Raw genomic sequence first — 144,179 nt, forward strand, 5'->3', positions numbered from 1 at the left:
CTTTTTGCTTTCCAATTGGTCTAGGAAGGCAGTGCGTCGCAAGGTGGCTGACTAATGGCTGGAGTACGTAGGAAAGCAATGAAACCTCCAGGGAGGTGGTATAAGGGGAGGTGGTGGCATAGTGGTATTGTCACTGGACTGGTAATCCAGAGACCCAGGTTTGAATCCCACCATGGCAGTTGGTGGAATTTGAATTGAATAAAAATATCTGGAATCAATAGTCTAATGGTAGCCATGAAGCCATTGCTGTAAAAACCAGCTCTGAAGAAGAGTCATGCAGACTTGAAATGTCTTTCTCTCCACAGACCTGCTGAGTTTTTCCAGCATTTTTTGTTTTTGTTTTAGATTTCCAGCATCCGCAGTATTTTATGTTGTAAAAACCCACCTGGTTCACCTTTAGTACAGGGAGATCTAATAAAATTTAATAGGAGAATAGTTGAGGGGAGGAAATCTGCTGTCCTCACCTGGTCTGGCCTACATGTGACTCCAGACCCACAGCAATGTGGTCGACTCTCAACTGCCCCTCTGAAATGGCCCTAGCAAGCCGCTCAGTTCAAGGGCAATTAGGGATGGGCAACAAATGCTGGCTCACATCCCATGGGAAGAGTAAAGGAAAAAAAAACAGGAAATTAGCACATTCCTTAGATAATATCACCACCTTCAAGACCTCTTTGTCCTTTTGTCTGTGACATCTTTTGGTTATCTCCACCTATCACTGGCCTTCTATCCAGCTCTACCTGTCCCACCCCCACCTCCCCACCTTAAACCTGCTTATATTTCACCTCTTTTCTATTTTTACTTAGTTCTGTTAAAGAGTCATACGGACTCGAAACGTTAACTGTGCTCCTCTCCGCAGATGCTGCCGGACCTGCTGAGTTTTTCCAGGCATTTTTATTTTTGTTTTGGATTTCCAGCATCCGCAGTTTTTTAGCTTTTTTTAAAAAAAAAAACAGGAACCCTGGTCAATTTCAATTTCAACGATGGGTAAAAATGCCCTCTGAACAAGGGCAATTAGGGATGGGCAACGAATGCTGCCCACATTAAAAAAAAAATAAAAGAATATATTTAGTCGGAACAAAAACAGAATTACCTGGAAAATCTCAGCAGGTCTGGCAGCATCGGCGGAGAAGAAAAGAGTTGACGTTTCGAGTCCTCACGACCCTTCAACAGAACTGAGTAAAATTAGGAGAGGGGTGAAATATAAGCTGGTTTAAGTTGGGGGGGGGGTGGGGGAGAGAAAACCTGCTGAGTTTTTCCAGGTAATTCTGTTTTTGTTCTGGATTTCCAGCATCCGCAGTAGTTTTTTGTTTTTATATTTAGTCGGAGTTGGCAAACCCTGGAGCTGGAGGAGGAGGAGGAGATGTTGAGAGATGTCCACCTCCCATGAAAGAATCAACCGTAACGTTTTCTTAATTAAAACAAAAAGAGGCGTTTTTGTTTTGCAAAAATATACTTTATGCATCTTCAAGAACATTCCAAACCGTTTCAAAATCACCATCACCCCTCTCCTAACTATACTTCAGTTCTGCCGAAGGGTCGTGAGGACTCGAAACGTCAACCGTTTTCTTCTCCGCCGATGCTGCCAGACCTGCTGAGTTTTTCCAGGTCATTCTGTTTTTGTATCACAAAAAGTACAATCAGGTTCAGCTTTTACAACATCGGTGCAGTCAACGAATATCACAATCATTTGCAGACGTTCGTTTCCATGCATGTGGAAGTGCCTGTCTCAACCCCACTCCCTGAGCAAGGCTGGGGAGGCGCGGCCCCTTTAAGAGGCTGGAGGGATGACATCACCGTGTTTGTGTGTGTGTGTGTGTGTGTGTGAGAGTGAGTGTGACAGGGCTGGTGGGGGGAGACTGGCAGCCGCGAGTGCGCAGGCGCCAGGGAGCTGTAGCCCTTTAATCCTGGATTGTTCGTGGAAGCTGCGCTGGTCCCCACCGAGAGAGCTGCAGCGCTCATTCCCCAGCCTGGCTTTTGTGCCGGGTTGTTGGCGGCGGCTGCGGTGGTGGGGGAGGAATTGCAATCTGCCTGGTGAATGCATCAACCTCTTTTTTTAAAAAAAAATAATTGTTCTGGCTGCCCACCACCCAACCCACAAACCCCCCTCCCCTCCCCTTCCCACACCCCCCCCAAACTCCCCACCCACCTCCTCCAAACCCCTGTTTTCTTCACGAAAGAAAATTATCCCTTAAACCTGGCCCTTCCCCTGTGTGTCACACAGTCTAATTATCACTGGAGTGAATGCATTTCATCCAGCACCTCATCATAGACACAGCCATGTAAAGAAAGGTAAGGAGGAGAGGCTGGTGAGGGAGTGAGGAAGAGGGTTTCTCTAATGTTTATTTGTTTAAATATATTTTTTTTTCCTCTGATATGTGTTTCGTTTTTAAACTTGAGCTCAGCATTTTCCTTTAATATACCCTGTTTCCCCCCCCCCACCCACCCCTCTCCTTTCCACATCTCCCACACTGTCCAAAGCTGTAATGTAGTCAATGCATTAAATTCCAGTTCATAATGCTAGTGGGGGAATTGCACTTGGTAAAAAAAATCTTTGTTTTCAGGTTTTCTCTCTAAATGCATAATTCTTGAAAACTGCATTTGTCAGAGAACTTTTTTTCCTTCCCACTCCCTCCCCAGCCCAATTTTCACATGGGGTGCTGTTCAATTTTTTTTTTGAAAAGAAATTAAATCTAGTCTATCATTGCTTTCTTTCTCCTGCTCCCGATTCATTGTTAGTTGAAAATGTTTTGATTTAAGTCATTTTTTTTTCTATTCCGGGGATGACATCCTGTTGATTTCTTTTTTTTCCCTCCCTCCCTCAAGTGTTTCTCAATGGGATGTTGTTTCATGAATTTTTGTTTTGCTGAGGTGAAGTGATGTGGAGTGAGTTGGTCTTGTTTCCTCTGTGGACTCTCTGAATACTGGCAGCCAAGAGCCAGCCCTAGGCCTCAAGCCCTAGCAGTTGTTTTTTTCTGGCAAATTGTGTTTAATTTTGCCCCCAGTCCACTGGAGTGGGACTCGGGGGGTGGGGGTGGTGGTGGTGGTGGTGGTGGTGGTGGTGGGAGCTGACCAGTGCTCCTGAACTCTTCCCCCCTCCCTTCATGTCCTCTCCCTGCCGTAAGCTAATGGTTTTACACAAACACTGTTTGGCTACTCCAGAAATGAAGCTGTCACCCCATAAACTACGAGATGTGGTTATTTAAATGGCAGATGCCCTGGCGCTATCTCAATCCTGTTTTTGTTTGGTGGGTGGGGTGTGTGTGTCGTTCAGGCTTTTAAGCTTTGGTCTTGGTCTTTGATATCTGTTTTAATGAGATTGCTTCCCTGATTGCTTGCAGTTTGGTTGACATTTTTTGTGACTGGTATCTATATTTTTGCGATGTGACGTTTAAAATGATTAATCTTGAGTTCGTTTTGGGCCTCCTCATCTTCTAGTTTTGCAGTGGAATGCAACAGGTTTAACACTGAGTGATGCCTAAACCCTCTAAATTGGTTGACATAACCATCCCCGAACTCCTGTGTTTATCAAACTCTTGCACAGCTCCTTGCTCTGTTTCCTCATTTATTGGCACCCATTCCTTCATCCATCGAGTCCCTGAGCTCTGGAAATCCCCCTCTGTCACACTTTTCTCTCTCTCCTTTTTAAGACCCTTGCTGAAGTAAAAAACCCTTACATTGCCCCTCCTGACAACCCCTGCTTTGGTTTGGTGTTAATTTTTATACGTTTTCATTCCTGTGAAGCACCTTTGTGTGTTTTCCTGTGTCAAAGCCACTATGTGAATGCAAGTTAATGTTTTTTTTGTAGTCGTGTCCTTGTGTCAGCGCTTTCCAATGCAGTTCAATTGAGTTTGTTTGCAGTCAAGAAGCAGAGTATGGTGCAGATAGCATATGCTGTGTGCTGTGTTTAATGAAATTATATATTCCACCCCCCCCCCCACCCCGCCCCCAACCGTCTCTGTGGGCAGTCAGTTGGTTACTGTTAACATGTTTTGAATTGGAAAAACTGCCTCTGTGGAGACTTGAGGATGTCAATCAGCATCACCTTTGGCTCCGCTAATCAGCGCTAATCTCCGTTGTTTGCGTCCTATCTGTGCCCGGGCTCCAGTGGGACACCTGAGAGCGTTGTCCTTTGCGGTGAGATACCACACGAAGGTCACGTCCGCCTGTTCCAGCGGATCTTAAAAGATCCCACGGGGGCTGTACGAAGAAGAGCGAAATGGCAAACAGAAAATGCCGGAAATACTCAGCAGGCCAGGCAGCATCTGTGGAGAGAGAAACAGAGTTCAGATCAGTGGATAGTGTTTACGAAAGGACCTGAAACATTAACCCTGTTTCTCTCTCTCTCGCGCTCTCTCTCTCTCTCTCTCTCTCACTCAATGTTGCGTGTTTCCAAGCATTGAGTTTTTGTTTTGGATTTCCAGCATCCACAGTATTTTGAAGGAAAGTGAGTTGGCTTTGCCAGCATCCCAACCTCCTTCAACCAAATGCAAGTTTGTAGATGACTCATCTCCGCATCTAAAATGTCTGCCTAGCTCACCCACATAACAGCAAGCAGCTATGTTACTGTATACCGGTTTCAAGACATTTGATGCGTCACTAGAACGTGTTTATTTTTGGTTTAAAAGGAGAAAGACTTGCAATAATATAGCGCTTTTCATGACCACCAGATGCCTCAAGGTGCTTAGGCAGCCAATGAAGTACTTTTGAAGTGTAGTCACTGTTGTAGGAAACAGGGCTTCCAATTTGCACACACCCAGTTCCCACAAACAGCAATGTGCTAATGACCAGGTAATCCGGTTTTGTGACGTTGATTTTATTTTTAAAATTCATTTACGGGATGTGGGCGTCGCTGGCTGGGCCAGCATTTATTGCCCATCCCTAATTGTCCCTGAGAAGGTGGTGGTGAGCTGGCTTCTTGAACTGCAGCAGTCCATGTGGTGTAGGTACACCCACAGTGCTGTTCAGGAGGGAGTTTTAGGATTCTGACCCAGCGACAGTGAAGGAACGGTGACAGTTAAGATGGTGAGTGGCTTGATCAAGGGATAAATATTGGCCAGGACACTGGAGGCAACTCCCCTGATATCCTTTTGAAGTAGTGCCATGGGGGTCTCTTGCATCTACCTGAGGGGGGCAGGCAGGGCCTCGGTTTAATGTCTCATTAGCAAAGCAGCACCTCTGACAGCGCAGCACTCGCTCAGTACTGCACTGGGATGTCAGCCTGGATTTTCATGCCGGAGTCTTTCAGTGGGACTTGAATCCAAAACCTCTTGACTCAGAGGCGAGAGTGCTATCAACTGAGCCGCTATTGATGCTCCTTAAGTCCTTACATGTCTGCTGACTTAAAAATAAAATTGTCTTCCTGCTCATGACGTTATCGATTGGACATGGCTTGTGACTGGCTGCCTTTTAAACCAGCTGCAGAGATGCTCTGTGTAAACAGCATGTTTACGAGTCCTTGCACTCTTTTTGTGGGCCATTTATCGGTCAGTGTGTGTCCTGCGTCATGAGCAAGCTGACTTATACAACGAGGACGTTCTGGCTTAATTGGAAAAAAATTGATCTCACAGGTAACTCGCTAAATGCTAATTGTCATCTTGCATTGCCCAGGTACGTAGTGCCCTCTCTTGAGCCTTTAAAGCTACAGTGTATTATAAGAAAATGGTGCCACTTTACTGGATAATATTGGGGACTGTTTGGGAGAAGATGTTCATGCTTTGTAACACTGGAAGTGGACACTGTCCTGCCTCCGCCAGGTATTGACGTATAGGCCAAGTACGTTGTACATTTTACAAATTATTTATATCACAGAAACAGGCCATTTGGCCCAACTGGTACATGCTGCTCCACATGAGGCCCTCCCACCCATTTCATCAACATTCTCTTCCAATCCTTTTTTCCCTCCTGTCCATCTAGCTGCTTCTTCTTAAATGTATCTGCGCTCCTTGTAGTAGCGAGTTCCACATTCGACCTAACTCTCTGGAGTTTCTCCTGAATTGCATTTTGGATTTAATTGGAGGCTATCTTATTTTTGTCCCCTGGTTCTGGCCTTCTCTGTAAATGGAAACATCTTCTCCATTTCTACCCTTCGAAATCTTGTAGTGCTCTATTGGATCAACTCCTCAATCTTCTCTCTTCAGGAGCAAAGAACCTGACCCTGCTAAATCTTCCTGCTAGCTAGAACCTCCCTGTTCAGGTATCTATCCAGTAAATTTTTTTTTTTGTACCTTTTTTTTCCCCCAGATAATGAATAGGAGTCTTGAGATTAAGGATGTCACTGGGCTCCAGAAGATAGTGGTGAAGGAAAACTTGACATTCTTAAGACTGTTTCCACAGGAATCGAGAAGAGATTTAGTGGAGATTTTTTTTTAGAAATGTATAATCAAAAGGAGGCCATTCGGCCCATTGTGTCCATGCTGGCTCTCGGCAAGAGCAACTCAGCTAGTTCCACTCCCATGCCCTTTCCCTGTAGCTCTGAAAATCTTATCCCCTCAGGAAATTGTTCAATTCCCTTTTGAAAGCCACGATTAAATCTGCCTCCACCACACTCTCGGGCAGTGCATTCCAGATCCTAACCACTGGCTCCGTTTATATATTAAAAAAAAGTTTATCCTCTCTTGGCTCTTCTGTCAGTCAACTTGACTGAGTGACCTCTGGTGTTTGACACCTTCCATTAATGGGAGCCGTTTCTCCCTATCTATTCTGTCTAGACCCCTCGTGGTTTTTAAACACCATCAAATCAGGTCAAATGGGGTGAGGAGTAAGGAAAGACTATTTTCTCTGGTTGGGAGTCATTGATTCCAAATTGTTTCTGAGAGGGGTGAGGAGAAATTTGTTTGTGGGGAGTTGTTGAGAGTGATGTAGAGATTGTTCCGCTGTTGACCCAAAGGTAGTGTCATAGACATGAGCGTTGGATCATTTTCCCATGGAGTTGAGCTGTAAGGAGATACTTTACATCTGCTGTACATTGCTCTATCCCTCTAGTGTAAGAACACCTTTACCATGAACTTGTTCCCAGCTGGAAATAAAGTGCAAAGAAAGGTCCTATGGTTTGCGTTTATATGGTGCTTTTTACTAACACCGGATGTCTCAAAGCATTTTATAGCCAAGTGTCATTTTGAAGTGTAGTCACTGTTGTAATGTAGGCAATGCAGAAGCCAACATGTGCACAGCAAGCTCCCACAAAGACCAATGTGATAATGACCAGTTAACCTAGTTTGGTGATGCTGATTGAGGGATAACTATTGATCAGGACACTGAAGGGATCTCCCCTGCTCTCCTTCAGAACAATGCCATGGCGTCTTTTACACCCAGCTGAGCAGGCAGATGGGGCCTCGGTTTAACATCTCATCTGCAGGACTTCACCTCCAACCGTGCAGCACTCCCGCGGCACTGCACTGGCGTGTCGGCCTAGATTTTTGCGCCCAAGTCCTGGGGTGAGACTTGAACCTGGAACCTTGTGAGAGCGAGTGCGACCAACTGAGCCACAGCTGACGTTTAATGGGGGAGGATAAATAAACAAACTGCCAGTAAGTACTGGGAATCTGAAGTATAAAAATTGAAAGTACCAGCCCTTCCTTCCTTCCTTCTGATTCACATCCAGCAACAACAGTGACTCCACTTGGCAAGTGTTACAATAGCTGTAAACAGGCTTTGGGTCATTGAGGTTGTGACGGAGGCTAGACAAATGCAAGTCCGTTCCTTTCTGGAAGATTTGCTGCGTGTTGAAAGTCTCTTTCTTTTTTTCTGTATCGAGGAAAATGACGTCCGTGCTTTCTTGTGTAAAGGCTGGAACGGACTGGCCAAAGTACAGTAAATGCTGACATGACTCATCGAGGAACTTTGTCTGATAACATGAAAGGCGCTGTATAAATTGCTCCCTTCCTCCCTCCGTCTGGCAAAGCAAATCATTCGCGTTACTTCCTTTCAGAATTCGAATTCATTTTTTTTCTCTCTCTGTTGTGCTCCACGGAATCTTGGTCTCGCTCTCCCGATCTGGGAAAATGTCGGGTCTCTACCTCAATCACTAGTGGGCTAAGGATGTCACCTTAACAGGAGTGTGAAAATGGGAGACTGCTCCCAATGTTACCATGAAATGGCACCGTTTTGTCCATAATACACTCTAGCCAGCTCCCCTCTAATGCACCCCCTAGCCCCACCAAACTGAGGATAGATGGTATTAACAGAGTCTCAAATATCGCTGAATAGAGAGACATGTTGCTGAAGCTTTTTGTCTTGCACTCATCAGGACAAATGCAAAAATGCCAAATTTCAAACAATCTTAACAATTTGTACTTCAGGAGAAAAGGGTGCTGATTGGTTAAGGCTTTGCGCAGGAGAAAGCAACAGGGAGCTATAGGCTCCCCATGTAATTTAAAAATTGTGCAAGGCTTGAACGAATCCCTTTTGTATATGGGGACCTGTTCTCTGCAAACAAAAGGAATATGTTCAAACCTGGCATCTCTTTTTTTTTGAATCACCTGGGAACTTGGGGAGCCTATAGTTCCTTGTTGCCTAGCCAATCGATCGGCAGCTTTTCTCCGGTAAAATAAATTGTTGTGATTGTTTGAAATTTGGCATTCTTGCGTTTGTCCTGTTGAGGAGAAGGTGCAAAGCTTTGGCACTGTGTCTCTCTTTTCAGCAACACTCAAGCTCTATACTGCCAAGCGACTGCTTAACAGAATCTTACACTAGAAGTCTTGCTGTCTAGTCTATTCCCATTGTCACCTGCCTTCCTCTTGTAGCCTTTCTCCCCTCTGGGGTCCCTGGATAACACTTGGGAGTAGGACTCCTGGCTGATCTTCCAGGGAGTACTCGGGCCACTGTAGCACTCCAACTGCGCTTCTCTGGGAGAAGCTACCTCCGTATAAACACTGAGAAGGAGTCGGGCATTTTCTACAGTGTCAACTGCGATTCGGTGGAAAGCGTTCTGGCCTCTGAGTTCCTTTTTGGGTTTGAGTCCCCCTCCAGAGACAAGAGCTCAAAGCCCAGGCTGATGTTCCAGTGCAGCACTGAGGGAGTGCTTCACAGTCTTCCGGAGGAGGTGTTAAACCCGAGCCTGACCTGGCCTCCCGGGTAGATGTAGAAGATCTCGTGGTGCTAGTCGAAGAAGAGTGGGGGAGTTCTGTGTCCTCACCAAGATCACTAAAAAGAAACAGGTTGTCCAGTCATTATTCCGTTTGCTGTTTGTGGGAGCTTGCTGTGCACAAATGGGCTGCTACATGGCAACACTTCAGAAAGTACCTCATTGGCTGTAAAGTGCTTTGGGACATCCTGAGGTTATGAAAAGTGCTATGCAAATGTAACTTTTTCCTTTTTTTTGCCCCCTGAACTGCACAGCCTTAAACTGCACCCTGTGATAAGATCTCCTTATGGATATGAGACCTTGGTTTCTTTATAATGTCTGCCCGCCAGGTCATTGACAAGTGCTTTCTGAATCGTTCCTGAACCTTGCCCTTGCTCTACGATAAGCCTAACTAGCAGGTTGGTACTCGCCGATGTCTCAGCTGGTTAACTCAGTGAGTAGTTGGGCAACCACAAGTTTGGGGGGGCGGCATCCAGATTTGTGGACTTCACTGGGCCGGTGACAAGGGTATGTCAGTGGCCTGTCCCCTGGTTAGGGAGAGGAACACCGCACAGAATTCCCATTCCTGGTTGATATCCATTGACCTTTTGCTGGATGTATGGACGTGTTGGCCGGGGTAGGGGAAGGGGACAGGCTCGAGCTGACAATCCCTGCGGTGTTGGTTAACCCGCATTGAATGGCCACTTGCCTGAGGGTAGTGGTGGAGTTGGCTGGCCCGTGACGAGCAGATCCCAGGAAGGAGTCAACACCCTGGGGAGGAGGGGAGAAAATCTCGGAGTGAGGGGTCGATAGGGGGGTTTGGGGTAAGATATGTTTGTATCAAGTAATTTGTTATCAAGTGAGAGGGAGAGAGGCCCATTTCCATTTCTCCTGTTTTCCAAAAGAGCAGGTTTAAAAATCCACCCGAGGCATATGATTAAATAGGATACACAGAAACAGACCACTTAGCCCAACCAGCCCATACCAGTGCTTATGCTGTACTCCTTCCATCTTTTCTCCTCTAAATCTACCATTGTAACCCTCTGTTCCCTTCTTCCTGGGTTAACTATGCCCTCAGTTTTGCTCCGTTTAGGCTGCGATCACTCTCCCGCCCCCCTCTTCTTTGCCTCCTCACCCAGAGGCTTGGGTTGGTGGGGGGGGTAGAGGAGGAGGAGAGAGAGTGAGGAATGCCTGTGGACCAGGCCTCTGCCAGTGAAGCTCTGGAATGACGATGTCCTTCAAGGTCTGCATTGCTTTCTACTCCTTATGGAGAGTTGCCCAGTCCTATTTGGTGCCTCTCCATGTTTGTACAGCTACGTAGGCCAAAACTAGGATGGTGTGTTCACAACGTCACTGTGATGGCCCTGACACACTGGGACTTGAGTGCTAACTGCCCTTGAATCCCAACCTTGCTGTCTGCACTGATTTTTCTTCTTTGGCCTACATGTGACTTCCAGATCCGCAATAACGTAGTTGACTCTTAAATGCCCGCTGACCAAGGGCAATTAGGGACGGGCAACAAACGTTGGCCTAGCCAGCGACGCCCACATCCTGTCAACGAATAAAACAAAACGTACTCGGTAGCAACACAAGGCCGTTTTTTAAAAAAAAAAGAAAACCAATGTAAATGATATAGGATTGAAAAGCAGAGCAGATAGGTTAAACATGTGTTGAATCTCGGTGAGACCACATCTGGGGAATTACAAGGATGAGGCCAAGAATTAGAGGTTCAGGAAAGAGCAAAGCCGGCTTGGGGCCCTCTGCTCCAGCGGGGTGACCGAATAGAAGCCTTTAAAATTATGAAGGGGTTTGGTAGTTTGTTGGTGGAGCAGACATTTCCAATTGTGGGCAGGCCGAAACTAGGGAGGGGTGGGGGGGTTATAAATATAAGAGAGTCACTAATAAATCCGACAAGGAATTCAGGGAAAACTCCTTTAGTCAGAGTGGTTAGAAGGTGGAAGTTGCTACCCCATGGAGTAATTGAGGCAAATAGGATGGATTTAGGGGGAAGTTGGCTAACCACATGAAGGAGGAAGGAATGGGAGGATTGGCTCTTGGGGAAGGAAGAGGCTTATGTGGGGTTATAAACACCAGATAGGCTGCACGGCCTATTCCTGTGTAATAAATTCGATGTTCTGCAATTGTAAGTGCTAAACTCGCCTAGCCGCTGTTTGTTCCCTTATTTTTTATTATCATGAGCACGCCTAGGCGAGAGAGAATGGTGCTGCTGGGAACCTTCCACTGCTTTGCTGTTCAGCACCTCGCACTCCCGGCTGAGATGTGGCAGCAGTTCCTCGGGCATCTTTTTAAAGAGGAAAAAGCAGATAAACGCCTTTGGCGGGGGTGGGGGTGTGAAACACGACTGGCCCGGCCACGGAGGGAGAGCGGGGTGGCGGCATTGGGTTTAGGACTGCGCTGGCGTAGAGACCGGATGATCCAAATGGCCGCCTCCTGCTCTGTTGGTGTCGGTGGTTCCAGGGAGAGCCTCATCAGCGCTAACGTCTTGGCGATCTGTCGCTCTCCAATAGATTGGCCGCAATTTGCATGCCCGTTTTTTCTTTTTGCAATCATCAGTGTGTGAATTCAGTGCTAACGTGTGGGTTTGCTGCTCGCAACCAGCTGGAGTTTCAGTATTGTGTGACTCCCCAGTAGGATGTTGGCTGCAACAGCAAACAAATTGCACCTATGCAGCATCTTTAATCTCGCAGACCACCCAAGGTGCCTCACGAGCATTTCCAATCCAATTTTACACCGTGAGATTTCAGGGCAGGTGGTCACAAGCTTGGTCAGAAGGGTAGGTTTTTAAAGGAGCGTCTTAAAGGGGGGCGGAGTGGAGGAGAGAGAGAGAGAGGTGGAGAGGTTTCTGGAGGGAATCCCAGAGCTCAGGCCCAGGCAGCTGAACGCCCGCCCGCCGATACTGGAGTGATTTAAAAATCAGCATTGCGCCCGAGGCCAGATTTGGAGGGGAGTGTACGAACCTGGGGGGTCGGTGGGGCAGGAGGAAGGTTCGAGAGCTGGGGGAGGGATTCGAAAACCAGGGCGGTCGTTTTAAAATTCGATGGGTGGCTGGGGCAGGGAGCCGCAGCGGGCCAGCGAGCACCGGGATGGACGAGCACGACTTGGTCCGAGTTGCGATACAAACCGCGGAGTTTTGCAGGAGCTCGAATTTATACAGGAGGCCGGCCGGACGAGAGCGAGTTGGAATAGTCAAATTTAGAGGCTTTTTTTTTAAAAAGAGAAGTGGCAGGGGTGAAGGTTTCAGCAGCGGATGAGCTGAGGCAGGGGCGGAATGGGGAGACGTTACTGAGGCGGAAGGAGACAGACTTGGTGAGGGCGCAGATATGTTTTCCAGAGCTCACCTCAGTTGCAAGTGGTTAGTGCTCTTAATGAAACACTATAATGCCCCGGGAGGGTGTGGGCGAGGAGGAGGGAATAGAAATAGTCCCAAGTAGACACTTGTGTTATTCTCCTCCACGGCCTTGCAACCCCTCAACACCAGCTTGCCCAACACCAAATTTATATAGCGCCTATAACTTGGGGAAGTGCCCCAGAGTGGCATAATAAGACGCCAAATAAGCTTAAGACGGTGTTATTTAAGATGACCGAAAGTTTGGTAGTTTTGAAGGAGGTAAAAGCAAAATACTGCGGATGCTGGAAATCTGAAACAAAAACAGAAAATGCTGGAAAAACTCAGCAGGTCTGACAGCGTCTGTGGAGAGAGGAACAGGGTTAATGTTTCGAGTCCGTGTGCTGTTAGACCTGCTGAGTTTTTAAGAAAGCACTGGAGAGGTTTAGCGTGGGAATTCCATAGATTCGGATCTGGGACGCTAAATGCATTATTTTTGTTCTATCCTGTTGTGGGTCGTGGGCAAGGCCAGCATTTGTTGCCCATCCCTAATTGCCCTTGAACTGAGTGGCTTGCTAGGCCATTTGAGAGGGCAGTTAAGAGTCAACCACATTGCTGTGGGTCTGGAGTCCAGACCGGGTAAGGACGACAGATTTCCTTCCCTTAAAGGGACAGTAGTGAGCCAGATGGCTTCTTATAACAATTGATGATAGTTGTCATGGCCACCATGACACTAGCTTTATATTCCGGGTTTTATTAATTGAATTTAAATTTCACCACCTGCCATAGTGGGATTTGAACTTGTGACCCCTGGGCATTAGCCTGGGCCTCTGGATTACCATTATGTCAGCACCTCCCCTCAAGGTAGCCAATGATGAGGCGGGAGGGTGGATGGGTTGGGGGAGTGGTGTGTGGGGATGTAGGGGGGAAATGAGTTAGAGGAGCAGAGTTGGGGAGGGGATGTGGTATGGAGTGCAAGGGTTTGTAGGGATGGAGGAGGTTACAGGGATGGGGCAGATGTGGGTGGTGGGTTGCTAATGCCAAGAAGGAATTTGAAGACCAGGATGAGAATTTTTAATTGGGAGGATTTGGAGGAGTTTCATAGTTTTGAAGCCTTTGGGAGGAGGAATCAAGAGTTCAAGATGGTGGGGTTGACCCTGATTCGATCCCGTGGGGTGGATGTGCCTCTCGATGGCGTATTTGGAGATGAAAGGACATGTCCAGCGTAACACCCGCTTTGCCCCTTCCCCTGTCAATGTTAACGTGTCACACTGATGAAGTATGCAAAACTGTCAGCTCGCTGGCCCACTCTGTGTCTGGCGACCTAGCTCGGGAGGCACTTGCTTGTAAACAGATTGGCCCCCTCTGGGATGCTTTTAGAACTTCGTTTTACACTTGGCAATGGAACCAGGTATGCAGCAAGCGCAGACAATCTGTCTTTGGGAGGCCGCTGTGCTGCCTTGTTAAATTAAGGCTCGTGTCTCATCTTGGAAATGGCTCTCCTCTGCCTGTCCGTGCAGGGCCAGGGGTTGTGTGGTCGAGGAGATACTCCCCCTCCCCAAAGCACTCCCCGTCCCCTCCCCCACCAACCCTGCCATCACCTCCCCTCCCCGCTCCTCCCCCCCCCCCCCTGCTGCTTTCACAACATGTAACTTGGCATAGTACGACTCGAGAATTCCTATAATTATTGTACGGAGCGAGGTTCAGTGACTGTGAAATGAAAGTGTCTGCCTCAGTCTCGCTATTCTGTACAAGAAGCCGGGGAGGTTGCTCGTACCTTAGCAAAAACAATGTGCAATCATATAGCGCCTTCCACATCCCGAGGGAAGACTATCATTCAAGATCTGACCCTGAGCCACATCAGGCCTCAAGCGGGTTGAAATAGCGCCTTTGAGGAGAGTAGAGTTTGAGGGAGGGAATTCCAGAGCCTGAGGCCTAGGCGGCTGAAGCCACCTCAACAGGTGACCTCCCGTCACTTTAACCAAACTAGGTTTGCTTCATCCGGTAAATTATTTATTATTTTTTTTAAATAACAAAATATCCGCAGGTGTTGGCAGTCAGAAACCCTGAAAAGGGTACGCCTCAAACATCGACCGACTTCCGTTTCACCACAGGTGCTGCCTGCGGACTTGCCCAAGCACCCCCAGCTTAATTTCTGCCTTTTTGTTTTCTCTTGGGTTTGCAGCCATCCCGTGTTAAAAATAAAAAAATAAAATTTTTTTAAAAAAAATCCTTCATGTGGGAGCCAAGTTTGGCCTTGTGGGAAAGGTTCAGCCCTCTCCGTGACCTCTGACCTATTGCTGAGCAGTCATGGAGCGTGAAATTAATGCTAGACAGCGCGGCTGCAGGGCTGGGGGGCCTGTCAAACTGTTGGGTAATCAGTGGGAGGGATGTTAAAGGTGGACATTCTGCTGAAACTGGTGGGAGTTGGAGCGTGGTGCAGGCCGTGGGCCTTTTGTCCTTCAAGCCCGTCTGCTGCCCGTCGCCCTCCCTTTCGTGGCTTCGGCCTAGCTACCAGTTCTAATTTTTGAGCCCTCCAGTGAGTCGGCCTTGAATCTTTTGAGCACAGTCTAGAGGGATGGTTACCACGGAATGAGGGCAGCACTGAATGTGCTTGAAATGTGAAAGGAAGAATCCCTTTTCTCTCGTGTTGTGTTTGCTGGACGCACGGAGCGTGGGCTGTCTTTGAGGAATTGTTCACTGACAGCGAAAGGAAGAGAGACTTTCATTTCTAGAAGCGCCTTTCATGACCTCAAGATGTCTCGAATTGCTTTACAGTCACCGTTGTAACGTAGAAAATGGCGCAGCCAATTTGCGCACGGCCAGCTCTCAATAGCAATCTGATAATGGTCAGATGTGTTTTTCGTCGTTGGTTGAGGGATGTTAAGTATTGGCCAGGGCACCCCCCTGTTCCACTTTCAAAATAGTGCCGTGTGAGCTTTTGCATCCACCGATGTAAGAGGACGGACAGAGCCCTGGTTTAAGGCCTCATCTGAAAGACTGCACCTCTGACAGTGCAGCACTCCCTCAGTACTGCACCTGGAGTGCCAGCCTGGATTACATACTCTCGTCGCTGGAGTGGGGCTTGAACCCACAACCATCTGACTCTGAGGCGAGGGCAGTACCTACTGAGCCATGGCTTTAGGGCAGGCTAAAACTGGGTCACTCTGCATATCTCTTCGGTAAACATAACCAGATGTGTCTCGAAGGCGAGATTTAATACTCTCGCACTTAACCGATCCTTGATCAGAATTAGAGGACTAGGACCTCCAGTGTGGGAGCTTATGCAGAACATTTCCGTGTGGGAATGGGATTGTTATTGTAGACTTGGCGTTCTTGGAGTGCCTTTGTCCTGCTGTGTTGGTTTTCAAAAGCTCATGGGCTTACCTAAAGTTCATACAATTGAGTTGGGAGTGGGGAAAAAAATATAGAACGATTCTCACTCACTCACTCACTCAGTATATTGGTTTAAGAATAGCCCCCACCCCCAGCCTCCCAATTTTAAACCAGACCGAGGGCTTGGTATTCCCTTTCGGTCATAAGTGGCTTTGAAAAAGGCCACTTCAAAAAGACCCGAGAGCGGTGCCCTCCGTTTAGCGACATGTTAGCATCAGACCGGGCAGAAATTCAAGCCAACCCATCCCCCCCCTCCCAAATAATTGCAGCCTGCGCTTGGGCAGACTTGACTTGCTGACGTGGGAGATTTCTCGGCCTGCCTTTGTGTGCGGCTGACAGTGAGTGTATCCATCCGTGTGCAGCTCATCTGCCAGAGACTCTTCAAACTATGCGACTGCTCTTTATAGCTATGTGGCTGTTCTCTTGCCTCTTGCTGCCAGTTGTGTATCTTGGCTATGCGGAGGGGAAGTGAAGTTTTCAAGAGGTGTAATTTTCCGAAGTTGTGGTCGACTCCTCAAATTATGGGAATCATAGTATTCGGAGCTCATATTTCTTGCCAGCTGGATTTTTTTTTTCCCCTGTGTGTGTGTTATAAAACGAGACCAATGTTGATCGAGGGCCAATGGAAAGATCCGCCCATTTTTCTTTTTCTTCATCCTTCCGTGGGATGTGGGCGTCGCTGGCAAGGTCAGCCTTTGTTGCTCATCCCTGATTGCCCTCCAACTGAGTGACTTGCTAGGCCGTTTCACCCCATGTGGCAAGCCACTCGGTTCAAGAGCAACTAGGGATGGGCAACAAATGCCGCTTTGCCAGCGGCCATTATGAAAGAATAAAACAAAATATGGTCCCCCAAAAACTGATGGTTAAATCTGGAATCTCCACATTAAACTGATGTAAATCCGTGACTTTGACTGTCCCAACTCTCTCTACCCCTCCTCACTTCAGATACACGTGCAATATTCTAACTATAGTACCCACCACGTGTAAAACTCTGTTCAGTCATTATGAAGACCCTGACTAGCAACATTTTCCAAGATGCTTAACAGGAGCAAGGAAAAACCAAACAGACAGGAGGCTTGGCGGGGGAGGGGTGGGGTGGGGTGGGGGGAGTTGGGGAGTTGACTGAATGTTGGGTAGAAGACGAGATTTGAAGAGGTTTTGAAGGTGGCGAGATGCAGCTGGTTGAGGAGGTTTGGACAGTAGCTTTGGGCGTAGGCCTTAGGCTTCTGGTCATTGAAAGCTCTTAGATTGATGGACCAGAGCAAAGGAGCCTGCAGTTAGCAGAAAAATGAAGGGGGCAAACTGTGGTGTAGGGCTGGGGAATGTTATAGAGGTGGAAAGTTGAAGGCACAGAGCCATTTTGAAATCAATAGGTGCTTGGCGTGGGATAGTTGGTATAATTTTGAACGAGGTTAGAGTCTGTAGAGTGGAGCTTGGGCACCCTAGAGAGGAGAATTTGAGAAGATTTAGCCTGGCGGTGACAGAGCTGTGATTTGAGTTCCTGAAGGGATGTATGGGTGCAAGAAGCTGAAATAGGCGGTTTAGTGATTGGTGTTGGGATGTGAGGGCTGAAGCTGAACTCTGGATCGAAAAGGGAAAATGAGCTTGAAGCAAAACCAAGGGGGCAATGGAATTGGGACAAGATTCCCAATGGCACCCAACAAGTGAACAGAGCACTTTTGCTGTTGGTGGATATCAACACTGGGAACTTTTGACTCAGCATGGCAGCTTATCCAGTGCTCCAGTGCATGGCTGCGCCTCCCATGTTTTTCGGTTAAGTTAGCTGACACCCTGACCAAGTGGTTGAGAAGGTGGCCGCTATTTTAGATTAGGTGCCCCGTGGAAGGATCCGCCAGGTGCCCTGCTCCCGGTTGCCATCCGCCCACCCTAGCTGGAATCGGGCATGGGGGGGGCATTGGGTGTGCAGGCTCAAACGTGATTGCCCCGCCCTTCCGCCACCCTGTTTTGTGGGTGATACTCCATGATCAAGACCCCCACTAAATGGCTGCATTTGTGCCCAGCGTGAAATGAAGACTGACTTGCATTGCTGTAGCGCCTTTCATGACCTCGGGATGTCCTGAAGCACTTTTGCCCATAAGGATCGCCTGGGTTTTTCTTGTTACAGTTACCCTCGTGCTCCTTTTGCTGTAGCGCTCGCATCAGATGTAGTGGGTAGTTTTTGCCACTGTGCTGCCCTTCCCCCTGAAGGCACTGGCTGTGACCCTCGCTGAGCTACCAGGCAGCCTACTGGCACCCCCTCCCCCCAATCATTCGTCACCCGCCATGAACCCCGGGCATGGCTGGCAGGAGGTTGAACCAGGAAGGCCAAGTAGACGAGGCCAATCCTGTTTGTACCTTCCCACTGAGTCCGCACTACTGAGATTGGGGAGTGTGACATTAAATGCCACTCTTTTTCTTTATTTCATTAAATAGCACCTTTCAGAATGTCCATCAACACCCCTTCCTCCCTCCCCGCGCCCCTGCCCGAAGTGCTTTTAGAGCCAATTAAATGCTTTCTGAGGTGTAGCCACTGTTGTAGTGCAGAAAACCAATTTGCGCGCAGCAAGCTCCCACAAACAGCAATGAGATGATCTGTTTCGGATAAGCGTTGCCCAGGGCAGTGGGGTGAATCGCTCCTGTCCTTTTCCAAAGCTCTGCCATGGGGGCCTTTGGCCTCCGCCTGAGAGGGCCGACTGGACCTCGGTTTAGCATCTGATCCGAAAGATGGCACCTCTGACAGTGCAGCACTCCCTCAGTACCGCACGGAGGGTGTCGGCCTGGATTGTGTCCTGGAGTGGGACTCGAACCCACTCTTAACCTGACTCCCTAAGGCGGGAGTGCGGCTCTCGTGAGTCATGGCTGATGTGCGAGCGTTGTTTTAATTTCCCATGCACTGTCTCATCCCGTTGCTTTACACGTTTGGCAGCAGATGGCCTTACCTGAGTGTTGCGGCAGATCGGGAGGCTGCACAGCAGGACTGTTAGTTCACAAGCAACAAGCTGGCAGAACAGTGCAGGCCTGTGCTGTTGAAAGACTTGCAGTAACCACTGAGAGACCAAACACCACATCTGGCAGCCAGGGTTTGCAATGTGCAGATACAGGGACTGAGGCCGTGTGAATAGTAAAATGCAGCTTCGTCTCTGATTCCACAGCAACTCAGACCCTGGTATGGCAGCGATCAACAGAAAGAACAAGCTTGAACTTATATAGCACCTACCCCAGCCTCCCTAAGCGCTCTCTAATCAATGAAGTGCTTGTCGAAGGATCACGGCCATTGCAATGTAGATCCCAGTACACTATTTTGAAGATAAACATGGGCGATCTCCCCGGTGTCCAGTCGAACACTTGTCCCTTACCCAACGTCACCAAAAACAGATCATCTGGTAGTTGCTGTTCATGGGAGCTTGCCTTGCGCCCAATTGGCTGCCACTTTCCTACATTACAACAATAATTACAATTCAAAAATATTCCATTGACTGTGAAACAAGGGGAGACGGCGGCATGGTAGTAATATCACTCGACTGGCAATCGAGACACCCAGGCTAATGGGAGACATGGGTTCAAATCCCAGCACGGCAGCTGGTAGAATTTAAATTCCATTAATAAATCGGAAATATAAAGTGACCATCGATTGTTGTTAAAAACCCACCTGGTTCACTCATGTCCCTTAGGGGAGGGAATCTGCCGTCCTGACCTGGCCTGGCCTACATGTGACTCCAGACCCAGGGCAATTAACTGCCCTCTGAAATGGCCCAGCAAGTCACTCAGTTCAAGGGCAATTAGGGATGGGCAATAAATGCTGGTCTAGTCAGTGACAACCACATCCCATGAAAGGATAAAGGGAAAAAAAATCTCGTTGGGATACACTGCGGCTGGGAAAGGTACTGTAGAAAGGCGCATTTGTTTTTACTTTGTTTCTTACTTATCTTTGTCCTTTCTTTGTTCTTGCCCCATGTGTTACAGGGAACCGTTTTCAGGCAATAGTCTTATCTCTGGAATGTTGTTGTCGCTGTTTATGATGTCAGGGTTGCCCTTGGTTGGGTTACAACCTTGCGGTTCAGTCCGTGCTGTTTTCTTGTATCTTTTTAATGAAGCTGTGGCATCTCACTGGGGGCTTGGCCTTCACTCAGAAGGTCTGTGGGGGGGAAAAAAAAAGGAAGAGCCAAACAATCACTCGCTCACTCACTCACTCACTCACTCCACTGTGTTCTCATCTCTCACTCGCGCTGGCATTGGGATGTGTGGCTGTTCCTGCTTTTCTCTTTCTTTGCCCCGTTCATTCTATTCTGTTCTCTCTCTCCGGCAGATGAGCGGTAGGCCGAGCGACAACGCCACCAGCATCAACATGGTCTCCGCGGCAATGGTGGCTCCAGAGCCAGGCTCCAGCAGCACCGTGGCCGACCCCAGCGTCTCGTGGCTGCCCGACACTCCGACAGAGGTGGAACAGCCGATATTCTTGATGACCACAGCGGCACAGGGCATCTCAGGGTTCTTTGTCTGGACGGCTCTCCTCATAACATGCCACCAGGTAAGGGTGGTTACTATTCTTTTTATCATTCACGGGATGTGGGTGTCTCTGGCCGGGCCAGCATTTATCGCCCCATCCCTAATTGCCCCTTGAGAAGGTGGTGGTGAGCTGCCTTCTTGAACCGCTCAAGTCCATGTGGTGTAGGTACACCCACAGTGCTGATAGGGAGGGAGTTCCAGGATTTTGACCCAGTGACAGTGAAGGAATGGTGATATATTTCCAAGTCAGGATGGTGAGTGTCTTTGTGGGGAACTTCCAGGTGGTAGTGTTCCCATCTATCTGCTGCCCTTGTCCTTCTAGATGGTAGTGGTTGTGGGTTTGGAAGGTGGAGTCTAAGGAGCCTTGGTGAGTTCCTGCAGTGCACCTTGTAGACGGTACACACTGCTGCCACTGTGCATCGGTGGTGGAGGGAGTGAATGTTTGGGGATGTGGTGCCAATCAAGCGGGGCTGCTTTGTCCTGGGTGGTGTCGAGCTTCTTGAGTGCTGTAGGAGCTGCACTCATCTAGGCAAGTGGAGAGTGTTCCATCACACTCCTGACTTGTGCCTTTAAGATGATGGACAGGATTTGGGGAGTCAGGAGGTGAGTTACTCATCGCAGGATTCCTAGTCTCTGACCTCTTGTAGGAACAGTATGTATATGGCTGGTCCAGTTCAGTTTCTGGTCAATGTAACCCCCAGGATGTTGATAGTGGGGGATTCAGCGATGTGCCATTTTGTTTCTGTTCCCATCCTATGCCACATGTTAGAATGTTCTGGTTAACCCCACTTCATTCAAGGCAAGAGGACGACGAAGGCAATGTTGTTTCAGATTCCCATCCTTTAAGCATTTTTCCTTTTCAGACTTTCAGGATACCCCAAAACACTCTGCTACCAGTGAATTACTTCTTAAGTGTAGGCTTGTAGGTCCGTTAGGCAGTCTATTTACACACAGGAAGGTCCCTCTTTTAACAATGAGCTACATAACCAATCTGTTCTTGGTGATGATGGTTGAGGGATAACACTTTGGCCAAGACACCAGGAAGAACTCCCTTTGCTCTTCAGCTAGCTCCTGAGGGCAGGCAGGTCCTTGGTTTAATGTTTCATTCGAGCGACGGCACACCCCCCCCCACTACCGACATTGTAGCGCTCCCTTGGTATGGCACCGAAACATTGGCCTAAGTTACACGCTAGTTCCAGAGCAGAGTTTTGAGACACAATCTTCTGACCACCAATGGAATCACTTAAATCGAGTTATCGTTCTACGGAGAACCCGCCTTTCTGGGCACCTTTCCTGCTACCCCTTTGCCCTGGATGAGGAGGAGCAACAGCACCTTGCATTTATGTAGCACCGCTAACATAGTAAAGCAAACCAAGGAGCTTCACAGGAGTTATCAAACAAAATTTAATGATGGGCTTCAAGACATGTCTTAAAGGGTGAGAGAAGTAAAGATACAGAGAGGTTCAGGGAGGGAATTTTGGGAGCTTAGGCCCGAGGCAGCTGAAGGCACGGCCGCCAATGGCGGGGTGGTTAAAATGGGGATGTACAAGGGGCCACTACTGGAGGAACTCAGAGATCTGAGGGTTGTGGGGCTGGAGGAACTTGCAGAAACGGGGAAGGGGTGAAGCCGTGGAGTTATTTGAAAACGAGAATGAGAATTTTAAAATCGAGCTATGGCTGGGTGGGAATTTTTAAAGAAATATTCTTTCATGGGATGTGGACGTTGCTGGCAAGGTTCCCCACCCTCAATTGCCCTCAAGAAGATATCGATGCGCCACCTTCTTGAATTGCTGTAGTCCGTTCTACAGCAGCTTGCTGCAGCAAAGGGGCTTGCTAGGCCATTTCGGAGGGTGGCTAAGAGTCAGTCACATGGCTGTGGGCTTGGAGTCACGTGTAGATCAGACCGGGTAAGGATGGCAGATTTCCTTCCCTAAAGGACATAGTGAACCAGATGGGTTTTTATGACAGAGAGTCAGTTAGACTTTCATGGTCACCGTTGCTGAGACTAGCTTTCAATTAAAGATCTTTTTTTCCAATAATCGAATTTTTTTTAAGTTATCAATTGGTGGGATCTGAACCCACGTCCCCAGAGCTTTAACCTGGGCCGCTGGATTCCAGTCCAATGACATTACCATTACGCCACCATCTTCCCCAGGTGAGCGTGTGCCCTGTAGTGGCACTGATCATTTTAATGGGGGAGCTTCTGACTTGCTTGGTGGTCAACTCGGGACCCCCCCACCCACAGTCCAGGCAGCGTGCGCTGCGTACTTGCTGGTAACAAATAGAAAGGCAACGCATTCAGCCCATTTTGGGATTTATCTGTTAGGCGCAGGGAGGATGCGCTAATTGGGTTGGGAGGAGGATCCTGGGAAGTGCAAACACTGGTGTGAACTCATTAGGCTGAATAGCCTGTGTGTGTGCTGTAACACCATACAATCGTGTAAAACTATGTGACTATTATTCCCCCCGTCAAGCATCCCACTCTGTTTTGACCTCTCCCTTGGAATTTGCATGCATTTTGGAGAGTTCCTTCTGCAGTTCAGATGGGGAAGAGAGCACATTGCGCACAGCAGAGTGGGAACATTAGAACATAAGTAGGAAAACCCATGGCTGACAATGGTTTATTGCCTAAACCCATCACACACGGGCTGTCACACCCCCTCAACTACTTTTGTTCATCCAGCCTGTTTACTGCTGTTTTGCGTTGATGTATTGGATCGGAGTGGGGGGAAAAAAACTGTTCTTCTGGATATTTTGATAGCAGTCAGGCAGGTTACACCTCGTGGGAATATCAACATGGTATGAGATTCTCCAAACAAAGTCACTGTGGAAACTATATGGGTAGAGCCACAGTTTATATGCCAGATTCTCTGAGTGTGTCTCTTGCACCCACTCTCTTTCCCCCACCCCACCCACCCCGCAACCCCACGCACTGGAATCTATAATCAAGGAAGTTTTAATAGTGCACTTTGGAAATCATACTATGATTGCAATGGGTACCTTGTTGACAAATTTATTAGAGTTTTTTGAGGTTGCAACTAGTAGGATAGATAAAGGGGAACCAGCAGATGTGGTAAATCTGGATTTCCAAAAGGCATTCAACAAGGTGTTGCACAAAAGGTTAATAGGCAAAATAAAGGCTCATATCCATTAGCGTGGCTAAGGGATTGGTTAATGGATTAAAAGCAGAGAGTAGGCATAAATGGGACTTTTTCAAGTTGGTGGGCAGTGACTAGTGGAGTGCTGGAAGGATCAGTGCTGGGACCTTGGCTATTTTACAACCTATATTCATGACTCCGATGAAAAGACAGCGAATAATGTATCTAAATTTGCTGATGATACCAGACTAGGTGGAAAGGTAAGCTGTGGGGAGGACACAGAGAGGCTGCAAAGAGACATAGACAGGTTAGGTTAGTGGGCAACAAGATGGCAGACGGGAAATGTGAAGCTTTTCACTTTGGTCGTAAGAACAAAAAAGCAGAATATTTTTTAAAAGGAGAGAAACTCTTAAATGTTGATGTCCAAAGACATTTGGGTGTTCTTGTACAAAGAAGGCAAATGGTGAGCGTGCGGGTGCAGCAAGCAGTTTAGGAAGGCAGATGGCATGTTGGCCTTTATTGCAAGGGGAATTGGAGTACAGGAATAAAGAAGCCTTGCTACACTTGTGTAGGGTATGGTGAGACTGCATCTGGAATATTGTGTGCAGTACGTTTAAGAAAGGATATATTTTCACTGGGGGCAGTACAGCGAAGGTTCACTAAATTGGTCGCTGGGACGAGGGGGTTGTCCTATGATGAGAGGCTGAGTAAATTGAGCTTACATTCTCTGGAGTTTAGAAGAATGAGAGACGATCTCATTAAAACCTACAAAATTCTGAAGGGTCCTGATGGGGTGGACCACAGATTGTCTTTGCTGGTCGGGAAGTCTAAAATATGGGGGCACAGTCTCAGGATTAGGGGCCGATCATTTAGGACTGAGATGAAGAGAAGTTTCTTCACTCAAAAGGTCGTGAATCTTTGGTATTCTCTACCCCAGGGGGTTGTGGATGCTCCATCACTGAATACATTTAAGGCTGGGGTAGACAGATTTTTGGTGTCTCAGGGAATTAAGGGATATGGGGAATGGATGGGAAAGTGGAGTTGAAGCCCAAGATCAGCCATTGTCATATTGAATGGCGGAGCAGGCTCGATGGGCCGTGTGGTCCACTCCTGCTCCTATTTCTTATATTCTGGCGTCAGCACTGTACGGATTCCATTGCTTTAATAGGGCACCTAAAGCATTCTTAAATGGTGGCCTAACCATTGCCTTGTGAAAATTTATCATTGCTCTTCTGCTTGGAGCTGCTGTTTGGATAATCCAGTTACAAGGGTGGTCCCAGGAATATGTGGGTTTACAAATTGGGAAAGGATTGACAGGCTGGGTCTGTCTTCTATTGAAAAAAGGCTAAGGGGTGACCTAATCGAAGTCTTTAAAATGACGAAAGGTTTTGGTAGAGTGGATACGGAGAGAATGTTTCCTCTTGTGGGGAAGAGCAGAACTAGAAGCCGTCAAGACCCAATAGGGAATTCAGGAGAAGCTTCTGAAGAGAAGTGGTGAGAATGTGGAACTGACTACCATGGAGCGGTTGAAGTGAATACTATAGATGTGTTATAAAAAAACTAGACAAGCCTATGAGGGAGAAGGGAATAGAGGGTTATGATGATAGATTTAGATGAGGAAAGATGGGAGGAGACTTGAATGGAGCATAAATACCAGCATGGACTGGTTTGGGCCAAATGGCCTGTTCTATGCCAAGTATCCCATGTAACCACGCTATTGGCATTCTGAGTGTATTTTAATCTACTTGCATTCTCTCTCCTCTCTCGCTCTTTCCCTCTCTCCTCTCTCTCTCTCCTCTCTCGCTCTTTCTCTCCCTCTCGCGCTCTCTCTCTCTCTCTCTCGCTCTTTCTCTCTCTCTCTCGCTCTTTCTCTCTCTCTCTCGCTCTCTCTCTCTCCTCTCGCTCTTTTTCTGTTTCCCCCACTTGGTCCCCCCTCACCCCTCATTCTGTCCTCCTCCTCCCACCCCCCACCCCCAAACCCCTTCCCTGGTGGTGCAGAGAGGCAGCGAGAGAGGCACCTTCTGTAACTGCTGCAGTCCACGTAGCGTTGGTACATTCCGGTTCCTCTGTTCTCCCCCTAACCGCTGTGTGCCTCCCTCCCACCCACCCACCCACCCAGCTACCCCGGCAACATTCCCGCGTTCCGTTCCATTTCTCCCCCACCTCCCCGCCGTTCTCTTGTTCCATTCCCCACCCCCTTGCACTCCCTTAATCCTCTCTCCCTTAAAAGGGGAGGTAGCTGGACTGAGAACAAGACGACTGCTTTCCTTTGGGAGACTTGTTTCCGTTTGACTTGGTCTTCTCTCAATTTGACTGACTCACTCGAACAGCAGCTCCTGTGCTGAAGGGCTGTCCTCACCAGCCCCTCACTTGCTGTCTGCCCGTTGCCGCATGACTGAATTCCTGATCAGAGCAAGCTCCAGCGAGCAGGTTCCATCAGTGCGGTGCAGGATGTCATGTTGGAGAACCCCGTGCCCATTCCTGTACTCAGCAGTGTGAATGAAAACATTTGGCAGTTGTATCATGCGGATTATCTCGCACACGCTCGCGCTGGTGCCCGTTGGGAGAATCTAACTCCCTCTCCGCACCCACCCCCCCCCCAACCCGCCATGTATTGCATTTTGCTGATGAGGACAATTCTCTTTAAGTTACTATTGAATCTGCTTTCTCCAACCTTTGCCAGAAGTGTTTTTCAGATCATAAGTCACTGCATTCATTTTAAAAAAAAAAAGTTTCCTCATGTCACCCCTGATTTTTGTTTTTGGCCAATCACTGTAACACTCTGTCTACTGGCCCTTCCGCCATTGGAAACAGTTTCTCCTTATTTGCCCTGTCAAAATCATGGCCGGCTTTTCTGTGCCTATCAAACCGCCTCTTTAGCCATATGTGGCCTAAGGATGTTCATCCTCGTTCCTTCAATCTCTCCACGTGAATCATAGGAAGTTTACGGCACAGGAAGAGGCCACTTGGCCCATCGTGTCTGTACTGCCGATTAAACAAGCCACCCGGCCCAACCCCACTTCCCAGCGTTTGGCCTGTAGCCCTGCAGGCTGCTGTACTTGAGGTTCATATCCAGGCCCCTTTTTTTATTTAGTTGAGGGTTTCTGCCTCTACTACCCTTTTCGGGCGGTGAGTTCCAGATCCCCACAGTCCTCCTGGGTGGAAAAAAAAAATTCTCCAGCTCCCCCGTAACCTTTCTACCAGTCACCTTAAATCCATGCCCCCTAGACACTGCCCTCTCTGCTAAAGCAAACAGGCCCTTCCCCTCCATTCTATCCAGGCCCCTCACAATTTTGTACATCTCAATCAAATCTCCCCTCAGCCTCCTCTGTCCCGAGGAGAACAAACCCAGCCTGTCCAATCTCTCCTCATCGCAATTTTCCAGGGCTTGGCAATATCCTTTGTAAATCCTTGCTACCGTTCTCTTAAATTCTCTTCTGAGGCTTCTCCATCATTCCTAAAATGTGGTGCCCAATGGATCAGACATTCAAACCCAACCTTGTCCTTGCCCTCATGCATATTTCTGAACATGGGGCTTGAGATGGAAACCAAGAAATATTTTGGCCTCTCTCGCTCTTTTCTTTACTCTCTCTCTGCCGTAGAAGTCGGGAATTGCCCGATAACATGAAGATGAAGAGAAGTGGCTTGCCTAACACCTCCTGAACAGGTAGCTACAGTTGTCAGGTGCTTTGCTGCAGGTTGCCTGGCTGATTCACTGGCCCACTGGTGCAGAGAGGCAGCGAGAGAGGCACCTTCTTTAACTGCTGCAGTCCATGCAGTGTAGGTACATCCACGGTGCTTTTTCCTCCAGCAGTTTGAAACAGCTGCCATTTCAGAGGGAAGTTAAGAGCCAACCACATTGCTGTGGGTCTGGAGTCACACGTAGGCCAGACCAGGTAGGGAAGGTAGATTTCCTTCCCTAAAGGGCGCTACCCAGAAGGGAAGACAATAGTTCGGACCAGTACTCTTATTTCCCAGTTTTTACTGTTTCTTCGTGTCTGGGTAGCGAACCAGTTGGGTTTTTAATGACGATCTGATAGCTTCACGATCATCAATTATTAATTAATTGAACTTAAATTCCACCAGCTGTCGTGGTGGGATTTGAACCCATTCTTCTGAAACATTAGTCTGGGCCTCTGGATTACTAGTGCAGCAACATTACCACTATGTCACCCTTGGGATCACGTTACCACTTTGATTTATCTTCCCTTCTCTGCGACTGCCTGCATTCGTGACTCTGTCCTGCATGTGGGGCCTTGAACCTTGCAATCCACAGTTGAAGAAAAAAAAAGCATTTAATCACCTGGCTTTTTTAAAAAAAAAAACAATTGCGAGGTATGATCATCCTGCTGGGAATAGACTACACTTAAGTATTTCTACAGCTTCTCATGGGTCCTTTAAAGAGGGGAACCACGTGACAAAGGCCTAGTAGTCCATCCAAGCCTGTCGTTTTATTTTCTGAAGGAAGAAGCAGAAATCCAGGAAGGCCTTCATTTTATTTTGGCATCCAGAGCCTCCCTTGGGTAAAACTCAAGCTGGGGGAGCTGCCACCCACCCACAAACCCCATCCCGCACGCCCGCCGCCCATCAAACTCCCTAACCTCGGGTGCTGATGCCGGCTGCTGTTGCCCTGATAACCACGGACGTCAGCACCAGTAGATGGTTGCTCAGCAACTGCTGACACACTCTCGACAAGTGGAAGCTTAGTGGCAGTCCTGCCTCCTTTGAGCTGAGACGAAACCCAAAGCCCGGTGTGTTGGATGGTTATCTTGGGAGTTGCCAGCCCTCCTTGTTATTTTTTATCCTAATAAGAAGGAAAACACACATTGAGGGAGTCGGGCGCGGCCTCTCTTTTAATGAAGCAGCTCTGCTAATATCTAAATTGCATTTGTTGATCAAATGCTGAAATCCCTGTTTGTTTCAAACAAAACCTAATCTTATTTTGCTACTGCTGATGTTTTCTTTGGGCAGGGAGGGTAAAGGGCCATTGCTGCTCACATTGAAGCTAACTTCCACTCGCTTAACACCTTGATGAGGCAGAGCTGGTTTGCAGGCGGGCGAGTCTGGGTGGGGTTGATCTTAATTTCAATTGTTAGCACCTTGCATAATTCCACCCCCACCACCCTACCAAATTAAAAAAAATTACCTTGCTCGGGTTTGGGAAGCAAGTTGGCTCTTCACTTTACCTGACCGACTTCCTTTTGCACTTTCAACGCTCGTGGGTCAAAATGGTGGCGTGAGCCCCTCCTACTGAGAGGAGACGGTGGCCGTCGTGTTGGAGCATGCGCTGGAGATTCTACCTCGACTGTCGGGCTTCCTCACCCTGCCCCTTTCCAAACTCCTCCTCTTCTCTGTTTCTACAGTGGCTCAGCGGGTGGCACTCTCTCCCTCTTGAGTCAGAAGGTTGTGGGTTCAAGTCCCCCTCCAGGGACTTGACCAGAAATCTAGGCTGACGTCCCATTGCTGGAGTGAGGGAGTGCCGCACCGTGTTTCAGAGGAGGTACTGGACTGAGGTCTCGTCTGCTTTCTTAGGTGGATGTCAGCGATCCCAAGACGCTATTCAAAGCAGCGGGAATTATTCCGGGTATCCTGGGCCAATATTTATTACTGGGAGGAGGCAGTGGTATTGTCACTGGGCTTGTGTTCCAGAGACCCAGGGTAATGCTCTGGGGACCCAGGTTCGAATCCCACCACGGCAGATGGTGAAATTTGAATCCAATAAAAAACCTGGAATTAAATTAAAAACCATTTAAAAAAAAAAAAACCATTGTCATTAAAAAAAAAAAACCCCATCGTGTTCACTAATGTCCTTTAGGGAAGGAAATCTGTCACCCCTTACCTGGTCTGGCCTACATGTGACACCAAACCCATAGCAATGTGGTTGACTCTTAACTGTCCTCTGAAATGGCCCTAGGAAGCCACGGGAGTGGCTGTGGGAGTTTGCCGTGTGCAAATTGGCTGCTGTGTTTCTTATATTACAGCAGTAAAGACACTTCAAAGGTGTAGTTTTGTAGTCCAACGTTAAGGAGAAGCACTATAAAAATGCAAATTCAATCTTGCCTGCATTTTGCCAATTGCTCCCTCTTCCTGTCTTCTGTTGTGAGCCTCTCCAGTCTGAACGATGTACTCGTTCGATTTGTATTGTGTCTTTAACGTTGCGAGGAAACCTCTCAAAGCGCAAGATGTGGGCAGAATCAGAAAAAAAGTTGAAGGACTCCAAGCCGATGTGAGACCCGTTTACCAAAAACTTGGTCAAAGAGGTGGGTTTTCCAGGAGGTGGAGGGAGAATGGATTTACTTCCCTGGGAGAGAATTTTGAACCTCGGTGGCTGAAGGATTGACCTCCATTGGTGAGGTGAAGAGAAGGCTGAAGTCAAAGGAATGAAGAGCCTCGGGCAAAGAGATTTAGAAGGGACAGCGATTTTAATTATGAAGCGTAGCTCCCACAGGTCAGGTAGTACTTGTTACTGAGTGTTACTGAATGAGGTATAGCTGTAATGCCACTCGACCTAGTAATCCAGAGGCCCAGGCTAATGCTTTGGGGACATGGGTTCAAATCCTAGCACGGCAGCTGGTGGAATTTAAATTCAATGAATAAATTTGGAATATAAAGCTAGTCTCGGTGATGGTGACCATGAAACTATCATCGATTGTTGTAAAAACCCACCTGGTTCACCAGTGCCCTTTAGGGAAGGAAATCTGCCAACCTTACCTGGTCTGGCCTACATGTGACTCCAGATCTACAGCAATGTGGTTGATTCTTATTTGCCCTCTGGAATGGCCTAGCAAGCCACTCAGTTCAAGGGCAATTAGGGATGGGTAACAAATTTGAGTCTTGCCAGATACATTCATCTTGTGTTGCTGGACGCACCTTGGTGCAGGCTGGGCCCTGTGGTTCTGCCTTGCACTAGCCACCCAGGGCTGCAGATGCTGTCAGGTAGGGAAAGCAGCCCTCTAGGGTTGTGCTGTCGTCTGCGGCCATTATGGGTTAGTCCTGAAGGCACTGCTGTCAGTAAGCACAGGGAGGAAAAGGAACATTGGGGAATTTTTCTCCTTTGTGAAGAATTGATTTCAAGAATATTGGAAAGGCTTGGGGGGTGGGGGGTGGTGGTGGGGGTGAGGGTTGCTGTTTGACAGTCAAGAATCATCCAATAGGGTAATAAATGCCTAGGTGAGTGCAACTCACTCAAGAAGTTCGACACCACCCAGGACTAAGCCGTCCACTTGAATGCCACCCCATTCACCACCTTAAACACCCATTCCCTCCACAGTGGCAGTAGAGTGTGCCACGCAGAAGATATAGTGCAGCAACTCACCAAGGCTTCTTCGACAGCACCTTCCACACCTGTGACTTCCATCACTTAGGTGGTTGGCAAGGGCAGCAGATACATGGGAACAACACCACCTACAAGTTCCCCTCCAAGCCACTCACTGTCCTGACTTGGAGCTGATATCATTATCCCTTCACTGTCGCTGGGGCCAAATCCTGTAGTTACATCCACCCGGCAATGTGGCTGTACCTACGCCAGATTGCCTGCAGCGCAGCTCACCACCCCCTTATCAAAGGCAATTAGGGATGGGCAATAAATGTTGGCCTAGCCAGCGACGCCCACATCCCATGAAAGAATAAAAAAAGGAATGTTTACTTGCAGTTGGCATGGGAAGACAGTGTGCTGTGAGGATGGAGGAATAAGACGTGTGGGAAGTGTGAACATAGCATTAGAAATAGGAGCTGGAGTAGACCACATGGCCCATCGAGCCTGCTCTGCCTTTCAATACGATAATGGCTGATCTTGGGCTTCAACTCCATTTTCCCACCCGCCCCTCCCCCATATCCCTGAGAATTAACCCTGAGAGACCAAAAATCTGTCTATCCCAGTCTTAAATGTATTCAACAATAGGGCATCCGCAACCCTCTGGGGTAGAGAATCCCAAAGATTCACAACCCTCTGAGTGAAGAAATTTCTCATCACATCCTTCCTAATTGATTGACCCCCCTTATCCTGAGGGTCTGGCCCCGTGTGGGAGGGGCTGTAGGAGGCGGGAACTCATGATGAAACCTCCAGGAAGGTGTCCTAATTAGAAGTGGCAACCCTACTACATCAACCAGGTGCACCGCCTCAACCCCACCAAGCGCTGTCAGTTCACAGGTGTTTCTGGGGATCTTTTGCAGGCAAGCGCAGTCTGAATATTCCCACATTCCCAGAATTTGCAGCTAATACGTATTCACAGAATTATTATGGCCAGGAGGCAGCCATTTGGCACTCTATAGAGCAATCCAGTCAGTCTCAATCCTGCTGTATCTCTTGCCCAAAGCCTTAACACCCTATCCTCTCATCCTTGTATCATCAACTAATAGGAAGAGCTTACCAACATACAAATTAGGAGCAGGAGTAGGCCACTCAGCCCCTCAAGCCTGCTCCCCCATTCAATCAGATCATGGCTGACCTGATTGTAACCTCAACTCCACATTCCCACCTACCCCTGACAACTTTTCACCCTCTTGCTTATCAGGAATCTATCTAGCTCTGCCTTAAAAACGTTCAAAGACTCTGTTTCCATAGCCTTTTGAGGAGGAAGTTCCAAAGACTCAGGACCCTCCTGAGAGAAAAAAAAATTCTCCTCATTTCTGTCTTAAATGGGCGACCCTTTATTTTTAAACAGTGACCCCCTAGTTCTCGATTCTCCCACAACCGATGGTAAAGGCTGAGTTGTTCAAATCCCAGACAGAAACTTGAAACAACTGTCATAACCTATTTTTTGCAATTTGTAATTTCGAGATGCAGACTTTGAATTCAGTAGGAATAAGACCACCGAGTCTCATGGTTTTTATATAAAACTAAATTAAACATTTATTAATTTAACAATAAATTAAACACATACACATGGCTACAAATTACTACTATAATAACTTTTTAACAAATCCCCAAATTAATCACCCCCAGGTAAATCGCCACTAAGGTAACAGTTACCCATAGAATTTAAATAGACACCAGGCAAAGCACTTTTGACCTTACGAATTCCAAATGAGGTTCCTTTGCAAGTTGGTTGGAGTTGTATAGGTTGGTTAGGTGTTAAAAGCCTCTACCTTACACACCCAAACTCCTTTCTTTATATAGCTAGCTTTCCCTTTGAATGTAAATTTTCCATTGTATCACTAGGCCTTTTGGACTTCAGCTCTTCCAACAGTAAAACCCCTTTCATAGCACCAATTTTATTAGTAATGAAAAAAATAAACACATTGTTTGGCTTCTTCTAGCTAGGTGCAAGATTTTACCCGCAGCCTTGAATGGTTTATTCAACAAATGCAAATGAACACTTTACCTTAATGTTCACCCAATTAACATCTCAAAACTACTACACATCAAAGCACCCAGACTTTAAACCAATTAAGACACACACACCTAGACACAGACCCCCCCCCACCACTAGAATTCTATTTTAAAAAATAATTTCCAATAACATTGTACACATTAATATCTCTTCGTCACCCACTCCACATCCACCCTGTCAAGACCCCTTGGGATCTTATGTTTCAATGAAGTCGTCTCCCCACTGGATACAAGACAAGCCTGTCCAACCTTTCCTCATAAGACAACCTGACAACTTTTCTTTGTCTACCTTATCTAAATCTGTCATAGTCTTGTGTGCACTTCTGTCGATCTCCTTTGCTCCAAGGAGAATAATCCAGCTTCTTCAACCTCACCTTGCAGCTAAATTCCCTCACCCTCGAAGCGATTCGGGTAAATCTCCTCCACATCCTTCGTATGCGGCACCTTGTTGAGTGTCTTTTTCAATTCAAGAACTGGTTCCCCTTTATCTACTCTGCTAATCCTCAAAATAATACTCGGTTAATCCTCAAAAAAACCTCTAATGAATTTGTCAAGCATGATTTCCCTTTCATAAAACCATGTTGACTCTGCTAATCAAATTATGGTTTTCTCAGCGTCTGTTAACACTACCCAATAACTGACTGTCAGGCCAACTGGCCTGTAGTTCCCTGTTTTCCCCCTCCTTCCTTTCTTGTACATTTGTTACCATCCAATCCGCTTAGACCATGCTGGAATCTTAGGAATTTTGTATGATCACAACAAATATATCTTTGAGCCTTGGGATTTATGCCCATCTGTGGGTTATTTTCCTTGTTCCCGAATGGGAATCAGGTGGAAATTTCCCATGAGTGACGAATAAAGAGCATGAATTCACATCCCCCAGCTCGCCGTGCCCAACTTTATTCATTCATGGGATGTGGGCATCACTGGCTAGGCCAGCATTTATTGCCCATCCCTAATTGCCCTTGTTCACTTTGTAGGCCAGACCAGGTAAGGACGGCAGATTTCCTTCCCTAAGGGGCATTAGTGAAGCAGATGGGTTTTTTTTACAGCAATCAACAATGGTTTCATGATTCCAGATTTTAATTGATTCAAATTCCACCATCTGCCGTGGCGGGATTTGAACCCAGGTCCCCAGAACATTACCCTAGGTCTCTGAATTGTTAGTATAGTGACAGTTGCGCTAGGCCATCGCCTCCCCTTTAATGTGCTGATGAAGCGTGCCACACGGTACATGTGCTATAAAGAATAACTGCTGTCCATTTAGGAATTGAAGCATTAATCTGATTATAATAAAACTGCAGTCCTATTGGAGGTGTAAAGTTTATTGTAGGACTCCCCAGACAGACTTTAATAACTAGGGGTGGACTGAGAGACTTCAATAACCCAGCCTCATAGCTGTAGATTTTAATATTCAGCTTTATTTTTCCCAGTTTGCTCTTCCCCGTGCTCTCTCGAAGCCACTATGATATGTGGGAGATGGTGTCACAGTGGTAATAGTGCCAGTGGTTCAGAGGCCCAGGCTAATGTTTTGGCTTCAAATCCCACTAAGGCAGCTGGTTGAATTTAAATTCAAATTAATAAAAATCTGGATTCCGAAGCTAGTCTCAGTGATGGGCGACTGTGAAACTATCACCGATTGTCAAAAGGACCCATCCGGTTCACTAATGCCCTTTAGGGGAGGAAATCTGCCATCCTTACCCGGTCTGGCCTACATGTGACTCCAGACCCACAGCGATGTGGTTGACTCTCAACTGCCCCCCCGCCCCCCCCACCGAAATGGCCCTAGCAAAGCCACTCAGTTCACGGGCAGTTGGAGATGGGCAACAAACACCGGCCTTGTCGGCGGCACCTACATCTCGTGAAAGGAAAAAAAAAAGAATCTGGTGGAAATTCTCTGCAAGCGGTTATTTTAAGCCCACCCCTCGCTGGGTTTTGTTGCGCTGAGCAATGCCCTTCCCCCACCTTATCTCTCCTGCGCTGACAACTCTTTGCATTTTTTTTTGGCAGATTTATATGCACCTGCGATGTTACAGCACACCCAATGAGCAGCGCTACATTGTCCGGATCCTCTTCATTGTCCCCATCTACGCTTTCGACTCCTGGCTGAGCCTCCTGTTCTTCACCAACGACCAGTACTACGTCTATTTCGACACAGTCCGTGACTGCTACGAGGGTAGGTGAACGCTGTTGGCTGTGGTGTTTGACGAGCAGTGGTTAAACCAATTTCTCCTTTGGAGGGTTTCTGTTCTCTCAGCTCCACTGGCGCCGGACAAGTAACTCAAAAGGTCGCGAGTTCAAATCTCGCCAAGACAGCTGTATAAATGTGACAAAAGCAAAATACTGCGGATGCTGGAAACCTGAAACAGAAACAAAAAATTGCTGGAAAGTCTCAGCAGGTCGGACAGCCTCTGTGGAGAGAAATACAGAGTTAACGTTTCGAGTCCGTATGACTCTTCTTTAGAACTAAAGAGATATAAAAATGTGGTGAAATATATACTGTTTAAGGGGGGGTGGAACATGGAACAGGTGAAGCTGGATAGAAGGCGAGTGATTACAAGCCCATCGACTCCCACAGCTACCTCGACTACAGCTCCTCACACCCCGCTTCCTGTTAGGACTGCATCCCATTCTCTCAGTTCCTTCGCCTCCGTCGCATCTGTTCCAATGATGCCACTTTCCAAAACACTGCTTCTGACATGTCTTCCTTTTTCTTTAACCAAGGTTTCCCACCCACAGTGGTTGACAGGGCCCTCAACTGTGTCCGACCCATCTCCCACGCCTCTGCCCTCACACCTTCCTCTCCCTCCCAGAACCATAATAGGGTCTCCTTTGTCCTCACTTTTCACCCCACCAGCCTCCGCATTCAAAGGATCATCCTCCGCCATTTCTGCCAACTCCAGCATGATGCCACCACCAAACACATCTTCCCTTCATCCCCACTGTCGGCATTCCGTAGGGACTGTTCCCTCCAGGACACCCTGGTCCACTTATCCATCACCCCGAACACCTCAACCCCCTCCCACGGCACCTTCCCATGCAATCGCAGAAGGTGCAGCACCTGCCCCTTTACTTCCCCCCTCCTCACCGTCAAAGGGCCCAAACACTCCTTTCAAGTGAAGCAGCATTTCACTTGCATTTCCCTCAATTTAGTCTACTGCATTCGCTGCTCCCAATACGGTTTCCTCTACATTGGAGAGACCAAACGCAGACTGGGTGACCACTTTACGGAACACCTTCGGTCTGTCCGCAAGCATGACCCAGACCTCCCTGTCGCTTGCCATTTCAACACTCCACCCTGCTCTCATGTCCACATGTCCGTCCTTGGCTTGCTGCATTGTTCCAGTGAAGCTCAACACAAACTGGAGGAACAGCACCTCATCTTCCGACTAGGCACTTTACAGCCTTCCGGACTGAATATTGAGTTCAACAACTTCAGATTATTAACTCTCTCCTCCATCCCCACTGCTTTTTGATCCCCTTTTTTCAAATATTTATTTTTTAATATTTATATATACATATTTTTTCACACCTATTTCTATTATTATTATTTTTAAAATTTATTTTCATTCATTGTTTTATCCCCACCTTTTAGCCTCTTCTCCCACACCGTCCCCTCCCTCCACCCCCACCCCCACTAGGGCTATCTGTCACTTGCTCATCCTGCTTTCTACTCTTAGTGTCACTATTAGTACCTCCTTTAGCCAGTATCACCGCCATCAACACCCCTTTGACCTTTTTGTTTAAGATATCTTTCGCAATCTCTTCTTTGCCTCCACCTATGGCTCGCCTTCTATCCAGCCTCTCTCTCCTCTCTCTCTCTCTCTCTTTCCCTCCCCACTCCTTCCCCTCACCCTCGCTCTCGCTCTCAGTACCATGGGTAACATTCTCTAGTTTGCCCACAGCTGTGCCAACAGGTAGCAGTTTCTAGCAGTTAACACGAACACGCTTCCCTTGGGCAGACCATGGCTGGAAGAACAGTCTTATGTAGCTCTGAGTTGGTTGTTTTTTTTTCCACTGCCCTGTCCCCCTGGCACAAGCCCAGCTGGGTGGCATGTTGTTCACATTGGTTATTGTTGGCATCTGGCCAGGAATTGAGGCCAAATCCCAAAGTGGCTTTCCTGTTAAAATCCAACTGCTGACCATTATAACTGCAAGCACAGCAAGTCCAAGTCCCCTGTCACCCTGTGCCCACTGACCTACACTGGCTCCCGGTCAAGCAACTTAAAATTCTCACCGTTATTTTCAAACCCCTCCATGGCCTCGCCCCTCCCTATCTCTGTAATCTCCTCTAGCCCCACAGCCCTCCAAGATGTCTGGCTTCTCAAATTCAGGGTGCTTGAACATCTTTGATTATAATCGCTCCGCCGTTGGTGGACTTCAGTTGCCTGGGCCCCAAGCTCTGGAATTCCTTCCTTAAACCTCTCCGCCTCCCTACCTCACCTTTCCCCTTGAAGACACTCCTTAAAACCTACCTCTTTGACCAAGCTTTTGATCATCTGACCTAATACCTCCTTATGTGGCTCGGTGTCGCGCTTTGTTTTATAATGTTCCTGTGAAGCGCCTGGGGATATTTTAATACGTTGAACGTGTTATAGGCGTTATATAAATATAAGTTTGTTGTTGTTACATAGCAATGAAATAGAGAACGCCTGGGGTAGCTGCGTGCTGCACGCACTTTAAAAACTTGCCCCCCACCCACCCCCCACCCCCACCGCCACCCCCAGTTAAGAAACGGTAACTCACCATCTCTGCTCCTTCATCCCTCAGCTCCAATCTTTCACGTCACCCCTGTCATTTAAGGCTTGGGATAATAACTTTTTCCATCAATTAGCACAAGCATTTCCTCTGCTTTGCTACTGGGCAGCCCCACTGTTATTGTGCTAGTCTGCATGTGTAACATACAGCATTACACTAACAGGAATGGGACTGATTGATTGGATTATCTAGAGAGTACTGCATGGACTCGGCGGGCCGAATGGCCTCCTTCTGACACTGTTGTGACTCCGGTGACTCTTGCTGCCTGCTCAAGGGAAGACTGACCTCCCTCCAGCCTGAGTATTGAGGGGGGAGCGGGTCCCCTGGCTGATGCTCATGGGGCAAAGTCTCTGGTACGTCAGAGTCGTCCATTTTGTTTAAGTGTACTGGGTTTTGGCCCCCAGGGCCTCCTGTGCTATGCAGCGATGAATTATAAGGCCTTTCAAATGGTCCCTACAACCCTGATTTTTTTTTTTGGGCAGATTTGTAACAGCCCAGTGTCCACTTTTTGGCACTGTGTCGTTTTGCTAGCTCAGTCGCCAGTGTGCTTGCAGGTCAGCAGTGGGCGGGAGCATTGAAGTGTCTGATTTAACTCAGTTGGTACTATTCTTCCCCGAGGCTGACATTGAGGCCAGACATACACGGCAACACTTTCCCAGAGCCGCTGCCTTGGTCGAGATGTTAAGCCAACGTCCCTTTGTGCCTATTCATGTGGAAGTTAAAAACCTGCCATAGCAGTGAGAGTATTCTGGGCCTAGAGGTCCTTGCTCTCCCTTGCAAGATACTGGACTTTGATCATGATATCACCATGCCCTTTCACAAGCATATCTTGGTGTTCCACAGGTAGGGTTGCCAACAGCGATTAAATGTATTCCTGGAGGTTTCATCACATGACTTGCCCCTACACTCCAGCCATTAGTCGGCCAAGACACCCATCCTTGTGACGCACGGCCTTCCTACACCAATTGGAAAGCAAAAAGACTCATTACCCAATTGGATGATGCTTGACCGTCACCCAAACAGTTTTCCCCCCCACCCCCTAATTTTTAGCATTTTTATGTCTGGTAAAGAGAAGTGTTCAAAGAAAATAACAAAAAAAAAAATTTTTTTCTCTTCAGATAATTATCCAATTCTCTCTCGAAAGCGATGCTTGAACCTGCCTCCACCACACTCTCAGGTGGTGTTCTAGATCCTATACACTCTCATTTTTTTTAAAAAAAAGGGTAATTTCCTTGTGTCATTTCCATTTGCCAATCACAAATCGATAATCCTCTGATTCTCTTTCTGTCAATGGGGACACTTTCTCCCTACCTACTCTGTCCAACCCCTCTTGAGGCACGGGGCCTTCAGTCATATCCTGAATGGGCCCTTCAGCTGCCCACGTTATAAAAAGAAGGCCATCTTGGTAATAGGGCCCCTAGCTTTGCAAAACCTGTAGATGCTGGAAGCGGTCCACTGGTCAGTTAGTGCCGATTTAGTTTTAACAGTTCAGGTGTGGACCATTGACTAGAAGATCCAATGAGGGAGCCATACCTGAAACTGCACCTTTCTATTCAAGAGAGAATTGGATTATTATCTAAAAAGGAAGAATAGACAAGACCGCCGGGAGAAGGTGGGAGGAATGGCACTAGGTCGATTGCTCCCTTGGAGAGCTGGCGGAGACACGACAGGCTGAATGGCCTCCTTCTGTGCCATCACAATTCTGTGAAACCTCTGTCTCCTTCCTTCTCTCCACAGATGCTGACCGACCTTTGGAGCGTTTCTTGTTCCTTTTTTTTTTTTGTTCAATTTTCCAGCAGATGAGGTTTTCCAATTTCCCGAGGGCAGTCAGATGGAGAACCATTCAAAAGCAGTCGTCTTGTTTTCTCCCACTGACTTTTCTTTTTATATTCCAATAATTTTGTTGAAATGGTTCCATGTTGCCAAGGAACCTAAGGCCCAGGCTCGAAGGAATTGCCACCTCTTAATGGTCGATTTTAAGCGTTGGCCTTAGACTTACCCGGGAGTGTATAGTGCAGCATTGTGGATCAAGTGCTCCGCTGTTTTTGAGTGTCTGCAGGCTGGGCCTGTACCATCAACCTGGCCTACTTTGACCTACGACCTCTAGCGCAACTGCTCCCGCTGTGAGAGAGCTCAAAGGTCAGCCTCTAATGAGAGAAGATGGGTTGGTACTTTTTATAAGTGCAGGAGGAGGAAGGATGGCAGCTGTTCTGGACTAAAAGTTTTCCTTAGCCTCACAACAAAGTGGGATATTTATCTCCATGCATAGTTGCATTCATATTAGGGATGGGCCTAGCCAGTGGCGGCCCTATCCCATGAAAGAATTAAAAAAAGACATAGGCTTATGAAGAAAACACTGAAATGGGCTGATAGTTTTTTTTTTCCCCAACCAAACAGTTTATCCTCCACATGAACAGTGTTCCCAATCCCATGTGCCCACCCTGCTCCCATGACCCTGTAAACACCTTTTCTGGTGGACTGCCTGACTAGGGTGCCCCCAATGAGCATCATAATAGTGGTCAGTCCTGTGGGATCTTGCTGTGTGCAAATTGACTGCTGAAGCGCCTACACTTCATTTTTTTTTTTAAACAAAGGATTTAATTGGCCTAAGGTTGTGAAAGGCACTATATAAATGCAAGTCCTCCTTTCCTTCAGCTACCTAACCAACGGACATAAACTTTGCTTCAATCCCCAACAATGGTAATGCATTCTGTGGCCTTGCAACCTCCTGTTTCCTTACGCTAAATCTCCTGTGAGTGTAGTGTTGCTTTTAAGTTTGATTTTTAATGGGACGTTCCTGAGACGAGGATCCCTTTCCCTATAACCTATTTCCTGGGGAGAGATGGTGACGTAGTGGTATTGTCACTGGACTAGTAATCCAGAGGCCCAGGCTAATTCTCTGGGGACATGGGGTTCAAATCCCACCATGGCACTGGGGGAATTTAAATTCCAGATATTATCTATCCAGATCATAAGTCTGGGATTGAAAGCTAGTCTCAGTAATGGTAACCCATGAAACTATCATCGATTGTTGTAAATGTCCTTTAGGGAAGGAAATCTGCCGTCCTTACCTGGTCTGGCCTACATGTGACTCCAGACCCACAGTGACTCTTAGCTGCCTCTCCAAAATGGCCGAGCAAGCCACTCAGTTGAGGGGCAATTAGGGATGGGCAACAAATGGTGGTCATGAAAGAATAAAGAAAAAAAATCTGCCATCCCCAATTGCCCTTACTCCAGTTAATTAATCTCCTGCTTAAGATGAATGTAAACTTTACTGCAGCTACCATAAATGCACTTTTAAACCATTTTCATTCGAGCCAGGTGCTGCACATCTGTACTGCTCAGCGATTGGTGTTGGTGATTTTGGCAGATGGACCCGGGAGAGCCAATGTCACAAGCTCCCAGTTCTGTAATGAGGTGGATCGGATGTAGGGTGAAGCTCTCACAGTCCGGAGTACACTGTGATGGAGGCACATTCAGTCGTGGCTTTCAAAAGGGGTTTGGATAAGAACCTGAAGGGGAAAAAACTTGCAGGGCTACGAGAGCGGGACTAGCTGAATTGCTCGTTTCTCTTTTTTTTTTCATTCGTTCATGGGATGTGGGCGTCGCTGGCTAGGCCAGCATTTATTGCCCGTCCCTAATTGCCCTTGTTCAGAGGGCATTTAAGAGTCAACCACATTGCTGTGGACCTGGAGTCACATGTAGGCCAGACCAGGTTATGATGGATGGCAGATTTCCTTCCCTAAGGGGGCATTAGTGAACCAGATACGTTTTTACGACAATCGGCAATGGTTTCACGGTCATTATCAGACTTTTAATTCCGGATTTTTATTGAATTCAAATTTCACCAGCTGCCGTGGGTGGGATTCGAACTCGGGTCCCCGGAGCATTGCGCTGGGTCTCTGGAATACCAGTCCAGTGAAAATACCACTATGCAGCCGTCTCCCCAGGAAGAGAGCCGGCACAAACACGATGGGCCGAATGGCCACCTCCTGTGCTGTTGTCACCGGCTGTCCTTAATTCAAGGATGACGTCTGTTTTACTCACGAATTTCTGGCATGGATCTTAATGTGACTGAACGGGTTGATTTTTCAATCTTTGGGGCACGTGGGGCAGGACATTCCAAGAGTTTGTGGGACCCGGAGTGCAGGATATGCTTCCTTTCCTTTCCTTCCCTGCCGCTGCTCTGCCTCGTCACTCGGGCGTCGTGACTCGAAAGGTGAAGCAGCTTGATAGACAAACTGTCGCCGTGCTAAGAAATTGGTAGGAAGCTCCTCCCAGTCATTAATGTCAATGCTGTCCGGGCTTCAGTGAGTGCCTCAGAGTGCCTTTGAAGCATTTTAATTGTCCTGCTCTGGAATGTCAGCCGTTTGAGTCCGAGACAACAGGATCTGGCGAGGGAGATGGGTCTCCAGCCAAGCAGACAAAGCATCCAGTCTGTCGAAGTTGATTTGGCAGGAGCTTTGCACCAACTGCTTCTGGAGCTGGCCTCAAGAAGGACGCTAGCGTTTGTGCGCCGGTCATCTCCTTGAGCCCGGCAGACGGAATTTTTCTGGCCCTCTCGCGTGCCTTCTGTGCTACGGCCACGCCGCGATTCTATGCACCAAGCAGAGCTTCGATCACTGCCCCGGTGGGACCTGTAATTTCCACCGCACTTGACTTGGCCCAGTTCCGATGGTCTGCTGGCCTTGGGGGTTTCTCCCTCGAGTTTCGAGCCTTGAAACGTGAGCCCTGTTTCTCTCTCTCCACAGATGCTGCCGGGCCTGCGGAGCTTTTCCAGCATTTTCTGTTTTTTTTTTGGTTTTCCAGATTTCGTCCCCAGTATTTTGCCTTTATCTTAGTGAAGTGGTAGGACTGTGTGCAGACTCGCTGAGCCAACTAGCCTCACTTCTATCAAGTGAATGGTGCCTATTGTACCGCAGCTTATCTTATCGGACCTGTCTGTTCCAGGTCACTAATATTGACTGTGACACTGGGTCAAGGCTTTTGTGGTGTTTCCGACGAGGTGCGACAGTGTAAAACACATGATAGTGAGTCAAAAACAGAATGACCTGGAAAAACTCAGCAGGTCTGGCAGCATTGGTGGAGAAGAAAAGAGTCGACGTTTCGAGTCCTCGAGGACTCGAAACGCCGACTCTTTTCTTCTCCGCCGATGCTGCCAGACCTGCTGAGTTTTTCCAGGTCATTCTGTTTTTGTTTTGGATTTCCAGTGTCCGCGGTAGTTTTTTGTTTTTATGATAGTGAGTCAGCCGTTTTGCGCCTCTGAATTTATTTTTTAAAAAATTGACTTGTCTAATTGCTAACTTAAGATGGTGGTTGTGTATTTAGTCGCTGGGTCAGAATCCTGGTGGAACTCCCTCCATAACAGCACACTGTGGGTGTACCTACACCACAGGGACTGCAGCGGCTCAAGAAGGCAGCTCACCCCCCACCTTCTCAAGGGGCAATTAGGGGTGGGCAATAAATGCTGGGCCCACACCCTGTGAATGAATGAAAAAAAAAATGTATATGCCGTATATAAGTTGATTTTTTTAAGACCAATTTTTTTTAGGCAGAAAATTTAAGGGTGGACATTTACGCGAGTAATATTTGAGGGATTGACATACCTGCTTGATTTGAGTCCGCACAGCATGAGACAAAGATTGCAACAAAACCTTGAGTGGAATCCAACAAAGGACCATCACCCCGTTAACTAACAAGTACAAAGTCGTCGGCTTAATTCCGACTTTCAGCTGTGGTTATTTTACCTGCTCAGTGCACAGTGAGACTCCACAAGCTGTTTAATACTCAGCGGAATAATATCAAAACCCACCAATGTCCAGTCGGAATATTGTAGACAGGAGCCATTCATAAAATCGACCAGCGATATCCACCCCCTCACTCATTGGTGCTGGCGTTCAGCTTCCAAATTTCAGATTTGGATTGTATCGTCTGTTGGTGAATCGATTTGCTCGTTTTTTTTTGTTTTAATATTTATACATTCCAGGCAAAATAGAGTTGTTAATTTATAGAGGGGAGTTGGAGAAGAGACCAGGAGGTTTTGCCATCTAATCAGCGAGTTCGAAGAATCTCACCATCCCGTAAATGTGCTGACAAATGCACTTCGATCATTTTCGATCTACCCCCCACCCCCCTCCCCCAGCTCCAGGATTATGCTTTGGTTCTGAAATTTGATCTCTGAGAAACTGACCTCTAATTTTACGAAGTCAAAAATCGTGGGGACGTCTGGTGAGCCGTTTTTAAAATTCTCACCCCTGTTTTCAGCTGGCTGCTTGGCTTTGCCCCTCCCTATCTGTGTCATCGTCTCCAGCCCCCACCACCGAGATACCGGCGCTCCTCCAATCCTGGCCTCTTGTGCCTTCCTGATTTTAATTGCTGCACCACTGGTGGTCATGCCTTCAGTTACTTCAGCCGCAAGCTCCGGAATTTCCTCTCTACCTCCTCTTTTTAAAAAAAAATCTACCTCTTGCGACCAAGGCTAAAATATGACATTATGTGTGGTTAGGTGTGATAGTTTGTTTGATAATGCTTCTGTGAAGAGCCTTGGGAAGTTTCATTACATGAAAGGCGCTGTATAAGCTGTGGAGCCGCCCACCTACTGCCAGTGACAGCAAACCGTGGACAACACGGCCCCTTTAATTAAAAACAAAAAACTACTGCGGATGCTGGAAATCCAAAACAAAAACAGAATTACCTGGAAAAGCTCAGCAGGTCTGGCAGCATCGGCGGAGAAGAAAAGAGTCGACGTTTCTAGTCCTCACGACCCTTCAACAGAACTGAGTACAGTTAGGAGAGGGGTGAAATATAAGCTGGTTTAAGGTGGGGGGCGGGGGGAGAGAAGTTGAGGGTGGGGTGGTTGTAGGGACAAGCAAGCAGTGATAGGAGCAGATAATCAAAAGATGTCACAGACAAAAGGATCAAAGAGGTATCACCACCTTCAACACCTCTTTGATCCTTTTGTCTGTGACATCTTTTGATTATCTGCTCCTATCACTGCTTGCTTGTCCCTACAACCACCCCACCCTCAACTTCTCTATCCCCCCGCCCGCCCCCACCTTAAACCAGCTTATATTTCACCCCTTTCCTAACTATACTCAGTTCTGTTGAAGGGTCGTGAGGACTCGAAACGTCGAGTCTTTTCTTCTCCGCCGATGCTGCCAGACCTGCTGAGTTTTTCCAGGTAATTCTGTTTTTGTTTTCCCTTTAATTAAAGTTGGCTCTGATTTTAGGTGGGCGTTTTGGGTGATGTTTGCACCCATGTGTTGCCGGGGCGGCTTTTGTGGTTGTGAGCGTCGCAAAAAGCCTTTTGTTTACCACCGTGACCTGCAAAGTGACAACAGATGGCACACACTGAGGTGGCAGCCGCATTTTCTTTGCTGTAGGGGGCCTAAAGGAGTGGGGGGGGTGGGGGGAGGGAAAGATTGGATGTTTGCTCTGAGTCTGTTGCCCTAGCGATGTGCTTTAGTTGATCTCTCCCTGGGGACTTTTGGCGGCGCAGCATCTGCTGGGGGTTGCCTAGGCAACGGTATGGGATGTTGCAGGCAGGAAAGGGGAGTTAAAAACAAAAAACTACTGCGGATGCTGGAAATCTATGGAAGGGAGTTACCGGAGGGATTGGGCACGGCTGATTCTCAGATTGAATTTAAATTCAATTCGGGTTGCGGAGGGGGCGGAGGGAGTGAACACTTGGCTTGTGGAAACTTGTGCTCAACTTTGTAAACACCCGGAGTTCAGAGTGTCCAGTTTTGGTCTCGTTACTTACGGAGAGATTCACTTGCTTTGGAAGCAGTTCAGAGAAGGTTCACTAGGCTGATTCCTGGGATGAAGGGATTGTCTTATGAGGGCAGGTTGGGCCTATACGCATTGAAGTTAAAAAGAATGAGAGGCGATCTTATGTGGGGGAGACGGTAATTTCGATGGGGCTAGTAACCCAGGGGCCCGGGCTAATGCTTTGGGGGCATGGGTTCAAATCCCATCCGAGCAGCTGGTGGAATTTAAATTCGATGAAGAAGCCTGCGATATAAAGCTGGTCTCAGTAATGGGGACCACGACTTCTATCATCGATTTCTGCAAAAACTCACCCTCAGTTGCGGCCCCGCGGCTTTTAAATAGTTTGCTGCTCAAGCTCCAGGTGCAGATTTTTCAAACAGAAGGTTGGTTTGTTTGTCTGAATGAAAACGCCTCTAATCCTCAGCACTCGCTGTCCCTTTCTGACACCAATTTCGCCGGCTCGGGCGGGAAAGGCTATCTTTGGCAAATGATGACGTGGAGTCCTTTTTGTTTTGAAAAATAACTTTCACTCGAACAGCTCAATCTCCTGGTGACCGACGCCGATGGAAATAAAACTGCTCCTCAAACAGCTTTTTATTTTCTTTTCTTTTCCCCCCCTTCCTCACCAATTTTCTGACCTCCCCCACCACCCTCTACCCCACTCCCCCCGACCAATTCCGTAAAGTTTCCAATGATATCTAAGGTGTGAGACACACTCTGGTATTCATCTATTTTGTATACCCGATTGATTCAAATAACACAGAGATAAAAACAAAAAAACTACTGCGGATGCTGGAAATCCAAAACAAAAACAGAATTACCTGGAAAAACTCAGCAGGTCTGGCAGCATCGGTGGACCGATGCTGCTAGACCTGCTGAGTTTTTCCAGGTAATTCTGTTTTTGATTCAAATAACATCCTTCCCAAAGCTAAGAAAGATGGATCAACGTTTTTTTTTAATCTATAAATGGTAAGAAGCTGGGAACTGTAGAGAAACTTGCTGATTGAGACATCCATCTTCAGAAGTCACCAAAGCCAGTGGACAAACATTAACTTAAGCTAATCGAATACTGGTTTTAGTTCGAGGCAACGGCTATAAAGCAGTGAATACTATGTTAATAATACAAAGCTCCCATTTCCTCTAACCCAGCTGTTCGTAGAATCTTGGGACGATTTTTTCTGAAGACCCAGCACGTATAAACATCAGTTATAGTCCATCACCTTAGTTGTGTTTTCATTAAAAATTGCATCGGGTGAGTTCAGCGTGGCTTCCCGAGCTCCCCCCACCCCTCCCGATGGCTGAGATGGGTTAAGGCAGAAAGTAATTGAACCCCGTCTCATTCAGTTAATCTGATTAGCCATTTACTCAGGACCTCTCTGAGAGTCAGTTTGATTCTGAGGTGATAGCTGACTGTTCTGACTCCGCAAGTCCATGTTGAATGAATGAGTGAGTCGGCCAAGAGATACCAAGAGAACAGTAGAGCCACTTGATGTACTAAGTTCACAGCAGCTAGTTAGCTAGTTTAGACTGCCCAGTCTACCGATGCACTAAGAGGAGTGGTTGCAATAGATTGTCCAGCAACAACATCCTCCTGTAGCACCTTTTAACCTAGTAAAACGTCCCAAGGCGCTCCCTGGCAGGACTATCCAACTGAGTTTGACACCGAGGTTCATGAGGTATGAGGGACAGGCGACCAAAAGCTTGGTCAAGAGGTTGGCTTTAAGGAGCATCTCAAAGGAGAAGAGAGGGGCAGAGAGGTTTAGGGAGAAAATTTCAGTGCTCGGGGCTGAGGCAACTGATGCGTGAGAGGCAAGATGTGGAGGAATGTGGAGATCTCGAAGGGGAAAGGCCATGGAGGGACTTGAGAATTTTAAAATCGAGGCACTACCACACTGGGAATTGATGAGAGCAGGGGAGCACTATAAAATGATCGCAATCAAATGGGCGATTACGTTGCTGTCATGTCACTCTAAGGAGTGTTTGGTCTGGAGGTTTTGCTCTCTTTGAGTTTGATGCCTGTGTACACGCTCACATCTCACTGCTCCATCCCCAGTTGGAGTAGCAATGAGCACTGTCACCGATCTTGACTGTCCATTGCTAATTTATCAGGCCGCGTATCCGACATCCAGTATCGGATGAGCAGAAAGTTCCTCCAATTATTATTGAGAGGACTGAAGCCATTGTTTTCAGTCCCCACTCCAAACTCTGCAAACCTAGCTACTGACTCCATCCCCTCCCTGGCAACACCAAGATTAAGCCAATCTGTTTGCAACCTTGGTGTCACATTGAATGTCACAAGGAAGTCAAAAGGCATCGAGAACAGGCAGGAAAGTGGCATTGAGGCCCTAAAATCTGATCAGCTGTGATCTGATCGAATGGCAGGGCCAAATGGCCTACTCCCTGCTCCTAATTCACATGTTTGTATGTTCATTTGGCCCCAAGATGATCTTCCGGCCTCATATTCCCACCATCACTAAGACCACCTATTTCCATCTCCATAAACATTGCTCAACTTCGCCTCTGTCTCAGCTCATCTGCTGTAACCACCGCCCACCCTCCTCCAGGCCTTCATTAACTCTCTACTCAACCTATTCCGACGCACTCCTGACGGGTCTCCAACATTCTACCCTCCGTAGACTTGGGGTCATTCAAAATCCTGCTGCCTGTGCCTTGATTCGCAGTAAATCCTGTTTTCCCCCATCACCCCTGTGTTCGCCGACCTACGTTGGTTGGTGGTCTAGCAATGACTTGATTTTTAAAATCTCATCGGTGTTTTCAAATCCTGCCGTGGCCTTGCCTCACCCCTGTCTCTGTAATCTTCTCCGCATCTGTCCTCTGATATCTACGCTGCTCTAATCCTGGCCTCCTGTTCCTCCCCAATTTTAATTGCTCCACCATTGGTGGCTGTGCCTTCAGTTGCCTGGACCTCGAGCTCTGGAATTCCCTCCCTACGCCTCCCGGCCTCTTGGCTCACTCTCCTGTTTTAAGACACTTCCAAGACTCTTTGGTCAAGCGTTTGGTCCTCCCACCTAATATCCCCTTACGTGGCTCCATGTCATATTTTGTTTTATAATGCTCTGTGAAGCACCTTGAGATGTTTCACTACATCAAAGGTGGCTATATAAATACAAGTTGTTGTGTTTTAACAGTATGGTGTATTTGCCATCAGGCGCTTGCACGTGCTGATGCGCTGGGATTGACACGTGAAAGTGTGTTAATGTGATGTTTGTGTTTACCATTTATTCTATTTTTTTTGTAAAATAACATTTTAGTTAAAAAGAAGTGCGATATATAAAAAATACCTGCCAGTAGGGTGTGTTAAGCCCTGGATGTATTGCCCTCTGGTGTAGAAAAAGAGTAAAGGAACCTTCTGGTTTTACACAGGAAGCAGGGGTTCAGAAGCAGATGTGTGTGTGTGTGCGTGTGCGCGTGCGTGTGTGTTCATGTGCGTGTGCGTGTGCGTTCATGTGTGTGTGCGTGTGCGTTCATGTGTTCTACCCTGGGCGGTTTAGTGCACTTTTGTTTTTAACCCTAACAATCACCCATTTGAGAAATTAGAAGGGTTTCAAAGATGAGAGATAACTATGAATTTAGTAACATGATGTTTTAACCCATGATGCTCCAGTGGAGTCAACGCTCGAATTGCTGATGGTTTAACACTTTTTTTTTTCCCCCTGAACCCAGTCTAGATCACTCATGTCAAATGAGAAAAAGCAATACTAGAGGGAATCTTGGAGTGTAACTACAATAATATGTTTTCCCCATCAGGGAGCTATGTAGAGTTCAGTCAAATGAATGCAAGTGCCATATGTGTACTGGATAGCATTAAATAGGTGTCACCTTTTTTTATAGTCATGAAAAATTCATTCAAGTAATGAATGCACAGCTGTCACCCAACATGTGTGGGTTTAGTAATGTTTAAATAGTCTTTTTAACTATTGCTTATGACTTTTTTTTTTACAACATTGCATTGATGTAGTACCTTCAATATTGTACAAAGTGCTCGGGGTGCATCATTCACCAGGATCTGTCACTGAGCCACATAAGGAGATATTAGGACAGGTGACTCAAAAACAAGGTTAAAAAGGAAGCACTTTAAAGGTGGAGAGATGGAGGGAGGGTGTTCCACAGCTTAGGACCTAGGCAGCTGAAGACACGACTGCCAAAGTGAAGGGAGGTGGGAAACTGCACAAGAGGCCAGAGCTGGAAGGACACTGAGATCTCGGATGGCAGGAGAGTTGGAAGAGGTTAGAGAAAGGGAGGGTCCATCACCAGCAGCAACAAATCCGCTATTGTCTCATGGCACTACAGACCATTCGGGTGGGGGGGTGGGGAAGGGAGTGAACACTTGGCTTGTGGCAACTTGTGCTCAACTTTGTAAACACCTGGAGTTCAGTGTACAGTTTTGGTCTCGTTACTTATGGAGAGATTCATTTGCTTTGGAAGCAGTTCAGAGAAGATTCACTAGGCTGATTCCTGGGATGAAGGGATTGTCTTATGAGGGCAGGTTGGGCCTATACGCATTGAAGTTAAAAGAAAGAGAGGCGATCTTATGTGGGGGAGACGGTGGTGTAGTGGTAATTTCAATGGGCTAGTAATCCAGAGGCCCAGGCTAATGCTTTGGGGACATGGGTTCAAATCCCATCAGAGCAGCAATATAAAGCTAGTCTCAGTAATGGTGATCATGCCTTCTATCATCGATTTCTGTAAAAACTCACCTGGCTCACTAATATCCTTTTGGGAGGGAAATCTGCCACCCTTACCCGGTCTGGCCTACATGCAACTCCAGACCCACAGCAATGTGGCTGACTCTTAAAATGCCCCTTGAAATGGCCGAGCAAGTCACTTGGTTCAAGGGCAGTTAGCAATGGGCAACAAATGCTGGCCTTGCCAGCGATGCCCGCATCCCATGATAGAATAATTTTTTAAAGTATCAGATTTTGAGGGAGGTTGACAGGATAGATGCTGAGAGGATGTTTCCTCTTGCGAGGAAATTTGGCACAGTTTAAAAATAAGGAGCCTCCCACTTCTGGTCTTCTCTGAGGGTATTTGGAATTTTCTTCTCTTCCCCCCCCCCCCTCCCCCCCCCCCCCCCACCCCAAGAGAGCAGTGGGGGCTGGGTCATTGAATATATTCAAGGCTGAGTTAGGCAGATTTTTGACTGGCAAGGGATTTAAGGGTTATGGGGGGGACAGGCAGGGAACAATGAGACCAGCAACGAACTTATTGAATGGTGGAATATGCTCGTTGGGCTGAGTGGCCTTTTCCCGCTCTTTTTTTTTCTCTCATGATCTTATGACCTTTAATGATAAACTAGTGAGTGCAGCAGACACTTAGTTATTATATCTAGGGTTCCTGGTTTTGATGCGTTTTCATGGGCAGGATTTTTCAGTCAGCATGCGGGGGTGGGCCCCACACACTGACACGTGATGACTTCGGGCGTGTGTCCCGACGTCATCGCGCAGTCCCGTGATATTTCGTTCGACGGCCGCGCGCCCACCGATATGTAAACGGCCTATTAAGGCCATTAAGAAAGTAATTTATGCCGTTGGTAACGCTGCCCGTCCAACCTTACGGTGGGCGGGGCAGGCGAAAAGGCCAAGCGGCCTTTACGTTTTTTTTTTAGGAAACCTCATCCATGGGCGGGGTGAGGTTTCCTACAGCTTTTGTTAAACAAATCAATTTTTTTTTCCTAAATGTAAAAACATGTCCCATCGCGTGTGACACCACCACATGAGATGGGGCATGTTTAACTACATTTTTCAACCATTTATTTAATGACTCGAACATCGATTCAATCCCCCTGAGGCAGCAACATGCGCGCGAAAGAGCGCTGGCCCCGACTCTCATAAGACGTAGGAGCAGAAATTAGGCCATTCGGCCCATCGAGTCTGCTCCGCCATTTAATCATGGCTGATAAGTTTCTCAACCCCATTCTCCTGCCTTCTCCCCATAACCTTTGATCCCCTTACCAATCAAGAACCTATCTATCTCCGTCTCCTTCCTCCCATCTGCTGTCCCACCGACTCTACTCCTCATGTCTTACGCTGGGCGGGCCTTAATTGGCCCGCCTGCATAAAATGGCGCGGAGCTGACCGCGGGCGGTGATCAGCTCCTCGACCACCCCCCGCTGAGCCCACCCGCCACCTGAAAAATTCAGGCCCATAGTTACAGAGCAAGTGTGAGCTAAGCTGGCCAATCTTACGGCAGCAAATATATCCTGATAATTGGTCCCAAATAGCCCTGGGGGGAAGATTCAGTAAGGATTCCCACTCTTAATCCCTCAGATCGCTCTTGATGAGGGTTCCCATTCCAGGATACCATGAGTGAACAATTCCCTGGCTTGGGCCCATGTGTTTTCTCTCCGTTTCTTCTGCCGGGCTAGAGCGTCATGAATGTAAGGGCGCGAGGGGCTGAATGGCCTCCTCGTGTGCCTATTGTCTGGACTTTGTTGACTTGCGCCATTGAGGAACCCGAGCTCAGCATTGTTGGGACTTACACTGTCGCTCAACTCAAAAAAAAGTTAGTAACGTTGTGTTTGCCTTGGCTGAAAAGAGATTAAGAGAGAGGGATTTATCGACCCCTCGCCTATGAATCAGAGGGTTGTGGGTTCATATCCCACTCCCGGAAACCAAGAACTGTGATTGTTCTCGAAAGAGTTGCAATCTGTGACTGTTGATAACTCAAAAGAGTTTCAATTAAGAGTTTGTTTTGCTTCCGTGAGTAAGCAACTCTAAATGATTAATTTTGAGGTAAAATTAGCCTTCGGCCCCACCGCCGCCCCCACCCCTTTCTCTGTTGGTATTTCCCGCACTGTAGTTGAGGTGAAGGACATGCTGTTTGTCAGTTCAGTGCATTGCTGCTGCTGTGCACTGTTCGTCTCTGGGTACAGGCGATTGCCATCTGCTGTCCACTCGGGCTCAGCTCAAGTTGAGCAGCTTGCCTGAAGCGTCTGACAAACTCCGAATTCTTCTCAGTCTTGCACCCCTTCCCCCGTATTTAATGAACGATAATTTAGCCCCCCCCCACCCCCAACCTAATGGCCCAGAGCTCGATTTTACAAACCAGGATGTTTTAATCCCTGCTCCATGCTGAGCTGGCTGATCGCAGCTGGCCTGGAATTCCAGTCGCTGCAGTTGGCTGCATTTCCCCCGCATTCCTGCTCCTAGTCACTTGTTCAGCAACGCTGGCTGGAGCACCACAAGATTGGGCACAGCGGTCTTTCTTGCCTCCGTGCAGCCACTACAGTTGAATTGCCAGTTGTTCTGTCACTGCTTGGGCATGAGTGATTCATGCTTCAAAGGATGCCACAGTGAATCAGCACCTTAGCGTTAGGGTGGAAAGAGTTAGTGGGCTGTTCAATCAGTTGTGCACATGCGTGTGTGTGTTTGCGCACACACGTGTGCGTCTGTGTAATCTACATGCTCGTGCCTCCTCTTCACCATTTGTCTCCCCCTAAACTTGAACATTTAGGGAGCTACCAGGCTGAGTTAGATAGGTTTCATGGACAAGGGAGTCGAGGGTTAAAGTGGGGCTGTGGGGGGGGGAAGAACAGGAAAGTGGAGTTCAGGTCATAAGCCACGATCTTATTGAATTGTTTAATCCTGCTCCTAATTGTAATGTTCTTGTAAATACATAAGGGGGAAATGAATAGGAGAATATACAGATAGGATGAGATGCAGAGGGGTGGGTGGAGGATTGTATGGAATGTAAACCCCACCATGAACTGTTTCTGTGCTGTGCGTTTTGATAAACAAGGGGGGTCGAGGGTTACGGGAGGCAGACGGGAAAGTGGAGTTGAGATCACGACCAGATCAGCCATGATCTTAGCAAATGGCACAGCAGGGACAAGGGGCTGAATGGCCCACCCCTCCTAAATCCTGTGCTCCTCTTTCCAATATTTGTGGAGACGGAGGGGGCGCGGCAGGGCAGTGCCATAGTGATATTGTCACTGGACTGGTAATCCAGAGACAGAGTAATGCTGTGGGGACCCAGGTTCAAATCCCGCCACAGCACATGGTGGAGTTTGAAGGCTACAAATACGACCGTGAAATCATTGTCGATTGTTGTAAAAGAAAATTGCGTCTGGAAGGAAATCTGCTGTCCTGCTACACGTGATTCCAGACCCCCACACGCAGAAATGTGGTTGACTCTTTAGCTAAAGGCTAACGTGAAGCTTGACATCTATTTGTTTATTTTTCTATTCGTTTACGGGATCTGGTTGGCTGGGCCAGCATTCATTGCCCATCCCTAGTTGCCCTTGAGAAGGTGGTGGGGAGCTGCCTTCTTGAACTGCTGCAGTCCATGTGGTGTAGGTACACCCACAGTGCTATTAGGGAGGGAGTTCCAAGATTTCGACCCAGCGACAATGAAGGAACGGCGATATATTTCCAAGTCAGGATGGTGTGTGGCTTGGAGGAGAACTGCCAGGTGGTGGTGTTCCCATGCGTCTGCTTTCCTTGCCCTTCTAGCTGATAACAGTTTTGGGTTTGGAAGGTGCTAAGGAACCTTGGTGAGTTGCTGCAGTGCATCTTGTAGATGGTACACACACTGCCACTGTGCGTCGGTGGTGGAGGGAGTGAATGTTTGTGGATGGGGCTGCTTTGTCCTGGATGGTGTTGAGCTTCTCGAGTGTTGTTGGAGCTGTGCTCATCCAGGCACGTGGAGAGTGATTTGTGACTTGTGATGGAATTGTAAAGACTTGTGTTTCCTTCAAACTCTCTGGGGCAGGATTTTTCAGTAGGCATGTGGGAGGGTGGGCGTGGGCCCAACACACCGACACGTAAAATGATGCGTGGTGAAGGGTGTGCATCCCGACATCATCGTGCTGTCTAGCGATGTTTCGTTCAGTGGATGTGCGCTGGAGTTGGCTTCGCACCCGGTGATATGTAAACGGCCTGTTAAGACCATTGATGTAATTGTTAACGCTGCCTGTCCAACCTTAAGGTTGGGCAGGGCAGGCAAAAAGGCCAAGTGGCCTTTGCGTTTTTTTAGGAAACCTCATCCACGGGCGGGATGAGTTTTCCTAAAGCTCTTATTGATTTAATTAAAAAATTTTCCTACATTTAAAAAAAACATGTCCCATCTCATCTGACCGTCAGATGAGGGGACATGTTTAAATAAATTTTTACTCCATGTATTTACTATTTTCAGTAGTGATTCGATCTCCGAGGCAGCTCAGTGCCTCAGGGAGATTGAAACACACTGTCGCGCACATGCCTGTGAAAGAGCGCTGGCCCTGACACTTTCTCCTCCCCCCCAGCTCGCATAGGTATTGGCGTCTTACGCTGGGGGGGCCTTAATTGGCCCACCCACATAAATTGGCACAGAGCCGATCCCAGGCGGCGATTGGCTCTGCATCCACCCGCACTCCTGCTAAGCCCACCGCCCCCCCACTCCTGCTAAGCCCACCGCCCTCCCCACTCCTGCTGAGCCCACCGCCCTCCCCACTCCTGCTGAGCCCACCGCCCTCCCCACTCCTGCTGAGCCCACCGCCTCCCCACTCCTGCTGAGCCCACCGCCCCCCCAACTCCTGCTAAGCCCACCGCCCCCCCCAACTCCTGCTAAGCCCACCGCCCCCCCCAACTCCTGCTAAGCCCACCGCCCCCCCAACTCCTGCTAAGCCCACCGCCCCCCCCAACTCCTGCTAAGCCCACCGCCCCCCCCAACTCCTGCTAAGCCCACCGCCCCCCCCAACTCCTGCTAAGCCCACCGCCCCCCCCAACTCCTGCTAAGCCCACCGCCCCCCCCAACTCCTGCTAAGCCCACCGCCCCCCCCAACTCCTGCTAAGCCCACCGCCCCCCCCAACTCCTGCTAAGCCCACCGCCCCCCCCAACTCCTGCTAAGCCCAACCCCCCCACTCCTGCTAAGGCCACACGCCGTCTGAAAAATTCAGGCCTTGATCCGCAACTATTCCCTGGATAATGACCATTCTAACATGGCAAAGTGGCAAATAATACCTCGGCGTTATTAGCCCTTTATAAAGGTTGCAGCCCTCAAGTATTTGAAAAACCGCTGCTCTCAATACTTGGCTCGCATTGCCTAGGGCGTGAATATATACTCCAGGCTGACGCTACAGTGCGTTACTGAGGGAGTGCTGCAATGCCGGAGGTGCCATCTTCAAGATGAACCCATGTGCTCCCAATGGAAGGTCCATGTCACTATTGAGAAGTCTTATATACTCAGTAAAACAGCTGCTGCTGCTATTACTGGGCAGGACACACGCTGAAAGGAGGCTCGGACTCTGTCTTTTCAGGGATGTGGGCTGCAGCTGAACTTAAAATTGAAAAGCTCAAGTTTGAATGAACTCGCAGCCATGTGGGGTGTTTGAGGCAAATCCCATGGATGCATTTAAGGGGAAGCTGGATAGATACATGAAGGAGAAAGTTTAGAAGGATAAGCTGATAGGGTGAGATGATTAGGGGAAGACCGTTGGGTAGTGGTAATGTCAGTGGGCTAGTAACCCAGAGGCCCAGGCTGATGCTCTGGGGTCACGGGTTCAAATTCCCACCATTGAATTAAAATTCAGTTAATAAATCTGGAATTGAAAGCTAGGCTCAGTGATGGTGAGTGTGGAACTATCATCGATTGTTGCAAAAAAAACAGCCCATCTGGTTCACTTACCCCGGTCTGGCCTACACATGACTCCAGACCCACAGCCATGCGGCTTGGTTTTTAACTGCCCTCTGAAACGGCCGAGCGAGCCACTCCGTCCAAGGGCAATTCGGGATGGGCAGCAAAGGCTGGGCCTTGCCAGCGACGCCCACATCCCGTGAAAGAACAAATGGAGCAAATGAGGAGGAGGCTGACGTGGAGCAGCCGGGCTGAATGGCCTGTTTCTGTGCTGCAGTACAATGTATGTAATGCTATGTAAACAACTTGGTGACTGGACGCTGAGCATTCAGGCTCGGGTTTGCTTCAGTGATGAGCCGAGTGTACTGTGTTCTGCCCATGTGCCTCTGAGCCCACTCCAGGTTGAGTCATTGAGCAGAAATCCATGTGTTATTTTTGGCTGTAGCTCTATGGCTTGAAGGGAAATTGTTCAGAATCTGGATTCATCCAGAAATTTCTGGAACAAAGGAAGGTTATTTGTTTCTCCCTCCCCTCCCCCTCTTTTATCTATCCCCTATTCTTCATTGGGATCTGGAGAGAATAAGCCGGCAGCATTTCCTTGTAATTATTTCTAAGATAATAATTGGACTGCTTCTCTCTTTGTCCACAAGAATGCACATCTCTTCATCGCAGAACTTTTATATCAATTTTCTGCTCAATGGAGAAGCCAGGGCTGAATAGGACTCTATGCATGTACATTTTTAGCAATGAATTCTCAGGATGTGAATGTAACAAAGCCATCTGGTCCCTGCTTACCCTGTGAAGGCACATAAGCACATAAGAACCTAAGAAATAGGAGCAGGCGTAGGCCATTTGGCCCCTCGAGCCTGCTCTGTCATTCAGTAAGATCATGGCTGATCTGATCTGATCTTGTCCTCAACTCTACGTTCCTGCCCGTTTTCCATAACCCTTGACTCCCCCATCGTTCAAGAGTCTGTCAATCTCGGCCCCCACTGCTCGAGAATTCCAAAGATTAACGACTCTCTGAGAGAAGAAATTCCTCCTCGTCTCTCTCTTAAACCCCTTACTTTGAAACTGTGCCCCCTGGTTTGGAATTCCCTCACAAGGGGAAACATCCTCTCAGCATCTACTCTGTCAAACCCCCTCAGTATCTCGTCCGTTTCAATAAGATCACCCCTCGTTCTTCTAAATGCCAATGAATACTCCGAAGGCAGGAGTGTGTGTGTGTGTGTAGGGGTTTAGAAACATCAGAGTGGCCTGATTGACCGCTTCTGATGATGGTGAGGACTCAACCACATTGGTTAGCGACTGGAGTCACACACAGGCTCAGTCTGGGCAGCAGGTTTCCTTCCCCTTATGAACCGTGGATTGTTCGTAAGCTCGTGGGCACTTGTGTAGATCCTGGGCTATCATTCGGCTTTTTCTAAAAGCTGAAAATTCGAATTCTCAAACTGCCATGGTGGGATTTGAGCTGGTCTCCTCTGTAATAGCGAAGGCGCCAAGCACCTGGTTACTGTCAGCTTCCAAGAGGCAGAAAAGCGTCGTGTTACCGTGTCATTGACTGACGGGCTTTCTCTCGTTCTCTTGCAGCCTTCGTGATCTACAACTTTCTCAGCCTGTGCTATGAGTACCTCGGAGGAGAGAGTGCCATAATGTCAGAGATTCGTGGCAAGCCCATTGAGTAAGTCTCCCTCTCCCCTAATTGCATCTTTCGCACCAGCTTCACAACCAGCAGCCTCCGGTTTTAGGGGCCTCACCACTCCCTATCACAAGCCTCATTCAATCCTGATCCCAAAAGTCTGAGGACAAAATCAGAATTATTAACATTCTCCCCCCCACCCCCCCTCGAGTTATCTGCGCCCCTCCAATTCTGACCTCACGCGCACTTCCAAATTCTGTCACTCCTTCAATGGTGGTGAGGCCTTCAGCTGCCTTGGCTTTTTAAGTTTTGGAATCCCTCCCCTACCCCACCCTCCCCCTCTCTTTCTTAAAAGGATGCTGCTTAAAGCCTACCACTTTGACCAAGCTTTTGGTCGCTAGTGCTAATATCTCCTCCTCATGTGGCTCGGTGTCAATTTTTTTTGTTTGGTAGCTCTCCTGTAAAACGCCTTGGGGTGATGCATTGTGAAAGATGTGTCTCCAAACTTGTAAATCTTCGACCTCCTCCCTGCAAGCCAAAAAAGGGAAACCACCAGGGCAGAAGCACTGCTGTGTTTGGCCGCCAGGAGGGAGAGTCTGGGGAGCCCTTGCTGTGTGGCATTTCCCAACCACACCATCTCCCGTACCCCACCCCACCCCTCCCCAGCCCACCACCCCTTCCTTTCACCAAACATAGCAGCATAAGGAAGAATTCAATGAAATGGAGGTTTCTAGCTGTATCTTAGTCCCAAAAATAGGCTGCTGGTTTAACAACTTGCTCAAGGACGAGTTGATTTGAAGAATTAGGCAGCAAGAGCGAATACAGTTGAGATCCTAAGTTTATGACGAGGGAAGTGGTTTGTTGATGTGGCCTGTAACTAATTTAAGCAAAACGTTGTTGGTAACCCTGTGCAGTTGGGGCTCAGGCAAAGTCCCAGAAGGACGCTGTCCCACAGTGATGTCCCTCTGTCTCATTGATTTATTCTTTATTGGGATCGCGATACCATCACTGACTGGGTTAATTGAGAGCCTGTATCCTGGAAAGTTTACGATGTGTTACGATCCTTGGCCAGACCTCAGGACGTTGGCGGGGGCCAGGGGGTGGAGGAGGTCCTGTTAGGGACCAATACCGTTTTGCTTAAAATAGTTAAAGGTTAAGATTTAAAGACCTGCTTCTGGAATAAAGTCACAAGATTCCATTGGTTTTGAACAAACACAATGAACTTTCTAATAGTAAAGTTAGAAATGTAAACAAATTTACTACACCTTATACTCTAGCATTCGGAAATAACATGAGGTACACATGAATTAACAGACAAACTATGGTCGGACTCCCCATGGCACAGAGTAAATGACAGATGCAGCCAATGGATTTCTCAAGAACCCACCCAGATGTTGGTATTCACTGTGAGTTGCACCAAATCTCGGTAAGACCCTGGAATCCCTTGTGAAGGAGACCATTCTGCACTTCCGAAGATCTAGCCTCTCAACTCCCTCGGAGTCGCTCCGACTCGGGCTGCCTTAACAACTGCTCTCTTCCACAGTTTGCTCCACAGGACTCCCCCCAAGCCCTGACTGCCTGGAGACTGCTCACCGCAACACCTCTGCTGCCTGGAGCCTCGTTACCCACCCTAGGTCTGAATATACGCCCAGTCGCCTGGGATTTCTTGAGCCCCAGCTCTTGGCTGCACTGAGCTCTCACTGGCTCCTGAAGCTGAACTCTCTCAGCAGCGCGGAAGCAGCAAATGGCTACTGGGGCTTTGCCTGAGCCCCAACTGCACAGGGTTACCAAATGGCTCCCAGGGCCAACAGCAGCACTTTTAGCTGCATGGAGAGAGTCACTTCCTTCACTTGCTCATGGCTAACTCGTTTTAATTTAACTTAACCGGGACCTTTTTTTTGTCCCTCTGCCTCTGTGGCACGTCAGCCAGCAGGGTGAAATTGTGTGCCCGTTCTCTCCCCCTCTTTCCTGCCCCCCCCATATCGGGGTAAAAGTCTCGCCCAGAGTCTCGACTTGCCCGGACTTCTCCAGTAGTTTGCTTTCGAGACCCTTGGCAGCCGATCAAAGAGAAATTCCTTTGAGGTTTCCAGACTCCATCTGCCGTAGTTTGACCAGATCTGCCGCCGGGAATATTTCTAATCCGACGCTCTCTCCTGCAGGTCCAGCTGTATGTACGGGACCTGCTGTCTCTGGGGGAAGACATACTCCATTGGATTTCTGCGCTTCTGCAAGCAGGTACAGTCGCACTTTGAACCTTGACCCCCAGTGTTCCCAGGTCGTTGCCAGTTTTTAACCATGGAAGCAGCAGGTACTTAGGTAGTTTCTTTTTTCCTCTCCTGGGTCTCGTCATTCAGATTTTCAAGCAGCTCATGCCCTATTATCCCTTGGGAATACCGAGGTGCGCGATGGCCAACTTTAACCCCACGAGAGTTAGAAGTAATAAAGAACCTAATTGTTAATCTAATGGAGACGGAATGCTCCAGTTGTCTTTCACAGTTGTGTGAAATTCTACGTGCGCTAGTTTACTGGTCGCCAACCTGCTTACTTTACACAGATACATTAACCAGTGCAAGACAGAGCCATTAAACTGCTAATGTATTACAAAATGAAAGCAACAAGTGCCAGGAAAGCTCGGCAGGACTGGCAGACTCTGGAGAGAAACAGAGTTGACGTTTCAGGTTGAGTGACCTTTGACCATGATGAAAGTTCTGAGGAAAGGGTCATCGAGACCTGAAACGTTGGCGGGATTTTCACGGCCCTGGCATTGGCGGGTATCGTCGAGGGTGTGGAAATTTGGAGAGATGTTTTTTTTAAAAAAAAAAGTCAACGGCTCTCCAAATTTGCCCATCCCACCCCCGCCAGTGTCGGGGCCGGAAAACCCCACCCGTTAACTCTGTTTCTCTCTCCACAGATGCCGCTTGACCTGCTGAGATTTTCCAACGTGTTTTTTTTTTTGGTTTCTATTTCGGATTTCCAGCGTCCGCGGTGTTTTGCTTTGGTGTTAGGAATTAAACCCCTCTACTCGGTGGATTCAATTGGCTCTTGCCAGCACCTTCCTAGGTTTTACCTCGGCCCATCGCATCACGACCACTTCTCCGCAATGGTAAACGAAAGGTGTGCGTGGCTTTATAAGTTTTAAGAAGCGTGCGCTTCTCGGTGTTGGACCTGCACCTTATAGATCGATGCGCCCTCCGCGAGTAGGGGCCTTATAATGTCAAACCCATCCTAGAATGGCCATTTAAGAGGAAGCTAGATAAGCACTTGAGGGGGAGAAGAATAGAAGGAAACGCTGCGAGGGTAAGTTGACGAGATGAGAGGCACGGAGCAGAGAAGGCCAGACTAGACCAGCTGGGCCGAATGGCCTGTTGCTGTGCTGGAGGCTCCGTGTAAGTCGAGCTGTGCCTAGGTCGTTGACGTGTACTTGTGTCTCTTGTGCCTGGTTTTAAATCCGTTGGGGTTCTTTTTAAGGGCTGCGCTCTGACCCCTCTGACCGCTGAGCTGAGTCTGCTCTTGTTTACAGGCGACCCTCCAGTTCTGTGTGGTGAAACCCCTGATGGCCATCATCACTGTCATTCTCCAGGCATTCGGCAAGTACAAGGATGGAGACTTCAAGTGAGCAAAGCACGAGCTGTAACTTTATCATTTGACTCTTTTTCTGCAGCCCTTCCACCCTCCCCCCAAAGTCACTGATTGACACTGGTGCCACCATTTCACTGGGAGTGCCAGGAGAGATGCAGGTCTAAGGGCGATACAGCCCCACTTGTGTGGGGTAACCTTTTGGGGATACGTTTCTGGGGGTACAATTCCACTGGCGCATCATTAAAGCTCTGTTGCTGAGGGCAGATTAACGACTGGCGGCCATTTTGCTGGGTCCCCTCTACGAGTCAAAGAGAGCCCCAGAAAAGAAGGTTCCCCCATCTTATTAAAATTCTTTCATGGGATGTGGGCGTCGCTGGCAAGGCCCAGCATTTGTTGCCCATCCCTGATCGCCCTTGAACTGAGAGGCCATTTCAGAGGGGCAGTTAAGAGTCAACCACACTGCTGTGGGTCTGGAGTCACATGTAGGCCGGACCAGGTAAGGGCGGCAGATTTCCTTACCCTGAAGGACATTAGTGAACCAGATGGGTTTTTCCAGCAATTGATAGTTTCATGGTCACCATCACTGAGACTAGCTCTCCATTCCAGACTGATTCATTGAATTTAAATTCCACCAGCTGCCGTGGTGGGATTTGAACCCTTGTCCCCGGAGCGTTAGTCTGGTCCTCTGGATTAGCAGTCCAGCGACGTTACCACTACACCACAGTCTCCCCTTACTGCTGGTAAAATACAAGCGGGGGCAGGAAGAAGCCTTTAATTGGCCACTCAGGCAGTTCAGTTGGGCTCCAAGTGCACTGGCACCTTCTCCTGCCGATGGCAAAACAGCATGGCGGCGTGAAGATGGCCGGCGTGTTACCTGCTGACTTCGCCCGCCATCTTGTCAGCCTGTCCGCCTCCCAGCCCCATCAAAGCTCTGGTTAAAATCCAGTCCGTCGGGACAGGGGAATGACAAATTGGGCCAAAGACTCGATTAGCATCCAAAACGTAGGCATTAAGCCGGGTCTTAAGCAGGCGTAAGGGAGGTTTCGGGAGGGAATTACAGTGCTTTGAGCCAAGACAGTTGAAGGCAAGGCCACCAATGGTGGAGTGAAAGGAATGGAGGTGTTGACCAAGAGGGTAGAGCTGGAGCATTGCAGAGTCTCTATGCCAACACCTGTTCTCCAATTAGGTAGCGTGGGATCCCAATGTTTTGCCCATGAACTGGGTATCTATGCTTCCCATTTTACACCAAATTTGTTGTTCCCGATTACAATTAATGGTCAATTGTTTTTTTTAGACCTCCGAACAATGCTTAACTCTGTTCTTTCCCTCTCTACGTCCAGCGTTGCCAGTGGCTACCTCTATGTCACCATCGTGTACAACATCTCTGTCAGCCTTGCACTCTACGCTCTCTTCCTCTTCTACTTCGCCACGCGGGAGCTGCTCAGTCCCTACAGCCCGGTGCTCAAGTTCTTCATGGTGAAGTCTGTCATCTTCCTCTCTTTCTGGCAAGGTGAGTGCTCCTGTCTCTTTATGTTGGGAAACGGGGGCCAGGGCCTTTCTGGCCGAAAGGGCTGTGGAAGCAGATCTGACAGTTGCCTCCAAAAGGGAATTGTGGATAAACCCGTCATAGCATCTCACATAGGTTACGATGCAGAAGGAGGCCTTTCGGCCCATCGTTTCTGCACTGGCTCTCCGAATGAGCATTCTACCTCGTGCCTTCTCCCTGCCCTTTGAAGGGAAAATGTTTCCAGGGCAATGGGGCAAGAGTAGGGAGGAGTGGAACTAATTGGGGAGCTCTTTCAAAGAGCCGGCACAGACACGATGGGCCGAATAGCCTCCTTTTTTTTTTGCTGTATCGTTCTATGATTCTAAAGAAAATACATACTTTATTGTTAACTGGGTTCCCTCAGAACCATTCTCCTATCCTGAGCCTCCCACTGAAGCAAGAGTTGCGTTTGGCGTGTGGGCGCCTGCCCGCTACTGGGCATTGCATGCGATAAGCCTCGGGTTGGGTTGGGGGCAGGGAAGAGATGTCCTTGCCCATCTCCCTCTGGGTGTGTGTTCTTACCGAGGCGCCACTGTTAAAAGTGCATCTTCCCTTTCACTTTCAAATGTGACGTTTCTCTCATTATCGTCCAACTGGCCGAAGAAAAACAATATACATTTCGTTAAATATGCCTTTTCCCTTTAGAACCATACAGCCCAGAAGGAGACCATTCAGCCCATCATGCCTCTGCTGGCTCTTTAAAGGACCTATCCAATTAGTCCCATTACCCCTGCTCTTTTCCCTTGGCTCTGGAAATATTTTCCCTTCAAGTATTCATCCATTTCTCTCTTGGAACTTCCTATAGAATCTGCTTCCACCGCCCTTTCAGGCAGCGTATTCCGGATCATCGTAAACTTGGCTCTGTGTTTTAAAAACAAAAGCCTTCCATCAACTCGCTTCTGGTTCCCATGAGGAGCTGGCACGAAAGAGGATTTGAGGCCTGGGGCAGATCAGCCATGGCCTTATTGAGGGCAGGGCAGGCTTGAGGGGCCGAATGGCCTACTCCTGCTCCTATTTCTTATGTTCTTATGCCAGTATGCCAGTCTGTGTCCCCTGGTTGCCGACCCTTCTGCCACTGGAAATGGTCAGTGAAAGTTCAATGACAAAATAGTCCTGCTCATCCGGTCAGTTCTAACAATTTGCATCCTGTAAGTTGTTCCTATAGACCTGAATGGTTTTAAATTAACCTGCAGAGTTCACTGGAGCTGATAGGGTGCTGTGTGACTGAGGCAGAGAGCACCCTCTGCTGACGGGAAGGTGCACCACCACAGTCCCGAGACTCCATTTTGGGATTAATGTTTAATTGTGGCAAATAGGCTTTAATCATAATCTGCCCAGCAACTGCCCGAAAGACCCCAACAATAAAATCAGGATCCTTCCCCCAAACCTGTTGTCATGTGGCCCCTTCCATCATTTCCTTTCTTTAAACCATTTTTCTTTCGTGATTGAAGGAGTTAAAAATCAGCAAAGACTTGCATTTATATAGCATCCGCTCGGGCTGACCTAAGCTGCTTTATTGCCAATGAAGTACTTTTTTTTTTAATGTAGTCACTGTTGTAATACAGGAAAACCTTCAGCCAGTCTGCGCACAGCAAGTTCCCATAAATACCAATGTGATTTTTTTAATTTATGGGATGTGGGCATCATTGGTTAGGCCAGCATTTATTGCCCCTCCCTAATAGCCCTGGAGGTGGTGGTGAGCTGCCTTCTTGAACCGCTACAATCCCTGTGCTGTAGGTACACCCACAGTGCTGTTAGGGAGGGAGTTCCAGGGTTTTGACCCAGTGACAGTGAAGGAACGGCCGATATATTTCCAAGTCAGGATGGTGTCTGGCTTGGAGTGGAACTTGACAGGGGGTGGAAATTCAGTTTCTCGCGATGTTAGCTGAAGGACAAGCATTGGCCAGGCCATCAGGGAGAATGCCCCTCCTTCTCGGATAACCCTTCTCTGGATCTTTTAGATCACCTGAGAGGGGCAGACCTGGTCTCGGTTTAGCAGCTCTGACAGTGCAGCACTCCCTCAGCACTGCACTGGACTCTCAGCCCAGATCTTTTGTGCTCAAGTCTCTAGAGTTGGACTTACACCCACGACCGTCTGACCAAGGGGCGGGAGGGGGCGACCTATTGAGCCACAGCTGGCACCGGAGAGAATTGGTACAAGGTCTCAGGCGCACATTGTGTGAAGGTCTCAGGCGCACATTGTGTGAAGGTCTCAGGCGCACATTGTGTGAAGGTCTCAGGCGCACATTGTGTGAAGGTCTCAGGCGCACATTGTGTGAAGGTCTCAGGCGCACGTTGTGTGAAGGTCTCAGGCGCACATTGTGTGAGCTCGTGTTTGAAGCAGTCGACCAGGCTTCCCTGGTGGCTGAGCTGAGCCCCTGCAACCACTGGGTGTTGTGTCTGGGTGTGTCTTGGAGCATCTGTGTCCTGGTGCCCATCTGCCCGCCTGCCAAGCAAGGAGCGAAAAAGAAATTGGCCTCCAGTTACCCCTGCTGAAGGTTGGATATAGGTTGACAGCTGGCTAGGCACTGTTCCTGGCCGGGCCTGCTGTGTGGAGAGTGGCTCTGGTGCCAGATCGCTCCAGCGGCTTCAAGACCAATGGGAGTTTTGCCTTTAAATTGTCAGCGCCAGCCGTGAGGTGGTGGCGCAGTGGTATTGTCAGTGGATTAGTATTCCAGAAGACCCAGGGCAATGCTCTGGGGACCTGGGTTCGAATCCCACCATGGCAGATGGTGAAATCTGAATTCAATAAAAATCTGGAATTAAAAGTCTGATGATGACCTTGAAACCATTCCCGATTGTTGTAAAAACCCATCTGGTTCACTAATGTCCTATAGGCAAAGAGACCTGCTAGTCACATTACCTGGACCCACAGACCTTACCTGGTCTGGCCAACATGTGACTCCAGATCCACAGCAATGGTGTTGACTCTTAATTGCCCTGTTCAGAGGGCATTTAGGGGTGGGCAATAAATGCTGGCCTAGCTGGTGACACTCCCATCCCATGAACGAATAAAAAAAAGAAGTGTTAAACCAGTGTTTTATCAAAGGGGCCCCAAGTATACAAGCATTCCAAGGCTCTGTGTGGGACAGCTCAGGCTGCCCACTCCAAATTGCCTTTTTAATACATCTGATCAGGATAGAGCCTCTACTGAAGGAGCAGAAAAACAATCTTTTCTTACTTTCTTCCATTCCTGTCCTCTCCCAAACCAAAGCAAGTCGGACCCCTGGCCTTCGCCAATGTTCTTTGACCACTGGTGGGTGGGGTGGTGATATCTGAGAGAGCCTGGATGATTTGGCTATTTAAACAGTGACTTTTCCTATTTATTCTTTCATGGGATGTGGTGTCGCTGGCAAGGCCAGCATTCATTGCCCTTGAAATGAGTGGCTTGTGTCGACCACATGGCTGTGGGTCTGGAGTCAATACGTAGGCCAGACCAGGGTAAGGATGGCAGATTTCCTTCCCTAAAGGGCATTAGTGAACCAGATGGGTTTTTTACAACAATCGATGATAGTTTCATGGTCACCATCACCGAGACTAGCTTTCAATCCCATATTGCACTAACTGAATTCAATTTCCACCAGCTGCCATGATGGGATTTGAACCCATGTCTCCAGAACGTTATCCTGGGCCTCTGGATTACCAGCTCAGTGTGGGGCTTTAAGCATCCCTCCGCCGCCCCTAAATTTACTTCCGTGCAGTTCCATGGGGGCCCTCCTAGTGACCTTTAATGATGTATGAGTGTTGGCAGACTATTCGACTTCAGGAAGCTTCACTGTTGGGGCCAGTTCCGTTTTTTCCCCAGCCGCACTCTGGAGTGAGGAAACCTGACTCGTGATTTTTTTTTTGTGTAATTAAGCTCGGGCATTAGCAGTAATTGTGTCGATGTGACCAAGATCAGCTAAACCTTACCCGAACCTGGAATCGAATCAAACCAGGGCTTTCCTTGACACGGTGCGCCCGTGAGCAGCGTGGAAGAGAGGTGCGCAATCACCTTTCCAAAACTGTCAGCCGTGGCTCGATGGGTATCGCTGTCGCCTCGTGAATCGAAAGATTGCATTCGAGCGTCTTTGCAGAGGCTTGAGTGCCAAAATCTAGACCGACGCCTCGTTGCAGTACCCGAGGGAGTGCTGTACTGCTGGAGATGCTGTCTGTCGAATGAGACATGAAACTCAGGCCCCGTCTGTCCACTCATATCCCTTGGCACTATTCTGAAGACGAGCAGGGGAGTTCTGTCCGGTGTCCTGGTCAATATTTATCTTCCACCCGACACCAATAGAACAGATTATCTGGTCACTTTCACATTACTGTTTGTGGGAGCTTGCTGTGCGCAAATTAGCTGCTGCTTTTCCTACATTAAAACAGTGACTATGCTTCTGGCAATCTGGGACACCCTGAGGTTGTGAAATACGGTATATAAATGCAAGTCCTCTTCTTTTATTTTTTCTCCTTCTCCATTTGGCACCTTCTACAGCCCCATGTCCCAACCTTGGATTCTTAACCCTAGCCTGTCATAACATTTCTTCCCCTCACCCCCACCCCCAACAACTCCTGCTGCCTTGCCCCACTATCAGTAACTGAGCAGTCAACCACCGCCCCCCAGAAGGTAAAATTTGGGAAATGACTGGTACTGGTTTGAACTGGTCTTAAAATGGAACTCCAGGTCAGTTCAGCCCAGTACCAGTCATTTCCCAAGTTTTACTGGTCTTTTCCACTGGGCTCTTGACCCGACTCTCCAGCCCTTCACTGACCCCCCTCGCCCTCCCTCAATTTTTTCCAGCTTCATTTCCTGCTTCTAGGAAGCTTCCCTGAAACCCGCCTCCTTCAGTCGCTTCTCCCACCACCCCCTCTGTCCTCTTGCTAACACCAGTCTCATCCGCTCGGCCCCTGGGAAAGGCCTCGTTATCCGTTGAGAGTACTTGATGTTTGAATGTGCCTCCCCGCCTTCGGCGCCTCCCAAGTCACTGGCATCGCCGCCCGCCTTCCGACCGGCTGCCCTCACGTTTTGTTCTCTGTGGGTGTCTCCCTTCCCCTCAGGGATGCTGCTGGCCATCCTGGAGAAGTGCGGCGCCATTCCAAAGATCGACTCCGCCGAGGTCTATGTGGGCGAGGGGACCGTTGCTGCGGGCTACCAGAACTTCATCATCTGCATCGAGATGTTCTTTGCGGCCATTGCACTGCGCTACGCCTTCACCTCCAAGGTTTACGGGGATAAGCGAATCGACTCTCAAGGTAAACGTGACGAGGCCCTGATGAGATAATGGGCAAACTTCAACAGCGAGGGCGTTCGCGTTATATCAAAAAAAAAACACATTGAATAAAATAGTTGCTAACACAGTGGTAGGGGTGGGAAGAAACAAAGGGACTTGCCATGAAGTGTCTTCGATCTTCCATTTCAGCCAATGTTCCAGCCACTCGGTATTTTAGAAATTCGGAAGCAGCTGCCCCAGATGCTTCAATACCCTCCGTCCTGGCTGTGCCAGCCCCTCTTTGCCCTCGTGGCAAGAAGGTGGCTTGCCAGTCTGACTCTTAAGCCAACCAGAAGGAGGCAAACTTGGCACCTTGCCTCCCCGTAGCAATTTAATTGAGAAACAGAACATGCTTTGCAAGAACTGACCTATTTATTGCGTTGAACCACGTCTTGACACATGCGCGCGCGCTCTCTCTCTCTCCCTTGCACGCTCGCGCACACTCACTCGTTCACCCTCCCATGCACGCGTCCACTCGCTCACTCCCGCCCACACACACTCGCACAGAGTGGACAGAGAGAAAAATAACTATTATTGTGTTTCTCCGGTTAGAGATGGAATATTATTGAGCCCACTCTCTCTGCGAATTGTTAGAAGCTTCAAAGGTCTCCGTGGGGCAATTGTCACAAGCGCTGTCACTGCTAATTCATTACGGCATGACAAGTGTCATTGCGAGCATGAACAACTACCCCCCACCGCCCCACCCCCTCAGAGGAATTAACCCCTTCAAGAATGGCAGATGCCAATATGTTAATCATTTTGGGAATATAACTCCTTCTCCTGAGCTCCATTGTCTCACCTTCCACCTCAAGTCTTGGTGATGATGTGACCACAAAAAGTAGCTCGAAAGCAAAGCTCTCATCCTGCAGCTTAGGCCAAACAACCAAACGGCTAAATTGGCCCCGGCACATCAAACCCTAAAGCGTATCGAACAAAAGGTTATCTCCCTGAAAGGTTGACGCTCTTGCTCCCCACAGCTGCTGCCTGACCTGCTGAGCGTTTCCGGCATTTTCTGTTTTCGTTAAACCCTGAAGCTTGTCGGGAATGGCCAACTTTTAGCCATTTAATTATTTCTGGTTAGACCGCACCTGGAGTACCGTGTGCAGTTTTGGTCCCCTTACCTCAGAAAGGATGTTATTGCCATAGAGGGAGTACAACGAAGGTTCACCAGACCTGTTCCTGGGATGGCGGGACTGTCTTATGAAGAGAGATTGGGGAAACTGGGCCTGTATTCTCTAGAGTTTCAAAGAATGAGAGGTGATCTCATTGAAACCTACAAAATACTTAAAGGGGGAGACAGGGAGATGCGGGTAAGATGGTTCCCCTGGTTGAGGAGACTAGAATCAGGGGACACAATTTCAAAATAAGAGGGAAGCCACTTAGGATCGAGCTGAGGAGAAATTTCTTTACTCAGGGGGTTGTGAACCTTTGGAATTCTCTACCCCAGAGGGCCGTGGGAGCTCGGTCATTGAGTGTGTTTAAGGTAGAGATCGATAGATTTCTGATTAACAATAACGTAAAGGGTTATGGGGATAGTGTGGGTAAGAGGCATTGAAGTGTTTGATCAGCCATGAACGTGTCGAATGGTGGAGCAGGCTCAAAGGGCTGAAAGGCCTACTCCTGTTCCCATGTTCCCAATACAAATCTACAAGCTGTGCATAAGCAAAAAGAAACCAAAAACCTTAATCATGTGAGATTAAGCCAAATCCTAATCCGACCAGATTAGTATATACGTAAACGCAACTAGGGTACCTTGCCCTCACCCAGCCCCCCCTCACCCCTCCCGGGCTCGTTAGTTCCTAACTCTGCTCAGTTCACGCCCCCCCACCTATGTTGGTTGGCATGACTAAGCACATTGGAACACCAATGCGAGATGCCGCCCAAGACACAAACACCAACCCTGCCAGCGATGCCCACATCCCACATCCGAAAAATGAACAAATCGTCCAATTAAAGCTACCCGATTGTACTTTTTCTGTATTGTTTGTGTCTGAGGAGCTGAACGCAGGTGTTTTGTTTTTTGGGGGGGGGAGGTGGGGAAAGGGGGAGGGGAGCTGAACGCAGGTGTTTTGTTTTTTGGGGGTGGGGGGAGGTGGGGAAAGGGGGAGGGGAGCTGAACGCAGGTGTTTTGTTTTTTTTTTGGGGCGGGGAGGTGGGGAAAGGGGGAGGGGAGCTGAACGCAGGTGTTTTGTTTTTTTTTGGTGGGGGGAGGTGGGGAAAGGGGGAGGGGAGCTGAACGCAGGTGTTTTGTTTTTTTTTGGTGGGGGGAGGTGGGGAAAGGGGGAGGGGAGCTGAACGCAGGGGTTTTGTTTTTTTTGGGGGGGGGAAGAGGTGGGGAAAGGGGGAGGGGAGCTGAACGCAGGTGTTTTGTTTTTTTTGGGGGGGGAGGTAGGGGGAGGGGAGCTGAACGCAGGTGTTTTGGGGGGGTGGGAGGTGGGGAAAGGGGGAGGGGAGCTGAACGCAGGTGTTTTGTTTTTTGGGGGGGTGGGGGGTGGGAGGTGGGGAGAGGGGGAGGGGAGCTGAACGCAGGTGTTTTGTTTTTTGGGGGGGTGGGGGGAGGTGGGGAGAGGGGGAGGGGAGCTGAACGCAGGTGTTTTTGGGGGGGGTGGGAGGTGGGGAAAGGGGGAGGGGAGCTGAACGCAGGTGTTTTGTTTTTTGGGGGTGGGGGGAGGTGGGGAATGGGGGAGGGGAGCTGAACGCAGGTGTTTTGTTTTTTGGGGAGAGGGTGGGGAAAGGGGGAGGGGAGCTGAACGCAGGTGTTTTGTTTTTTGGGGGGGGAGGTGGGGAAAGGGGGAGGGGAGCTGAACGCAGGTGTTTTGTTTTTTGGGGGTGGGGGGAGGTGGGGAAAGGGGGAGGGGAGCTGAACGCAGGTGTTTTGTTTTTTGGGTGGGGGGAGGTGGGGAAAGGGGGAGGGGAGCTGAACGCAGGTGTTTTTGTTTTTTTTTGGTGGGGGGAGATGGGGAAAGGGGGAGGGGAGCTGAACGCAGGTGTTTTGTTTTTTTTGGGGGGGGGAAGAGGTGGGGAAAGGGGGAGGGGAGCTGAACGCAGGTGTTTTTTTTTGGGGGGGGGAGGTGGGGAGAGGGGGAGGGGAGCTGAACGCAGGTGTTTTGGGGGGGCTGGGAGGTGGGAGGTGGGGAAAGGGGGAGGGGAGCTGAACGCAGGTGTTTTGTTTTTTGGGGGGCGGGGGGAGGTGGGGAGAGGGGGAGGGGAGCTGAACGCAGGTGTTTTGCGGGGGGGTGGGAGGTGGGGAAAGGGGGAGGGGAGCTGAACACAGGTGTTTTGTTGGGGGGGTGGGAGGTGGGGAGAGGGGGAGGGGAGCTGAACACAGGTGTTTTGTTGGGGGTGTGGGAGGTGGGGAAAGGGGGAGGGGAGCTGAACGCAGGTATTTTGTTTTTTGGGGATGGGGAATGGGGGAGGGGAGGTGAACGCAGGTGTTTTGTTTTTTGGGGAGAGGGTGGGGAAGGGGAGGGGAGCTGAACGCAGGTGTTTTGTTTTTTGGGGGGGGAAGGTGGGGAAAGGGGGAGGGGAGCTGAACGCAGGTGTTTTGTTTTTTGGGGGTGGGGGGAGGTGGGGAAAGGGGGAGGGGAGCTGAACGCAGGTGGTTTGTTTTTGGGGGAGAGGGGGAGGGGTGGGGAGAGGGGGAGGGGTGGGGGTTAGGGTTGTTCTTTCTCATTCTCTCACTCTCTCTCTTTCTCTGTGTCTGTCTCCTGCTCTGCCAATCTTTCATCTCGGATAGTCCTGGCGTATGGGCCCTACGGTAGGCTGGATTTACCTTTTCTTTGTTGTTAAGCATGATTCTCGCTTGGTGAATGTGCTGCGTTCTGGTCAGAACCCCTCCGTTCTCGCTCGCGAGCGTAGGCGCCGATTGCTCCAGCAATTATGCATTTATATAGCGCCTTTCACGAACCCAGGTGGTGGGGGGGACATTCCGCAGCCCTGCACAGCCGCTGAAGGGGTTTTTTTTGAAGTGTGGGTCACTGTTGTCATGCAGGAAATGCGGGGGTCTCTTTGTGCACAGCAAGCTCCCACAAACAGCAATGTGTCGGTGGCTGGATAGTTTGTTGTAGTGATGTCCATCGGGAGAACAAATATTGGCCAGGACGCCGAGGGGAACTCCCGCGTCCTTCTTTTGAAAGTGAGGGGGGGTCTTCCCCTCTGCTGGAGAGGGTAGGCAGGCCCTCGGTGTAACATCTCATCTGGAAGATGTCACCTTTGACAGTGCAGCACTCCCTCAGTTAACGCGCTGGGGTGCCCACGTCATTGACTCTTGGTTTGCAACTCGCTAGAAGTGCCATGGCGGGTTTTTGAAGTGAAAGGTCAGGTTGATGTTTTGGCTTTTGACCCTCGGACAGGACTGTTCATTGGTCACCTCTTCCTTTTGTTAATTTTCGAAGCCCGCTGAGCGGGTTCCCCGCAGAAAGGTTTCCGTTTTGAGCAATTACGAGGGCAGAGACCGGACCGAGCTCAGGCAGCGAGAGGCTGGGGAGTGGTTCTTAACTCTCCTCTGACCCCTGGTTTTGATCTGCGCATATCTCTCTCTCTCTCTCTCTCGCGCGCGCACTCACCGTTTGAATATGAATATATTAATCTGGGGGAAGGTTGTTGCCAACTCGGTTTTAGGGTGGGGCGCCAGGAACAATATTGTGGGTTGAAATTGGGCACGATTGTGAGGATGTGTGTTCGTTTTTGTTTTTAACCTGGGCTCCAACGCAAGAATTGACCCTGGGCGAGACTCTCTGAGCCGTGAAATCCAAGGCCATGTTTGCCTTCTCAGATGGACAGCGCTATTTTGAAGAGTGTTCTGCCCGGTGTCTTTGTCAGCATTTATCCCTTGACTGACTTCAACAACAGATTAACCTGCTTATTTATCTCTTTGCTGTTTATGGGATCTCACTGTGCGCGAACTGACGCCTTTCCCTACAATGGAGCCGTGCCTACCCCTCAAAGCGCTCAATTAGCTGAACAGCGCTTTCAGGTGTCTTGGCTTCGGGGAAGGTGCTACACGAATGCAAAGTAGTTATGGTCATGGCTGCTGTATTAATTACAAAGCAAAATTGCGCATAGCAAGATCCCAGGAACAGTTCTGAGCTTTAAATGGTTTGGTTCTGGTGTGGTTGGTTGATGGGGGCGAATGCCAGGGCACTGGGCAGAATGCCCCCCTGCTCTTTCTGTAGTGCCGGGGGGATAATGTACGCCCGCCTGAACGTGCAGCCTCGGTTTGATGGTACCTCCGGCAGTGCAGCACTCCCTCTGTCCCGTTCTGAGGTGCTGGGCTGCATTGCATCTCCAGTCTCTGGCTGGGAAGCAGGGTTACTCTGGGCTGATATGTGGAACCTTCAGTGTTGCCTGCGTTTAACAGTAGCATGCGTGTTGATCGAAAATATTTATTGCGGATTGCTGGGCTGATCATTGTGTCGAAATTATTGGTTTGTTTGTCTCATGGTCCAGTTTTAACAATTTACTAATTGCTCCCCAACCACTCGTGGTGTTGTAGTACAAACTGCACAGGGTGTGACTGTGACATTCAACCCAACTGGATAATGGCCTTTGTGCAACCCAGTAATTAAATATATTTTCCGCTTCTCAAATAAATTAAGATTTAAATTTGACTGGAAAAATTAGAACACTTTTTTTCGAAATATGAAAATAATGTTTCTGAAATAATCTCACAGCATCACACTTTACAGCAAGGGGATGACCACTTGGCCCATCGCACTTGTCTCAATTCCCTGCTATCCAATTGGACTCATTCTAGCTAGCGTTCCTTTTTATTAAAAGCAAATATTTTTCAAATATTTATCCATCTCCATTTTTAATAACGATTTGGGCTTCCGCTTCCACCAGTGGCATTCCATGGCCTCGTCCGCTCCCTATCTCTGTCACCACCTACAGCCCTCTGAAATATCTCTGCTCCTCCGATCCAGCCACACGTCCATTGCTGATTCCCTCCGCTCCACCACTGGCAGCCGTGCCTTCACCTGCCTGGGCCCTAAGCTCTGGAATTCTCCCCCTAGCACCCACCCCCCTCCTCCTCTCTTTCCACCTTTTTTAAGATGCTTCTAAGACCACCTCTTTGACCAAAGCGTTTGGTCACCTGACCTAATATCGCATGCCTCAGTGTCAACTAGCGCTGATTTGAAGCAGCTTAGGAAGTTTAACTAAATAAGAGGCGCTATATAAATGCAAGTTGCTGTTTGAACAACCCACGCCTGACCTCTGCATTTGTTCCTTTGACAATGATCTTAAGTTTACGCTCTCTATTTGCTGACTCACTGTCCAGTGGAAATAGCTTTTCCCAATCTATTTCTGTCAAAAAACACTTCAGATCTCATTAATTTATTTTGTTGCGCTAGCTGCTTAGTTCTCGTCGGTTATCAAGCGTGGGAATGTCTCAGAACTTTGCTCGTTCTTCTTTTTGGGAGCCCAGGGTTGATTCCAGTACACACGCTGGACAGCGTAAAGGCCATCGCTGTCACCTTCCCCTGCAGCTCCTAAATTCAAGGGTATTGCCTCATCTTGTACCACATCACAGTGGGAGAGGAGAGCAGAACATGGAACTTCTCAAAATGTCACACTTTACTGGCACTGATTGGGCAATACCCTGCACAGAAGGCCCCGAAATAGAAGATGTGGAAATCGGTGCTGTTCCCAAAGAGTTGCACCATGTGCACTTGGCGTGCGCTGGTCTGCTGGGAGGCGAGGTTGCCTCTGACCTCGGCAGTACCTGGTGTGTCCTTCAGCTTGTCCCTCATGCTTGTGTGTGGACCCACGGTGTCAGATTGGGAGCTACGGTTCAAGACGGAGATAGCGACTTTTTCTTAACCTGAAAAGCTTTTTTTTTTAAGGACAAAAAAATGCCTAAAATAAAAATTATTGGGAGCCACAAGATGAAAATTTAGCATTTCTAAGCCAAATACTTGGCAGAGGGGAGACGGTGACGTAGTGGTATTGTCACTGGGCTGGTATCCCAGAGACCTCCCGGGGGGGGACCCGGTGGAATTTGAATTCAATAAAAACCTGGGATTAAAATGATGACCATGAAATCGTTGCCGATTCTCGTAAAAATTAAAAAAAAACCCCATCTGGTTCACTAATGTCCTTTTTAGGGAAGGAAATCTGCTGTCCTCTCCTGGTCTGGCCTACATGTTGTGTCCAGATCCACAATAATGTATCTTAAATGCCCTCTGACCCAAGGGCAATTAGGGATTGGCAATAAACGCTGGCCTAGCCAGCGACGGCCGCATCCTGTGAGTGAATAAAAAATAAAGAAATAAATTTTTAAAATTGCCAAGCAGTAGAGTGTAATGTGGTTGACTCTTAAATGCCCTCTGAAATGCCCTAACAAGACACTTAATTCAAGGGCAATTGCTGGCTAAGCCAGCGACGCCCACCTCCTGTGAAAGGATAAATTTAAAAGCTGTACAATTTGCATATATGCTAAAATACATGTATTAAATCTTTGTATCAATAGAAAAAAAAATCCACATTGAAACAGCCCCAACTAGTATTGTGATTTTTGACTTTCAAAACTATAATTTTGCCAGTTAAAGTCACCTTTAAAGCGGAAATAAATTTTTCAACCATCATAATAAAAATCGAAAATGCTGGAGAAGCTGAGCAGAGGCCTGTGGAGAGAGAATCGGAGTTAATGTTTTGAGTCCGTATGATCCTTCCTTAGACCTCTGCTGAGGTTTCAGTTTCTATTTCAGATTTCCAGCATCTGCAGTATTTTGCTCTCTATTATAATTTTTCCAGCTATTGATTCTCATGATTTAAAGAAAAGCTTCTAAAAGCACATTGGGAATAATTTATCATCTCACCTATATTGAAAAACGATAATGGTCGCGAGCGTAAAACCAGTTCCTCGAATCAGAGGCATTATCGAGAACCATGATGTAGCTAGACCCACTCAAACACGTTTATTCAGAGCACGAAGATGCTTCTCATTAAAATAACCCTTTGAAACAGCAGCTTAATGACTAGCGTTTCAATCCCCACAATCAAACGACAGCTCTTAAATTTTTTTTTAGGGTTTTTTTTTTCATGTTAATCAGATCCACTGGGAAAAGGTTGTGAGCTGCAAATGATAGTGACAGGTTGCGGACGCCTGGTTTGGGTTAACATCTCCATGGTCATCCAGTGATCTGCTAGTCTCTGATGGGCTAACATTGAGCGGGGGTGGGGAACCGATCCACATCCTGCAATCCCGTTGGGAAAACTGACCAAAGGCTGACCAGAGGCCGTATTTAACAACGTTCCTTTTCCCTCTTCCTCCACCACCACCACCTCCTCCTTCCACATCTTGCCCCCTCTCCCGCCCTCTCTTCCCCCTTCTCCCGCCCTTTCTTCCCCCCTCTCCCGCCCTCCTCTCTTGGCCCCCCTCTCCCGCCCTCCTCTCTTGGCCCCCCTCTCCCGCCCTCCTCTCTTGGCCCCCCTCTCCCGCCCTCCTCTCTTGGCCCCCCTCTCCCGCCCTCCTCTCTTGGCCCCCCTCTCCCGCCCTCCTCTCTTGGCCCCCATCTCCCGCCCTCCTCTCTTGGCCCCCCCTCTCCCGCCCTCTCTTGGCCCCCCCTCTCCCGCCCTCTCTTGGCCCCCCCTCTCCCGCCCTCTCTTGGCCCCCCCTCTCCCGCCCTCTCTTGGCCCCCCCTCTCCCGCCCTCTCTTGGCCCCCCCTCTCCCGCCCTCTCTTGGCCCCCCCCTCTCCCGCCCTCTCTTGGCCCCCCTTCTCCCGCCCTCTCTTGGCCCCCCCCTCTCCCGCCCTCTCTTGGCCCCCCCCCTCTCCCACCCTCTCTTGGCCCCCCCCTTCTCCCGCCCTCTCTTGGCCCCCCCCCTCTCCCGCCCTCTCTTGGCCCCCCCCTCTCCCGCCCTCTCTTGGCCCCCCCTCTCCACTACGGTTCCTGTTCATTCACAAAATTAAGTCGGTGACGTTGGCGGCGAAAAGACGTGAGTGAATTTGAGTCCGCGCCGCGGCTGCTCCGATGTCTAAAAGCTTTCCCCCCCACCTTTCCCTTTCCCCACAGGTCGCTGCGCGCCCATGAAGAGCATCTCCAGCAGCCTCAAGGAGACCATGAACCCGCACGACATCGTCCAGGACGCCATCCACAACTTCTCTCCGGCCTACCAGCAGTACACGCAGCAGTCAACCCTGGAGCACGGCACCCCCTGGCGCAACGGGCACATCGTCTCGCGGACGCACGTCTCCGACACGGAAAAGACCCTCCTCCTGAGCTCGGACGACGAGTTCTGAGCCGAGCGGGGGCGGGCGGGGGCTGGGGCGGGGGCCGCGGGGAGAATCGGCCAGTGCAATGAACCTCCAATGGGGGCAAGTTCTACAGAACTGGGGTGTTTTTTTTTTTTGCGGAGGGGGCGGTGCTGGTCGAGAATTGCGCCAATTTTTTTTTTTTTTTTTGCGGTGACCGTTTCCCCTTCGGTCAGGGGGAGTTGAAAACGAAGCAAGATACCGTTAGAAATCGGTGTAAAGAGAATTCCCCTCGAGGCGAAGGAGCTCTGCTTTTTGCCTTTTTCCAAAAATTTAATTTTAGCCCAGCGTTCTACCATCGACCGTAAGTTACATTCCGTTCTCAAGACGCCTCGATCAATTATCGCCTGAATGGCGCCTGTCAGTCAGCGCAGGCCAACTTGACGTTGTTTTTTTAAACATGTGATTTTTAAATGTTTTTCGGGGTTGGGGGGGTTGTGTATAGAGTAATCTAATACAGGGCAGCTGTAACTGGAACAAACACAGCCTCTCATCAGACCTTGTGAGGGCTGCGGGTACACACACACACACACACTTCTGGTGGGGAGTGTGCGCTGGGGATTGCAGGGAGATGAACATCGAGGCCTACCTATGGATTCATGGCTGCACCCCACCTCCCCTCCACTCCTTCTCGCCACCACCATTAGCAGCTTCTAATCAGCACTGAGACCTTTTTTGAGGGATGGGGATTTGTATCCTTTTTTGAGTAGGAGAGAGAGATCAATGGAGGGCTTCCCCCCCACCCCCCAACCACCACTGGAGTTCACGATGGAAGCTTTGGTTGCCCGGCAACATCGCGACTTCCGACCCGCCCTGAACCAATCCCTCTTCAGGAGGGCTTTAACTGGAATCGTTCAATACCTCTGCCTCAGCGCATGGAGCTCCCCTGCAGAGACCGGAGGACGGGGAGAGGAATTTTCTCATTTCCAATGTTTGTGATTGGAACTCTTTCGAGTTATCAACAGTCACAGATTGCAACTCTTTCGAGTACAATCACAGTTCTTGGTTTCCGGGAGTGGGACGTGAACCCACAACCCTCTGATTCAAAGGCGAGGGTGCTATGAACTGAGCCACAGCTGACAGGAGGAACGCTGCTTCCCTGAGCCACGTCGGGTGGGAGGGCCTCCTCCCCTCCACGTTGCTCTGCACCGCCTCCCCCCTTTCTCCTCCCCACCACCACGTGACCCTCTTCACCACAATTCCGCACGTCATCCAGACCGGCTCCGGCCTGGAAGGGGTGTGACCGAGATCACACGCTGACCAGCGCTTTGCGTTTCTTCCGACTCGCCCAGGAATGAGTTGCCGTGACAACCTGTCCTGCCGTGTCGTGATTTGTAGGGGTGGTCAACTTTGTTTTTTTAAAAAAAAATCATACTCCTTTAGCGTTTACTTATTTAGTGCTTTCTCATTCGAAGCTCGTATTTATTAATGCAAGCCGGTTAATTTGTCGATGAATGCTGGATTTTCACGTTGAGCTTTTTTTTTCACTGGACTCCCCTATGATGGTTGAATCATATTAGCCAATGTCAAACTTTTAGGTCACATTTGGGGAATAGATGTTAACCAAAGCTGCCCACTGGGCAGCTGACTGCCCATTGAGAGTAATACCTGGCAGGGTGTAAACCCCAGAGTTGTACCCCGGTTCCCACTTGATGGGGTTGGTTAAAATTGACCCCCTTAATGTGAATTTTTAGCGATTTTTTTTTTGACTCTTTTATTTAGGCCCATTCTGGAGCCATTGTTGTTGCTTAGACAAGATCCCACTGCCCGCTCACAGGCCAGGAGCTGAACCCGGGTCTTTGTGTGATGCCCGCGCATCTCCCCTTCAAACCCGTCGGTTTTGACCCAAGAGCTGTTGTTGGGGCCAACATGACTACTCTTATTTTACAATAAGGCCTGATTGTCATGATTATTGTGCTGTCCTTCACCCTGTTAGTCAACCTAAAAGTGACTTGACTCCCTTCCACCGCCCCGAGAATAGCATTTTCTGTACAGACTTCACCAGCGCAGACAACCTGGTGCCAAATGGGCAGGGAGCTTCAATCCAGGAGGTTTTGTTTAGATATCGGAATATGGGGGCCCTTTAACAATCGGCCGGCTAATGGTACTGAGTAGGGTGCTAATGGAATGATGTCAGTGGCCTGTTTTCTGTTTGCAGTGGTGGCTTCAGAGGCTGGCATCAGCAAGTACAGTGTTCAGGGCGTTTAGGTTAGGTTGGGCTGGGTTGGGTCGGGAGGGTGCATTGGTACCTGGTGCCATCAGTGCCAGTTTGCTTCAGTGTGTGAGTGACCCTCTCAAAAGACTGCGGTGGCATTCCCACGGCAAAAAAAAACCCCACGTGGAAACCAGTTTTGGCATCTCGCTTTTCCTTTCTGCGGGACTAAGTGAATTAAAAATGTTCTGCCTTTTCACCTACTGGCGTTAGAAGAGAGCGGCATTGCATTTTTGAACGGCTTGTTTGACACGTTATCGATTGGAAGTTTTTTTAAAAAAAAACATCCTCCAAAGGATTGTTAGCTGCAGCTCTTAAGTCCGATCAGAATCTCCTTGCTTCTGAATGTTTGCTTGTTTCTCTGGTCACGTTCTTCCCACATTCACGTCACTCAGCACATCCGCTTGAATTCCAATTACCGTATCATTTTCCGCTACCAAATGAATGTTACTGGTCAACTCAATGTTACGCATGCCCAGTACCAATTCGTGTTCTGCCTATACTTCTTCCTTTGCTTACGTGCGCACATTTTCCCGCCTAAAACCCCTTTTCTCTTCAGAAGTGAACCGATTGTTGCGTTTTCTTCAGGGGCAGTGCCCCTGTTTTTTCCTGCCACCCTTCCCTCCCTCCACCTGACTTCACCATCCCCTTCCAGAACATGCTTGGAAGGCGTGAGCCCCTTCTCCTGCTCTTCTAGGCAGGTTTGCCTACTGCACTGGGCATGGTGCCCCTTGCCCCGCTCTGTGTTTTGACTGGAATAAGATGGACCCTCGATCCTGCCTTCAACAGAAAAGGTCGCTGACTGATTCTATCCCCGTGAGGCCAGTTTTCCCAAATTGAGGTAAACTAGAGGGCGCTTCTCCCAAGTGCTCCGTCTGGCACCTTAATGGCCGGCTTAACCCTTTGCAGCCCCCCCCCCCAACCCTACAGAACTTTCGAGATCAAGGTTGCCATCACCGCTCACCCATTGCCGAAATGCGGCTCTGCTAAAAGAGGACGTGTTTGTGTATAACTAAATGTAGTTACAATTATCGCAAATATCCCTCTTTTTTTAAAAACAAGAATTCAGCCATTACAAAGATCCAAAAAAATGCACACACTCTTCACTAATGGAAGATTGCTTGTTGCTTTTTTTTCAAAAAAAGGTGATGCATTGCCCTGATCTACTACAATAACTGTTTGAACAGGTCTGTATTTTACTCACTCCAGGACACTAAGAACCCTGTTTCACCAGTACAAATAAAGGCAAATGATTTTGTTTCATCGTTGCCAAAGTCAACTTTGGAATGAATTTTAAGATTGACTCCATAAAACTAAATAACGCACTTGCACAGGATAAATTGTTCTGGCTGTTTAGAGTAAGTTGGTCATTCAGAGTTGATTGTTTGGACCTATAACTGGGTTTTGTACCCTTCCAATGGCTTCCATTAGACATCTAATTTTTTTTTGGTGGGAGAGAAAAGAGGAGGGTTTGGATTATTTAAATCTCTGTTGTCTAGAGTTCCCGCCTATGTTGGAACAGTCAGCGGGTTAGGAATGTGGGAGCTCTCCTGGACTGTCGCCTTACTCAGGTAAGGTAATCCTGAGGCCTCACGTTTGAAGCCAAGGCCTCAAGTGCCCTTTTGGCCAATTATCATCTTCCAATCCGGTATGCCATTCTGGAGATGCAGGAACAGGGGAAAGGTTAGTTGTGGTCTGGTGTTTGTAATCCCACTGGAGTGAATTTTTCCCAGTTCAAAAACCTCTGGAGCGAATCAAGAGGAGAAGGCCATTCAGCCCCTTGAACCTGTCCTGCCATTTATTTAGATCATGGCTGAAAGTCATTTTACTGGTTCCACATTTCTTCCAATCCTACCCAACTCTGCACTGCCCCTCCACCACTCCTCAATTTATAATGTCACTCATGCCATTGAAGTGTCCTGGGAGGTCTGCGGAGAGGAAAGTCCTGGTAGCCTTTCACACACCAGTTGGTGAGTTATTAGACCAAGCTTTCTCCTGAATTAGTGGAAAGGTTTCTTCCAACATTAGCAGCTTAGAATATAGAAATGTTTTTTTTTTAAGACCACATTTTCTTATCTGATTTTTTTTTTTCCCCCCTTCCTCCTGATCCACTTGAATTCCTTGTTTTCCTAGAAAAATATATTCCTCATGAGATCTTCCTCAGCCTTGGCTATGCAGGGAAGAGCCAGTTAGTTGAGGAGAAAATGAAGCCTTTTGGACTCATCTTCGCATTGCCTTTAACTAAAGGGCAGAGTTATGGTTGAGGAGAGGCAGTACTTTAAAAGTTGTAGAAACCTCTGGGTTTCCCCCCCTGCGAGTGTATCCCAATCGGTGGATGTAAATAGGATGCGGAATTGTCCCTGGTCCTCTCGAACATTCTGCATGTCTCTTTCCGGAGAAAAAAAATGGAGGGATGATGTTGTACAAATGGTACAATGTTGGTCGGTTTGATTTTTTTTTTTCTCTGCCATATGTTAGCTGCTGATCTCCCCCTCTTGTCCTTGGTCTGGCTTGTACGTTTAAGTAACTGTGCTTGAGGAGATTTTTTAAAATTATTATTATTATTAATAAACCAGTCAAATTGCGAGGCTCCTGCCTCCAGTTTTGCTCAGGAGCCTTCAGGCAGATGCCCCTTTTCTCAGATGCCTGGAAGCAGGGGGCCTCTGTTCATTTGGGTGGGGTGGGGTGTGTGGGAGAACTCATATTTATGGGGTTGTGGTGTAATATTGTACATAATATACATATATATTGAAATAATGTATGATATAAAGATCTCAGATGACAGAAACTCCTAGTTTTGTATCTTTAGCCACCATTTGTCTACATGAATTCAAGGAAGCTGCTTCTATTTTGGTTCTCGTGATGTTCCTCCTCGATGAAAGTTAATAAAGATCTTATATAGATTGTCACGTCAGGTTGTCTACTCTGCTTTTGTGACTGGAGAATTTGTGTGGTGGTGGTGTTTGTCGGGGGGGGGGGGGTGGGGGGGCTAGTTAAGGAGCCTGGGTGTCCTTTATTTGTTCTAGTTTTCTTTGCTGTGCTCAGCTTTGAGTGCATTAAAGACCCTCCTTGGTCAGAGTTTGAACCAACGGCATTTACTCAAAGGTCGGAGAAGGAGAGGCTGTGCTCTGCTACTTTCTAATTATTCCATTTTCCTCTTACTGTTTACCGGAGAAGCAGGGTTCAAGATACGTTCTCCTTCCTCACCGCCTTCCTTAGGGTCCCCAGCTGGGATTAAATGTATTCCTGGAGCTTTCACCACACGACTGCACACGACACACACACACCCCGTGCTCCAGCCATTAGTCGGCCAACACATCCATCCTTGTCAAAAACAAAAATACCTGGAAAAACTCAGCAGGTCTGCGGAGAGGGATACAGTTGACGTTTCAAGTCCGTATGACCCTTCATCAGAACTAAAAAATATAGAAATGAGCTGAAATATAAGCTGGTAGAGGTGGGGGTGGGACAGGAGGAGCTCGATAGGGGGCCAGTGATAGGTGGAGGCCAAGAAGAGACTGCCAAAGATGTCATAGACAAAAGGACAAAGGGGTGTTGACGGTGGTGATATTATCTAAAGGATGTGCTAATGAGGCCATTAAGGGTAACAAGCAGGACAAGTGGTAGTGGCAGATGGCCCTAGTGGGGGTGGGGTGGGGGGAAGGGATCGAAATGGGCTAAAAGGTGGAGATGAAACAATAGATTGAAATAAATTTAAAAATAGGTGGGAAAAGAAAATTATATTTGTAAAAAAATTATAAATTATTGGAAAAAGGGGGATCGGAAAGGGGGTGGGGATGGAGGAGAGAGTTCATGATCTAAAATTGTTGAACTCAATATTCAGTCCGGAAGGCTGTAAAGTGCCTAGTCGGAAGATGAGGTGCTGTTCCTCCAGTTTGCGTTGAGCTTCACTGGAACATTGCAGCAGGCCAAGGATGGACATGTGGACATGAGAGCAGGGTGGAGTGTTGAAATGGCAAGCGACAGGGAGGTATGGGTCATGCTTGCGGACAGACCGAAGGTGTTCCGCAAAGCGGTCACCTGGTCTGCGTTTGGTCTTTCCAATGTAGAGGAGACCGCATTGGGAGCAGCGAATGCAGTAGACTAAACTGAGGGAAGTGCAAGTGAAATGCTGCTTCACTTGAAAGGAGTGTTTGGGCCCTTGGGCGGTGAGGAGGGGGGAAGTAAAGGGGCAGGTGTTGCACCTTCTGCGGTTGCATGGGAAGGTGCCGTGGGAGGGGGTTGAGGTGTAGGGGGTGATGGAGGAGTGGACCAGGGTGGCCCGGAGGGAATGATCCCTGTGGAAAGCCGCCGGGGGGGTGAAGGGAAGATGTGTTTGGTCGTGGCATCATGCTGGAGTTGGCGGAAATGGCAGAGGATGATCTTTTGAATGCGGAGGCTGGTGGGGTGATAAGTGAGGACAAGGGGGACCCTATCATGGTTCTGAGAGGGAGAGGAAGGTGTGAGGGCGGATGCGCGGGAGATGGGCCGGACACGGTTGAGGGCCCTGTCAACCACCGTGGGTGGAAAACCTCGGTTAAGGAAGAAGGAAGACATGTCAGAGGAACTGTTTTGGAAAGTGGCATCATCAGAACAGATGCGACGGAGGTGAAGGAACTGAGAGAATGGGATGGAGTCCTTCCATCCTTGTGACGCACTGCCTTCCTACGCCAATCAGGCAAAAAGTCTCATTACCCAATCAGATGAGGTTTGATTGTTAACCAAACAGCCTTTTTTTTTTCCAATTTTCAATATTTTTATATCTAAGTTCTAGTCTAAGAGAATTGTTCAAAGATAATAGTTTTATAAAAAAAAATCTTTTTTAATATCTGGATGATTTTTCTCCACCCTCTTCAAAAAAAGCTGAAGCAACTAATTTTTTCTTTGTAGGAGTTCAGACTGTTAAGTGCTAAACTCTCCATTTTGAGTTCCTTCTCGCTCTGGACAGAAAAGAAAGGTAGATTTCTGTGGCACTTTTCACATCAGGACAACCCAAAGCACTTCTGAAGTACTTCTTTTTTGAAGTGTAGGAAGCGGCAGTTCATTTGCACACAGCAAGCTCCCACACAAGACAGGGTTGCCAACTGTCATTAAATGTCTTCCTGGAGGTTTCATCACACGACTTGCCCCCACGATCCAGCCATTAGTCGGCCAACCTGGTGATGTACTGCCTTCCTACGCCCATTGCACACAGCAGTGCCTCGGAGGCTGATCTTCAATTCCCAGAGACTCCAGGCCCAACCTGGAGGGCTGACGACCCCATCCCCTCCCCAATCAACATTCACACTTACCACACCCACTCCCACCACCCTCATTGTCTGTCTCTCTCTCTCACGTTCTCTCTCTCTGTTTCTTTGATGTTGTTCACATCTACTGTCTTGCTCTCTCTCTTTCTCTCTCTCTCTCGTTCTAACTTTTAAAAGTAAAAAAATGGCAAACTGCTCTTTGCTGGCCGGAAACAAGAGTGTTTCTGTTTCAGTTTCTCCCTTTTGTGATGACTCGTGCATTTCTAGGCCCCTCCAAGCCTTGGCAGCCACTCCGAAGTCTCTTGTGTTTGGGATTGGCTTCAAGGAACAGTCTAGAAGCTGGAATTTAGGATCATGCCGAATGCCATTCTGGAGATGCCGGAACAGGGGAAAGGTTAGATGTGGCCTGGTGTTTGTAACGCGAGTGGAATGAATTTTTCCCAGTTCCAAAACCTCTGGAATGAATCAAGAGGAGAAGGCCATTCAGCCCTTTGAACCTGTTCTGCCATTTATTCAGATCATGGCTGAAAATCATTTTTACTGGTTCCACGTTTCTTAATACCTTTGCCAAACAAATAATAAAAAGACCATGATTCAGTTTTGAAATATTCTTTCAGCTTCTAAGGGGAGAGTTCCAGGTTTCCACTAGACTTAGACAAAGCTCCTGATTTTACCCCTGAACAGACCAGCTCTAACTTTAAGGGTCTGGTTCCTTAACTCGACACCCACTCACACTCACATCAGAGGAAACAGCTTCTTATCTGTCGTATCAATCTTTAATTTAATCATCTTAAATACCTCAATTAAATCGCCCCTTAATCTCCTATGCTTAAGCGGCTGCAATGCCTGTCCCTCTTGTCCCTTTATAACCGAGGCTAGATCTAGGGGAAACAGTTTAAAAATAAGGGGTCTCCCATTTAAGGTGGAGGTGAAGAGAATTTTTTTTCCCTCAGAAGGTAGTTAGTCTGTGGATTTCTCTTCCCCAGAAATCAGTGGAGGCTGGGTCATCGAATGTTTTTAAGGCTAAGTTAGATTCTAGATTGACAAGGGAGTCAAAGGGTATAGAGAGGTAGGAAGGGAAGTGGAGTTGTAAAGCAAACTGCATCCCCCGGATCTAGCTTCTCTTATAAAGGGGGAAACATCCTGTAGTGACAGCCCCTTAATTAAATCACTCCTTAATCTTCTACATTTAAGGTGTTTGAGGCCACAATCGGATCAGCCATGATCTTATCAAATGGCAGAGGAGGCCCTAAGGGCTGAACGGCCTAGTCAATTGGTATGTTCATCTGTAACCTGCCCTCATTTAACTCTTTTAGCTCTGGTATCATATCTGGTGAATCTGCATTATACCCCCTGCAAGATTAATATATCCTTTGATGCAGTGCGGTGCCCAGAACTGAACACCACACCCCAGAGCTGGTCTAAGCAGTTTCATATAATTGTAGCACAACTTCCACCTCTGGGTTTTAGTCCTCTCGAAATGAAGGCTAGCATTCCATTAGCCTTTTTGAGTTGTTTTTTTTTGTACCTGTCCACTAGCTTTTAGACATTTCGGTACATAAGCCCTAAATTTCTCTCTTCCTCTGCAGTTCCTAGCTTCACACCATAAAGGAGACACCCTTGTCTGTCTTTATAGATCCAAAGTGGATGATCTCACACTTCCTCATACTAAACTCCAACAACCTCAGCTTTGCCCACTCATTAATCTGCCAGTGCACTTACTACCCATCTACACTATAATGTACCACATAATTTGTTGTCATTAGCAATCTTGACTATCCAGCTCTCTCCCGTCATCTAAATCATTGATAAATATGGTGAAAACCCTGCGATCCCGAGTGTAGGTCCTTCAGAAATCCATTCATCACTTGCTGCCCACTGATGTACATATCCAATATCCCTCTCGTCCCTAACCATCTCCCTACCCAATTCATTAAGTAGCCTTCCATTTCATCTGCATTCATTTCTGCTGATACCTTCTGGAGATGGGGTTGCCAGCCCTCCAGAATTGGCCTGGAACCTCCAGGAATTGAAGATCGATCTCCAGGAACACTGCTGCGTGCAACCCTGGAGGAAAATCATCCGGATATTTTAAAAAAGTCTCTTTTTTTTGCTATTTTTCTTTCAACTTTCCTCTTTGCCAAATGTAAAAATATTGAAAATGGGTGAAAAATGGCTGTTTGGCTGACAGTCAAGCATCATCCGACTGGGTAATGAATCTTTCTGCTTTCCAATTGGTGTAGGAAGGCAGTGCGTCACAAGGATGGATGTGTTGGCCGACTAATGGCTGGAGCGTGGGGGCAAGTTATGCGATGAACGCTCCAGGAGTATACTTAATCTCAGTTGGCAACCCTATCTTGTGTGGGAGCTTGCTGTGTGCAAGTTACTTGCCACGTTTCCTATGCTACACTTCAAAGGAAAGGTACTTCAGGAGTGCTTTGGATGTCCTGAGGTTGTGAAAAGTGCGACATAAATATCTCTTTTTGTTTCTGTCCAGAGTGAGAGAGAGACTCTAAATGGAGAGTTTAGAACTGGACCAGCCTGATCTTGTACAAAGAAAAAATGATTGCTTCAGTTTTGAAAGGGAGTGAGGTGGAACAGAGACTACTTCTATTAAAAGAACCCTTTCACCCATTCTTCCCGACCAACCCCAGAATGCTGTTGTCTAACTTTATTCTCATTGTTGGAACATCACCTCCCTGTACGCGATTAGCACTGATTAACTCCCTCGCAGTGAGGCCTCCTGTTTAGACCTTGATATTCACTGTTTGCAGATCACCTGAGCAGACTCAGTAGAAGTAGACGCCCTGTTTTTTATTTTTGGAAAACAAAGTTAATATATGGCGATTATTTCGGGTGGTTTTGATTTGAAGAAACGACTCTGATGCCAAACTTTCTTTCAATGGTACCTGGCGTTGAGCCACGAGCCTTTTCAAAGAGTGAAAATCGTGGAATTAAAAAGAGCAACACAAGAGGACAATGTGGCATTGTCCCACACTGGTGCCGTGAGATGGATTCCAGCTATTATTGGTTCATTTTTTTTTTTAGCCATAGGAACTTAAGCAACAGGGAGCAGGAAGTGAGAAGGGTGAGATTTCAGTCCAACGTTATCTGGGAGGGGGAGAAAGAGAGCCCTAATGAACGGCTGTTTGTTCCAGAAAGGGAGAGAGAGAGAGAGAGAGAGAGCTGGACAGCTGTTTGTGTTCACAAGTGCTGCCTCTTTAGTACCGTCATTGTTAATTGGGCTTTTTTATTGCAACAAGTTAGGCCCGCCGACCCCCAGAAAAAATTTACGTGGTTCAAATCTCGGCCAAGGGTCGCGATTGTAGGGGCAACAGAAAAGAATATTAGTCGGGGGGGTTGGTTTGGCTTTATAACCTCAAGCTTTGGGTTGATGCAAACCCTTCGCCAATTGCTTGCCAGAGGCATCAGCAAGCGATGCAAGCGATGCGTGTGTGTGTGTGTATATATATTTATGTTAAAAGGCACATGGCTGTTTCAGTAGTTAAGGATGAGCTGGAAGGCCTGTGTTGTCATTCAAAGATGCTGCACGGGGAAACATTTTTAGTTGTTGGTTAAGGAGCCGATGTCCTGGTGGAGTGTGGCGGAGGCAGGTTGAATCAAGGCATCCAGGAGGGAATTGGGTTACTATCTTAAAAGGAAGAATGTGCAGGGTTATGGGGAGAAGGCGGGGGAGTGCCACAAGCAGAGAGGTTGCAGAGCTCCGAGAGGCAGAGGGATCTGGGTGTCCTAGTGCATGAATTGCAAAAGGTTAGCATGCAGGTACAGTAAGACATTAGGAAAGCTAATAGAATGTTATTGTTTATTGTGAGGGGAATTGAATATACAAGTAGGGAGGTTATGCTTCAGTTATACAGTACGTTACTGAGACCACATCTAGAGTACTGTATACAGTACTGGTCTCCTTATTTAAGGTAGGATATAAATGCATTGATGCAGTTCAGAGAAGGTTTGCTAAACTAATACCTGGATTGGGTGGGTTGTCTTACGAGGAAAGGTTGGATAGGCTAGGCTTGTATCCGTTGGAGTTTAGAAGAGTAAGAGGCAACTTGATTGAAACATATAAGATCTTGAGGGGTCTTAACAGGGTGGATGTGGAGAGGATGTTTCCTCTTGTGGGAGAATCTAGTACTTAGGGGCCACTGTTTAAAAATAAGGGGTCGCCCATTTAAGACAGAGATGAGGCGAAATTTTTTCTCTCAAAAGGTTACGAGTCTTTGGAACTCTCTTCCTCAAAAGGAGATAGAAGTAGAGTCTAAATATTTTTAAGGCAGAGGGAGATAGTTTCTTGATAAACAAGGGAGTGAAAGGTTCTTGGGGGTAGGCAAGAATGTGGGGTTGAGGTTACAATTAGATCAGGCATGAGGGGCCGAGTGGCCTCCTCCTGCTCTTAGCTCGTATGTTCCTAGTTGTTTGTGAGCCTGCCGAAAGTGTCTCCCTATTTGCGCCCCTCCCTCTCCCCACTGCAATGGAATTTTTCAGCCAACGTGAAAACATTTTTGGGACGGCTGGGGGCAGAAGATGGTGTTCAATCACGAGCGTTCAAATGAACAAGCATCCACAGAGCGGTCCTGGGATTCGACAGAAAGAGTTGGTAAATAAGGTCACCTGGGAGCCAATAACTTCTCTACAGGCCCCATTTTGTTTTCGAATGGGCAAGACACCAACCTTGCAATCAGTTACGACTCACATTGGCTTTGTGAGTCAGCTTTCACTCCGTCGGCAGCACGCTCAACCTTGAACCATCACGTTCTGGGTTCAAGTCCCACGCCAGGGTTAACTAAAATTAAGGCTGCTGCAGTACTGAGGGAGTGCTGCACTGTCACAGGTGCTGCCTTTTGGATGAGATGTTAGCCCGGGGCCCTGTCTGCTCGGGCTGGTGTGGAAGATTCTGTGGCACTGTTTTGAACAGGAGCAGGGGAGTTATTCATAATAGTATCACCCTGAGCCTGAAGGGAGCCACCTGTGATTAAAGGTTCCACTTTTATTGTGAGTATTATTAATTTACTGGCTGAGCCCATCTACCACATCCTCGCTTTCGCTCCCTCCAGGCCCGGCCCCTCTCCCAGGTGGGCCTCCCATTATCCATCCTCCATGAACTTGAGGCCACCCAAAACTCTGCCACCCGTGCCCTAAAATGCACCAAGACCTGTTCACCCATCACCCCTATGCTTTCCAGCCACATTGGCTCCTGGTCTGACAACGTCTCAATTTTAAGATTCTCACCCTCGTGTTCAAATCCCCCCTCCCCATCTCTGCAACATCCTCCAACCTCTCAAACCTCCGAAAACTTCAGGTTTCTCTGACTCAAGCCTGTTGTGCAAAGCTCTCCCCTCCCCCATCCCTCCCATTTCCTTTTTAAAGTGTCGTCACTTGCTATGCAACAGCAAACTATGCACGGGAAGATCCCACGAGCAGCGTTACGATAAATGAGCAGGTAACCTGTGTTGGTGGCGTTGGTTGAGGTGTAAGTGTGACTCAGGATATTGGGAAAGCTTAATGCTCTTTTTAGGATGGTGCATCTTCTAGATCCACGAGAAATAATACAGGAATTTGGCTTTACCATCGTGTCTGAAAGACAACATATGCTATACAGGAGTGTCAAGCTTCAATTATATGCTTAAATCTCTGGTGTGGCGCTTGAGGTCACAGCCTTCGGATTCAAAGGAATTGTAGCGTCAACGTGAGGTGATTTTGCTTTGCAAGTCATCAAATTGTACAGCACAGGAGGACATTCAGCCCATCGAGCTTCTGCCAGCTCATTGAAAGAGCTATTCAATTTGTATCACACCTCGTGCTCTTTGCCCATAGCCATTGGCACCTGTGACTTGAGATGCCTAGGCCTTAACCTGTGGAGTTCCCTCCCTAAACCTCTGACTCTCCCTCAACCTTTAAGGCATTCCTCAAAGCTTTTGGTCACCTTCCTACTATCTTCTTCTGTGGCTTGGTGTTAATTTTTCTTTGGTGACATCCAGGACAAAGCAGCCCGTGTGATTGGCACCCCGTCCACAAACATTCACTCCATCAACGCACAGTAGCAGCAGTGTGTACCCTCTACAAGATGCACTGCAGGGATTCACCAAGGCTCCTTAGACAGTAACTTCCAAACCTATGACCGCTACCATCTAGAAGGACAAGGGCAGCAGACACATGGGAACACCATCACCTGGAAGTTCCCCTCCAAGACACTCACCACCCTGACTTGAAAATATATCACCGTTCCTTCATTGTTGCTGGGTCAAAATCCTGGAACTCCTTCTCTAACTGCACTGTGGGTGTACCCACACCACATGGACTGCAATGGTTCAAAAAGGCCTTCAGTTTAAGAAGGCAGCTCACCACCATCTTTGCAAGGGCAATTAGGGATGGGCAATAAATGCTGGTCTGGCCAGTGATGCCCACATCCCATGAACAAATATTAAAAAACTCCTGCAGTGCCTTGTTATGTTTTATTACGGTAATTTTAAGTTTTCATAGACATATAAGCCAATTTCCATTTGAAAGTTACTACTGAATCTGCTTTCATGACCCTTTCCAGCAGCGCATACAAGACCATAAAAACATAGACCATAAAAACACTTGTAAAAGCCAAGTGGGGAGCAGAGCTAAGAGGAAGCTCACTCAATCGCTTTTTTTTGTTCCCAGAGTCTTCACAGCTTGTTTACGTTACATGTTTAGCCTCAGCACAAAACGCAAACTTATTCTCACCAAAGTTACCCTTGTGTGAATGAATTGTCATTGACCCTCCCTATATATATATTTTTAAATGCATTCTTTGAAATGTCTGGTCAACTGGTGAGCAACATAATTGCATTCCCGTAAATTGCACCAGGGATCTCTGAACTTCGGAATGTCAAAGGCGAGAAGACTGACCGTTGACTTTGCTTGAACTTATAGATGAAAATACCGTTGGGTTCCTATGATATGAAAAGAAATCCAACACTGTATATTCAAAACTTTATTATTTTGCTTTTTTTTTTAAAAAAAATGGATTTTCTGCTGAACTGAAAAAAGATGGCTGCTACAAATTACGTGAGAACAGGGTTGGCCCTTTGTTCTGGGAGCTACCAATAAGAGTTACAAGAACAAAAGAATTTCTCATTCAACCTGTGGAATTACATACCTCAGTGTCCAGGCCCCTTGTAATCAACGAAGGTAGAGGAAGTGCCGATGAACTGGTTCCCCAATGTTACGATGCGGCAGATGATGTGTGCCAGGCAGATCAAATCCACGAGGGAAACTCGATCCTGCTATCACAACGGTTTCTCAATTTGTTACAGTCAAGGTCCAGACAACTGACTATGATACACGAACACACGGTATATGGAAAAATGCTTTTATTGATACAGTATACAAAATAAATGCATTGAGGTACATTAATCTTACAAGGCAATAAATACGTGGAATTTTAAGAGACATGGTCATATAATATATAAAAACATACATCTTTTAATATCTACAAACAAGTCATATAGGAAAGAAAAAAACTGAAATAATTTATACAATAAATAATAAAATCAGTTCTCACAGCAGCTCTCCCAAAATCACCAGAGTCCACAGCTTGTTCTTATTACCAAGGGAGTTCTCAAAGTTACCTAGCTGGGCCTATACTAGCCATAAGAGCCTACTCCCACTGTGCTTCCCCAAAGCAGGAAGGCATGAGTGTTAGTCAGTGTCAAGGTTAAAATACATTTTGCACACAGCTTCGGTGTCTAAATACCATGTGCCTTTTAAAAGTATCTCACGCTGTATTAAAAAAGTTTACCCTCTCCCATTTAAGAGGTCTCTTCTTTTTCCCTCCATTTTTTTCTTGGTTCATGCCACTTTCTCTGTCCTTTGATCATCCCCAGTTTCTGCTCAACTGTTGGTGGGTGCGATAAGGAAGGGGAAGGTGCGAGAGGCTGAGATGTTCGCCAATAGCCAGGAGGAAAAGAAAAGTAAAACTTGGAAATTAAGGGTGCCTGAAAAACTTGCCCGAACTGGTCTTATGCACCTCAAAGTGGAGCTCCAGTATTATTGGTGCCAGTATCGCTGATTTTTACTGGGATTTGAAAATCTTGAACTGTTTGGTTTGCACGACAGACACTCTTCATTCCAAAGCTTGAGCCGATTTGCTCACTGCATCCTCCTGCTATCCAGGACAGCAATGCAAGTCTTCGCCCCTCCCCTTGTTCTCCACCACACCAGCCCCACCTGCCCCACCCCTCATATTGGTGTACAGAATAGCAGGGGGGGGGGAGAATCTTCTCAGTTGAGCTTTCAAACTGGCCACAATCCTGGGATAAGTTACTGGGGTGTTGTTAATCAGTCAAATCACCAACTCCTGATTTCAAATCACCGATTCCTGATTGCATACTGATTTCAAATCGCTGATTCCTGATTCCATACTGATTTCAAATCACTTGATTTCTGATTTCATACTCCTTAGCAGTCCACCAGGGGGCCTATGGAGATGCTCTCTGTGCAATCCAAAACTGCAAGGCTTTGAAAGATATATCCCTAAAGCCCAAATGCATATCTACTGGAGGTTAATGCCCAGGAAACAAAATTGTTCCAACTGAATCCAACATGTCTCATCTTTCTAGCACAGTTTTCAGGCACGTCTCTGGACACCTCAGGTTGAGGCCTGCAGGTGTACTTGTGAAGTGGGCCCCACAATCATACACACAAAAAAAAGCACACGACAGGATGTTACTGTAAACCACAGATCTGACCATATTTTATAGGAAGTGGGCGAAATTTTAAAATAGCCTGGGCCTCTGGGGTCCCATTGGTAGAGCATTACAGAGCGGCAAGATTCTGTTTTATTTTTGCCAACAGTTTCTTCTCGTGTTAAGTTTCCAGTATCAGGTGAGCCTCCAGGGGAACTGTCAAGCGGGTTAAACCTCTCCCCCTCACCCCCACCCTGCCTCCCCACCCCACCCCCCCCCCCCCCCCCCCCCCACCCCCACCCAAACAAAGAAGAGAAATAAAAATCTGAGGATAGGCCTACCTGAAGTGACGTACGCAAAGGTTTTAAGGGCAGATTGTTAGGACTGAAAAAACAGCCTGGTCTACATGTGGAGAGACAAACCATTAAAAGTGGAATTTGCCCTTTATCAAGGGCAATTGGGGATGGGCAATACATTGTGGGCTAGCCACATCCTATGAGCGATTACAAAAAAACATGTACAGTCATCCAATATGAAAGGACATCCATTTCAGAGACACTCCCAAGTAATCCCAAGTGTCAAGGGCCTCGTGGTAGTAAAGTAAGGCTGAATTGTGAAAACTTGTTCCAATTGACTGCTAACTTCATTACGGAGGTTACATCAATATTAGCGCTACAAAAGCGCCAGTCAGTGTCTGTTGCGCTATCCGCATGCACTCCCCTCTAATTCAGCAGCAGGATGGGTAGATAAAGATTGAGGGGAGTGAAGAGTCTGTGAAGCAGCAAGCATGATGTCTGTGTGATCACCTCTGCCTTTTGCACTCCCAGCCTGAGATATTACCCAACTTAAGAGTGTATGTACACCGCACCCAGCACTAAACAACCCTCAACTGGACCTGCTGTGAAGTATTAGAGTCATGACAGAATGAAACTAATAGTAGGCAGGTCACAAAAAGGCACATCTCTTGGTTACCCTCCTCCAACACGAGCAACCCCACCCTACACACGTATGCACACACCCATAGCTCAAGCTGCTGCCTTAATCAGCATGCTTATCTCCCAAGTGGAAAGGAAATGCGCCAAAAGATGTGGCAAGATTGTGGCACGAATGTTGTCAGCCTTGTTAAAAAGTGCAGGAGAGAGGTTAATGGATCAAAGAGATCGCTGTGGAGGGGAATTGCCCTCTGGTGTCCCCATGGCTTTGAGCATCAATGCAAGCAGACACAGTGCAGCAACTGGCCAAGGGTTCTTCCACAGCACCTCGAAAACGGTCAACTCCACCACCTTGAAGAACAAGAGCAGCAGGCACATGGGAACACCACCAACTCCAAGATACCCCTTCAGCCACTCACCATCCTGACTTGGAAATATATCGCCGTTCCTTCACTGTCGCTAGGTCAAAATCCTTAAACTCCCTCCCAAACAGCACTGTGGGTGTACCTTCACCACATGGGCTGCAGCAGTTCAAAGAGGCAGCTCACCACCACCTTCTCAAGGGCAATTAGGGATGGGCAATAAATGCTGGCCTATCCAGCGAAGCCCACATCCCACAAATAAACAAAAAAAAAACCTCTCTAACATCTTAGAAAATGTTACAAATTCTAGTGCAGTGACCAGAACTGGATGCAATACTCTAGTTGGGACCTAACCAGAACTTTATAAAGGTTCAGCATAACTTCCAGGCATTTTACAGGCAATATCCCCATTAATGAAGTCCAAGATCTTATACACTTTGCTACCTACTGTCTCAATATGTCCTGTCACCTTTAAAGGTCTATGCACATGAACTCCATATTTGCATATGCACATTTATAATTCATTTTTCTTCAATTTCTTTTGCACTTTGCAGTCATTCCCCCATGTTCCTGTGCATCATCCCCACCCCTCCCCCCTTCCTCCTAAACCCAGGGCCAGCGAAGCTACCTTTTGTCTCAACTTACTTTGCCTGGGGACCAAACTTAGAATTGACCAGCCTTTATCTTGCCAAATGACTCCCTGTCCACCAGCTCATCAACTTCAAAATCTCTGCCCGTGTTTCCAAATCTCTCCATGTCCCCTCTCCTCCTGCCTTCTTGCAACCAACTCCAACCCCTGCTCACATCCTCTGTCTTCCAAATTCTACTTACTGCCGTCCCTTCTTCCACCCATTGCATCTCTGTAAGCCTCCCCAAACCCCAGCTCTGATCATACCTTCCCTAGCTCTTCCAGCTTCAATCTGGGTCCCAGCCCTTCCCCCCCATCAGACGCTTTTGGGATGCTTTGCAATATTGCAGCTGGACCTTGCTGAAGATATTCTGTATGGGCTCAACTATCAGTTTGCTGCAATAGGCAATGCCAAAATGGTGGTCCAGGTCAATTTGCAGTGATCTGGTCAATAATAGCAAAGCTTCACGAAAAATACCATTCAATACTGGGACTCTTCACCCTTCCTTTTCTCCTGCATCCTATAGACTTGGTGTCTCCAGCAATACAGCCATTGCCTCCATTTTAAGACAGGACCTTTCAATTCTATATTGCCGCGGGCTATCGGAGAACAAACAAAATCTCAACTGAGTTTTATTGACGGAGGTTTAGACTGTCTCAGCTACACTATGGTAAGAGGGCAGCCAAAGATGACGACAACAGGTATTTAGGATCGCCTGCAAGCTTATCTATAGTAATGATTTGTGTTAAAATGCTGTCACAATATGGACGGCCATTATTGAGCTGATGAGGCTACAAGCAAATCATTCAATTGCATTGGTTGTCCCACCTGAGCTGATACAATGCGGAATGGTACTGGTTTTATCCTTTTTAGGCATTGCTGTTGGGATATGGTTGTGTCAAATTGGATAATCAATTTAAAAAAAAAATTCATTCAAGGGGTGTGGGCGTCGCTGGCTAGGCCAGCATTTGTTGCCCATCCCTAGTTGCCCTTGAGAAGGTGGTGGTGAGCTGCCTTCTTGAACCGCTGCGGTCCATGTGGTGTAGGTACACCCATTGTGCTGTTAGGGAGGGAGGTTCCAGGATTCTGACTGGCTTTAAAAACATAACATTTCTTTTCTCACTGGAAGGGTGTGGACGTATCCTAGTCCCTGAAAGCTTCCATTATGAATGTGCATGTGGTTTCTATTGACGAGTTATGTACCAAGACAGGCAAACAAAAAAAAAAGGTTTTGATTTAGATTCTACAGAGCAAACATTGAACACCCATTCAGGTGAAATATTACAGCCTCAGTTAAGGACATAGACAGGTAGAGAGGGGCATTGCATAAAACCAACCGTTAACTCTAATCCCGCTGTTAAAAATCGCGGCTCAATGCAGAGCCGCGGCCTCTAACTCTTTCCAGCAGCTCAAAACTGTGGGACTCCTTACCTCCCCCAATTTGCCCTCTTATAATCCACATGCATAACCACTTCCTGATCCATCTGGTGTCCCCTCCTCCTTTACCTTCTACAATTTTCAGCGTCCCGCCCTATGGAGCTTGGGTTTCTTAATTTAAACTTAGCCCTTGTGTACAAACACTCATTATCTGAACCGCCCACACCACTTAATTTCTTCCCCCATCAACAATCCTATCATAACTCACACGCCCACTTGCCAGCAACCTCTGATAAGCATGTACATGATTCCGGCCACAATCGCAGAATTCCAACATACCAAACACTTCCTGCTCAGTTCCATATATACACAACTTCTGAGCCAGGCATAACATTTAGATGTATAATCCTGATCCAAAGATAATATTTTGCCCAATTCTTCATGACTCAAGTCCATTACGTCCATCCTCAATCTACCACTAAACATCAACTGTTGGCCTTCCATTGTTTTCAAACACTGTTCCGTGTTGCTTTAGTCACTTCAATATTCAGGGCCACAAAATATTTCAAAACGCCTTTTGACCTCTAAACAATGGAGGGAGAATTGACCTGGCTGCTTTGGTACCTCAGTCGTGAGTGCACTCTTTTTGAACACTTGCAAAACATCGTTACGTTGCAGTAGTGAGGGAGTGCTGCACTGTTGGAGGAATTGTCTGTTTGGATGAGACGTTAATCGGAGGCCCCATCTGCTCTCTCGGGTCAACTTTTAAGATGCCGTGGCACTATTTCGAAGAAGGGCAGGGGAGCTCACCCCAGTGTCCTGGCCAACATTTACCCCTCACAAGAATGAGCAGATTATCCGGCCCTTGCTGTTTGTGGGAGCTTGCTGTGCTGCATTACCCACATTATAACATTGATTACACTTCAAAAGTACTTCATTAGCTGTAAAGCGCTTTGGAACGTCCTGAGGGTACGAAAGGTGCTAGAGAAATGCACGTTTTTCTTTCTTTACAGAAAGCAACCAGGGCAGTTTTTAACCACAAAAGTTTGGAATATTCAAAGTGCCTGTCACATCCTCAGGGCATTGCAAGTACTGGCCAATTAATCATTTTTTTGGGCTCTTACCACTTTTGCAGGCAAGTGCAACAACAATTTGCAAAGGCCCAGAAACACCAGTGAGATGGACGACCAGTTAATCTTTCTGCCGTTGTTGACTGTGGGCTAAATAATGGTCTAGGTGCAAGGAAAACTTGTTGCTACTCTTTGGTTGAAAGGCCTTCCACTTGAACAGGTTCAAGTGGACATTGGTTTTCATGTCTCGTCAACTCCAACACTGCAGAACCCCACTCAGTACTGCACTCAATTATTTGCTCCGGTCCTGGCTTCTTAAAGGATAAAGATTATGGGCGGGATTTTCCAACCCCGCCCATTGAGGGCATCATGGTGGGCGGGACTGGAACATTTGACAGACCAGCGAAAGGTCCATTGACTTCGGGCGGGAATTTCCAGTCCCTCAGAGGGTGGGACTGGAAAATCCCGCCCTATGTCTCATAATGTGGGGGACGGTTGGGGTGGGTGGGAGAACCTGGAGCACAAAAAGTGATCCTCCAACCTGGGGCTGGTCATCTCCTCCAGGTGGGAGCCAGGTGAGAACCTGTGGGCAGTGTGGAACTGGCAGGTGCCCAAGAGGTGCCTGGACTGACATGGGCACCTACTGCTGAGATGGGTGAAAAGAGAAAGAACTCAAGTGAGACAACATGACTGTGTAACTGCTGTGATCAAGTCCCAAAGAGTTTCAGGCCCAGGATTCGCTTTAATATACTTTTTGTTTTGACATGGCAGGAGGTGGGTAAGGATTGTATTGGATGGCCTCATGATGGGAGAGATTACTTCTCCACTCTATCCACTCAAGGGTGTTCGATCAGCTATAACATGAAGTAGATGCTGCATAAAGTTTGTGGTACTAATGAAACCAATAAGGAATTCAGGAGAAACCTTTTACCCACAGAGCAGTTAGAAAGTGGAACTTGCTACCACATGGAATAGTGGAGGTGAGTATTTAAGGGGAGAACAGAATAGGAGATACGCTGAATGGGTGAGAGATGAAGACGGGCAGGACGAAACTTGTGTTCGGAGCATAAAGAATGGTACAGACCACTTGGGTTGAATGTTTCTGTGCTGCTCATTCTATGTATAACGCTGCCTGCAAAATGTGTATTCACACCTCAGCTTAAAAACCACCCACATGAGCATGACATTTCTAACTTTCATTCTTGTGTCTTCTCCCGGTGAGCTTGCCAATGTTTGCGTTGCGTCACTGTCAACTCAGGCCTCCATTTTGCCAACCCCCTGCCCCTCGTAGCGAACTGGACTGACATCACGTGTGGGGCATCTCCTGGTGGCAAAGGGGAGGGATTTTCATCTGGGCGGGGTTTTAAAGGTTGACGACAACCAAAAGGAGAGCACCCGGTTTCTTACCCTGCTCTGCGTTGTGAAGTTCCACTGCAGAGATGTGACAACTGGAGCTGGTGAATTCGCCAATCGCGTCATTATTAAAGCTAAACCTACACCCTCATTAATCGCCTGGGTTCATGCCATACATGTTCACTTTTGCTTCAGTAGCTGATACATCCATTTCCCCTTTGCAGACCTCCAACTCCAAACTCCTCATGCACATTCTACGACTTTAACAAGATTGCCTTCAAACCAAACCTACACAATACCAGACGTCAACTTACACTGTCCTTCCGTGAAATTCCTTCTATGAAGCTTGCCCCTCAGAATAAAACATGCCCCTTTGAGAGGCACTGAGTCCACGCAAGCCTCGGAAGGTCTACAGTGCCCAATCTGCCTATTTATGCATCAGTTATCTATTATTTAAGATACGTCAGCTCTCATACCATGGCTGTATGGACACAATACACTATCTCGCTACACCGGCAGCCTCCAAGTCCTGTCACTAGGCATCGACACAGCACCTTTTCCTGGCTTTTGCTTTTCTGGAAGATTCCTAGGAGGGCAGTTGCTCCCCAGGTCTCTTAGGACGGAGATGAGGAGAAATTTCTTCACTCAAAGGGGCTGCGAATCTTTGGAATTCTCTATCCAAGGGTTGTGGATGCTCCCATCACTGGATATATTTAAGGCTGGGATAGAAAGATTTTTGGTCTCTCAGGGAATCAAGGGATTTGGGAAGCAGGCAGGAAAGTGCAGTTAAGGCTGAAGGTCAGCCATGATCATCAGGCTGGAGGGCCGGAATGGTCTACTCCTGTTCCTATTTCTTACACTCTTGCACACGTCCTACACGCCATACAACAATTCTACTTGTGCTCAAGAGGATCAACTCCTTTGCATGTTGAGGCCTTAATATTTTTGAAAGTGAGAGTTGGCCTGAGTTTTCTGATCATCCAGGTGAACCATGGAATTCTTCACCTTGCTCCCATGCTCTAGGTTAAAGGCCATGGTCATGATGGTGCGGAAGAGCTGAAGCAGTTACCATAAGCGGCATGACCAACAACGATGGTGTAGGTGGCTGATCTTTGATGCAGGGGGAGGGTGGGGGGGTGGGGTAAACTAGGCGGGAGGCAAACTGGGCCACTCTCCTAAGCAGAAGAGGCAAAAACATCAAGCAAGCGACCTTCCTTATCTAGGATAAGGTGTGTGGAAAGGAGGGATGTTCAAGTGTTAATTTTGTGCGAAAGCTCCCATCAAAAGGACAGTATAAAGTAAAAGCCAATGACGTCAATGGAAACGGAGGGATTAATTTTCATCTTCGCTGCATCACCTGTCAGATTCTATAAGACTGCCACCCCATTCCAAAGGTGAAAACCGAGCCGTGTATCTGTAATGAGCTCCCCGCTCTCACTCCCCAACAGTGCTTCAGTAAAGCTGCTCCCCTCATAACTTGTTGGGCTAAACATTTATGTGGAAAATTCTAGAATGGCACTGACAGGGTCTCAAAGCACAAGCCGCACAATTCTGGTACTGGTCACAGGAGTATTCTCTCCCCCCCCCGTTCGTTATCCAGAATATCTGCTGTCTTGCACTCAATTGACACACTAGACTACTGGATATAACCTGCAACACAACCAGCACAGTTTGTCCCACTCCAAATGCAGGAAGCTGTTTAAATAACCCAAGTTACAGAGCAGACCAGGAGAAGACCCCCATGTTATAAAGCCCTCGGTTTTAAAAGGGCCAAGGGTCTGAAGTAAACTCCGTCCTTGATCGTTGAAAGACTAGATTTTTAACCAGTCAGGGAATCAAGGGTTAGGGGGAAAAGGCAGGAAAGCGGAGTCGAGGATTATCAGATCAGCCACGATCTCATTGAACGGCAGAGCAGGCTCGATGGGCCAAATGGCCTACTTCTGCTCCTACGTCTTATGCTCTTCTAGTCCTGTTAGGGGCTCCGCCTTCATAGCATTACTCGCTGCTGACATTACTTCTGTTAAGAGCTCAGTGGACCTCACCTCTGGACTTTTATTGACATGGGGTGATATGGATGTCTGATTCATCGTGTACTTTGCATGGATAACTGGGGAGTGCTCCAAAGTGAGGAGTCATCAGAATGGGCGCAATGTCCGACCTGGGGGAGTTATTCATCTTCAAAGTGTGACTACATTCCCAATTGTGATGTTGTCATCGTGGAATTCTCTTTATTGCTCAATTTACAAAACGTCCCTGTTACCAGGAGGGGCGGAGGTGTTTTTATTCTTGTGGGGCAGCTGATTACTGCACACTGATTGGGTGGCTGGTCCTGTGAGCTTACATCTAATGTCGAGCATTGCTTCTATCTGAAAGTTTCACAATCGTTTGACCACATTAGGTGGAGGGAAGTAAAGCAGCTATCACTTTGGATCCGGTTTCTGGTAGTTACAGGCTACAGGTAATATTCCATTCTAATATGCTGTCTTTTAAGGTTATGATGATGATGAGACAATACAGCCCAGTGACATTCCTGTGGACGTGTCAGAGCTGTTCCTGAACTGGTTCATCAAGAGCCATATTTCGATGGCATAGGACGGATTCCGGCCCTTCAGCAAATGTTCCCTCTATCCTGCCCTGGCTAGGATTAGTAAATACCTTCCACATCCTCTCCACTTCTCCTAAGAAACCTAACATCAGTTAGACTGGGATGGAACCCACAACTCCCAAAGCTCAAAACCCACCAGTTGAGGATCATAGGGTGAAGGCTGACCATTACACGACAAAGGAACTTTCACAACAATATGTCAATTAAATATTCTTCATTAATATAAATAAAATATGGCACAACACTAATATAAACGTCAGCATGACAAAATCTCCCTGATAACCAAGCAAGTTCTGACATTATGGTGATGGACGCTTGTGTTAACAGATCATCTCAGCTACAAGAGACTATTTCTTGATAGCATAGTGAGGTGTTCACAAAATAATCAGACAAAATAGTCAATTAGGTCTAATTTAATATGTTAAATGAGGTCGGATGTCTAACGACTGTCAGGGCCAGCTTGCACAGTGTTTCTCCAAAAATTCATGGAGGATTTTTCTCAGTTGGGCTGATGGCCTGTTATGGACCCAAAGCACCTACTGCCCCTTTGCCCAGGCCCACCCAACCATGAATTTTAGCATTAATGAGTCTTGGCCTTGCTTATCTTGAGGCTTTTTCAGTGTTTCTCTGTCCAGTTTTCTGGATCATAACAGAGTCAGCAGCGGGAAAGTTAAGTCAGGTTTTGGTCACCCAGTGCCCGTGATTGGCAGTAGACGACTTTGTAGACTGAGTTTTACTGACAGGAAAAGAGGAGAAAATCCCCAATTTAACACGGCTGCTGAAATCCAAATTGCAGCCACCAATACAAAAGAGCCTTAAAAATAGGACAATCTCACCCTATGGTCTACCCATTTACTATGCACGGCAACTCTCCCACACCTCCCCTCAGCTTACTGGGATATCAATTGAGAAATGCCCAGTAAACTTGGCCATTATTGAAATGTAGATGGAAAGAGTTGGAAGCTATTGGGAGAATTACAGGATGCTTCACAGACCAGGTTTTATAATCCTTCCCTCATCTAAGAGTTACCCATATACAGTTCCCAGCGTATGTCACGTGGCAGTGATCAGACGCTGAAAGGCTAGTTATACATCAAAACCCAGTGTAACACACCAAACAGCAGTTTGGCCTGTGATTCATTCAGCCATTGAACTGTAAGGGATGTTCCTTTTCTATGGAAAAACATATTAAATTAGACCTAATCTTTCCCAAGCAGCCAGAACTCTCCCAATCAGTTCATTTTCAGTCTGAACTCAGCACACCCCAACGCTACACCAAGTGACTGATGTCTGTAGCAGCCTGACTTGTCTTAGAATATCCAACTGATATAAACCACATGCAGTCCGATCCTCCTGTGACACTTATGCTCCATCTAATGTGTTGCTTTACAACGCAGAGAAACCCAAATTCGCAATACTACGGAGGGGAGAACAGTCTTGGGTCGGTGCAATCCACAGAAAATAGTTCATTGACGGAGTTGATCTTGCACCATTTGTTCTTTAGGCTTGTGCGGTCTGATTTCACTCAGTGGATTATTTTTGTGGCCCTCCCATTTTTGTACTATTTGCACGCGTGTGACCACAGTTACTATTTTCTCTTCACACCAACTGGATGTCACGAAGCTATTAATGTATATAATATTATTAGAAAATATTTTTCTTTTAAAATAGAGGTTTAGTCTGTGGATGTGCATTAATTGGATTAAAGCCAGCTAGTCTGGGTGCCTTGATGTGTAGTAGTTTTGCAATGTAAGAGAGATAAGAGTGCATTTGCATTTTTTTGAATAGGGCTTTGAAGAAGTGGGGTGAAAACTACCAGCTAGCTAGCAGATACCAAGCAATATGTTTATATTACTAATAGAATTGGTATTATGAAAGGGGTTTTATTGTAAAAAGGTGGAGTTCAAAGAAGCTGGTGATACAATGAGAATTTACATTCAATGGGCTGTGCTAGGTATAACTTCAGTAGTTTTGAGTGTGTAGAGCAATGTGAGGTCAAAAGCAGCTGTAAGAATCCAACTGTCTCCACAGGAACCAAAGTGAAAAGAACCTCATTTTGAATTCGTAAGGTGAAAATGCTTCACCTGGTGTCTGGTTAAGTCTATGGGTTGCTGTTGCCTTAATGGGGATTAGTTTGGGAATTTGTTAAAAGTTATGATCGTAGTAATTTGTATATATATATATATATATTTAACTTGTGTAAATTAATAAAATGTTTCATTTAGCTTAATATAAAACCTCTCGAGAACTGGGGGCATGATTCCTGAATTTAGAGTTGCATCTCAAACATAACACTTAAATTATAGATTATGACAGTTGTTTAAAGTTTCCCTCTGGGATTTTTTTTTTTTAATATAAATAACTCAGCTTTACCAACTGCTCGGTCACAGCACTGGGTGTAAAGTGTCCACTACTCCCTCTAAGAGGGTCACATGATTGTAAACTCCCCTTCCCTCCCTCCCTCAAACATCCCCGAAATGACAATCCTGGCACAAAGTGACCCATGCAGATCTTTGAAGGGAACTTTCTTACGAATAGTTTTTTTTTCCATTCCGAGGAGAACGACAGTGCTGGTCAGTGGTTGTCTTTTCCTCTGCTTGTAAGCTCACAAAACCAAAGACCCTCAAACAGCAAATTCTCACGGCCTTGACTAGTCACTGGCTGATCTATTGTGAACCATGGCTTCTAAACATCCACTATAACTGTGAACAAACTGAGAAGACATGGTCAGTTTTGTTTTGCTGCATTCTTGTCAGCCATCCCGGGTGAAAAAACAAAACTAAATTGAGGTTTTAGACTACTGGTCTTACTTTCCGAAGAACTGATGATGTCACTTCCTGTCACAAGGAGCAGCCACAATTACCTATTTTTTCTTTTCCTGTTTTACATATAACTCCATAAATTAAGTCCATTAATTAAGACCAAAAAAAAAAAGGTATTTGCGTGAGAAAACAAATTAGAACAAGACGTTCAGCGGCAAGATGTTTCTGCAGTAGGCCCCTTCCTGTCCATCTGTCCAACAGGCAGCTCCACGGACGCAGCCTGCCCATCAGAACAAAACTTGGACCCACTGCTGTAGTTCAAAAAGAGGGCTGAAAAAACACAGACATACACACACACACACACACACAAGCACAAGTGAGGTTTCAGCTCATTAAGTTACATTTCAGGCTTGTTTGCCCCTCAAAGAGCCATTGTCATCAGGGGGTTTGTGGCTTTCAAACCATGTGCCGATATAGCAACATTGCCCAATTCTCAAAGGCACTGGACAATTAAGGGGTCTTTTTTCTTTTTGGACAGTATGACAGGAAGGTGCTGGGAACACACGGTAGATCAGTTAGCGGCTGCATCAAGCGCGGCAGGGTTCACGTTTAAGGGTGCCGTGCTTCGGTTGAGGCTAGGGTCAGTCGTTCATTTTAAACCCGAGGCTGGCAGATTTTTGTTAACCTAAAAGGTACGGAAGGAAAAAACAGCAAACGCAGGTTACGAGGAGTTCGCTCACAGGTCAGCCACGATCTCACCGAACGTCAGGACAGGCTCGAGGGGCTGAATGGCCTTCTCCTGTTCCTATGCTCCGGTGAAGGGGATAAACCTCTTTTCTTTTTTCTCCTTCGTAAACGGTCCCTGATCTGCTGTGTAATTCCAGTATTGTCCATTGCCGTTCACGCTCTTTTTTCTAGATGGTTGAACAGCTCGGGTTTCAGGGACCCAATCGGGTGCCTGGCGAGAATAGCTGCCCGGGCAGCATGTACAGTTACCATGTGGGCAGTTCACGTCTGCAGCTCAACCCTGGGACTCAGTCCAGGCGCAGGCAGGTCCCCACTGCACTCCTAATGTATGACCTCTTTCAGCCTCGGCTCTTCCCTCCCTTTTATCGCCCCCCCAAAAGCACTTTCCGCCTCAGGTCAATTTGTCTGCCAAAGATTTCCTCTCAAGGCAATATTGAGTCGGTCCAGACCAAAAAAAACAGCGAACAATGTTTTTGTGCCGTGTAAACCTTGGCTTGGATGTCGTCTGAGTGTAGGGATCCTTACCTCGCAAGCCAAAAGTTCCCCCGCCCCGCCCCTCCCCCCTCCCCAACAAACCCACCCCACCAACCCTCCCCCAACCCCACCCGAGGACAGTGGCCCTTTGGCGAAAAAAAAACCCGGCTCTCGCCAGAACGCTAGCGCGAAGAGAAGTTGGACGACTTGACGATCGTGATCACGCTCGTCGTGTTGACCTTTGTGGGCGTGATGGGCCCACAGGCCACCGTCCTGGCAAAGCTCTGGAGGGCCTCGTACTTTGAGCGCAGGGCGTCCAGCTCTGTTTTCATGTCGGCGTTCTCCGCCGCCAGCTTCTCCACCTCCTGCTCCAGCTCCGCCTTCTGGCGCTCCAGCTCCTCCTTCTGCGTCACGCGCTTCACCCGGCAGCTGGCCGCGTAGCCGCGGTTCTTCAGGGTCCGCCGCCGCTGCTTCAGGTTCAGGATCTCGTCTTTGGAGAGGCCGCGGAGATGGTGGTTTAACTCCCGCACGGACATCGACACCAGCTCCTGGTCCATCAGCACAGGGGTATTTTCGCCCGACTCTCTCTTAATCTGGAAGGAACAATAGCAACGATCGGCGACACAGCACAAAAGAATAGCTCTGTAGGGGGGGGGACAATGCCCTGAGGGATCACAGTCTCAGATAAGCGCTTGGCCATTTAGGGCTGACCGGAGGAGAAAGTTCTTCACTCAAAAGTGTGCGAATCTTTGGAATTCTCTACCATAAAGGCTGCTCAGAGGAGACGGACGATAGCACAGTGCTAATGGAACTGGACTAGTAATCCCAAGGCCTAGGGCTAATGCGTTGGAGATGTGGTTTCAAATTCCACCACAGCAGCTGGGCGGGGGGAATTTAAATTCAATTCATTTCAAATTAAATTTAAAAAGCCAACAAACATGAAACTACCAGATTATTGTAAAAACCCATCTAGTTCACGAATATCCTTCAGGGGAGGGGAAATCTGCCGTCCTTACCCGGTCTGGCCTACCCATGACTCCAGGCCTGCAGAAACGTGGCTGACTCATAGCTGCCCTCTGACTACACTCAGTTGCATCAAACCACTGTGGAAAGAAAGCCCTGTGCATGTACCTACACCACACGGGCTGCAGCGGGTTCAAGAAAATGAAGAATACCGACAGGGCAATTTGGAATGGTTGACAAATACAGAGATTGAAATGTGCTTGGGCACCAGGGGGATTAAGATTGAGAGAGTGAAGCTGAGACGATGCTATTGAATGGCTGGGCAGGCTCGAGGGGAACATGTGGCCTGGCCCCTGTTTCTATTATTTCCTTTTTCAAAGATTGCCTCATTCTAACAGACTTCCTCCTTGTGGCTCAGCGGCTAGTGCTCTGACCTCTGCGTCAGAGGTTTGTGGGTTCAAGGCCGAGTCCAGAGACTGGAGCATAAAAGTCTCGACTGACACTCCTAATCGGAGGTGATGTCTTTTGGATGAGGTGCTAAATAAAGGCCCGGTCTGTCCTTTCAGGTGGACGTAACAGCACTACTTTGAAGAAAAGGAGAGAAGTTACCCCTAGTGTCCTGGCCAATGCTTATCCCTTAATGTACATCACTAATACAGGCTATCTGCTCATTATCACACTGCTGTTTGTGGGGAGCTTGCTGTGTAGAAATTGGGACCCACATTTACTGTGTTACAACAGTGACTACACTTCAAAGGTACTTCATTGGATGTAAAACGCTTTGGGACATCCTGAGGTTATGAATAAGGTGATAAAAATGAAAAATATTATTTTCTTTCCCTCTGAAGCAATATCTTCAACTTTTTCCCTCTTTCTTTCTCTGTTATATAGGAACACAGGACTTGGGAGCAGGAGTAGGCCATTCGGCCCTTCGAGCCTGCTCCGCCATTCAATAAGATCTTGGGTGATCTGGTTGTGGCCTCAACTCCACTTTCCAGTCTGCCGCCCCCCACCCCACAAAACCCTTGACTCCCTTGTCTATCAAAAAATCTATCTATCTAACCCAGAATTCGATGACCCAGCCTCCACTGCTCTCTGGGGAACAGAATTCCACAGACTAATGACACACTGAGAAAAAGTTTTCCCACATCTCCATCTTAAAACAGAGACCTCTTATTTTTTAAGCTGGCCCCTGCTTCTAGTGTCCCCAGCCAAAGGAAACATTTCCCTGGTATCAAGTTCCTTATCAAGTCCCCTCAGGATTGTACACGTTTTAATAAGATCACTTCTCATTCCTCTAAACACTAATGGGCGTAGCCTCAACCTGTTCAACTTTTCCTTTTGTTGCTAGGGTGCTATTCCATGGGGATGAGGAGAGCCTCCATCACCCCACCCGATTGGCCCTTCTTCACCTGCCAGTCTTGACCGTAAATTGGTAGGGAAGTCATGGCTTAGTCTGATCCCCCAATTTCTGAGTACATTTTACCCAGTCAGAAACTTTAAAGCACAGAAACAGGCCATTTGGCCCACTAGTTCCATGCTGGTGTTTATGTTCCACAGGAACCTCCTCCACCCGTCTCTATCGAATCCCATCAATAAACCTTTTATTCCTTCCTCCCTCATGTGTTTACTTAGCTTCCCTTCAAATGCATCACTGTCTTAGCCTGTGGGCCCCTGTGGTCCACATTCTCACCCCTCTTTAGGCAAGGACATTCCCAAACTCACTACTGGATTTATTAGTAACTCTCTTATATTATATTAATAACCCCAAATTCTGGCCTTGTCTGTGTTAAAAATAACATTGCTGGAAAATGAAATCAGTATCCAGAACCCGGGCCGAAATTTCTGTCTCCCTCCCTGCCTCAGGGGCATAACTCACTGGCTGCACATCCAGCACATATATTGATCAGGGGTTTGCTGGTCTGTGTAGCTCAGTACTGCACACCAGCTGGTCTATCAGGCTTTTTAGTCACCAGAGGAACCTGCGAGCAGGTATTCGAACTGTGGCTAGTCTGAATCTCAAACTTCACTGAGATGAGGTTCTCCTGCGATTCCCTTTATTAATTACTCACATGGTACAAGTGAGGTGGCACTCCTGTTCTGAGGAGAGGCTGGAGAAGCCGGGATTTGAGAGAGTTAACCAGAGATTTATTTGTGGTGGGGGGGTTCAAAATTATGAAAGTTTTGATAGCGTGGATAAGAAGAAACTGTTTCTATTGTCATATGGATTCTTTAGATGTCTCAATGATAAGATTTTGAGATTTTGAGACATGTATATTTAAACATGAATCCTTTATTATTAACCTTTAACTATTTACAGATCCCATGTTACTGTCATGCATGGTGCTGTTACCTCCACGCAAGCTAGTTCCAGAGTGTTCTCTCCAGACTGTTCTCTCAATTTATTACCATGTGACTCTATACATCATACCATGGGCAGGGCTATTCTCGAATCCCACGTTAACCCTTGCTCTGCTGAGCACGCAGGCACAGCATACAACAGTTTCTATTGATGGAAGGGTCAGGAACCAGAGGGGACAGAGTTAAGGCAAAAGAATAAATGGGGAGTTGAGTTTTTTTTTAAAAATTCACCTCGATGTTGTGATCTGGAATGCGCTGCCTGAAAGGACAGTGGAATCAGAGAGAGAGTGCAGAATCATAGAATGGTTACAGCACAGAAGGGAGACCATTCAGCCCATCACATCTGTGGCCATCCAATTGGTTAGCTATTATACAGGCCTGATGAGCTGAGGTACTGTGCTGGGTGATGCTATGGATCTCTAAAGAACAATAGAGAAACCATGAAAGGGGAACAGTCCATATGATCCATCATGCCTATTCCTAGCAGGCCATGTACAATAAGTCCCATCATAAATGCTACCTCGCTTTTTTAATCAAGGAGATACAATTCTACATGAATACCCCCGATCTCCATTGTAAAAGCTTCAGAAAAATCATTCATCCTTATATCTCCATTGGCTAACCCTGCTCTGATGCTCTTCACAAGAGGCACCCCTGTCCCCATTCTAATAAGGTCTAAGGAATCAACCCCCTTTGCCTTCATTCACATTGAGTCGGATCCCAGTGGCAGCAATCCCTCCCCTTTCATCCCCAATGTACAGAATCCCAATGGATCTGCCCAATTCCCATTATAGAGAACACCAATGCATCAAACCCTTTCTCACTTCTTTTATTTGCTTTTGGAACATGGGTGGCACAGGCAAGGCAGTATTTATTGTGTATCACTGGTTGACATGAGGGAATTAAGAGTCAATCATGGAATGTGGACTGGAGTCACCCGTAGGCCTAGCTGGGTAGAAGTTGGTGGGTCTTATGGTGAAAAAGTACATGTAACTAAGCCCCCTTAACCAAGAAGTATCTGCTCTTACCTTCAGTGCTTTGCTTGCTCTGTTGGCGCTCATTATGTGAGGAACTTGGCCAGAACGGAATCCCTGCATTGACGAAAGGAAAAAGGTTAGCTATTCAGTCTTCCAAGCAATGCTGCCAAAGTTATTCCCTCTGCAGTTACTAATCCTTCCCAATTGGCGCCATTTTCCCCCTCCCTTCCCACCCCTCTTATGTTTCCCACTACTGGCAATCTTTCATAGGCCTTGATACAGAACGTTAGGGGACAGAGGCTTGTTCAGGTCATCGCTATTATCAACATAAAGAAAAACTTACTTACATGCAAGAATGCATCTCTTAACTATTTCCACCCAACCCCTACTCATAGATGGAAAACCTAACCACTGCAAATGGAACAGAGCAGGTATGACCAGTCAAAACCACCCCACACATAAATACTGGAAATACAGGCACAGGCCAGAGGTTAGACATCCTGCAGCAAATGACTTCCCAAAGCCTGCCCACCATCTACAAGGCACAAGTCAGGAGTGTGATGGAATACTCTCCACTTGCCTAGATGAGTGCAGCTCCCACAACACTCAAGAAGCTCAACATGATCCAGGACATAGCAACTCACTTGATTGGCACCCCATCCACCACCTTAAAACATTCACTCCCTCCACCACTGGCACACTGTGGCTGCTGTATGCACCACCGATAAGATGCACTGCAGCAACTCGCTAAGACTCCATTGACGACACACACGACCCCTACCACCTAGAAGGACAAGTGCGGCAGTGGTAAGACAACACCACCACGTTAGGTGTGCGGCATCCGGACTTGGAACTACATCGTTGTTCCTTTATCATCTCTGGGTCAAGATCCTGGAACTCCCTCCCTAGCAGCACTGTGGGTGTACCTACGCCACATGGACTGCAGCGGTTCAAGGAGGCAGCTCACCACCACCTTCTCAAGGGCAGTTAGTGTTGGGTAACAACTATTGGTCTTGGGAGATGGTGGTGTAGTGGCGATGTCACTGGGCTAGTAATCTAGAGGCCCGGGCTAATGCTCTGGGGACATGGGTTCAAGTCCCACCATTGCAGCTGGTAGAATGTAAATTCAATTCATAAAAATAAAAATCTGGAATTGAAAGCTAGTCTCAATAATGGTGATCATGAAACTATTATCGATATCTGTGAAACCCAATCTGTTCACTAATGTCCTTAAGAGAAGGAAATCTGCCATCCTTACATGGTCTGGCCTACATATGACTCCAGACCCACAGCAACGTGGTTGACTCTTAACTGCCCTCTGAAATGGCCCTAGCAAGCCACTCAGTTCAAGGGCAATTAAGGATGGGCAACAAATGCTGGCATTGCCAGTGACTCCCAAATCCCATGATAGAACAAGAAAAAAACCACATATGAATGAACAACTAAATAAAGAAATGCAGCCTTGACTGTATTTGAGTTTTCCTAATAATTTAGAGCCCAAGAGCCTGGGGTACTGTTCTACTGCTTCCAGACTTCCGATGTGGAACTTCCACCAAACCTGCCCCATTTCAAGATCAGGATCATTTGTGTGGGAGTGGGGCATCCGCTCTGGGGAGGGGGCAATGAATATCAGAGTTCATCCGTAATTAGCCACAGTCGTCAACGGGTCGTCGTCATCTCTCTTTGTTTCTAGAGAGAGCGACAAGTGGTCATAGCTCAAGGGGCACCATTCCGCATCAATCATGGCTGACCAAGAACCTCTCCCACTCTTACCACCTGCCATTGGCGCGTTGGAAGGATTCGCAGGTCAATCAGCGACCAGCTTGGCCACATCATAAATGCTCCTTCCCTGGCCAACGAGGCCTGGAGTGTGACTTTAACCCAGAGCTTCTGGCTCAGAAGCAGGGGCGCTACCCATTCTGCCACAGGGCCTCCCTGAATATCTGACCACCTTGCCACAAACGTTAAAAGGCCCAGGTCTGTGATCATTTACCATTAGGAAACTGGGCGTTGGCTTCAGTTGGGGGTCCCTGCCTCTGCCAGGGGTTTTGGCCCCGGCAGCGGCAATCATGTTTGCGTCATAGCGCGATCCAGCCTTTCTGGTGAAGTTCCCATGAAGGGAAGTGAAGGCAAGCAGCGCCCACCACCAATTCGGCATTCGGTGACGTGGAAAAGGGTGCTGACACCTGGTGTACCTGGTTGCCAAACCTGAATTTCCAGGGGATATACACATTGGCATTCCTACTGGTGTCGCCATTGGCGTAAAGTGGGCGTGAATGGCTGAAAAAGCAGAAGCAAATTCTTGGGAAGTGTTCTTATTAAAAAAGTGGAAAATCGGGCGGAAAAACCTTTCTCAACTCAAACTTATTCACTAAGGAAAGTTCTCGTGCTTTTGAAGCACAATAAGTACACCAAATCCACTCCCAACATGTCCATAAAATGAGTTACCGGTTAAGGCTAAGAGTTTACAGGCGCTTATAGTGCTGTAACCGGTGGTCCCGTGGCACTGTAACCGGCACGTTGCTTTTCTCCGGAAGGCGCTACATAATTACCTGGCACCTACCTGGACAGCATTGGGTCTCCAGTCCACCTCCCAAGAGCTGCCGGCCATTCAGAGGTTGGCAGCTCTCCAGTGCCAGCGGCGCCACTGGCAGCAGTGGCCACTGCCTGTATGACACTTGAGCCTTCACCAGGGATTGTTGACGGATCCCTGGAGAGAGTGAAGTACGGGCAGGACGAAGGTTGCGGGTGGGGGGGAAGAGTGGCTGATGGGGGCGGGGCCGGTGGTATGGTATTCACACCGAAGACCCTCCCCTATCGGGCACAGAGTGCCTATGAACAAGGGATCCCCTCTGAGGGCCCAGGCAAACCCTGTTGTGGTACACCTTGTAAGTGGGGTAGGGGGCTATGCTTTCTGTGTACACCACTAGAGGGGAAATGATGCAATGCATCATGTGATTCAGACTTAGTCTCAGTTTGTTCTGAGGAAGCTGCCAACACGTGTACAAGATCTCCAACTGTGTAATACTGCTACCCGCTTCTCAAATCCTTAATAAACCAACCGAGGTATTTTGGTGTTAACCAATCCCTTATTGGTCCTGGTCGATGTTTATCCACTAAGTAAGCCCAAGGAGAAGAAAAACACAACAAAAGGCTTGCTGTGTGGTCTCCTTGCATGGCAAGCGCCCCCACCCATCACTGGTTCAATGCCAGCGACGGTGGGTTAAATCCCTTAGGTAGCTACATAAAGGCCTGAATTAGCCTCCTGGCAGGAACGCTGCCCTCCACCCTGAGCGTGATCGTGGGGAGGTAGGAAGTGGCAGGGCCCTCACCACCCCAATCACATGGCCTCCCCCCTGCCTTGGACTCTCCTCTGGGTTGGGGTGGAGGAATTAAATTCTACCCTGAAGGTGTCTTTAATCAGGAGCAGAAGTTCATGTTCACCATGCAACATTAGCTTCTTCTTCAAACATAACGAATTGTTTTGGATAACGAGTTTAAAGTTCTCTGAGACACAGGCCATTTAAAACAACGCACCCGTCAGGTAACTTACGATTATAGAGAGCGCATCTCAAAGATTTAAAAAAAGCTCCAACTACTCTCTGGGAGCACTGTGCCAGATAATAAAGGATATATGCCAATTTTGCCTGTTAATTCAGAGTTCCTGAGCCCCTATTGAAATCATTCCTTGCATGTTGATCTTCATTCATTTAGTTAAGACGATATTCTGTTAGCAAGAGCCCAGACAAAGTGCACGAAATGTTAAGTATTTGGAAATGTCTTCGATTCCCAGGAGCGGGAAATGAGTTCACAGCAAATTGACATCTCGACATCAGCACACCCAAATTTCTCCGGTTTTTTTTCTTTTCTTCAGTAGTTTAATGGCAATGGAGGGTGGTGGAAAGAGGCCCATTATTGAGGTCAGCTGACTCAGCACAGTTTGGAGGCCAGGGCTGAGATGTGTGTAAATAACTACCACGCCAATTGGTGCATTTACTCAACTTGCTTCTGTAGTCTTGTATTCCTCAACAACCTCTGTGTTGAGGTACCTCTGTGCTGAACTGTGGGTAAATGGTGTCTATTGTGGCACAGTCAAGTTAGTGGTGACCCCTCACCTCACCAGTCACAGAGCTGACCCAGGATTGTGGCCCTGTAACCTGGCTGTGCTGGAGAAGTCTCCAGGCACAAAGGAATCATGGCGATCAGGCATGTGGCGTTATAAGGGGAGGAGGGGTGGTGGGGGTGGAGGTTAGTGGAAGGGGAGGGGATGGATGAGCTTACTACCCCTTTCCTTCATCTGGCAAGGTTCCCCTGTTATGGTCAGCTTCTCAACAACAACTGACATTTGCATAGTGCCCTTAATGTGGTAAACTATTCACAGGGGTGAATATCAAACCAAATTTGACACTGAGCCATGGAGAGATGTTCGAAGAGGGAAGGTGAGTTTTAAGCGTTGAAAAGGAGGACAAGGGGTTAGGGTTAGGGAATGCCAGAGGTTCAGTGCCTAGTCAGCAGAGCTACAAATGGTAGAGCAAAGAACATCCAAGATGCACAAAAGAGCAGATTTGGAGGAACGGAAAGGTTCTTGGAGGATTGCAGGGGTGGAGGGGATTACAGAGACAGGGGCAAGGCCATGGAGGGGTTTGTGAACAAGGATGAGAATTTTAAAATCGAGGCATTGCCTGACCAAGAGCCACTGTAGGTCGACGAGCACAGTGTATGATGGGTGGAACGTGACTAGGCCTAAGTTAGGATCCAGGCAGCAGAGCTTTCAAAATACTGAAGTTTACAGAGGGCGCAAGATCAGGACAGGGGAGCATTGGAATAGTCGAGACGAGGGGTAACAAAGGCATGAATGAAGGTTCCAGCAGCAGATGAGCTGAGGCAGGGTTGGGGATGGTGTAAAGGTGAAAGAAAACAGTCTCAGGGCAAGATGCCAAGCACAGGCTACATGCTTTGCAATATGTACACACGTGTCATAGAGACCAGAGACCGCTCCTTTAGCATTGCCATCTGACTTTTTATTTTGACTCAAGTTCGGCAATGTCTCTGTCACTCCTGGGGGAAGACTGTCCACAGGACACTGATGGGAAGCAGTGGACAAACTTTGTGTGTCCGGAAATCCACAAGGCAGAGCTAGTAAAATGATATAACTTTTACATGTATTCTTTCATGGGAGGTGAGCATCATTGGCAAAGCCAGCATCTGTTACCCATCCCTAATTGCCCTTGAACTGAGTGGCTTGCTAGGCCATTTCAGAGGGCAGTTAAGAGTCAATCATATTGCTGTGGGTCTGGAGTCACATATAGGCCGGACCAGGTAAGGATGGCAAATTTCCTTCCCTAAAGGGGCATTAGCAAACCAGATGGATTTTTACGACAATCAATAATGGCTTCACGGTCACCATTACTGAGACTAGCTTTATATTCCAGATTTATGAATTGGATTTAAATTCCACCAGCTGCCGTGGTGGGATTTGAACGCTTGTCCCCAGAATATTAACCTGGGCCCCTGGATTACTAGTCCAGTGGTATTACCATTATGCCAGCATCTCCCTGAAGAAAGAATATCCACTGAAGGAAACACACACAGCTCACAGGAGATGTCACACAGAGAGAGGCAGAGCAAAAGAGGAAAAGCAAAGGAAAGACATGCAAACGTTGTAGAAATGGCGGGACTGTCCTATGAAGAGAGATCGGGAAAGCTGGGCCTGTATTCTCTAGCGTTTCGAAGAATGAGAGGCAATCTCATTGAAACCTACAAAATACTTAAAGGAATAGGCAGGATTGATGCAGGTAAGATGGTTCCCCTGGTCAGGGAGTCTAGAATCAGGGGACACAATTTCAAAATAAGGGGGAAAGACACTTGGGATCGTATTGAATGGTGGAGTAAGCTCAACGGGCTGAATGGCCTTCTCCTATCCCTATGTTCCTAAAGGCAACAGATACAGAAAGAAAAGCTAGAGCAGAGATATCAGAGGAAGGGGTAGAAGTGATTCTCCTCTACTCCCCGATATAATTCTACCTTGTCTACTTTAAAATTTCCAAGTTGCTTTCTCTGTACAATACCTTCCCAAATATGGTTCAGTTGGTAGCACAGTCGATTCTGGGTTCAAGTCCCACTCCAGATGGACTCGAACACAAAAATCTGGTCTGACACTTCAGAGCAGCACTTAGGGAGCGCTGCAGTGTCAGAGGTGCAATCTTTCGGATGAGGCATTAAACCAAGTTTACCCTCTCGGGTGAATGTAAAAGACTCCATGGCACTGTTTGTTTGAGGAAGAGCAGGGGAGTTCTTCATGGTGTCCTAGCCAACGTCACTAAAATAGATTATCTGGTCATTATCTCATTGCTGTTTATGGGATCTTGCTGTGCACAAATTGGCTGCCATGTTTTCTGTATTACAAAGCTGGCAGTACTTTCATTGGCTGTAAAGCCCTTTGGGATGTCCTGAGGTCATAAGAGCATAAGAATAGAAGAAATATGAGCAGGAGTAGACCATGATCTCATTGAATGGCAGAGCAGGCTCACTGGGCCGAATGGCCTACTTCTGCTCCTAAGTCTTATGGTCTTATATGGCCTGTCATGCCAGCTTCAGCATTCACTATGATAATGGCTGATCTTGGGCCTCAACTCCACTTTCTCATCTACCTCGATTCCTGAGAGACCAAAAATCTGTCTATCTCAGCCTTAAAAATAGTCAAATGATGGCGCATCCACAGCCCTTTAGGATATAGAATTCCAAAAGGTTCACAACCCTTCGAGTGAAGAAATCTCTCGTCTCAGTCCTAAACGATCAACCGCTTATCCCGAGATTGTGTCACCTTGTACTAGATTCCCCAGCCAGGAGAAACAACATCTCAGCGTCTACCCCGTCAAGCCCCTTCAGAATCTTGAACGTTTCAATGAGATCACCTCTCATTCTTCTAAATTCCAGAGAATATAGACCCGATTTACTCAACCTCTTATCGTAGGACAGCCCTCTCATCCCAGGGACCAATCTCGTGAACATTCACTGTACGGCCTCCAAGCAAATATACCCTTCCTTAAATATGGAGACCCAAATTGCACTCAGTATTCTAGGTACGGTCTCAACAATACCCATACAATTGTGACAAAAATTCTTTCTGCTTGTACTCCAATCCCCTTGCAGTAAAGGCCATCATGCCATTTGCTTTCCAAATTGCTTGCTGCACCTGCATGCTAACTTTGCGTTCCTGGTTCGTACCAATTGTTCGCACACCCGTGTCTCTCCGAACTTCAACATTTATACATTTTAAGCCTTTTCAAAGATATTCTGCTTTTCTATTCTTACCACCAAAGTGAACAGCCTCTCACTTCACCCACATTATACTCCATCAGCCACCTTGTTGCCCACTCACTTAACTTGTTTATATCTGTCTGGAGCCATTTTGTGTCGTCCTCAGTTTACATTCCTACCTAACTTTGTATTGTCAGAAAACTTCAATACATTACTGTCCGTCTCTTTGTCTAAGTCATTAATATAGATTGTAAATAGCTGACACCCCAGCACTGATCTTTGTGACTAGTCACAGCCTGCCAACTTGAAAATGCCCTACTCTCTGCTTCATGTCTATTAACCAATCACTATTGACGCTAATGCATCACTCCCAAAACCATGAATCCTTCTCTTGTGTATTAACCTCTATTAACAAATGCCTTTTGGAAATCCAAGTATACTACATCTACTGGTTCCCCTTTATTTTTTTTAATTCATTCATGGGATGTGGGCATCGCTGGCTAGGCCAGCATTTATTGCCCATCCCTAATTGCCCTTGAGAAGGTGGTGGTGAGCAGCCTTCTTGAACCGCTGCAGTCCATGTGGTGCAGGTACACCCACAGTGCTATTATGGAGAGAGTTCCAGGATTTTGACCCAGTGACGGTGAAGGAACGGCGATATATTTCCAAGTCAGGATTGTGGGTGGCTTGGAGGGGAACTTCCTGGTGGTGGTATTCCTATGTTTCTGCTGCCCTTGTCCTTCTAGATGGTAGCGGTCTTGGGTTTGGAAAGTGCTGCCTAAGGAGCCTCAGTGAGTTGCTGTCATGCATCTTGTAGATGATACTGTGCATCGATGATGGAGGGAGTGCTTTGTCCTGGATGATGTCAAGCTTTTTGAGTGTTGTTGGAGCTGCACTCATCCAGGCAAGTGGAGAGTCTTCCATCACATTCCTGACTTGTAGATGATGGTCAGGCTTTTGGGAGTCAGGTGGTGAGTTACTTGTCGCAGGATTCCTAGCCTCTGACCTGCTCTTGTAGCCAGTGTTTATATGGTTAGTCCAGTTCAGTTTCTGGTCAATGGTAACCCCCAAGATGTTGATAGTGGGGGATTTGGCGATGGTAATGTCATTGAATGCCAAGGGTAATGGCTAGATTCTCTCTTGTTGGAGATGGTCATTGCCTGGTATTTGTGTGGCACAAGTGTTACTGGCTACTTGTCAGCCCAAGCCTGGATATTGTCCAGGTCTTGCTGCATTTGGACATAGACTGCTTCAGTATCTGAGGAGTCGCAAATGGTGCTGAACATTGTGCAATCATTAGCGAACATCCCCATTTCTGACCTTATGATGGAAAGAAGGTCATTGATGAAGCAGCTGAAGATGGTTGGGCCGAGGACACTGCCCTGAGGAACTCCTGCAGCGATGTCCTGGAACTGACATGATTGACCTCCAACAATCACAACCATCTTCTTTTGTGCTGGGTATGACTCCAATTAGGGGGAAGAGTGAACCCCTGATTCCCATTGACTCTAGTTTTGCCAGGGCTATTTGACGCCACACTCAGTCAAATGATGCCTTGATGTCAAGGGCAGTCACTCTCACCTCGCCTCTGGAGTTCACCTTTTATGTCCATGTTTGAACTAAGGCTGTAATGAGGTCAGGAGCCGAGTGGACCTGGCGAAACTCAAACTGAGCGTCATTGAGCAGGTTACTGTTATGCAAGTGCCACTTGACAACACTGTAGCTGACCCCTTCCATCAATTTACTGATGATGGAGAGTAGACTGATGGAGCAGCAATTGGCTGGGTTGGATTCATCCTGCTTTTTGTGTACAGGATATACTTGGGCAATTTTCCACATTGCTGGGTAGATGCCAGTGTTGTAACTGTAGTGGAACAACTTCTGCGATGCTGGGGACCTCTGGAGGAGGCCGAGATGGATCACCCACTCGGCAATTCTGGCAGAAGATTGTTGCAAGTAGTTCAGCCTTATCTTTTGCACTGATGTGCTGGGCTCCTCCATCATTGAGGATGGGGATATTTGTAGAGCCTCCTCCTCCAGTGAGCTGTTTGATTGTCCACCACCATTCACAACTGGATGTGTCAGGACTGCAGAGCTTAGATCTGATCTGCTGGCTGTAAAATCGCCTAGCTCTGTCTATCACTCGCTGCTTATGCTGTTCGGCACACAAGTAGCCCTATTTTATAGCTTCACCAGGTTGATACCTCATTTTTAGGTATGCCTGGTGCTGCTCTTTGCATGCCCCCCTGCACTCTTCATTGAACCATGGCTGATCCGTTGGCTTGGTGTTAATGGCAGAATGGGGAGATATGCCGGATCATGAGGTTATAGATTGTGATCGAATACAGTTCTGCTGCTGCTGGATGGCCCACAGCTCCTCATGGATGCCCAGTCTTGAGTTGCTAGATCTATTGGAAATCTATCCCATTTAGTATGGTAGCAGTGTCATACAACACGATGGAGGGTATCCTCAATGTGAAGACAGAAGTTCGTCTCCATAAGGGCTGTGCAGTGGTTGCTCCTACTGATACTGTCATGGACAGATGCTTCTACGACAGGCAGCTAGGAGAGGATGAGGCCAAGTATGTTTTTTCCCTCACCACCTGCTGCAGACCCAGTCTAGCAGCTATGTCCTTTTTTTTTAAGCAGTTTGATAGAACTGAGTGACTTGCTAGGCAACTTCAGAGGACATTTAACAGTCAACTGGGTCTGGAGGTAAGGATGGCAGGTTTCTTTCCTTAAAAAGACATTAGGGAACCAGATGGGTTTTTACAATAATCGACAATTTCATAGTCATCATTAGACATTTTATTCCAGATTTTTATCAAATTCAAATCTCACCATCTGCCATTGTGGGATTTGAACTCGGGTCCCTGAAACATTGCCCTGGGTCACTAGTCCAGTGACAATGCCACTACTCCACCATTCCCCGGTAATTAGGTAACTACCCTCCTAGTTACACCCTCAAATGAATTTGTCAAATGGGATTTTTCTTTCGTAAAGCCATGATGATCTATCCTAATCATACTCTGCTTTGCTAAGTGCAGTGTCAAGACTTCCTTAATAATAGATTTCAGTACTTTCCCAAATGACTAACTGGCCTGTGGTTCCCCGTTTCCTTTCTCGCCCTCCTTTCTTGAATAGCGGCGTTACATTAGCTAACTTCCAATCAGTTGTCGGCTGTTCCAGAATACAGGGAACTTTGGAAAATCATGGCCCGTGCGACCACCATCTCCACAGCCATCTCTTTGTAGGTCATCAGATCCCGGGGATTTGTTGGATTTTAGCTCCTCGAGTTTCTGTGAACGACCTTAATTCCCCTCACTCTTATCTGCCTCTAGGTTACCCTCTATTTCTGGTTTGTAACTTGTGTCTTCGGCTGTGAACCACACAGAAAATAAAGGTCATAAAAGTGCTATGTAAATGCAAGACTTCCTTTTACATAGAATAAGAGAGGAAGTTACGAAGGTGAAATCTACTAAAGTTCAGAAAAGTTCTTAAACTGGAAGGGCAATGTTCAAGCGACTGTCGTTGGACCAGAGCTACCACGATGGAGAGGCTCTGTGAGGTGGCAAAAATGCCCAGAAATTGTAAGTCCCGCTCCTGAACACGGCACTTCCCATTTTCGTGGGCCGGTTTTGGGGGAGGGGCACGTTTTGCGCATGCGTTGTTTGCAGAGGGCAGCTGGCCAATTACATCATCAGCTGCCTCCAGTGAAGTGAGATTTTGGCAGGCCGGGGGTGTGAAACCTGAAGCGTACAGATTAGACCAGGTCTGAACTTGGTAGATTCGTTTGGATAGCCAGAGTACTCCTTTGGATCTGGTCTCAGGGCGCCTTTGGAGGTAGGTCAGGTGCCCTTTGGAAGCATTAAAAAATAGGAATAAATGTGAGTGAAGGGTGCATAAACTCGACCGTCAAACTCATTAAAACTGTCAGGCATGTCAAAATCAACTGTCAAAGGGACCCGGTGAAACAGTCAGAAGCATCTGTCAAAGGGAGCTATCAAAGCATTCAAATGTCTAGTCATTTAAATCTTTGAAAAAAAATGTCTGGAGTGTTTAAAAAAAAAATTGCATGCTATTTCACTCTGTTGGTTGACATAAATCTGAGGGTTTCCATTACTGAATTAGTGCTGCATAACTGATTTCACTACCATCCATTATCACAGGGTGCTTGCCATTTCACAGTTTGATTGTCGGCTACAAGTGGTTATAAACTCTTTGATATGGGACTTCGAATTCCATTGCTTGTTGTTATAAGGGATTGCGCACTTGAATGAAATGTTTTTTGTTGTAAGACTTTATTTAGTTGAAGGAATGTAAATGGGTTAATGACAGTGGTTTTTCAATACAGTGAAGCCTGCAATAGACACTTAGGAGTTTATTTTATAGAATTTTATTTTTTCTCATCTCTGCATGGGTCCTGAGGGCTGCCCCAGGTGGATATGGATGAGCTGGCATGGTAGATATAAGGGCAAAGGGTGGTGGGTGGGGAAGGCATGGGTTGGCAAGAGTTGGCATAATGGCTATGAAGGACAGGGGGAAGGGGCATAGGTCAACGTATGGGCTATAAAGGCCCATGGCGGTGAGTGGAGGGGCATAGCTTGACATGGAGGGTATGAGGGGGTTATGGGAGTGGGCATGAGGTGGCATAAATGGGGCTTGGGGAGTACGGGGGTGGGGTGGTGGCGGTGGTGAGGGGTGAAGGCTGGAGGGACGTTTCATGTTTATCTTTATTTTTAAACTTTGAAAACAGTACCAGAGCCCCAAGGCAGGCTATCCAGCCACCCCGCCTCCATACCCAGCATCCTCCTTAGCTCTTCCCGGGTCGCCTGCCCTATTCTAGCCCTCCTTCCCGAGCTGAAAAATCTGGTGTCCAGGCAGCCATTTTTAAAGGTCGGGTTTGGAGGGCCGGGAATTCTCCCGTCTCTGCGCACCCGATCCGGGAGCCAAGGTCTGGGCCAGAGAGTCTCTCACGCGCCTCACCCCTGTTACGACATGGGCTTTGAGAGACGAGCATATGGTGTACCGTTAAAAGGTGGTGATTGGTGAACTGCGTTAATCTGACATGAAACACGTCTTGCGAAGCTCAACCGGCCATTATAAAATGGAGATGGTCCTCCAAAATTAATATGGGAAGGGCTGCATTGTTGTTCATTTGTTGCAATTTCCTCCCCTCTTGATAGGGTTTTCCAGTTGCTGACTGCCTCAGGGAGTGTAATGCAAGTGAACCTAGGCAGTGACAACAGGCTACTGGAATGTGCGGGGTGTCACAGACAAGCCCAAGCCCATCCAAAGTCAACATCACCCAGCCTGGGATAGAAACAGGAAATGCTGGCAATATTCAGCAGGTCTGGCAGCATCAGTAGAGACAGAATATGGGGTGGCAGTGGCGTAGCGGCATCATCACTGGACTGGTGATCTAGAGGCCCAGGGTAATGCTCTGCGGACCTGGGTTCGAATCTCACCACGGCAGATGGTGACGGTGAAATTTGGAATTAAAAGTCTGAAGATGACCGTGAAACCATTGCCGATTGTTGTAAAAGCCCATCTGGTTCACTAATGCCCTTTGGGGAAGGAAATCTGCTGTCCTGGTCTGGTCTACATGTGACTCCAGACCCACAGCGATCTGGTTGACTTTTAAATGCCCTCTGAACAAGGGGCACTTAGGGATGGGCAATAAATGCTGGCCTAGCCAGTGATGTCCACATCCCATGAATGAATAATTAAAATTCAAGAGTTAGCATTTCAGGTCTCTGATCCTTCACCAGTTCCGCGACGCACTGGTCCCGTGTTGGAGTTCAATACCGCGTAGAGCATTGCAAAGTCATGGGGCAAGTCTTCCACAGTCCTTCATTCTTCCAGGTCTATTGGCGGCCTCTGCTTGGCATCTTCTCCCTAGCGACTGACACAAAGGAGATAGGATTCTACGAGGCGGAAAACAGTAATTTATGTGCCACCTCTATCAGCGCCCTGTGCCAGATCACCATTGTGTGCAAAGACTTCTACAGCACACAAAGGTTAAGGTACCACGTACCTGGGCGTGACTGGTACCACTCTTCCTGGAAACTCCACCCACCAAGCGGGGTGTAGACAAATCTACACTTTGAGTGACAAAGGAACCAGCTGCCACTCCTAATAAAAGGGGTAACAATAAAGTAATTTAGAAAACTATCCAACAGTCAAAGGAGGGAAAGTTCAAACATCACAGCAGCTAGAACAAAGTCTTACAGTCACTCTCCACCTGGCAGGAGCTTACACACACTGATTGGAACAATATATTATCTGTGTTAAATGTTGGCAATGTCCCAACTCAGCAAGGGTGGAACCTACTTAGGTCTCAACTTCCTGACTGTTCTATGGAATACACACATAGATGACAAGTTTTTTTAAAAAAAAGACTATTCCTGGATATATGTGATATTTTTGAGCAATTTACTTTGTAAATTCTCAGTATCGGTTTGGGTGGTAAGATGTTGTGCATCCTCTTCCGAGCTAAAGCAACACTCTGCAGTTGGTCTTCGGTCTCTCTGAGGAAGACAGTGGTGTAGTGGTAATGTCGCTGGACCAGTAACCCAGAGGCCCAGGTTAATGTTCTGGGGACATGGGTTCAAATCCCACCACAGTAGCTGGTTCAACTTGAATTCAAGTAATAATCTGGAATTGGAAAGCTCGTCTCAGTAACGTTGAGCATGAAACAAGTTGCAAAAACCCGTCAGGTTCACTAATGCCCCTTTAGGGAAGGGAATCTGCCGTCCTTACCCGGCCTACACGTGACTCCAGGCCCACAATGACGTGGTTGACTCCTAACTGCCCTCTGGAATGGCAAGCCACGTGGTTCAAGGGCAATTAGGGATGGGCAACAAATGCTGGCCTTGCCAGTGATGCCCACGTCACAGCAAAGGAGGAAAAAAACCGTGTTCTGTTGAAGGGTCATGAGGACTCGAAACGTCAACTGTGCTCTTCTCCACCGACGCTGCCAGACCTGCTGAATTTTTCCAGGTATTTCTGCTTTTGTTAAGGAAAAAAACTTCCTGGTTGCAATTCTGCTGCGTACGTTTCTCCCCCAACTGCTCTGTGTCCGTCTTCCAGCAGTTTTTCCAACTCCCTGCTGTGCCCACTCCGCTTGGCTTCTTGCATTTCATATTTCCTCTTTTCAACTCACCAGCATTGCTCCCGGTTTCTTAGTGGTCTCCAGTAAATCATTCTCCGACTGTGATAACGTTACATTGCACCTGCAGTTCAGTAATTTGCTTTGCTTTTTCAAGCTCTTCTATTTAAAGTACGGGCTTGTGGGAGTTTTGACCAGAGGTTCAGGAGCTCCCTCTTGGATGCTTTGTCTGCTAACTGTACAGCCTACAGTTTCTCTTCCTTTTCAGCTTGTCATGTTATGCCCTGCTCAGCTTTCATTCTTTTCAGGTCAGCGTTATTATTCTCTAGTTCTCTAGATTTTCATCTTGGAGCGCTGCAAGTTTCTGAAATTTTCCTCTTCAGCTACCGGAACTTTCTGAATTTGCCTTCTTTTCTGTCACGAGCTCTTTGTGCCTTTCAACATTGGCCTTGAGGAGTTCAACATCTGACTGCAACCCATTCATTTGTCTTTGCATATTCTCTCTCATAACGATGGAGTTTACCCAGTCTGTGACGCTGGTGATCATTTTCTTTCCTTCTATCTCTTAGAGCGCTCTTTCAAACTTTCCTTTTCGTTCCATTGGCACTTTACGTGGGGGGTAATGATGGATCACTGGTTTCTTTGTTGGATCTATTGTGATATGATACTCGAAACTTTCAAAGCATCGAACCATCTCAAAACACTTTGGATACATTTGCACCAGATCTTCCTAGCTTGATTGCACGGTGCTTTTCAATGGGTGTCCTACCTTCAGTCCTCAGGTCTGCCTTCTTCACCTCATGGTTCACTGGGGTAGGCTGCAGCTCTTCGCGACTGCCCAGCCCCAGGATAGCAGGACCAAGTATTTCAGTGACATAGAACAATCAGTTAACATCTTTTCCTTTGTGTGCCCCATGGATTTGGGTTGTTCCTAGCTGTCGAATCTTGCAGTTCCCCCCGTATGCCATTAGTATAATGTAGCTCGGTTTCGGAGCATCTTTCTTTCAGTAACCATATTCTCTCAAATCTTCAGGGAAGATCTAAAGGTATAGTCCAAGCGGGATGATGTTACTCTGTGCTCTTATTTCCCCTCCTCTTCCTGATCTGAATGGATGTGCAAATTTCTTTCCTCTGGGAACTGTCACATTCAGCCATTTCATGCAGTTGGTGTCACTCCTGTGCCTATTGTGTTCTCAAACTCATTGTTATCTTCCATTCACCCTGCCGATTTATTGTAAAAGTAGGTTAATAGTGGGGTTGGATAGGGTGTGTGTGCGCACGTTTTAATTGAATTGGAGACGGCTGGTCTGGAGGCTTTGATTCATCAAAAGAAGCTAGTTTTGAAATGCTAAATGCATAAACATGGCTGAAGTCTTAGAATGTGAGGTGAGGAGAATTTGCATTTTTAGATAAATCAGGGTAGTTTGAATTTCAAAGAGATGATAGGATGTTACACCTAGCCAGAGAAGCTAGGCCAAGCAGTGTGTGTTTATTTTTCACAAAGGTTACTGATAATATTAGCACCATGAAATGATTTATATTATGAGAAAGGTAAAGTTCCAGAAACATATGGGAACAATGGGATTTACATTAAAAGGGAGAATCATGTATAAAGGAGAATGAGGCTGTATGTCAGGGAAGGCATTGTAAGATCTAGCAGATATGTGAAAAGCCTCCAGTATTTGTGCATTAAGCCTGCTGTCTACAGAAACCGAAGCTTGGAAAAGCCATTTTGAATTCTACTGTCCAGGGCATTGTGTTGACTTGCCTGGATCTGTTTAAAAACTATCTTTTTTTAACCATTGCCTTAATGGGGGTGTAACTGGAAAGGGCTTTAGGCGTTATTATAGCAGCAATTTATAGACCTATGTATGCACTTGAAATGTTTTCCTTTGTTAATAAATGTTTAATTTAGTTTTCTAAAAAATCTCTAAGTCTTGGTGGACTTATTGCTACTGAACTCCGGGCACACATCTCGAAATAAAATACAAATTGCAAAACCGTTCTGATCGCAGGATCAAGTTTCTCTCGCGGATTCGATCTGCCTGGCACACATCATCTGCCACGTCATAGCACAAGTAATTCAGGTGATATGAATGGGACAGCAGTCATCCAAGATTCGGTTAAGAAAATTTATATCTAGGCCTTCTAAATCTGATCACATAAGATGGAGGCCATGAGACAGCCAGCATTAATCAATCATGGAAAGCAGTTGCCTAAGCATGTTGTCAAGTGTCATTTTTCTTCTGGGATGAACATGTGTTGTTGGGATCTCTGGCTTCATGTGCGCACCAAGGGGTTCAGTTTGCACTCATTAACATGTTGACAGAAATTCCTATCTGTGTTTAATTTAAAGAGATTAAACTGTGCAGACATGAATTTTTGCATTTGCGTTAATGGACACAGTGACAAAGCAGATGGAGAAGATTAAACCCTCTGGTGCCAGGAGAATTAATTATATATTCTGACGATTTAGAAGGGGTTGGAGTTTTAAACCATCAACTAAACTTAAAGGAATCTGAGAAGCTACGGTCAATGCCCTTAAAAGGCATAAAAATAGCCGCCAAATTTCATAAGAAATAGAAGAAAGAGTTAACCATTCAGCCCCTTGAGCCTGTTCCACCATTCGATACAACCATTAGCCTCAAGATTTTGGGTTCAAATCCCACTCCAGGGCTTGAGTACAAAAGAAAAATCAAAGCTGACACTCCAGTGCAGTGCTGAGGGAGAGCTGCAGTGTCAGAGGTTCCATCTTTTGGATGAGCCATTTAAGGCCCCGTCTGCCTGACGGGTGGATGTGGAAGTTCCCAGGACAATGCTTTAAAGGAGAGCAGGGGAGTTATCCCCGGTGTCCTAGCCAATGTTTATTTCCCCCCAGTCAAAATAGCAAGAAAACAGGTTGTCTGGTCATTATCAGATGGCTGATTGTGGGAGTTTGCGGAGTGCATATTGGCTGCTGCATTTCCTTAATCACAACAGTGACTACACTTCAAAGAAAAAAAATCACTTAATTGGCAGTAAAGCACTTTGAGACATCCGTCGGTGATGAAAAGCCCTATATAAATGCAAGTCTTTCTTTATGGCTGATCATTTGCCTCAGTTGCACCTTCCCGCCCAATCACCATATCCCTTTATGTTCAAAGGTCCATCAATCTTTGACTTCAATGCACAAAACAACTTGGCACCCTCTACGTTTATTTATTCTTTCATGGGGAACGGGCGTCACTGGCAAGGCCAGCACCTGTTGCCCTTGAAATGAGGGGTTTGCCGCACCATTCCAGGGGGGCGGTTAAGAGTCAAACACATTACCGTGGGTTTGGAGTCACATGTAGGCCAGACTAGGCAAGGATGGCAGGTTTCCTTCCCCAAAGGACATTAGTTACCGAATATCAGAATTTTAAACGGCACAGAAGAAGTCCATTCGGCCCATCATGTCTGCACCAGCTCTCCAAATGAGCATTATGACCTAGTGCCATTGCCCTGCCTTTTCCCAGTACCCCTGCACATTGTTTCTATTCAAATAATCATCTAACGTCCTCTTGAACGCGCCGATTGAACCTGCCTCCACCACACTTCCAGGCAGTGCATTCCAGACCCGAACCACTTGTTGCATGAAAAGGTTTTTTCTCACGTCACATTTACTTCTTTTGCAAGTCACTTTAAAATCTGTGCCCTCTCGTTCTTGATCCTTTTACGAGCGGGAACAGCTTCTCCCTATCTACTCTGTCCAGCCCCCCTCATGATTTTGAACATCTCTATCAAATCTCCTCTTAGCCTTCTTCTCTCCAAGGAGAACAGTCCCAACCTCTCCCATCGATCTCCGTAACTGAAGTTTCTCATCTCTGGAATCATTCTTGTAAACAATTAATGAACCAAGTTACTGCTGAAATTGTGCTGCAGTTGAATACATGCTCTAAGTTGGTAAATACCCATAGCTGGCCCCAGCAGGGGAAGGATTAGAGAATCATTGTGAGAGTATATGAACCAGTTCATCCTGGATGTCTGGGAGGAACTGGGTGAGTTTGTGACTATGTTTTGCTGTCTTGGAAATAAACCTGTTTTAAGGTAGCTTCAGACTCATTCTTCCTCAACATACAATTATTGGACGTAACATCCAGACGGGTTTTTACGACTATCAGTGATAGTTGTCATGGTAACCATCACTGAGACTAGCTTTGTATTCCAGATTTTATTAATTGAATTTAAATTCCACCAGCTGCCGAGGTACCCAAAACGTTTAGCCTGGGCCTCTGGATCGCCAGTCCAGTGACATTACCACAACCCCTCCATCGCCCGATGCAGTAGAGAATTCCAACAATTTACAGCCCTTCACATCTCAGTCCTAAATGGTCGACCCCTTGTTCTAGAAGGACAACATCAAATGCATCTCAGAACAATTCATGGTCTGTGAAACACATTGAAACATGCTGAGGCACATCGTTAGGCGCTCTTATTATAACGGCAAGCTTTTAAATCGCATCCTGTAAAGGGTGATACAATTTACGGAGTGCACCTAATGTCCTCTGCAAATATTTCATACAGTATTGGTATGTCCTAATGAGGACATTCAGTAAATCGCTCGAGCTGCATTGATTAAGGCAGAGCAGTGGAAATCTATTACAGGGCAGACTTGCACGATCTTCCTTTCAATCACATTAACAAGGATGTCCAAAAAAAACAATGTTGTGACAGCGATGTCCTCAGGCCAAAAGGATGGAAGAGGATCAGTGATACTAAAAGCAGCAGTGAATGAAAACGAGAGACAACTTTACACTAAAGTGTCCCCACCCCATAGAGCTCTTGAGGCTGGGGGAAGGGGGTTCAATGGAAAATTTTGAAACTGACATTGATATTTTTTAGGCGAGGGGTATTAGGGGGCTACAGAATCGAGGCGGGTAGACGGGATAAAATATAGGCCCGTCATGGTCTAACTGAATGGCCAAACAACACAAGAATTAGCAGCAGGTCATTCACCCCGCCCCGGCCCCAAACCTGCTCCGCTATTCAATAAGATCGTGGCTGATCCAATTCTGGCCTCAAGTCCACTTTCAATCCACTTAACTTCACTTTCTACTTTGGTCTCTCAGGGAATCTTGGGGTAAGGGGAGCAGGTGGGAAAGTGTAGCTGAAGCCCAAGATCAGCCATGATCATATTGAATGGCGGAGCAGGCTTGAGGGGCCATGTGGTCTACTCCTGCTCTTAGTCCTTGTGCTCTTGTGTTTTCTGCCTGTCCCCCATAACCCATGACTCCCTTGTTGATCAAAAATCTGTCTAACTCAGCCTTGAATATATTCAATGACCCAGCCTCCACTGCTTTATGGGGAAGAGAATTCCACGGACTAGTAACCCTCTGAGATAAACAATTCCTTCCCATCTCAGTTTAAATGGGAGGCACCTAATTTTTAAATTGTGTGCCCTCGTTCTAGACACCACCACATTCTCTCAGCATCCACCCTGCCAAGTCTCAAGATCTTATATTTCAATAAGGTCACCTCTCATTCTTTTAAACTCCAATGAGTGTAGGCCCAACCTGCTCAACCTCTCCCCATAAGACATCCCTTTCATGGCAGCACAGGTTCGAGGGGCTGAATGGCCTCCCCCCCCCCGTTCCTATATCTTCCTATCACATCCAGAATTGCTACCAAGCAAGTGATACTGCTTGATGGATAAGGTGTGTGTTCAAAGGTCAGGAAGTACACAGAGTCCTAAGGGCTTGTTGCAACTGTTGATTACCTTCTGAACTTAAGTCTTTCCATGTGGGCCACAAGTGTTATGATTACATAGGATTGTATAGGATGTACAACACATAAACATGACCATTCAGCCCTCCAGTCCATGCTGGTATTTATGATCCACTCAAGTCTCCTCCCGTCTTTTCTCATCTAAATCCCCTATTCCCTTCTCCCTCATATGTGTCTATTTTAAATATGTCCATACTATTTGCTTCAACCACTTCACGTGACAGTTCCATTCTCACAATTCTCCCTAATAAAGGAGTTTCTCCTGAATTCACTATTGGATTTCTGGGTGACTATCTTATATTGACGGCCTCTACGCTCTTCCCCACAAGAGGAAACATTCTCTCTCGCTATCCATTCTATCAAAACCTTTCATAATTTTAAAGACCTCTACTAGGTCACCCCTTAGCCTTCTATTTTTCAGGATACATACAGACGTCAAGATAATGGATGTATTTATAGCTTGCTCTCTGAGAAACAATTTCTCAAAGCTCCCCGATGCATAAAGAATTTTAACGCATTAGAACGTTCTGGAGTCCATCAAAAACCAGAGGTTAAGAATCCTCATTCTAAGACCACCCAGACCACGAACAAAAAGCTTATGTGGTGGTCACGTAGGTGGTGGAACCTCGTTATAAATTGATTGCGAGAAAGTGTTTGGTTGAAACCTTCCCAGACAAGCGAATGAACAGAAAATAAATAGCATTTATATGCGAGTGCGTTGCCATGGAGATGCTGTTGCATAGAAACGTCTCAGTCACTTCAGACTCGCAATGCCTCAGACAAGCACAAGAGCCGCCCGCTCACCCCCCCCGCAAACTCCACCACCCAAACCTTACCACCCCTCCCCCCATCCCCCACCGCCCCCACAAACCCCACCAACTCCATCACTGTTTTAAACGCTTCGAGAGCCCTGGGAACTTCATTTATAGGCCCTGCTCAACTGAGCGAACACTTCAATATGGGTGCAAGTCAATTATGGTGCAATGATTCTACAAGCTGGGCAAGAGGAAGCTCCGCTTCACACAGAGCGTAGGCTTGTGCTGTGTGAATACAAAGTAAAGTTCTGCCCGACGCCAAACTGATGTTGAGTGAAAAGAAAAAGGAGCTTGCATTTATGTAGCGCCTGTCTCAAAATCAGGACGGCAACCAATGAAATATATCTGAAGCGTGAGCAGTCACTATTGTCATGCCGGTAATATGGCCACCAATTTGCATACAGGGAACTCCCACAAACTGCAATGCGGTATTGATGGATAATCTGTTTTAGTGATGTTGCTCGAGGGATAAATGTTGGCCAGGACATCAGGAGAGCTCTTCTTCAAAACAGTGACACAGGATCTTTTACGTCCACCTTCGGAGGCAGACGGGGCCTCAGCTTAATGTCTCATCTGTGAGATGGCACCTCCCACAATGCAGCACTCCCTCAGTACTATACTGGGAGCCTCAGCCTAGAGTATGTGCTCAAGTCTCTGGAGTGGGATTTGAACCCATGACCTTCTGACTCCAACAGAGACTTCTTCCTCAGGGAAACCTGACCCTACTCGGCTGTTCTGTCAGACCAGGCCCTGACTAAATTTAGGCTGTACTTAGCGTCTCTTGCCTCAGGAGCCAGGAAGCTGAGGGTTGTAGCCCCAACTCTCAGACTCGAGCACCATAACCTACACTGACCATGGACGACATGTTAATCCGAGAGTTCGTCTGATTGATAAATAAATGTAAAAGGATTCCATGGCATTTTTTCCAAAGAAGGGGAGGCAGGGGCGTAGTGGTGACGTCACTGGACCAGTAATCCAGAGGCCCAGGCCCAGGCTCTGGGCACACGGGTTCAAATCCCACCGTGGAATTTAAATTCAATTATTAAAATCTGGAATTAAAAGCTAGTCACGGTGACCATGAGCTATTTATGACTGTCATTAAAAACCCATCTGGTTCACTTTAGGGAAGGAAATCTGCCAACCTTAACTGGTCTGTCCTACATGTAACTCCAGGCCCACACAATGGTGTTGACTTTTAAAATGCCCTCTGAAATGGCCCAGCAAGCTACTCAATCATATCAAGCCGTTATGAAGTCTAAAAAGAATGAAACTGGACAGACCACTCATCATTGGCTTAGGCACCAGAACGACAATGCAAGGTCAACAGGGCTGGGTTTGCCAAGGTTCTCCTCACTAACATCTGGAGGGTGTGCCAAAATTGGGCAACAGCTTAACATAGTCATACTCGCCAAATCATACCTTACAGACAACATCCCAGGCACCACCATCACCATCCCTGTGGATGTCCTATCCCACTGGCAGAACAGGCCCACCAGAGGTGGTGGCACAGCGGTATATAGGAGGGAAGAGTTGCCCTGGAAGCCCTCAACATCGACTCCGGGCCTCATGAAGTCTCATGGCATCAGGTCAAACGTGGGCAAAGAAATTTTCTGCTGATTACCACCTACCACTCACCCCCGCCCTCAGCTGATGAATCAGTGTTGCTCCATGTTGAACACCAACTGGAGGAAGCAATGAGGGTGGCAAGGGTACAGAATGTACTCTGGGTGGGACTTCACTGTCCATCACCAAGAGTGGCTCGGTAACACCACTACTGACTGAGCTGGCCGAGTCCCAAAGAACATAGCTGCCAGACTGGGTCTGTGACAGGTGGTGATGGAAAAACCTACGTGGTCTCGTCCTCGCCAATGTACCTTTCACAGGGGTATCTGTGCATGATGGTATTAGGTAGGAGTGGCCATCACACAATCCTTTATGGAGACAAAGTCCTGCCTTCACAATGAGGATACCCTCCATCATATTGCGTGGCACTACCACCGTGCTAAATGGGATAGATTTTGCACAGGCCTAGTAACTCAAGACTGAGCGTTGTGTGTCAACAGCAGCAACAGAATTGCATACAACCACAATCTGTAATCTCATGGCCCGGCATATCCCCCACTCTACCATTACCATCAAGCCAGGGAATCAACCCTGGTTCAATGAAGAGTACAGGAGGGCATGCCAGGAGCAGCACCAGGCATACCTAAAAATGAGGTGTCAACCTGGTGAAGCTACAACACAGGACTACTTGCAAGCCAAACAGCAGAAGCAGCAAGCTACCCCACAACCAACAGATCAGATCTAAGCTCTGCAGTCCTGCCACATCCTGTCGTGAATGGTGATGGACAATTAAACAACTCACTGGAGGAGGAGGCTCCACAAATGTCCCCATCCTCAATGATGGGGCAGCCCAGCACAGCAGGGCAAAAGATAAAGCTGAAGCATTTGCAACCTCTTCAGCCAGAAGTGCCAAGTGGATGATCCATCTTGATCTCCTCCCGGGGTCCCAGCATTACAAATGCCAGTCTTTAGCCAATTCAATACTTTCAACGTGATATCAAGAAATGGCTGAAGGTGCTGAATACTGCAAAGGCTGTGGGTCCTGACAATATTCAGGCAATAGTACTAAAGACTTGTGCTCCAGAACTTGCTGCACCCCTAGCCAAGCTGTTCCAGTACAGCTACACACTGGCATCTACCTGGCAATGTAGAAAATTGCCCAGGTATGTCCCAGGACAAATCCAGCCTGATCAATTACTACCCCATCATTTTACTCTCATTCATCAGCAAAATGACAGAAGGGATTGTTGACAGTGCTACCAAGTGGCATTTACTCAACAATAACCTGCTCACTGACACTCAGTTTGGGTTCCGCCAGGGTCACTCAGCTCCTGACCTCATTACAGCCTGGTTCAAAGATGGGCAAAAGAGCTGAACTCCAAAAGTGACGTGAGAGTGACTGCCCTTGGCATCAAGGCCACATTTGACTGAGTGTGGCATCAAGGAGCCCTAGCAAAACTGGAATCAATGGGAATCAGGGGAATCAACTCTCTGCTGGTTGGAGTCATACCTAGCACAAAGGAAGATGGTTGTGGTGGTTGGAGGTCAGTCATCTCAGCTCCAGGACATCACTGCAGGAGTTCCTCAGGGTAGTGTCCTAGGACTAACCATCTTCAGCTGCTTCATCAATGACCTTCCTTCCATCACAAGGTCAGACGTAGGGATGTTCGCTGATGATTGCACAATGTTCAGCACCATTCACGACTCCTCAGATACTGAAGCAGTTTGTGCCAAATCCAGCAAGGCCTGGGCAAAAGTCAGGCTTGGGCTCAGTGGCAAGTAACATTTGCACCACACAAGTACTGGGCAATGGCCATCCCCAGAGAGAATCTAGCCATCTCCCCATGACATTCAATGACATTACTATCACTAAATCCCCTGCTGTCAACATCCTGGGGGGTGACCAGTAATTGAACTGGTCCAGCCATATAAATACTGTGGCCACAAGAGCAGGTCAGAAAGTGGGAGCTCTGCAGTGAGTATCTCACCTTCTGACTCCCCAAAGCCTGTCCACTATCTACAAGACACAAGTCAGGAGTGTGATAGAATACTCCCCACTTGTTTCAAGAAACTTGACACCATCCAAGATAATGGAGCCCGCTTGATTGGCACTCCATCCTTAAACACTCCCTCCACAGTGAGTACTGTATATAAGACACTCTACAGCAACTCATCAAGGCTCCTTCAACAGCACCTTCCAAACCTGTGACCTCTACCATCTAGAAGGACAAGGTCAGCAGATGCATGGGAACACCACTACCTGCAAATTCCCCTCCAAGCCACTCACCACCCTGACTTGGAAATATATCGGCCGTTCCTTCACTGTCGCTGGGTCAAAATCCTGGAACTCCTTCCCTAACAGCACTGTGGGTGTATCTACATCACAGGGACTGCAGCGATTCAAGAGGGCAGCTCACCACCACCTTCTCAAGAGCAATTAGGGATGGGCAATAAATGCTGGCCTAGCCAGCGACGCCTGCATCGTGTGAACGAACAGACAAAAAAAAAGTTCTCCCATTGTCCTAGCCTTAATACATCCAGCAACCCAGGTTCCCGAAACAAATGGACTGCTCATTTATCTCATTGTTGTTTGTGGGACCTTGCTGTGCGTGAATTAACCTCCACATTTGTCAACAAAACAACAGTGGCTACATTTCAATGTCCAACCTAGGACTCTGGTCCAATGTATAGCGAGACTTCCTAAAGGAGGGAGTCCCTGCTTCACTTAGGAGACAGTTCAGATATTTACAATGCACAGATTTGCTGTCAATGTCTGAAATCTGAAATAAAAACAGAAAATGCTGGAAAAACCCAGCAGGTCTGGCAGGATATGTGAAGAGATAGACAGAGTCAACGTTTCGAGTCCAATAGAGTCATACCAGTTTTATTCATTGAATTTAAATTCCACCAGCTGCAATAGTGAACCCATGTCCCCACAGCATTAGCCTGGGCCCCTGGATTACTAGTTCAGTGACATTGGGCAGAACTTTATGTCCTGCGGGCAGGCGCGTGCCCGACCTGATTGGGCGTAAAATTGCACGTGTTGACGTTGGGCGTCCTGACATCATTGTGCACTTGGTGATATTTCAGTGGACGGGTGCGCGTGAGAGTCAGCAGCGTGCCCGCCGACAGTTAAGAGGCCTATTAAAGTCATTAAAGTTTCAATTAGTGGTCATTTTTCGCTGCCCGTCCAACACTTAGGTTAGCGGGCGGGCGAATCGGCTTTTGCATTTTTGAGGAAACCTCATCCACGGGCGGGATGAGGTTTCCGACATTAATTTTTTAAAAAGTTTTGACATAAATTTTTATTATGTATACATTCATGTGAGTGAGTCTATGTGGGAACATTCTTTTTCAGACTTTCCAAATCTTTATTTTTTGATTTTAAAATTCTTCAGCTCCCTGAGGCAGCTCTCTGCCTTCGGGGAGCTTTCATTGTGCGCTTCCCCCACGCCCGCGCTGACCTTAGCGCTCAACGCACCCCCCTCCACCCCGGCAGTGCTGAGCCCTCCAGCGCGCGTTTCATGTCGGCCAGCCATTAATTGGCCAGCCGGTGTGAAATCGCGGGTGGTGGACCGTTTCCCAGCTGCTCCCAGGCCTGCCCAACAAACTGAAAATCCCGCCCATTATCAACATGCCACCATCTCCCCTCTCTTAGGGCTTGGGAGCTGAAGAGAGAGAGTGGAAGGCTGGCCTTTAGGTCTAGAGAGTTAGAATACAAGGGGGTAGAATTCATGCATCAGCTGTACAAAGCCCTGGTTAGGTGACACCTGGGAAGAGTTCACCTTAGGAAGGATACTTTAGCTGCAGCGCGATATTTTAGCAGAATGATACCAGGACTCCAAGGGTTAAATTATGATAAGGATACAAACTGAGGTTGCATTCCCTGGAATGAAGAAGGGTAAGGGGTGATTTGATTGAAGTTTTCAGGTCATCAAGGGGAACATATCAGGTAGATGGAGAGAAACTATTTCCAGCAGTTGGGAAGTCCAACACTAGGCACTAGGGCAGTGGATGAGGTTTCTTCAAAAGTGCAAAGGCCGCCTGGCCGATTCGCCCGCCCGCCCGCCCGTAGTGTTGGACGGGCGGCGAAAAATGACCACTAATCGAAACTTTAATGACCTTAATAGGCCTCTTAATTGTCGGCGGGCGAGCTGCTGACTCTTACCCGCACCCGCCCACTGAAATATCGCGCAAAGTGCGCAAATGTTGTCAGGACGCTCGCCCAAGGTCAACATATGCAAATTTACACCCGATCAGGTCGGGCACACGCCCGCCTGCAGGACATAAAGTTCTGCCCAATGTCACTGAACTAGTAATCCAGGGGCCCAGGCTAATGCTGTGGGGACATGGGTTCAATTGCCACTATGGCAGCTGGTGGAATTTGAATTCAATGAATAAACCTGGAATATTAAGAAACTATCATTGATTGTCACTAAAACCCATCTGGTTCACTAGGAGGGGTAGAGTCATAAAATTAGAACTCAGCCTTTCACAAGTGAAATTAAGAAACACCTCTTCACAAAAAAGGTGGTATAAATCCAGAACTCTCTTCAGCAAATGGCCACTGATGCTAGGTCAGTTACTAGTATTGTTAGATTTGTTAACCAAAGATACTAAGGGATGATGGAGTTATGTCGCAGGTCTGTCATGATCTCACTGAACAGGCAGGACAGGCTCCAAGGGCTAAATGGCCTACTCCTGTTTCTATGTGCTGTATATTTTATATATCTCAGAGCTATGCAGAGATGAGTTTCTAAGTGGACAGCAGGTTTACTTACAAGAGTTTTAAAATATCTCGGCAATCACAAAAAGTCTGCACCCATGCTGACAACTCAGCTTCTGTGATGTCTGTTTTCTTTGCTCTGAGTCCACAACCAGGCTTAATCAATCAAGCACAGCAAGCATAGGTCAGTTACCAGACTCTCATAATCAAACACAGAAAATTTGAACACCACACCGGTGTTTCTTTATCAATGAAAGCACTTTCTTTGTTAACCGTAGCATTAGCACCCAACTGCTTCTCGCTCATGCTACAGCGGAGGGGTACATGACTTCCAGGGAAGGTTGACGAACGTGGACAGTTACCGTTGCAGAGTTGTCTCCAACCAGTGCGGTACCAGAAGCACTGGATCCCGCCTTGGGAGACATATTCTGCGTCTCTGGGGGACAAAGTGCTAGCGCTGGCAAAACACAAATGGCCGTCACTGCAATGCCTGCTGGCGGGTTCGCCCCTCTGGCTTCAGCAGGCCGAGCTTGAAGCCTGCCCACGCAGGCCTGACCTGAAGCCTATCAAGAGTCAGGACTGTGCTTCGGTCACTGCTGGCCTGCATTTCAAAACAAAAAAAAACACCAATGTCTTTTGAGTGACTGCAAACAAGTGAGCTGAGGGCAAGTGCAGCTGAACTTTCCAAACGGACTCCACAGTATAAACAGGGAGAGCTCCACGCCAAATTTAAAAGGAAGTGAAGCTGGAATGTAAACAATTCAAAACAAACCGTACGTGTAAGAATTAGGAAGCACTGATTGCAGAGCAACGGGAACAGGTTGCCCACAGCTAATATCATTAAAGGGGACCAGTTTGCCTCCTCCTGGTTTGGCTACCTTCCCAAAGGGGTTATGCATCCGCCCGCCATGTACCAGCTTCCTGCGCCAGCCAATCCTCACAGGTGTTTCTAGAAAGTGAAAGTCGTGCGACCAGTCTATTCTGGCCTTCACTCATCGTCCATAAGGCAAATTAAGTGCATCTCACCTCACCCCGGCATACCAAGGCCCGATCACAATGACTCCGCTGCTGCCTGCCCAGAAGGAAAACACAGTCAAAACTGGGAAATAAGAGTACTGGTCCGAACTGGTCTTGTACACTTTAAAATGGAACACCAGTAAAAACTGGGAAATTAGAGTACTGGTCTCAACTGTTTTTTTCCCCCTGGGTGACTGAGATAAGCTACAAAATCAACAACAACTACTTTCCTCTGAGTCCACACCCAGGCTTAATCAATCAAGAACGGTGAGCATAGATTAGTTACCCGACTCACATAACCAAACAACAACCTGTATTTATAAAACACCTTTAACATAATGAAGTACAGCATTATTAAACAAAATATGATAACAAGCTACATCCGGAGATGTTAGGGCAAATGACTAACGGCTTGGTCAAAGGGGTAGGTTTTAAGGAGGGAAAGAAAGGTGGAGATGGGGAGGTTTAGGGAGGGAATTCCAGAGCCTAGGGCCTTGGCAGCTGAGGGCACAACAACGGCGGAGTGATTAAAATCAGAGGCGATCAAGAGGTTGTAATTAGGGAGGAGCACAGGTAACCAGATCAAGGGGCTTGAGGACATTACAGGGTTAGGGACGGGCAAGAGGATTTGAAAATATGGGTGAGGACTTCCTCATCAAATTTTACCATCATACCCGAGGCCTCTTTGATCTATCAGGTCCGGCACGAACCCCCCCCGGAGGTATCGAGACGAGCCCACGCTTTATTGCGTTTTAAGGTTAGTTCGGGGAGGTGTAGACGGCGGTTTTGTGTTTAAAGACAGCAGAGCTTCTCCTGGCTCCCACTCGCTGTAGGCCTTTATCTGAAGTGACCTTAAGATGGCCGCCTCCGGAGGGCTGCCCCACGGCAGCAGTCACGTGACTGCAGAAAGCCAGATGGGACACGTAGGTCTGATTGCGCTTCAAACCCAAACAGGGTGGGGGGGGTCAGCGCGTTCCAAAGTGTTAAGGCAGCGACATTCGTGCAGCCGGCTCCGGGGACTCTCGAACACATTACTGCAACTTTACTGAGAAGGAATCTGCGTTCGATTAGTGAGAAACATTTCACTAGGTTAGCAACATGTTTCTCTACTCACTGTGTAGAAGTAAAAAAAAAAAAAATCCCCGAGTTGAAGGAATTGTCTTATGAGGGAAGGTTGAGCAGTTTGGGCCTATACTCATTAGCGTTGCCAATCCTCCAGGATTGGCCTGGAGTCTCCAGGAATAGCATCTCCAGGACACTGCTGTGTGCAACCCTGGAGAAAAATCATCAGGACATTAAAAAATGTTTTTAATCTCTCATTTTCTTTGAACATTTCTCTTTACCAGATATAAAAACATTTAAAATAGGGGAAAAAAAAAGGCTTTTTGGCTGACAGTCAAACATCATCCAATTGGGTAATGGGTCTTTTTGCTTTTCAATTGGCGTAGGAAGGCAGTGAAGTCACAAGGATGGATGTGTTGGCCGACTAATGGCTGGAGCGTGGGGGCGAGTCACGTGATGAAACCTCCAGGAATACATTTAATTACAGTTGGCAACCCAGATACTCATTGGAGTTTAGAAGAATGAGAGATGATCTTATTGAACATAGGTTTCTGAGGGGGCTTGATAGGGGTAAATGCTGAGAGGACGCTTCACCTCATGGAGAACTAGGGGGCACAGTTTCAGAATAAGGGGTCCCCCAGTTAAGAGGGAGATAAGGAGGAATTTCTTCTCTCAGAGGAACATTAACCTTTGACAGTCTCTGCCCTAAACAGTAGTGGAAACTGAGCCACTGGATATATTCATGGCTGAGATAGACAGATTTTTGATCTACGAAGGTGTTCAAGTTTTATGGCGATGGACAGGAAAGTGGAACTGGGGTCACAATCGGATTAGACATGATCTTACTGAGTGGCGGTGCAGACTCGAGGGACCGAGTGGCCTATTCCTGCTCCTGTTTCTTATGTGAAATCCTCTGTCTCGCTCATTCAGTAGGGCACATGCGGCATGGTGCAATCCCAGTCAGATTCTAGGTTCGGACCTGGGTTGTAGCAATTATGGTTTTATTTAGTGTGCAATGTACCTTTAAGAATAATACGTGTTAAGGAAGATCACATGATCTGTAGTAACCAATAGGAGAGTAGCTCGGGCTACCTCAGCAGTCAGTGCAGAGATAGAGTTGGAGTTGAAAGCACACATGTAGTTGCTGCTGAGTGTATTGTAAATGAACTTAAAGTTTCAGCCTAAGAAGGGTCTGGAGATCACCCCTAACATTAATAGCACAACTCGGCCACCCCACAACATGGGTCAACACCGAGGTCGCTGACCTCAGGTTTGGAAAAAGAGGGAAACAATCAGCCAGGGCTTCCGATCGCTAATTCCCGATCCAAGCTTTGCATTTATGAAGAGCACCAGCTTAGGTACGTCCATAGCTTTCCAGTGGTCAAATATTTTATCGTGAAGTGTGGCTGTTCGTGCCAGGTTCTGGGAGGATTCCAGCATTGGCAAAACTGTAGCCAAAAAAAAAAAAATCAGGAGAGAAAGGACAAGGGAATCTGAGGAGGAAGCAAAAAAATATTCTATATAATCTACTTGTCCCTTGCCCCCAGTTACTGTATAAATTGCTGTTGTAAGGGTGGCCAAGTTGTACTGTTAGTACAACTTAGTTGTACTCTAAGTTAGTTGTACTGTTAGTTAGTTGTACTGTTAGTTAGTTGAACTGTTAGTTAGTTGAACTGCAGACACTTCTCGGGTGGAAACATTAAGTTTATTTACAATATACTCAGCAGCAACTACACGTGTGCTTTCAACTCCAACTCTATCTCCACGCTGACTGCTGAGGTGGCCCAAGCTACTCTCCTATTGGTTACTACAGATCATGTGATCTTTATAACACGTATTATTCTTAAAGCTACATTACACACGAAATAAAACCACAATTACTACAATTGCTCACCTTCACACACTGTGCAGGAATATTATCTGATCCTCTAAACTCTTGATTTTCTTAAAGAGTTTCTTAAAAAAAAAGGATCAAACCATCCCAGCGCTGAAGAGACTCAACAACAACTGAGGGTCCACAGCTCTCTGGGGGCGGGGCGGGAAGTAATTCTAAAGATTACAACCCTCAGCGTGAACAAATTTCTCCTCACCTCAGTCATAAGTGGCTGACCCCCTTTATCCTGACACGATGACCCCTAGTTCTAAACCGTCCAGTGAGGGCAAACAGCCCTTCAGCCCTTCAAGTGTTATGTCGGCAAGCCATATACGCACTAGTCAAGCTTCCGTGACCCCGCGCATGCCAAGTCAAGACCAAAAGTGGGGCCCAAATTTTGCCAATTTGCCAGCCAGGCACAAAACTGACACTTTGAAACGACTGCCCATGTTAGAAAGGCTGGTATTTTTATTTCTATCCGGCAGTTTGTAATGGCAGCTTAGGCTCAATTGACCCCATAAGTTTCTCACTGAAACAGAATTTATAGTTCGGGAGACGTGCAGATAACTTTCAGTGCTCATTTTAAAGTCATACGTTTTGTCCCTTTTTTAAAAAATATATATATATATATACTGCCATTATAGTTCAGTGGGTAGCACTTTCAACTTGAGTCACGAGGTTGTGGGTTCAAGCCCCTCTCCAGAGTCCTGAGCGCAAAATCTCGGCTGATGCTCCCAGTGCGGTACTGAGGGAGTGCTGCACTGCCGGAGGCGCCATCTTTCTGATGAATTGTTAAACCGAGGCCCCATATGCCCTCTTAGGTGGCCGTAAAAGATCCCGTGAAGTTATTTCGAAAAGCAGGATAGTTATACTAAAGTCCTGGCCAATATCCATCCTTTGATTACCATCATTAAAAAAAAAAGCATTGCTGCTTGTGGGAGCTTCCTGTGCGCAAATTGGCTGCCATGTTTAAAACATACCAACAGTGACTACACTTCAAAAGCACTTAGTTGGCTGTTAAGCAGTTTGGGATGCCCTGGGGTGTTATATAAAGAAATGCAAGCCTTTCTTTCTATAAATCGCTACTGGCTATGAGACTCCAGCATTCTCAATCCCCTCTGTCCCTCAACACTCCCCCCCACCTCCCCCCTGAAAACGAGTCTCCATTCTGCCCTGTTCCACTCAGCTTTCAGTCCAGGATCACTGGACCCTTGACCACGAGCAGTAATGACCGTTCGGGGTCCTGGTGAGACGTGTGCGTCCTAGCCGGCTGTCCAATGGCCGTTGGACCCGGGGCACATGCTCTCCGCTCTGAAGAATGAGGCAGATTCCTGAAGGTTTGCCCTCAAAGAGCAGAAAGCAGAAACGTAACATTCTAAAAATACACCGCACATTCCTAACTGTCAACAGAAGAAAAGCAGAACAAAAAAATGTTTATCTGAAATTGATACAAGGTCATCCTAAACCACATACTAACGGCTGAATGATTCAGCAGGTTTCCTTCTTAAATGGGGCATTCTGTTCCCCCCGTTCTCCCTCCCCTCTCACAATGGGGCGCATTCCATGGCTACTATTGATCCCTCACCACTCACTCATTGGTTAGTTTAATGAGCCAACACACCCGCGTGCAGGCCACTCACGGCTGATCTGCTTCTTGCCCCATGTGCACTTTCATTATCATGGGACAGCAATCAGGTACGGGGAAGCCTCTCGCCTCGGAGTCAGGAGGTCATGGGTTCAAGCCCCACTCCAGAGACTCCGGAGTGTAATTGAGGCTGGCAATTCAGAGCAGCGCGGAAGGAGTCAGGAATACTATTTTACAGGTGAGAAATGGAACTGCGTCTGCCCCCTCAGGTGGATGTAAAATATCCCCAGGCACTACCCGAAGAACAGCAGTGGTGGGAGGGGAAAACATCTCTTAACATGTATCAAGCATCCAACACCACCATTTAATGAACTCAACATCTGACCTATGCACTTTAATACAAGATCCAGAGTGCTGTAGATCAGGAGCAGTTCAGAGAGGCTTTATTAGGCTAATACCAGGAATGGGTGGGTTGTCTCATAAGGAAAGATTGGACAGGCTAGGCTTGCATCCACTGGAGTTTAGCAGAGGAAGGGTCAACTTGATTGAAACATATAAGATCCTGAGGGGTCTTGTCAGGGTCAGTGTGGAGAACCAGGGGGGGGTCACTGTTCCAAAATAAGGGGGCGCCCATTTAAGACAGAGATGAGGGAAAGTTATCTCACCCATTATTTAATTACTGTTTGTGGGATCGTGCTATGCGCAAATTGATTGTTATACATTCATTGCAAAGCTGAATAAAATTCAAAATAGCTTGTTGGCTGTGAGGTTCTTTGGAATGTTAACACACCATAATCGATTCAAGTGCAATCCTTATTTCTTCCATCCCCACTCACTCCCCCACCATTTTTTTTTGTTGTAAATAATGTCCCTCAAGAGTCTTTGGAACTCTCTTCCTCAAAAAGGCAGTGGAAGCAGAGTCTTTAGGTATTTTTACGGCAGGGGTAGATCGATTCTTGAGGAACAAGGGGGGGTGAAAGGTTATAAGGGGGTAGGCGGGAATGTGGGGTTGAGGTTACAATCAGATCAGCCATGGTCTTATTGAATGGCGGGGCAGGCTTGAGGGGCCGAGTGGCCTACTCCTGCTCCTAATTCATATGTTCATATGTTCCCTTTTATTCTGTAAGTGAAGGAGGCCATTTGTTTGCACACTAAAATGTTCATAACTGTGCAATCTTTCATTATTTTCATTTTAATGATGGCCTACAAATCACGATGACCTATTTGCTTTGTATCATCTTCACAGTTCAGCACCTAGTGCCATGATGATTTTTCAATAAACCAATTATCTCACCCATTACTTAATTACTGTTTGTGGGATCATGCCATGCGCAAATTGGCTGTCATACGTTCGTTGCAATGCTGAATAAAACTCAAGACTGTGAGGTTCTTTGGAATGTTAACACACCATAACTCGATTCAAGTCCAAACCTTCTTTCTTCCATCCCCACTCACTCCCCTACCATTTTTTTTTGGTAAATAACGTCCCTTGAGGAATCAGCGTACAGAATAAAGTACACACATCAAGGAGGTGCTGCAAGTGTTCAATCCAGAGAGTGAGATGTGATGTGTGGTT

The 144,179-nt window shown here is 47.4% G+C and overlaps 2 protein-coding genes across 3 annotated transcripts in view; one reads left to right on the forward strand and one right to left on the reverse strand.

Moving 5' to 3' along the window:
* Positions 1-2,212: 2,212 nt before the first annotated feature.
* Positions 2,213-77,105, forward strand: tmem184ba (transmembrane protein 184ba). Its single transcript, XM_078531608.1, has 10 exons — positions 2,213-2,289; positions 20,110-20,331; positions 34,749-34,914; positions 57,430-57,520; positions 59,638-59,713; positions 60,999-61,090; positions 62,398-62,567; positions 67,641-67,835; positions 71,589-71,609; positions 76,869-77,105. The coding sequence occupies exons 2-10, from the start codon at positions 20,110-20,112 to the stop codon at positions 77,093-77,095; spliced, it is 1,260 nt and encodes a 419-aa protein (XP_078387734.1). The 5' UTR covers positions 2,213-2,289; the 3' UTR covers positions 77,096-77,105.
* Positions 77,106-101,764: 24,659 nt separating this feature from the next.
* LOC144669288 (transcription factor MafK-like) overlaps positions 101,765-144,179 on the reverse strand; it is a 67,145-nt gene continuing 24,730 nt past the window's right edge. The window contains exons 2-4 of one of the 2 annotated variants that reach the window (XM_078531629.1): positions 140,411-140,638; positions 109,901-109,963; positions 101,765-106,141 (exon numbers count right to left, since the gene is read on the reverse strand). In XM_078531629.1, the coding sequence (XP_078387755.1) occupies positions 105,731-106,141; positions 109,901-109,933 (444 nt within the window). In that variant the 5' untranslated portion in view covers positions 109,934-109,963; positions 140,411-140,638 and the 3' untranslated portion in view covers positions 101,765-105,730. The remainder of the gene's footprint in view (positions 106,142-109,900; positions 109,964-140,410; positions 140,639-144,179) is intronic. The other variant, XM_078531628.1, reaches the window with a different exon arrangement.

This window comes from Cetorhinus maximus, chromosome 29 (genome assembly GCF_964194155.1).
Source record: "Cetorhinus maximus chromosome 29, sCetMax3.hap1.1, whole genome shotgun sequence".
NCBI lineage: Eukaryota > Metazoa > Chordata > Chondrichthyes > Lamniformes > Cetorhinidae > Cetorhinus > Cetorhinus maximus.

Bases quoted from the DNA above. Each gene is read 5' to 3' on its own strand.
- tmem184ba (XM_078531608.1), top strand. From the start codon at position 20,110: ATGAGCGGTAGGCCGAGCGACAACGCCACCAGCATCAACATGGTCTCC. The intron at 20,332-34,748 runs GTAAGGGTGGTT...TTTTTTTGGCAG, and splicing joins TCCTCATAACATGCCACCAG to ATTTATATGCACCTGCGATG. The intron at 67,836-71,588 runs GTAAACGTGACG...CATCTCGGATAG, and splicing joins TAAGCGAATCGACTCTCAAG to TCCTGGCGTATGGGCCCTAC.